The 144,179-nt window shown below is 37.3% G+C and overlaps 1 protein-coding gene across 1 annotated transcript; it reads right to left on the bottom strand.

Annotated features, from left to right (window-relative positions):
• Positions 1 to 52,730: 52,730 nt before the first annotated feature.
• On the bottom strand, positions 52,731 to 97,511 carry ZDBF2 (zinc finger DBF-type containing 2). The gene is given in 10 exon segments (XM_037849895.1): positions 52,731 to 55,896; positions 55,898 to 56,803; positions 56,805 to 57,190; positions 57,193 to 57,225; positions 57,228 to 57,471; positions 57,474 to 62,658; positions 67,657 to 67,784; positions 82,891 to 82,992; positions 84,959 to 85,011; positions 97,338 to 97,511. Coding segments are annotated over 8 exon segments (7,476 nt in total). The 5' UTR covers positions 82,951 to 82,992; positions 84,959 to 85,011; positions 97,338 to 97,511; the 3' UTR covers positions 52,731 to 55,362.
• Between the last annotated feature and the right edge of the window lie 46,668 nt (positions 97,512 to 144,179).

The raw sequence follows: 144,179 nt of genomic DNA, 5'->3' as shown, positions 1-144,179 counted from the left end.
CATAACCTCCTCAACGTAAATCAAGTGGTGGAGTGTTGTCTGAGAGATGTAACCTGGGTGAGATTTGATTATGGCTAAGAGCCTGATGGGGGTTCACCAGAAAAAGTGTTGGTCAGGTGCAGAGGTTGCATGGGGAACAGGAGGGAAGAGGTTTCTTGAGTCAGGGTCAAATGTCAGTCATAACCAGACCTCAAAGGGTTTCCACGATACTGGCCAGGATTGGGGTGAGGCAGGTCAGCCAGGGAAACCACTGTCCCTGATCAAGCCAGAGAGGTCAGAACACAAGTCACACTAGGCAATGGCTTTAGCTTTGAATGCCTTAAGGCTGGGCAGCAACAAGATGGACAACTGATATCACTGAGGAGCCAGAAGACACTGTATGGACACTAGGACTCCCCAGGGCTCAATGTTACAATGTCATATAAGCAAAAAACTCCCAAGATCCACCATCTTGCAGAGGAACAAGGGGGAAGATGAGGGATAAAACCAAAAAACCAAAGATATATTAAAAAAAAAGACAATTTTAATTATTAAATTGGGCTAAATTTGTTTTTACTTTTTTCTCCAACCTTACAAGAATTTATAAAGAAGACCACATCAATTTAGAAAACTAAAGAATCTATGTATTCTCAACGCATTCAAGTCACAGTGTAAGAAAATTGAAAGATATCACAGCAAATGAAAGAATCTTGGTGGGCTATAGTTTGGGAAACATGGGTCCAGATAGCTCACTTGAATGTACCTATTACTTCTTTGTTGTCTGGTCTTAGAATGATTGACTTATTGACCATTGGAACTTGGAGATAATTTAGTGCTCATGTGTTTCAACCCTCCTCATTTTACAAATGAAAAAGAAACAAGTTTAATTCTTTGTTCGTCTCAGTTTGGTTCCTTTAAGAAGCCATCCCCACCTTGCCAAGACAAACAGAATTCATGTGAAAGAAATGCCCTCGCCAGGTTACAGGGATTCCCCACCTTCACCTATGCTGCACCTCAGTCTCTGCTCCAGTCTCTCAGCCTTTGATAATGCTTCATCCAGAGTCTCCATTGGATGCAAAACTCAGTGCAGTATCTCCCCCTTCAGTGGGTTCTGAAGCCTGACTGCAGAGTCTGCTCCACTTCTAAGCAGCAGCTGCTTATGCTCAGCTCCTGGTGAAGTGATCCTGTGAGCAGCTTTGTAGGTCATCTTTCTCCTTTCTAGCTCTCATGATCTCACACCAGTATATTGACCAGTAGGGGATCCTTGCAGATCTGCCTTGACCCTAGTAATGAGAATAACTATATTTTTTTTTGTCATTTTTCTGTATCTTGATCTCTTCAACTAGATAATTCCTTGAAACAAGGATTCTTAACTTCATATTCTTCCCCCACATTATTTAATATAGTTCCTTGTGTATAACAGGGGACAAAAATATTGGTTAATTGATTTAAATCCCCCCCCTCCTGACACAGCCCCCACACCATACTCTGTGTAAGCAGAGTAGGCAGCTGCTGGCTTGATATAAATTTAGAGTTTAGGAAAGCATTCCTATAGCCCAGACTATTTCCCTTTACCAAGACCCCTAAAATAACCACATTACTCATGCCTGTGAGCCAAGGCCTCGAAGACTCTTGTTAAAATGCAAATGTCATCTGGGAGGGATAGCATGAAGCTATCAATGCCTATTAATAACTTAGAATATTATTAGTTCGGCAGGAATGAAGAGAGATCCAGAATGTGGAAGGGCAGACTTAAATCAGTCCCCAAATTTGGAACACCATCTTGGCAATAGGCAGGTGCATATTTGAAAAGGAACAAGGATCACAGAAAACTTAAATGAAGTGATAGCAAAAAAAAAAGCATCTGTTACAGTGCAAAAAGAGTAATAATGATAAAAGTAATTGCTAACATTTTTTAAATACTTCATATGTGACAGATACTACTCTAGGTGCTTTAACATGTAATAGCTCATTTATTCTTCATTTATGAGATAAGTATAATTATCATTCCCCAATTTCCATGGAAGAAACCAAAACAGAGAGAAATTAAGTGATTTTCCAAAGTTTATAAAGCTAACAAGGGGTAGGGCTGGAATTTGGTCTAAGCTGTTTGGTTCTAGCGCCTCTTTGTCCAATTTGCATGCTACAGGGTCACTGTCTATGATCATTGTTTCCATTAATGTGGTCATCTTTTCAATCACAGAAAGAGGCCCAGAACACAACATTCACACAACTGTCAATCTCACTCTCCCACATTCTGCTAGTCTCCCAGTCTTGAAGATTCTGTATCAGAAATGCAAGTATGTGTGTATAGATATATATATTTCCATTTCTTCTACAACCAAGCTCAAGTGCTTTTTATTTATCTTTCTAAGAAGCCCTCCAAGTCTGCCAGGCACCAGCCTTACCTTCTTTAAGCCTCAGAACAACTATATCAAATAAAATACTAATAAATGAAGAAACTGAGGTACAGGGAGTTCAGTGTTTAAGTCACCTTTTTTACTGATTCAGTGTTCACTTCGTTGCTTTAAACCTTTGACTGTTTTCCAAGGTTCCTACAAAGTTGGCTCTAACAGTTTTTCTTCATTTCTTTGTTATTTCTATGGAGGAATGGTCCCTTGGAACTCCCTACTCGGCTGTTTTCATGACATCACTTCAGCACATGAATATTAAAGTAGCAAGAAGCATTAAAATATTCAAAAAATGTTTACATTCAAGTTTTCATTTTAAAAAACAAAGTTTCCTTACTTTATTTCTGATTGCAAAAATAGGCCATGCTCAGCCATGTTCACAGCAGCACTATTCACAATAGCCAAAAGGTGGAAACAATCCAAGGGTCCATCAACAGATGAATGGATAAACAAAATGTGGTATATATATATATGCAATGGAATAATGATCAGCCATAAAAAGGAATGAAGGTCTAATGAATGCTATGACATGGATGAATCTTGAACACATATGCTAAGTGAAATAAGCCAGATTCAAAAGGACAAATATAATATGATTCTACTTGTATGAAATATCTGAATAGGCAAATTCATAGAGACAAAACGTAGATTAGAGGTTACCAGAGATTGGGGGTAGGGATGTGTGTGGAGGGAGTTATTGTTTCGTGGGTACAGAGTTTGTGTTTGGGGTGATGAAAAATTTTTGGAATTAGATAGTGGTGACGGTTGTGCAACATTGTGAATATAATTAATGCCACCACACGTACACTTAAAAATGGCCAAAATGGAAAATGTTGTCATATCTATTTTACTACAATAAAATTTTTTGAAAAGTCATGATCACTTTCCTATTTCTAATTGTCATACGGATTCTCCCAAATTCTAGAGAACTTTCAAGTCTTTTTAGTATTCCACATAGCCTCAGAAAAATTTCCAAGACCATTTAGACCCTAAAAATAGTAACTATAGCACTAAATTTCATCTTCACTTGAGTGAGGATTATTTACATAAATCACTTAAAATTGTCCATTTACAACTAACTAGAACTTAAATCCCTATTTTAAACTCATTAAAACTTGTCTTTTAAATCCAAATTCACAAAATACATTGCTCTAAAGCTTGCCTCTTGAAAAATGAGAAGAGAAAGGAGGAGGAAGAAGAGGTTGAATGAGAAAGAGAAGGAGAAGAAAAAGAAAAGGAAGAGGAGAAAAGGAGGAGGAGAAACAAGGGTAGGAATAGGTGGAGGAGGAGAAGGAGAAAAAGAAGAGAAAGCCAGTGAAGATGCAGGAGAAAAATGCTTATTTCAAGTAGTTTTACTTAATTTGTTTATCCTTCACATTTATGGAAAGTGGCCTAGACATGAAACAATCAAGGATGTCTATGAGGAAAACATGCAATAACACTTTTTCAAGACAGATCTTAGATATTACACTTCCTATCCATCTCTTATGTATAGTATCTGTCTATATTGGTTCTTGTATATGATGCTTTTCAAAAAAAATGGAAATGATTATTTTCACAATAGTTACCTTATTCTTGTCTTGCTCCCACAATTACAGAATCTGCTCCACATATGAATAATGTTAAGTCTCAGTAAAAGATGCACCAAAAGCTACAGAGTGTCAGGCACCTTCATGAACAGTATCAATTTCTTTGGGTAATTTTCCACAGATTATAATGGCTTTCCTCTAATACCAACTCTAGTTTTTATTACACTGATGAGCAAGTTCTTTTGATTGTTCCTTTGAGTGTCAAATACTAGTAGGCAATAGCCTATAGTGTGTCAAAATTGTGAAATATGACAATTGCTTTCCTTGCCAAAATATACTAAGGGTCACACTTTATCAGATAACAATTGGATAATTGCCCAGTAGCCTGTAGAGCAATCTTCACTTGTAAAAAGGAAAAAAAAGCTTTTTCTAGGAAAGAAATAGAGGCAGAAATGGTCAGCTACTGCTGAATACTACTTACAGCCTAGAAGCACAATTTGTCTGCATCCTTTTCTAGACCTCATCTAACCCTGTTGCTCTGCTGGAAAACCACTGGTCCATAAAGCATGTGTCTTATAAGTCGTAATAGCCCAACCCACTGTTGCACCATACTTGCTTCCCGCTGAGACCCAGCAATGCCATTCCCAAATTAAAATTACTTCCTAATTTAGGATAAAGAGAAGATAAGTGAAGAAAAATACTTTTCTTAGCAATTATCAAAATGTAGCAGAAAGAGTCAATTCAGAGGAAGACCTAATCCACCAGCTCATTCTCCCTGATAGGTCTCTTCTCATATAATCCTCAGTAACTTTCCAGTCTTGAGAGTCTGTCAATGGCTAATAGGTGGCTTTGAGTGATTGGGGGGAAAGAGGAATAGCAGTGAGGATGAGCTAATACATATAAACCCTTAGAACAGTGCCTAAGACATAGCACAGTGTGTTAGGCACTCTCATGATTGGAATTATTACTATTGGTCTTATTAATATTAGGAAATAATAGGTAAGTCTTATTCCTCTCAACAGCATGGAACATTCTGGAAATGTTGAGACAATGGAGAGAACCTAGAGAGTCTCATCTCAAATAGGTTCTCAGGTCCCCATTATCATCTCTGTTGCAAAGCAGTCTCAGGTAGTTGGTGGTTTTTTAGCAGAGGCCATTCCAGCTTTCTTGCTGCTTCCTGCAGCACCAGCATCATCTCTTCCCTACCACAGTGTGCTCATAACTTTCATCACAGCTGCTACTTTCATCTGATGTTGCCTTTGACACTTCTATTTAGATGGCAAAAGGTGATCTCACCACCAGGATTATGGCCCTTCCACATGGCTCTTTAAGGTATAATGTGACCCTCTTCTTACAGCTTGTTTTCTCAAAGTACTAGAGACACGTGTTCTTAGGATTGGGTCAGAAGACTTTAATATGACATTGTGCCTCCCTCCACATCAATCCCAAGTCATAATAATTAATCCCAAGTTCCCTAAGTGTTCTTCATGAAAATAGAAATGCTAGTGGATTCTTATGGGATGATAACATTGCCTTAAATTATGGCAGGAACAAAGAGATACAATATATGTAATGAAGAATTAACATTACCTAAAGAGATGTCTGGTCTTTACTTTCAGCTACTGGGAGATGGTCTCTAGGCTTCTGGAATGTCCTACCTGATAGGAGTATCTTTGTTTGTGTCAGAGCTGTGGCCACTGGACAGTCTATGTGATTTATGATGGGGATTTCAGGCCACATCATATCAGTTCCAACATCCAGAGGAACAAATGACTAAAGGTATTAGACCAATCTCCAGGAGGGGATGGAGACTAAAGGTCAGCTACATGGGCAGTACATGATGAAGTCTAATTAAAATTCTGGACAAAGTTTCAGGTAAGCTTCCCTGGTTGGCAATACTCTGCATACTGTCATATAGGTTGGCTGGGAGGAGGTAATGCTGTCCATGATTCCATGGAGAGAGGATGACTGGAAGCTTCACATTTGGGCCCCAACCAGACTTGGTTCTATGAGTCTTCTTTGGATGGTTCTAATTTGTATCATTTTGCTATAATAAAGCTTTTTAATCATGAGTACAGCACTTTTCTGAGTTCTGTGAGTTGTTCTACTGAATTATCAAAGCTAAGAGTGGTCATAGGAAACCTTGAATTTGTAGCCAGCTGGTCTTAAGTAACCAGAACTTGTAGCTGGTGTCTGAAATGAGGGCAGTCTTACAGAGAACTGTTCCCTCTGACTTCATAGATAGACTGCTAACTCTTTGTGCAGCATGACAAATGAAAGCATCCTTTTATTACAGGCAGTTGATGTCCATGTTAACATTTCTTAGAATAAAAGTTTGTGGAGATAAATGTAAAAGAACAAAATAAAGAGAGAATGTACAAAATTTCTAAGAATCTAGGAACATTTTGAGAAGTCAATGGTAGATAAAAATCCTTGGGATAGAGCTGTATTCAATAAAAGTCTTGTAATTATAATCCAACTTTTTTGATTCTCACTCTCTAGTGGGCAACTCCTTATTCTTTCACTCCATATTCAGACATTTTGAACTCTCTATGACCATCCTGTGATGGGAAAGTGAGACTCTTTGCCTTTTTTCAGTGAGATTTCTGAAAACTCAAAAACCTAGTAGAGGCAAACTTGACAGGATGTGAGGAAGGAATAGAACAATACTTTCATTTGAGATTTGATAGTTCTACATATTAAAGTCCATTGAATTTATGTCATGAAAATCATGGTCTGACAACAGTTGATGTTCTATGAGAAAGAACACCTCATAATTTTCAGTCTCAGATCAAACATCAGAAGCCATGGGTGAAAATTTTCTTCTCAAAATCTGTGAAAATTTAGTCTGGCCCTTGAATATAAAGCACTATTGTAAATAAAGTTATATTCTCCACCTCTCCACCTCACAGAATCCTGAATAGAGTCACCTAGGTTCCAAAAGTTCTGCTAATGATAAGCAAGATTCCACATGAACTTTTTCAACTATTTGAGAATGTCAGTAGGATGGCAAGAAAAAAAAAAAAAAAAAAAGGTTTCCTTGTTCTCTTTGTGTATACATATCAAATCATATTCGTTCTGTTTATTTGTTTATATAATGCCAACTACTTTCTCAATAGCACCTTAGATAAAGAGCAGCAAATCATACAAGATAGAATACAGACTGGTGCTTGAATGTGTGAAACAAGACTATTAATGTTAAAAGTATTCAAATATGGAATAGACCAAAGTGGGCAAACATAGTCAGGGAAGACATCATAGAAAGGGTAATAACTAAACTACAACTTATAAATTGGGTAAGAATTTTATTGGAAAAATGAATAGAGATGGCTTTACCTCAATGAGGGGAAATAGGAAGAGGAAAAACTGGAAATCAGAACGCTTCCATGTGCTACTGGGGTTGGGCAAGGGAGATGAAAGGGAAGAAACAGTGAAAAACACCAGCCGGTCTGAAGTAAAGAATTTAGGCTAGAAAGTGAAAAGAGGATAATTCATTCTTTGAACTGTAACTAATGATAATTAAAGGGAATGCTTTGGCCTCCTGTTATGCAGAGTTAAGCCAAGTTTGGTGACTAAAGAAGGAAGCTTAAAGAAAAAAAACAAAGACAGGTGTGGTGGGGGAGGTAAATCAGAGATAAAAGACCTAAAAAGTTCCCCATTTACACCCCCTGCTTATCACCTACCATCCATACTCCCCATCACTAAATCTAAAATTATTTCAGAGGAGCTGACCTCATAGTAACCCCGGGGAGGGAAGTGTAAGACAGAGAGAGCTGAGGACAAGCCAACAGTGGAAGGACAAAGCATGTTTCTGGAGAGCAAGAAGCAGAGTAAAAGGCTGAGAAGCAGGGAGAAAACAAGCATCAGTGGCATATGGGATGATGGCAGGAGCCTCAAAATCGTGAGTAGGAAGGAACAAGGCAGGAAAACTCCCTATGAGGGAGGCAAAGTATATTTAAAAGACTGAGACTTCAGCTGGGCTTGGTTTCCATATGGCATCTGCAGATTTATGAGAATTATATGATTTTCTCATTGAGCCATCTAGAGAAGTATATTTCCCAGACAGTCCATTTGAAATGTATTAGGGTTCTCCAGAGAAGCAGAACCGACAGGATATATGGATTTATATGTATGTGTGTGTGTCTGTGTGTCTGTGTGTGTGTAAATGAGCTTTATTATGAGATTTATTAAAGGAATTGGCTCAAATGGCTGTGGGGATTGACAAGTCCAAATTCCATAGGGCAGGCCACAAGCTGGAAACTAACATAGGTTTCAAAAAATTCCTCAGGAGAAGCTGGCTGGCTGGCTGAAGTAGAGATAGAAATTCTTCCTTCTGAGAGCTAAAATCATCAGTTCTCCCTTTAAGGCTTCAACTGATTGAATGAGACTTCTCTCATTGCTGCAGGCAATCACCTTTGTTGATTATACATGTGATCAGCCAGAGATAGAATCAATTGACTAATGATTTAAATCCACAAAATATCCTCACAGTAACAATCAGGCCAGTGCTTGCCTGACCAAACAACTGGATACCGTAACTTAGCCAAGTTAACACATGAATTTAACTATCATATGAGGGGGAATACATCCATCCCCAAAAGACACTGCTGAGGTGTGGGATAGAGACAGCTAGTTGCCTACTAAATGGCTTCTCACCTTCTTTGATAGAGAACGCAATGTTTAGATGGGTACATTGCTGCCTTAAAGAAAGACAACATTTCCCAGCCTTCCTGAAGATACATATGGCCATATAATTAAATTGTGGCCAATAAGATATAAGCAGAAGTATGGAGTGGAACTATTGGAGAGACACTTTAAAAGAAGCTGAATCTTAGAGAATTCCAAGATTTGCTCTTTCAACTTTCCTCTTTCTTTAGATTTGCTACTACAAAAGGACAAATGGTGCTTTGGCAGCCACCCTGTCCATGATATGACCTAAAAGATGGAAGCCATGCACTAGGAGGATGGAGCAAAAAGGTAAAAGAAGCCTAGGATCCTAAAGTGTGATAATTTACCATGCTAGCTCTAGAATGCCTATTCCAGACTCTTTTACATGAGAGAAAAATTAACTTTTATATCATTTAAGCCACTGATATTTGGGGCTTTTTGGTTATATGCAGCTGAATCTAATTCTAACTGATCCAAGGCCTTTGTCAATACACATCTGCACAATGTGTAAAACAAGGTGTAAGACTCCATATGACTATGATGGCCAACAAAATGAATAAAGCATCATCCTATGGGTGGGGGGAGGCATAAACATACACAACCAAGAATAATACATTAATAGTAAGGGCTCTAACACATTACAAATGTGACAGGGGAGAAACTTATTTATAAGCATATCCTGACTTCTTAGGAAGAACTGTTGGGTAAAGAGTCTTTTGCTTGCTAATTAGAGAGATGGGTATGAGAATGATTCTGAAAGTTTTGGAACAGCTGAAATTAATTTGTTCTGTATTCTAGGAGGAAATGAAGAGCTTGGGGGTAGAGAGGAAATCCATAAGGGTACTGGATTTGAGAGACACATTAAAAGAAACAGGAAGAAAGGAGCTGGCAAGGAGGACAGGAGAGAAAAGAAAGGACAAGACAGAGAGAAAGATACATTAGTTGGAGCCAAGAAGACAACCTTGTAAAGATAAGCCTAATGGCATTTATAATGTGAACTATTATGTGCTATGCAATGTAAACCCTTTCTTCAGTCTGCCCTACAAAATCCTCAGTAAAATCCCTTATCTGTATAGAGTAGATATTCTTTGGAGAAATGCAAAGAATCACTAAATCCTACTTCAGATTTGGTGGTGAACACAACAGAGGCAGAGACAATCACCATCTGGTTAAATAAATAAAGTTCTATGGAAATTCTGAGGAAGGAGGTATGGAAGGTTTGAATGGGTAGAGTGAGAGTATAAAGAATTGTGGGAAATTTTACAATAGCTTTTTATAGGAGGTAAGTGAAGGGAAATTCCTTTTAGACCAGCCATATATTTAGTGAACACATATACAAGGCATTTGAAGATGAATAATCATGGGTCCCAGGCTCAAGAATCTCATATTATATATCGTATTTTCATTTTGTTTGATTACCAATAGACAGTGTAGCTGCTAAATAGCTACTAAAAATTTCTCCAATGTGACCAAATTACTGTGCTCTAAAATAGGCTGGTCCCTTAACTAAACTGTAACTGAGCTCCAAAGACCTGTGACCCAAACATGATCTGAATAGTTTTTATGAACAAAAGATGGTTGTGATGATTGTGTTATGATTGCAGTGAAGTAGGTACATCCTGTAGAAACTATTTTATTTAATTCTAAATCATATTCCAGTCATTTTATATTCCTTCCAAAGTAGAGGAAATAACATGCGAACTCCAATTAACTCAGCAATGAAGATGTTGAATTAAACCAGAATAGTGAACAAGACAGAAAAGATAGCTTCAGTGAGCTCTCATTTAAAAAGGAAATTAGATGTTAAGCTGAGGATAAGGGGAGAAAAATTAGTTCAAAAGACAACATTTGAGTTATGATAGTCCTGTGTGGTACCATAATGACAGACTTCTAACCTGTGATTAATTTAACCAGTCACGAGTCAACTTGCCAGTCATGTTAAAATGAGTTGGCCTGAACAATGATTTCTGAAAATAGTTCCAGCAGATGTGAGGGCAAGTGGGGAAGAGGCTAGGAGGAAGGGAAAGAGGAGGGGAGATTAGTTAGGAGAAAGGTGTGGGCCCTGATCATGAAATAGAATTCTATTCAATGTCAATTCACTGGCTTTACTTCAGCAAAATGAACCCTTCAGCATAGACTCAATTCAGTGTACTTCATTAAGAAGTACTTGTAACTCCCAGGAAGAAATTATTTGTTTAGATTTGGAAGCAATTGTTTATAAAATCAAAATTAACAGTCACCTACCTTTACGGTGTGACTTAAGAGATACTGAAAGGTTCGTGAATCCCCAGATTTTTATCTTTTCAGCTTGATATAGGACCTGAAATCCTCACTGTTATGGCAATTCCATTAAATTAAATCATTCTCTGGAAGGTTTCTAGGAAAATACAAATACCAGTACTTCCGCTTGGTGCCTACTGCAGATCACCTTGTTACTTTCCTACCTAGACATCATTCTACTGATGTGGCTGAGGCTTCCCAGTTCCCTGGCTACCTCTGTGAATTTGTAAGGCCTCCAGATTCTGGCTAGTCTGCAAATGACTAAGCCAAGAGAGTATGTATATTGTTAAATATGTGGCTTTTTAAAAGATAAAAGTAAGACAAGTTCCCATCACTTGAAACTTTTAAGTATTAGAGCAACAAAAATGAACTAGTACATGTAAAATCATGAATGATGCCCACAAACAAATGTTAAGCAAAAAGAAGCCAGAAATTTAAAAAGTACATATCGTACAATTCCATTAATATACAGTTCAAAAACAAGCAAAACAAAACTATAGAATAAGAAGGCATGATAATCATTACAAATGGGAAGGGGAAAGAAATGGTCATTGGGAGGGAACAGAAAATGGGCTTCTGAGAAGCTGGCAATGTTTCTTGAACCAAGAGATGGTTATTTATTTAGTGATAATTTATTGATAATTCATTTCTGTTTCAAGTTCCTTTTCTTTATATATTATACTTCAATAAAATAATTTTTTAAGAAAAATTGAAAAAGTCAACTACAACAAAACGTGGCCCTATAACTGAAGCTATTCTCTATGCCAGAGCTTCACAAAGGTCAGTCAGGACACTAACTAGTCCCTGGATAGCTGCATAGGAATTACTTTGAAAGTTTAGTTAAAATACAAATTCCACGTTCCATAGCAAGATTCTAAGTCAGAATGTCTGGGTGGGGCCTGAGCATTTTTAAAAAAATATTCTTCAGGCAATTCTAATGTGTAGTCAGGTTTGGAGGCTGCTATTCTACAATTTCACTATTTTTCCCTCTATATTTATATAGAGGGGGAAAAATTCTTTATCTATCATTTGTTTATAACTGACCCAATTCTGAAAGTATAAATTTTATATGATGAAACATAATTTTGATTTTTTTTTTTAACCTAACACCCTGTTGGTACTCAAGAAAAGCCCCAAATCGACGTAATCAAAGTCAAGCACCTTGACTTCACTGGAAGTCATTTATTACTGAAAAAAGGAATTGATTTGTGTCTTTTAAAACTGTGTTTTTAGACACATTTTCTCAACTCCTTCTGTTCACTGTGTGTTGAAATTTCTTAGATGTCCACAAAATACTTCCTAAGCTTGCCGGGAAATGTCATCTCATATTTTTGTCTTCACAAATGCTAGCATTCTAAATATGTCTGGTTCTTTGCTCATGGGCACCTCACAATTTATATTTTAAAAGTCAGTTCCACCTGGGATATTGCATATCTTTTCAGTGAAAGCACTACACAGTAATTATATCCCATTTGCATCCACAGATTCATTCATTATTAACAACTTTATGATTTTACATTATTGATTAGCATCTTTCTGGAACCAGGACATTTATTTGATTACATTCTAAATCAAGAGCCTAAAGACGTCTATGGGCAATTCTTAATAAGTGGTAAGACCTGGTATAATGGAAACAACATTGAACTGGAAATCCAAAGACCTGGTGTGCTAAATGGTGTACCACCCAGATCCCTCCTCCGGGACAAAGGCACACATTGTCCCAGCTGCCAAGAGTGAAAGAAATCACTCTTAGCAGAAAGAAGACCTCCTCACTGGGGTCAGCCTGCTTACATTGACAAGTGGACTCAGACTACTTGCCTCAGTCCACACATCTCTCAACAGCCATCCCAGTTTTTGAGTATTCTGGCTGAGACTTGGTTGTCACACAGGTGCATCAACATCTGTCTGCCCAATCCTGCTTCCCTCACTCCCAAGAGCAAGCGCTAATAAATCATCTGCAACAGAATCTCCATCTTAAAGTCTGTTTCCAAGGTAACCTGGCCTCTGTCATTTATGGTCTTAACCAGCTATGTGACCACAGTCAAGTCACTTAACCACACCTCCCTATGAAATTGAAGAAGTCCTGCTGGGCTTGGGGCCACCAGCAATCTCAGATGCCACACTGAACATCCTGCAGTAGGCAGAGACCTGCCTTCAAGCCTCACCTACTGTGGCCAAGTTGATACATTTTACAACCCACCCCATTAGATGCCAAGGGGAAATTTTATATCACTACCAGGCACCTCTGTGGTCCATCAATTCCAAAGGAGGCTACAGTCTATCACTGGATAGAAAATATCCTGCATTGAGGGTATCTTGATGTGATCAACTCATCTCCATTTCCCCAGGACTTTCCTAGGGTTAGTGCTAAAAGTTCCATATCCTGGGAAACTCTCAGTCTCAGGCAAACCTGGATGAATGGTCACCCTAGGGTGGCTTCATATGTGCCCTTGTCCTTGGGCTTGCACACTTAGTCATCAGCTTTTCAATTCTGGTGGCCTGACCTGTACATGAGGCAAAACACACGGCCAACGCACAAGATTAGTCAGATCTCCTGCTGTACACTCTCATGGCCCCTCTATTTTTCCTTTTTAAAAGACTTTTCAGAACTGTAGTAGTATTATGCAACTATTTATTTACTTTTGTTTCCTCAACCACAGGTAAGTGCCAAATAGACCTATTTGCCTTGTTCATGCTTGAATCCTTAAGTGCTGGCACACAAGCAATTAAATTTTATTGAATAAATGAATCAAGGGGGAAGGAAGGAGAATTATAATGCCTAGGACCCATTCAGAGGGTGAAAGACTAAGACAAGGATAAAGCACAGGTTAGTCAGAGTGAACTTAGATTAGAGACAGGGGACAAGATGTGTGGATTCAACCTAGTACCATATTTTCATTTTCTTGTATCCTATCACTACATTGCTGAACTATTAATAATTGCTGAACTATTATTAAGCTTTTGGTTAATTTTGACACTCATATTTAACACATATTCATGATTTTATATCAGATAAATTACACTGTGCCTGGCAATTAAAAAAAAAAGTGTTGTCTGAGTTAATGAGCTGCATCACCATGCTGAGGGCCATGGCTTAGGATAATTTCCCTGACAAGCAGATCTCAAGTTCTTAGGATCCCAGCACTTTATTTAGCAAGGATCTCATCTAACCTAATTTCTCTCTCAAGGCAACTGCTTACCACATCTTCCCTGGAAGTTGTATGATACGTAGATTTCTATTTTTTCCCACTGGCTACTACTAATGAAAAAGAAGTCCCTTTCAAATCACCTGGAAACCACTTTTTATCACACTGAAATTCACTTTTTGTATATCCTCATGACCATTCTAACAATTTTAAAAATATGTCTCCACCCACATAACAGCTTTTTGATCTTGTTATTGCTTAAACTGACACTGGCCTAAATTGAAACACATGCTTAAAAAAGTACAGATACTTCTGCTAATTCTGTGTTCTGTGAAATGGCTTGTCAATAAATGTCAACATTTTAAACAGCAATACTTGGAAACAGAATTCATAATGAAAATGGCATACCTTTTAGATTCCTATATAATGTTAACTAAATTTGGAATGTGAAAATAAATTTTCCAATATGAGATACTAGAATTTATTTCTGCCTTTATCTTGGCTCTTACAAGTGACTTTTATCCTTTGACCATCTAGAGCTCCATAGAAGTTGAACATCTTCATTTGTCAAGCTGAAAGATTATGTTTTATCGCAACAATCTCCTGTTTCCTATCAACTATAAGATACGTATAAAATTTTATTAAGTTCACAGCTGTAACTTATAAACCAAATGATAAGTAAGCAATAAAGCAGATGATAGATAGGTGGTAGATCAAACAGGTCAACATCTCTTTGTCTGATGACTAATTTGGGGAGTATATCAATGCAAAACTGTGAATTTTGCAGCCCCTTATCTCCTCTATCAGTGCTCCTTGGCTGAGATGATGAGGGCTTAAGACTCCTAGGAATATTGCATTTGACAAAATATGATGCTCTAAGGTAGCAGTTCTCAAAGCATGGCCTAGGAACCCCTGGGGATCTGGGACACCCTTTCAGGGGGTCCATGAGATAAATAAATTTCATAATATTACTAAACCTCTGATTTTTTTTTCACCATGTTAACATTTCCATTGATAGCACTAAAGCAATGGTGAATAAAACTGCTGGCACCTAAACATATCAAGGTAGTGGCACCAAAACATACTAGTGGTCGTTATATTCCTTACCACCATGCACTTGCGGGGGGTGAGGGGGGGGGTAAAAAAAAAGCCCTTAATGAAGAATGCCCTTGATGAAGCAATAAATATTAATACAGTTGAATCTGTAAGGTTTAGTACATCTTTTAAATATTGTGTATGATGAAATGGAAGGTATATATAAAGCACTTCTACTGCATAATAAAGCAAAATAGTTGTCTCTATAAAGAGCATTTGGAGGCGGGGCAAGATGGCAGACTGGTGAGCTGTAAGTTTTAGTTACTCCTCCAGGAAAGTAGGTAAAAAGCCAGGAACTGCGTGGACTGGACACCACAGAGCAATCTGTCTTTGGGCATACTTCATACAACACTCATGAAAACGTGGAACTGCTGAGATCAGCGAAATCTGTAAGTTTTTGCGGCCAGGGGACCCGCGCCCCTCCCTGCCAGGCTCAGTCCCGGGGGAGGAGGGGCTGTCAGCTCCGGGAAGGAGAAGGGAGAACTGCAGTGGCTGCTCTTATCGAAAACTCATTCTACTGATTCAAACTCCAACCATAGATAGACTGAGACCAGACACCAGAGACTCTGAGAGCAGCCAGCCCAGCAGAGAGGAGACAGGCATAGAAAAAAAACAACACGAAAAACTCCAAAATAAAAGCAGAGGATTTTTGGAGTTCTCGTGAACACAGAAAGGGGAAGGGCGGAGCTCAGGCCTTGAGGCGCATATGCAAATCCCGAAGCAAAGCTGATCTCTCTGCCCTGTGCACCTTTCCTTAATGGCCCTGGTTGCTTTGTCTATTAGCATTTCAATAACCCATTAGATCTCTGAGGAGGGCCATTTTTTTTGTTTTGTTTTTTTTTAAATCCTTTTTGCTTTTTCTAAAACAATTACTCTAAGAAGCTCAATACAGAAAGCTTCAAAGAATTGCAGTTTGGGCACGTCAAGTCAAGAGCAGAACTAAGAGAGCTCTGAGACAAAAGGCAATAATCCAGTGGCTGAGAAAATTCACCAAACAACACAACTTCCCAAGAAAAGGGGGGTGTCCGCTCACAGCCACCATCCTGGTGGACAGGAAACACTCCTGCCCATCGCCAGCCCGATAGCCCAGAGCTGCCCCAGACAACCCAGTGTGACGGAAGTGCTTCAAATAACAGGCACACACCACAAAACTGGGCGTGGACATTAGCCTTCCCTGCAACCTCAGCTGAATGTCCCAGAGCTGGGAAGGTGGAGCAGTGTGAATTAACAAAGCCCCATTCAGCCATCATTTCAGCAGACTGGGAGCCTCCCTACACAGCCCAGCAGCCCAGAACTGCCCTGGGGGGACGGCACTCACCTGTGACATAGCACAGTCATCCCTCAACAGAGGACCCGGGGTGCACAGCCTGGAAGAGGGGCCCACTTGCAAGTCTCAGGAGCCATACGCCAATACCAAAGACTTGTGGGTCAGTGGCAGAGACAAACTGTGGCAGGACTGAACTGAAGGATTAGACTATTGCAGCAGCTTTAAAACTCTAGGATCATCAGGGAGATTTGATTGTTAGGGCCACCCCCCCCTCCCCGACTGCCCAGAAACACGCCCCACATACAGGGCAGGCAACACCAACTACACACGCAAGCTTGGTACACCAATTGGGCCCCACAAGACTCACTCCCCCACTCACCAAAAAGGCTAAGCAGGGGAGAACTGGCTTGTGGAGAACAGGTGGCTCGTGGATGCCACCTGCTGGTTAGTTAGAGAAAGTGTACTCCACGAAGCTGTAGATCTGATAAATTAGAGATAAGGACTTCAATAGGTCTACAAACCCTAAAAGAACCCTATCAAGTTCAGCAAATGCCACGAGGCCAAAAACAACAGAAAATTATAAAGCATATGAAAAAACCAGACGATATGGATAACCCAAGCCCAAGCACCCAAATCAAAAGACCAGAAGAGACACAGCACCTAGAGCAGCTACTCAAAGAACTAAAGATGAACAATGAGACCATAGTACGGGATATGAAGGAAATCAAGAAGACCCTAGAAGAGCATAAAGAAGACATTGCAAGACTAAATAAAAAAATGGATGATCTTATGGAAATTAAAGAAACTGTTGACCAAATTAAAAAGATTCTGGACACTCATAGTACAAGACTAGAGGAAGTTGAACAACGAATCAGTGACCTGGAAGATGACAGAATGGAAAATGAAAGCATAAAGAGCATTTGTGCAATCATTTGATTTGCAAACTAAACTAGCTGCTTTTTCATGTAGCACCATTTTATTTGAAAGAACAACTGACAAAGTATGCTTCTTCAGATTTGGATATTTGGCAGACATTTTTGCAGAAATGAACAAAGTGAGCCTTTAACTTCAAGGAAAACAGCTGACAATATTGTTACCAATGATAAAATGCAACCTTTCAAGTGAAAATTAGTATTTAAAAAACTTGTGTCCGACTCAGTGTGCTTAATAGTTTACCAATACTTAAAGACTTTTCAGATCAAATTGGTGGTAATATAAACAAATGTGATTTTTTTTCATATTTTATAATGAAATGTGTCAACACTTGGAAGATCTGTATAACTCAGTAAAGCAATATTTTTCAAATGAGCAATACATGATGTTACAAAATCATGCATGGGTAAAAGATCCTTTCCAAGTACAAGAAAGACCAATGCATTTTGATGTAATAAAGTACAAAAAGATCATTGGTATGGTTCCAGATTTCACATTGCAACTACTCTGTTCGAAACTACTATTTGTGGAGTTTTGGTGTAATTTCAAAGAATATCCACAATTATCTGACAATGCTATTAAAAATATTCCTCCTTTTTTTCTAATTTATATCTCTATGAGGACAAAATTTCTTCATAATTCAACCAGACTGAAACAGATATAAAATATCTGTTGCAGATATTCTGAATGCAGAAGCAGATATAAGAATCCAACTGTCTTTATTAAATCAAAACTCAAAGAGATTTTTTAATGTAAAACAATGCCACTCTTCTCACTAGTTTTTTTTTAATATAGTTGTTTTTTTCATTTAAAATGTGTCGATAATCTTTGAGAGTGTAAAGAGATCTTTAGCCCCAAAAAGACTCAGAACCAATGTTTTAAGGGAAAGTTGTCAAGACTCAAAAGAATGAAGCTACAAGTGGTAGAATAGATATTTTTTTGCAAGGTTGCTTTCCCCACTGCCTACTGAGAACCACAGCCATATACGGTTCTATTTGTAGAAAGTCTATGTTAATGATCAGAAATACTTGATGTTAACCATGTTTCTCTGCTCTTGCCCTCACCTCTAGAATACAAAGTTCCCTACCCAATGTTTTTCTGGGAGATCCTGAAGTGTCATATGAGGACTCATGACTAATATCAGTCTGCCATTCAGTGGCATCTACCATATTCTTTTTCTCCTGCTCAGGTAACCATATTCTTTTTCTCCTGCTCAGGTACACCACTGTGATTTGCAATCTAAAACCCTTCTTGTCTGTAAGGTTGAGCAAAGGTTCCTTACCTCTGTCTCTGGGAACTCCCATTGGGCACCGCGACACAGCTTGACATCTCCACCACAAAAATCCTCTCCATAACTGCAGCTCATTCCTTAATCCCTTCTAGATGCAAAAGTCCGTTTGCTTAAGCCTGTTTGAGTTCATTTTTAGTCACTTACAACTAAAGTTGGAACTGATACAGATGGAAAGGAAAGGAGTTGGGTTTACATCAACACAGAGATAAAGAAACAGTCTCAAAATTCTGTGCAAAAAACAAGAATTCAGTGAATGCTGGATACAGGAAACAGAGGTGACAGGAACCAGAGGTGGAGGGTGAAAATCTCTCTCACCCTCTCCCTCCTAAGGACCTGTAGAAATATCAAGGGCACTTTGGATTTTCCACAAGATTTGAAACTGAAATAAATCACACTATTAAGAGGCAAGATGAGTCAAACTGAAATCTGGACAATAGGTTAGAATACATATTTTCCCCAGTAAAAATTCAATTTCAAAGAATTAAATCCCTTATTCTGTACAGGCTAATGTAACACCCCAATACATCCCAGAATATTTTGTGCAGAAAATAAAAAAGTATTTTCCAAGTCTCCTTGAGGGACTGGGGGAAAATGTGGATGTATTAAACTTCCCCAGTTGGGAATTCCTGCTATTCTCTTAAGCAATAGGGGCTCCCAATTTAATAAGTCAAGCCCTCGATCAAGAGGTTTGCCCTTATGAAACTTATCTCTCCAATGGCAAAGCTAAGCCTACTTATAACTATGCCTAAGAGTCACCCCAGAGAACCTCTTTTGTTGCTCAGATGTGGCCTGTATCTCTAAGCCAACTCTGCAGATTAACTCACTACCCTCCCTCCTCCAAGGAACTTGACTCCCAGGGGTGTAAGTCTCCCAATACTCCCAGGGATGAGCCTGGCCCTGGTATCATGTGATTGAGAATGCCTTCTTGACCAAAAGGGGGAAAAGAAATGTAACAAAATAAAGTTTCAGTGGCTAAAAGATTTCAAATAGAGTTGAGAGGTCATTCTGGAGGTTATTCTTATGCATTATACAGATACTCCTTTTTAGTTTCTAGTGTATTAGAATAGCTAGAAGGAAATACCTGAAACTGTTGAATTGCAATGCAGTAGACTTGATTCTCGATGATGATTGTATAACTATATATCCTTTATCATGTGGCTGATACTCCCTTGATCCAGTGTATGGACAATGAGAAATAAAATAAAGATAAAAATATATATAAATAATAGGGGGGACAAGGGGCATGCAATGTTTTGGAGGTTCTTTTTTTTAATTTTTTTTAATTTTTTTAAATTTTTATTATTTTTGGGGGGTGTAATGAAAATGTCCTAAAATTGATTGTGGTGATGAATATAAAAGTATATGATGATACTGTGAGCCATTGATTGTATACTTTGGATGAATTATATGGTGTGTAAATATATCTCAATAAAATTGCATTAAAAACATTAAAAAACATTCAGGGATATATTTTTTAAAAAAAGATCTTGGAAATGTTCTTAAGCTAACATTCTACAAAACACAATTATTATTAAAATAAACATTGTCAAAATAATAACTGAATTTGGTTAAAAACAAATTTACATTTTTCATTTTAAAGGTCTATCTAATAGATACAATACTAGCTTATTTGATCAGTAAACCTGATAAATTTAGGAAAAACATACCTAAGTAGAATAAAATTGTATGGTTGTATTGTTCTTACATTGATGACTCATAAGACATGAGTGTTTTTATTAAACTAACAATATTAAATTTTTTTAAACACAATTTTATTGAGATATATTCACATAACATACAAAGTGTACAGTCAGTTGTTCATAGTTGTGCATTGATCACCACAATCAATCTTTGAACATTTTCATTACCACTGGTCCATAATAATAAAATAAAAGTTAAAATAAAAAAAGAACATCCAAAACATTCCATTCCCCTCCTCCCCCCATTGTTCATTTACTTTTTTTCACATTCATTTTTTTTAACTTTATAAAAAAATTTTTTAAATAAACAAAAAAACATTTCAAACAAAATCAGAACAAAGGAATAAGAAAAAACAAATAACCTAAAATAACTACATTGCTTCCAACATGTTCCTACCTACCCCAAGAAAATAGACTATAACCCAGAAAAGGAATAAGAAAAACAAATAACCTAAAATAACTACATTTCTGGGAACTTGTTCCTACCATACCCCCCAGAAATTAGCAAACCAAAGTTATTCCTGAGCATTCCCATGATATTAAGTGTACTCTCCATGACTTATCTGTTCTTATTAGATTAGTGTTCCCCCTTCACTATTTGTTGTCTATTGCTAGGTCCCCTACATTCTACAATATAAACCATTTATTTTACAAAGGTTTACATAAAATGTTCGCGTTAGTGGTAACATACAATATTTCTCTTTTTGTGTCTGGTTTATTTCGCTCAGCATTATGTCTTCAAAGTTCATCCATGTTGTCACATGTTTCATGACATCATTCCTTCTTACTGCCACGTAGTATTCCATTGTATGTATAGACCACATTTTGTTTATCCACTCATCTGTTGAAGGGCATCTGGGTTGTCTCCATCTCTTGGCAATTGTGAATATTGCTGCTATGAACACTGACATGCGGACATCTGTTCATGTCACCACTTTGAGATCTTCCAGGTATATACCAAGAAGTGCAATTGCTGGATCAAAGTGTAACTCTATATCTAGTTTTCTAAGGAACTGCCAGTCTATCTTCCAGAGTGGCTGAACCATTATACAGTTCCACCAATAATGAAAAAGAGTTCCAATTTCTCCACATCCTCTCCAGTATTTGTAGTTTCCTGTTTGTTTAATGGCAGCCAGTCTAATTGGTGTGAGATGGTATCTCATTGTGGTCTTAATTTGCATCTCCCTAATAGTTAGTGAAGATGAACATTTTTTTCATGTGTTTTTTTGGCCATTTGTATTTCCTCTTCAGAGAACTGTCTTTTCATATCTTTTGCCCATTTTATAATTGGGCTGTCTGTACTACTGTTGTTGAGTTGTAGGATTTCTTTATATATGCAAGATATCAGTCTTTTGTCAGATACATGGTTTCCAAAATTTTTTTCCCATTGAGTTGGCTGCCTCTTCACCTTTTTGACAAATTCCTTTGAGGTACAGAAGCTTTAAAGTTTGAGGAGTTCCTATTTATCTTTTTTCTTTTGTGGCTTGTGCTTTGGGAGTGAGGTCTAGGAACTGACCTCCTAATACAAGGTCTTGAAGATGTTCCCTACATTATCTTCTAGGAGTTTAATGGTACTGTCTCTTATATTGAGGTCTTTAATCCATTTTGAGTTAAGATTTGTGTAGGGTGTGAGGTAGGGGTCCTCTTTCATTTTTCTGATATGGATATCCAGCTCTCCCAGCCCCATTTATTGAATAGACTGTTACATCCCAGTTCAGTGGTTTTGGGGGCCTTATCAAAGATCAGCCAACTGTAGATTAGAGGGTCTATCTCCAAATTCTCAATTTGATTCTATTGATCAATAAGTCTATCTTTGTGCCAGTAACGTGCTGTTTTGACTACTGTGGCTTTATACTGGGCTCCAAAGTCAGGGAGTGTAAGTCCTCTCACTTCGTTTTTCTTTTTTAGAATGTTTTTAGAAATTCAAGTCATCTTCCCTTTCCAAATAAATTTGATAACTAGCTTTTCCAAGTCTGCAAAGTAGGTTGTTGGAATTTTGATAGGAATTGCATTGAATCTGTAGATTAGTATGGGTAGAAATGACACCTTAATGAAATTTAGCCTTCCTATCCATGAAAAAGGAATATTTTCCATCTTTTTAGGTCCCCTTCTATTTCTTTATTAAAGTTATGTAGTTTTCTATGTATAGGTCTTTTACATCCTTGGCTAAGTTTATTCCTAGGTAATGACTTTTTTTTAGTTGCTATTGAAAATGGTATCTTTTTCTTGAGTGTCTCTTCAGTTAGGTCCTTTCTAGTGTACAGGAACATAACTGACTTATGTGCATTAATCTTGTATCCTGCTACTTTGCTAAATTTGTTTATTAGCTCAAATATCTGTGTCATGGATTTCTCAGGGTTTTCCAGATATAAGATCATATCATCTGCAAACAATGACAGTTTTACTTCTTCCTTTCCAATTTGGCTGCCTTTTATTTCTTTGTCTTGCCGAATTGCTCTGGCTAGCACTTCTAGCACAATGTTGAACAACACTGGTGATAGTGGGCATCCTTGTCTCATTCATGATCTTAGAGGGAAGCCTTTCAGTCTCTCACCATTGAGTACTATGCTTTTTGTGGGTTTTCCATATATGCCCTTTATCGTATTGAAGAAATTTCCTTCAATTCCTACCTTTTGAAGTGTTTTAATCAAAAAAGGATGCTGGATTTTGTCAAATGCTTTTTTGGCATCTATTGAAATGATCATTTGATTTTTCCCTTTTGATTTGTTAATGTGTTGTATCACATTCATTTTCTTATGTTGAAACATCCTTGCATGCCTGGAATGAACCCTACTTGGTCATGGTGTATGATTTTTTTTATTGTGTCTTTCGATTCGATTTGCAAGTATTTTGTTGAGAATTTTTGGACCTATATTCATTAGGGAGATTGCCCTGTAATTTTCCTTTCCTGTAGCATCTTTACCTGGTTTTGGTATTAGAGTGATGTTAGATTCATAAAATGAGTTAGGTAGTGTTCCATTTTTCTTCAATGTTTTGGGAGAGTTTAAGTAAGATTGGTGTCAGTTCTTTTTGGAAAGTTTGGTAGAATTCTATGAAGCCATCTGGCCCTGGGCATTTATTTGTGGGAAGCTTTTTGATGACTGATTGGATCTCTTTGCTTGTGATTGGTTGGCTGAGATCGTCTATTTCTTCTCTGGTCAGTCTAGGTTGTTCATGTGTTTCCAAGAAACTGCCTATTTCCTCTATATTATCTAGTTTGTTGGCATACAGTGGTTCATAGTATTTTCTTATAATTTTTTAAATTTCTTCAGGATCCACAGTAGTGTCGCCTGTCTCATTTGATATTTTGTTTATTTGGGTCTTCTCTTTTTTATTTTGTCAGTCTAGCTAGGGGCTTGTCAATTTTGTTGACCTTCTCAAAGAACTAACTTTTGGTGTTATTTATTCTCTCTGTTTTTTTTTGTTCTCTATGTCATTTATTTCTGCTTTAATCCTCGTTATTTCTTTTCTTCTACTTGGTTTAGGATTAGTTTGCTGTTCATTTTCTAGTTTCTTCAGTTGCTCCATTAGGTCTTTGCTTTTAGCTCTTTCTTCCCTTTTAATGTATGCATTTAGAGCTGTAAATTTCCCCCTCAATACCGCATTTGCTGCCTCCAATAAGTTTTGATATGTTGTGTTCTCATTTTCATTCATCTCTATATATTTGGCAATTTCTCTTGCTATTTCTTCTTTAACCCACTGATTGTTTACAAGTTTGTTGTTTAATTTCCAGGTATTTTTGAATTTTCTAAGTCTCTGATGGTTATTGACTTCTAATTGTATTCCATTGTGATCAATGTGCTTTGGATAGTTTGAATCTTTTTAAATTTATTGAGGCTTGTTTTATGACCCAGCATATGATCTATTCTGGAGAAAGTTCCGTGAGCACTAGAGAAGAATGTGTATTCTGGTGATTTGGGATGTAATCTTCTATATATGTCTGTTAATTCAAATTCATTTATCAGGTTGTTTATGTTTTCAATTTCCTTATTGGTCCTCTGGTTGACCTATCTATAGGAGAGAGTGATGTATTGAAGTCTCCCACAATTATTGTGGAAACATCTATTGCTTTGTTCAGTTTTGCCAATGTTTGTCTAACGTATTTTGGGGCACTTTGGGTGTGTAGACATTTATGATTGTTATTTCTTCTTGTTGAATTGTCCCTTTTATTAGTATAGTGACCTTCTTTGTCTCTTATAACATCCTTGCATTTAAAGTCTATTTCATCTGAGATTAATATTGCTACTCCTGCTTTCTTTTGGCCATAGCTTGCATGGAGTATTTTTTTCTGTCCTTTCACTTTCAATTTCTTTGTGTCTCTGTGTCTAAGATGAGTCTTTTGTAAGCAACATATTGATGGTTCATATATTTTAATCTATTCTGCCAATCTATATCTTTTAATTGGGGAGTTTAATCCATTCACATTCATTGTTATTACTGTGAAGGCATTTCTGGAATCAGCCATCCTATCCTTTGATTTTTGTTTGTCAGATATATTATTTCCCCCTCTCTTTATTTCCTTTAACGTACCCTTACTAAAATCTCTTTATTTCTGAACTCTTCTCCATACCTCTCTCTATTTTCTTTGTTTCTCTGCCAGCAAGGCTCCCTTTAGTATCTCAAGTAGGGCAGGTCTCTTGTAGGCAAATTCTCTCAGCATTTGTTTGTGAAGATTTTAAGCTCTCCCTCAAATTTGAAGGAGAACTTTGCTGGATAAAGAACTCTTGGTTGGCAATTTTTCTCTTTCAGAATTTTAAATATGTCATACCACTGTCTTCTCACCTCCATGGTGGCCACTGAATAGTCACTGCTTAGCCTTATGTTGTTTCCCTTATGTGTGGTGAATTGCCTCTCTCTTGCTGTTTTCAAAACTTGCTCCTTCTCCTCAGCATTTACAATCTGATCAGAATATGTCTTGGAGTGGGTTTATTTGGATGTATTCTGTTTGGAGTTCATTGGGCATCTATGATTTATGTATTTATGTTGTTTAGAAGGGCTGGGAAGTTTTCCCCAACAGTTTATTTGAACACTCTTCCTAGACCTTTACCCTTCTCTTCCCCCTCTGGAACACCAATGGTTCTTATAATTGTGTACTTTATGTTGTCCATCATATCCCCGAGATTCATTCTGAGTTTTTCAATTTTTTTCTCCATTCTTTCTTTTGTACTTTCACTTTCCATTCTGCACTCTTTCAGTTCACTTATTCTTTCCTCAGCTTCCTCTTTTCTAGTAGTGTATCCAGTATCTTTTAAATTTGATCAGCAGTGTCTTTTATTTTCATAAGATTGTCTATTTTTTTATTTACTCTTGCAAATTCTTCTTTATGCTCTTCTAGGGTCTTCTTCATGTCCTTTATATCCTGTGCCATGATCCTGTTGTTTGTGATTACTTCTTTGATTAATTGCTCCAAGTACTGTGTCGCCTCTGATTTTTGATTTGGATGTTTGGGTTATCCATATCTTCTGGCTTCTTTATAAGCTTTAAAATTTTCTGTTGTTTTTGGCCTCTTGGCATTTGCTTATCTTGATGCGGTTCTTTTAGGACATGCAGACTTAATTGAACAATTTGAATAATTTGTCAGAGTTACAGCTTAGTGGAGTGCACTTTCCCTGATTTACCAGCAGATGGTGCCCCCAAGTCATCTATTACCCTCAAGCCAGTTCTCCCCAACTTCGTCTATGCAGTGAGTGGGGTCTGAATCTTGTGGGGGTCCAATCAGTGCACCAAATTTCTGTGTGTAGTTGGTACAGCCAGCCCTGAAGGTGGGGGGGGGGGTGCCCTATGCAGTTAGGGAGGAAAGGTGGCTTTAAGACTCAAATCTTCCAGCTGTTCCTGGAGACTTAAAGCTGTTGCACGAGTCCAACCCTTCAGCTCAGACTCCCCACAGTCTCTCTCTGCCATGGGTCCACAAGTCCCTGGGATTGGTGTAGAGACCTTGGAACTTCCATGTGGGACTCACCTCCAAGCCATACCCTCCACAGGCCTTTTCGAAGGGAGACTGCGCAATGTCACAGGTGAGCAGAATCCGCAAGGAAAGCTCTTGGCATGGTGCCACAGCGGTATTGCCAGACCACTGAAAAGATGGCTGTATGTGGCGTGATAATTTCCCGCTTCCGTGGACCTCCATCTTCCTAGCTCCAGGACAATTAGCTGCAGTATGCAAAAGGCTATTGTCCACGCCAGATACTGAGGCAGGTGCCTGGGGCATGGAAGGCACTCCCCACCACACTCAACTGCATGACTCTCGCTGCCAGATCTGCAGCTGCTTTTGGGGTTTTTAAACTAATCTGTCTCCAAATGCTGACCCCCTGTTTACTCCCACCTCGGCGTGGCTGCTGTTTCCCCAGCAGCTTCACTCACTCGTTTCCGAACGGAGACTCTCGGTTTCACCAAGTGCACAGTCACTTATGGATATAGCAGATCTTGTCCAGCCAGTACAATGCTGGAACTGGTATTCTGGAACACTTCCTGTCTTTTATCTAGTGTTTTTCATGGAGAAGTATTTTGCTCTGTCTCTTCTAATCCACCATCTTGGATCCTCCCCACAATATTAAATTAAAAAAAAATAAATTATATCCCAATGTCCTTCAACTGGTGAATGGATAAATAACATGTGGTATATCCATATAATGGAATATTATTTATCCATATAAAAGGAATGAAATACTGATTAACGATTCTACATAGATGAACCTTGAAAACACTAAGCTAATGGAAACAAGTCAGACACAAAAGGCCACGTATTGTATGTCTCCACTTGTATAAAAGATAGAATGTGATTAGTGGTTGGTAGGAGAGGGGAGAAAGGGGAATAAGAGTGCTAAAGAGTATGGGGTTTCTTTTTGGGATGAAGAAAATGTTCTGGAATTAGATAGTGGTGATGGTTGCAAAACTCTGTGACTATACTGAAAATCACTGAATTATATACTTTAAAAGGGTGAATTTTATGGTATGTGAATAATATCTCAATTTAAAAATTACATTAAAAAAGAAATTATAAACCTGGTGTATTCATTTTTTATTGCTTCTATAACAAATTACCACAAACGGGGTGACTTAAAAACAATAGAAATTTATTATCTCACAGTTCTGGAGTCCAGAAGTCTGACATCAAGGAGCTGGCAAGACCATGCTTTCTTCAAAGGCTCTCAGGAAAAATCTGATCCTTGCTTCTTCCAGCTTCTGATGGCTGCTGGCATTTCTTGGCTGCATGACTCCAGTCTATGCCTGTCTTCACATTGCTTTCTCCTCTGTGTGTGCCAAATCTCCCCCTGCCTCTCTTTTATAAGGACAAATGTGATGGCATTTAGGGCCTACCTGGATAATCCACCATAAGCTCCTCATCTCAAAATCCTTAATTTAATCATATCTGCAAAGACCCTTTTCCAAATAAGGTAACATTCACAATTTACAGGGATTAGGATGTGGACATATCTTTGGAAACCATTATCAGTCTATCACACCTGAGTTTATATATAAATGATCCTATATGGCAGCCACAGATGTATGCCAGCTGGATCTCCCTTCATGAAAGAACTTTCCAGTCAGCTTTAAGTACAGTTAGCTGACAAGCTCCACATACAGCACCTTCAGGATGTGCCACAGCCTTTAAACTGAAGCCACATTCTTCCCATGTAGCCCTGAGTCAATGACTGAGCACAGTAGGTATATTAGGAGCAGGTCATCTGCCAAAAATGGGACCTTGACTGGCAATCCTTATGTAGGGGCTCCCCACTGCACTGGCTGAGATTTAGCTCTTCTACCTAACCCATTTCCTTCTCCCTCTTCTTTCCCAAGTATAGGACCTGTACCAATTCTGAAAGCTTATCTATATGTTCCTATTCTCTCCCCCCTTTATATTTTACAGGGTTACTCCCATAAATCTTCTGCACTGCTAACCTAGGCTTGGCATCTTCTTCCCTGAGGATCCAAACTGAATCAATTGGTACTTAAGAGTGGTCCAAGACAACAGATAGCAAGATGGCTTTTGGAACTAGATTACTCACTACCCAGCTAGAAATGATGATCCCATGCTCCAGGGCATGGACAGTACCTGGCACAAGGTCGTGGCCCATTTGTTAACCTTTTACCAGTTTTGATTTTTACTAGTGGAGAGGAGTCTGGCCAGTGAAATTATTCAATCTTTTGAGGGTGAACAATACATACAAGGAAAATGGAATTGGCTGGTTGATATTAAGTTGTATTAATGTCCTACAAAAGGATGAGAAACTGAAGGCAGTTAATAAACATTTAAACACTAAATGTGAGAACCAAAGGAGCTCTCTGATAGATTATAGAAACACCTTTTTTCTCCTTCAGTGAAAGAACAGATGCAGTTGTAAAGCAAATTCAGGGTGGCCAAAGACTGCTGAATACAGAGCCAAGGCAAGTCTGTTATGCTAAGATCAGGGCTCTGGTTAGAAAATATGGGACCCTAAAAAAACATGGTATAGGAATGGATTCCTGCAAAGATTGTGGAGCTGTAGATTACCCTGAACCTTTACAGTCTGCTGAGTCACCTTCCCTTCCCTATTAAGAGTTAGCCCTTCTTTCATGAGTTCCTATTCTGAGTTAGTACTTCCCCTTAGACACTGAAAATGTCTCCCCCACAAGAAAATGGATCCCCTCTCAGAAGATGCCCCCTCCTTATCATCTGGCTTCCAGATTGATAACTAGGATTAAATCCCTGCATAACCCAGTTGGGCGCATTCTGGAAATAAGGGAAGAAGAGATTACACCCTAAGGGTGTTGCAAGGATTAGCTAGTATATATTAGTAGAAGCCATAGGATTGGACTTTGAGTGTGATTCTTCAACTTTTGTATAAACATGAGAATTAATACCCTAGCAAGGACAGAAAGGGATGGACAAACTCCTTGCTAAGGTGGCTTTAAAAGCCTGGAGAAAGTGGGGGTTGTTGGAAAGTGAATTGAAATGCATGAGTTGCCATGGCATACAATGTAGAAAATAATTTAAAAGCTCAGGGAATTGGGCATACATATATTATGCCAGACCAGAAGACCAGAATCAGAGGATTCTGCTTCACAGGAGGACCCAGAGGACACACCACTGAGAATGACTATCAAGAAAGCACTAGTGAGAAGGACACGAGCATCACTAGGAAATTCAGTAGTGGTGCTCCTCTGCTGGCCAGGGCTGACAGAAGGGGAGACAGTCATAGAGAGTGGCTCATTAATAGCAATAGTGATTATCAGTCCCTGAAATAGTAGAGGACAGGTGGTAGCACATAACTGCAGAGCAGTCCCTTATAAAATGGAAAGGTGTATCTGGATCAAATCCAAGTAGAACCATGTTTAACTTTCCTGGGGAGGTAGTTCAGAAACTCATTTACCTTCCATGGTTGTAATAACACTCATCATTTAGCTTAATGGTCATAAGGAGGGCCCCACATGACGAGCTAAAGCAACAGTAAAAATCCTGAGTTTTTTTTTTTATAAATGATTGGCTCTGTATGTGGGAGAAAGCTGAAAATAAATGGAGGCTGGAACAGAGTCACATTCAGGAGCGACCTTTAAAGATGGTGGTGAGTGAAATTCTTCATGATGGTAAGAGCTTTGACTCGTGCACCTGGTCATTCACTTTGTGTGGAAGGAGAAGTGATCCAAGGTGAGAATACATACAGTTGATGCACAAAGATGAATGAATGGCCTGGTAGACTGGTTAAGATCCTAGGAAGAAAATTCTGGGAGATTGGAACAAGGAGGTCTGGAGTAGAGGCAAATGGATGGACACATGAGAATGGGCACAAAGTATTACAATTTTTGTATCACATGTTAATGCTCACCAGAAAGCATCCACCACAGAAAAATCACTAAACAACCAAGTGGATAAAATGATTCAAGCAACTGACACTAGTCAACTTTCATCATCAGTCACTTAAGTGGATATACAAATGGAAAGTTGAGCATTCAGTTGGAGTGGCCACCATTGCAGAGATGGAGGCAACACATAGGCCCAACAACATGGACTTTTACTTACCAACACTGATCTAGGTATTGACATTTCTAAATGTCCAATCTACCAACAATAGAGACCAATTTGGAGTCCATGATATGGCACAATTCCTTGAGGAGACCAACTACCCAATTGGTGGCAAGTTGACTATATTTGTCCTCTTCTGTTCTGGGAGGCCACTGATTCATTCTCACAGGAAAAGATACCTATTCCAAGTAAAGGTTTGCCTTTCCTGTTCAGAGTCCCAGTCAACACCATGAAATGAACTCGGGGCTTACAGAGTGCCTAATCTACATACAATATGGCATCTGACCAGGGGACCTACTTCACAGAAAAAGAAATACAGTAGTGGGGTCATGATTGTGGGATCTACTGTTTATGTCATACACAATAACATCCAAAAAGGAGCCAGCCTACAGAGCAGTGAAATGGCCTGCAAACATGCAAAATCTGTGACAATGTGGTACCATCCCCCAGAATAAAAGTACACATACCAAATCACATGCCTATATATGGTATAGTGTTCCCTATAAGAAGAACAAATGGATATGTGTACCAAGGGTTAGAAGCAGGATTAGCCCCACTTACTATCATTCCCAGTGGCCACTGGGAGACTTTGTGCTTCCCATCCCCATGTCTCTGGGCTCCACAGGCTTAGTGATCTTAATCTCCCAACTAGGGCTCAACAGGGAACATGTAAGGGGTCTTATAGAACTATAAGCTATAGCTGCTGCATGGGTACTTTGAACTTCTTGTAACCAGGAACCAGCAGGTGAGAGGAGCTGTCACCAACTTGGCAGTGGTAACTGATTCTGATTAGCAGGGGAAGGTAGAGTCATAGGGTGGCTATTATATAATGGGGACAGGGAGGAATTTGTGCCTCTTGATATTTTACTGACTAGGTATGATTGTGAATAGACAAGCACAGCAACTTCAGTCTGAGATCAATTACCAGAGCTCAGATCCTTCTTGAATCAGAGCTCAGGTCACTTGGGTAACCCCAGGACTAGCAGAGGTGATAGCTAAAGGCAAGGGGAATTTATACTGGATAGTGGAGAAGGAAGATGATGAGCTCAGTTATGGTACTGAGTCTAACAGCAGCGATGGAGGCTGTGGTTCATCTAACATCTGTCTTCCAAATTTTCCCACAGGAAGAAAGGCACACTGGAACTCAGGAGGACCTGTTCCCCAAATGTGTACAGAGAAGTGGATCTGCATGGCACAAGGAAACGACTGTAGTAGCCAAGGAGGTGAAACTCTTGGATCTCCCTTCAAGAACTTGCTGGTCAGTAGCCAGGAGTGTAGTTTCAGTGCTGCAGCACATCTGCAGCGTACAGCACCTTCAGGATCCACTAAGTATTTGAGCTGAGCTCATAATCCTGTGGGAGCGATTGCTGCCCAATGTGGAACTCTTCTAAGGCAATCTTCACTGGAACTCCCTTTTATTGGCCAAGCCTTTTTCAGACTGGCATCAGTTTGTGGCTCTTCCCACCTTTCCCTTTCTTTTGCACTGCATCTGAAGACTTTCTCTGACTACTCCTACTTCCCTTCTCTTTATATTTCACACGCATTTTTACATGACAGGTATCTTTCACAATAAATCTCTTGCATTTCTAACTCCATCCCAATATCTATTTCCTGAAGAACCTGAACTGACACATGGTAACTACATTTTCTTACCAATTAATATAATACAATAAATTTACATTTCCTGCCTCACCACCACTTACCAATGGGCTGTTACTTAACACCAAGAAATTCAGGTACACATTGATGATCTCAATTTGTTTCATTAGCTACAATACCTAGAAAAGGCCCTAAGTGATTATTTCATTCATTCAACAAATATTTATTGAGTATCTACTCTGTGCTGGGAACTTTTGTTGACACTGGGAATACAGCACTGAACAAAACAGAAAAAAGTCCTTCACAGAACTTACATTTTAACAGGGCAGAGAGATAATTAAAAAAGAAAAATGCATATCTGTACTATATTGCCTTGTTCCTCAATGAAATTTCCTTTCACAGTATAAGAGCACAAACTTTGGCCTCAGCTTTGTATTATGGAACAATATAAGAAAGAGCCATATGTAAACATCTTTGCTGCGTTTTTTTTGGTAGAACAACCAATTATAAAACCAATTCAGTCTATATTAGAACAGGCACTTATTAACAATGTACACAGGGAGTGGGGCAGGATGGCTGCATAGAGAGGTTTGAAATTTAGTTACTCCTCTAGAGAAACTAGTAAGGAGACAGGAACAACTAGTAAATAGTCTGAAACAACTGTTGGGGGACATACATGACTGAACACACATCATGCATCAGCCCGAAATGGGTGGAATGGTTGAGATCACAGCACAGAACTTTAAGTAAAGCTCCACAAACTGCAGAGCTGGTGCTCTTTCCCCACTGGCATGGCAGTCTGAGCAGAAATATTCCCAGTGGAAAAAAGCAGGTTACCTGGAGTGACAGAAAGTAACTCAACCAAACTCCAACTGTGGTTCTAATTACAAATTTGGGCTACTGAATACAAGCTACAGGCACAGATAAACCTGGAGCAAGCAGGAAAGGAAGCTGAGACTCCTCCCAGCAGAGAGGAGACAGGGCTAACAGAAGAAAAAAAAAAAAAAAAAAAAAAAAAAAAAATATATATATATATATATAAAAATAAAAACAAAGACTTTTGGAGCTGAGTTCAGAATACCGGAAAAAAGCTATGTCCCAAGAAAAGCGGCACAGAGAATCGGGTACCAACACCAGTTGACCAGTGGAACTGGTGGGGGGGGGGGGTGCTTTGAAAAGGGGCTTTCTATCGTTTTTCTTTTTTTTTCTCTCATCCTAAGTAGCTCATTAGAGAAAGCCTCAGGCATCTTCAATTGTCAGCACTGACACAAGCAAAGGTGGAATTAACAGAGTCAGAGAGACAAAGGAGGAATTCAAGTGTAGAAGATAACTCCCTAAAGGCTAAGAAAAGGGGGATGGGGCCCAGCTCAAGTAGCTTCTCTCCCTCAGAGAATTCAGACCGCAGGGCCTTGAGAGTGGGGGGAAACAGAAACAACTTAAGCTTGACTTCTGACACCATCGGCCTGTGGACAGGACACAGTCTGCTGAGAATTAAAAGGACCAAACCTCCTCCACCAGTGGGGAACTATGGGCTGACAAACACCACCTGCTGGGCAGGATAGGAAAAGCACAGAGTCCAGAGGCCTCATAGGAAAGTCTCACAATCTGCTGGGTCTCACACTCAGGGAAACCGGATACTGAATACAACCTCCTCCTGAGACCTGGGCCCATCTTATCTGTGAAAATCTGATTGGGGTAATAAAGGAAACCAGATACCTAGACAACAAAAAATTATGAATCACATTAGGAAAAATGAAGGTATGGGCCAGTCAAAGGAACAAACTTACATTTCAATTGAGATACAGGAATTGAAACAACTAATTATTAATCAAACAAATCTCCTAAATCAATCCAAAAATCAAATCAATGAGTTGAGGGAAGATATGGCAAAGGAGATGAAAGATATAATGAAGACATTGGGCGAAAATAAGGAAGAACTCACAAGTTTGAAAAAACAATTGGCAGGACTTATGGGAATGAAAAGAACAATAGAAGAGATGAAAAACACAATGAAGAATTACAACAGCAGATTTGAAGAGGCAGAAGAAAAGATTCATGAGCTGGAGGACAGAACAGCTGAAATCCTACACACAAAGGAACAGATAGGGGAAAGAATGGAAAAATATGAGCAGTGTCTCAGGGAACCAAATGACAACATGAAGCACATGAATACACGTGTCATGGGATGTGCCAGAAGGAAAAGAGAAGGGAAAGGGGGCAGAAGCAATAATGGAGGAAATAATCATTGAAAATTTTCCATCTCTTATGAAAGACCCAAAATTACATATCCAAGAAGCACAGGATACCCCAAACAGAATAGATCCGAATAGACCTACTCCAAGACACTGTCAAATGTCTAAGACAAAGAGAGAATTCTGAAAGCAGCAAGAAAAAAGTGATCCATCACATACAAGGGAAGCTCAATAAGTCTTAAGTGTGGATTTCTCAGCAGAAAACATGGAAGCAAGAAGTCAGTGGTATGACATACTTAAGATACTGAAAGTGAAAAGCTGTCAGTTAAGAATTCTATATCTGGCAAAACTGTCCTTCAAAAATGAGGGAGAGTTTAAAATATTCTCAGAAAAACAGACACTGAGAGAGTTTGTGAACAAGATACCTGCTCTACAGGAAATACTAAAGGTAACACTACAGGCAGATAGAAGACAGGAGAGAGAGGTTTGGAGCACAATATTGGGTGACAGCCACACAATAATGTAAGTACACTGAACAAAGATGACTGTGAGTATGGTTGAAAGTGGAAGGTTAGGGGCATGTAGGACACCAGAAGGCAACACAGAAGATGAAGACTGGGATGGTATAACTTAATAAAACCTAGAGTGGTCAATGATTATGATTAAATGTACAAATATATTTTTACATGAGGGAGAACAAATCAATGACAATTTTAAAAGATGTTAAAAATGGAGTGTTTTGGGGGGAAAATACAATCAATGCAAACTAGAGTCTATAGTTAACAGTAACATTGTAATAATCTTCCACTGATTGTAACTAAGGCAATATACCAAAGCTACATGTCTATAAGAGAGGGACAGAAGGGAGGGGTATGGGATTCCTGGCATTGGTGGTGTGGTGTTGTCTGACCTTTTTATTGTATTTTATTTTAATTTTATAGTTTCTTTTGTTGCTTTTTAGTTGTCATTTTGTTCTTTTTCTTTTTTCTTTTTACTTTTGTTTTTTGCTTCTTTCTCTTTCTTTGTGGAACAAATGGAAATGTCCTTATACAGATAGTGGTGGTGAATGCATAACTATGTGATTATACAGGGAACCATTGATTGTTATCTTAGGATGGAATGTATGGTGTGTGAATAAAACTGTCCAAAAAATAAACAGAGGGATACAAGTGCTGGAGAAAATGTGGAGAAAGGGATGTACCTAATCTCTGTTAGTGGGGAAGTAGAATGGTTCAGCCCATCTGGAGGGCAGTGTGGTGGTTCCACAAGAAGCTAAGCATGGGATTTGCATATGGTCCTGTACCTCAGTTATTGGTATATACCTGGAAGAACTAAAAAGAGGGATATGAATGGGCATTTGCACAGTGGGATTTATGGTGTCAGTAGTCACGATTCACAGAGGATGGAGGTAGCCTAAGGATACACTGACTGCTGAATGGAATGGCAAACTGATGTACACATACAGTGGAATATTGAGCTACTACAAGAAGGAGTGAAGTTGTGAGGTGAATGGACATTGAGGACAGTATGTTGAGTGAAATAAACCAGAAATGGAAAGGAAAACATTATAATGCCTAAGATGGACTATCATGTGCAAACTCTGAGAATTAAGTCCGAGAGCATAGGTTATCAGGGGAAGGCTTATTGTAAAGGTTTCTAGACTGTAAGCTCTTACAGCAGTTATATCTATTCCTGAGTTGTAACGGTTGTTTCTAAATTCTGAGATGCTGAGCTCTTTGTGTATAACCTGGTTGGTCCTTGGAAATTTGGGTATCTGTGTGACACCTGAGACTCAGAGCCAGAGTCCAGCAGCTATGAATGTCAGCATCACCCCATACAGCAAACATTAAAGAGTCTGAAAAAAGAGACCAGACTTCAATTAAAGATATGAATGAAATGGACTTGTTTAGGACTAAGGTAAATCAGACTAAAAGGTAAAGGATGATAGTGACAGTATTTTTAAAACTTCAACTTCTGTGTGAGACCAAAGGAAGAGATATTTATTAGGTGCAAAATCTATATTTTTTGTAACACACTACGTAACTTAAGTTGTATGGTCAATTTATTCAAGCAACATATTTACATGGAACGTTGAATAGGGAGTGAAATCTGGTTGGTTTGTACAGGTTAGTGCAAAGCCCCAGTACACCCCAGGGTAATTTGGGCAGAGAATAAAAATGTATTTGCAAAGCCCCCTTGAGGGACTGGGGAGAGGGATGTGGAAATATTAAATTTCCCTACCTGGGGAATTATGGATAGTCTCACAAGCATTGGGGGCTACCAATTTAGAAGGCCAGGCCTTTGATCTTGGGGTTTGCCCTTACTAAGTTTGTTACTGGGAGGCTAAGCCTACTTAAAATTGTGCCCGAGTCACCCCCAGAGAACCTCTTTTGTTGCTCAGATGTGGCCTCTCTCTCTAACCCAACTCTGCAGGTAAACTCACTGCCTTCCCCCACTACACGGGACATGACTCCCAGGGGTGTAAATCTCCCTGGCAATGTGCGAAATGACTTGCGGGGATGAGCTGGGCCCTTGCATTATGGGACTGTGAAAGCCTTCCTGGACCAAAAGGGGAAAGCGAAAGGAAACAAAATAAAGTTTCAGTGGCTGAGAGATCTCAAATAGTGTCAAGAGGTCATTCTGGAGATTATTCTTATCTATTATATAGATATCCCATTTTAGTTTTTAGTGTATTGGAATAGCTAAAAGGAAATACCTGAAACTGTTGAACGGCAACCCAGTAGTCTTTATTCTTGAAGATGATTGTATAAGTATATAGCTTACACTGTGTGACCATTTGATTGTGAAAACTTTGTGGCTCCCACTCCCTTTATATGGTGTATGGACAGATGAATAGAAAAATAAGGACAAAAAATAAATGAATGATAGGGAGGGATGAGGGGTATGGGATGTTTTGGGTGTTCTTTTTTTAACTTTAACTTTTATTCTTATTCTTTTTTGTGTGTGGCAATGAAAATGTTCAAAAATTGATTGTGGTGATGAATGTACAACTATATAACAGTACTGTGAACAACTGACTGTACACCATGGATGACTGTATGGTATGTGGCTATATCTCAATAAAACTGAATTTAAAAAACTAGATTAGTGGCCACAGGAATGGAGAAAACAAATGTGGAAGAAACATTAAGTGAACAATCAATGCCACTTCCTATTAGAATATGGTGGCTAAGAAAGGGGAAGGAGATGGAGATGACGGATCCTAGTATGTTATTCTCCCTGACACAACTTCATTATGTTCTTTCTGAGGCTGCCATAGTTGAGAGGCAGAATGGACTTTGCTTAAGGAATGTGTCCTCTTCCTTTGCACAGAATGAGCTCTATATAGCTTCACTTATCATCATATTCTTACATCTAAAGCAAATATTTCTTGAATTGATTTCCATTCAATTTTCCTGTGGTTTAGAAAGAAAAGAAAATTACTTTGGCATAGAATGTTAAACCCTAATAACTACAATATGCAAACTCTGCTGTATGACGAAGAGAAAGATAAGTCATATATTGAAGACTGAATCAGAATAATTTTTCCATTGCATAAGGGTTGGGAAAGGAAATCCAGCTCCATCATCATTCTATAGAGTAATTTTTACTCCCACAATCTGTACTAAAAATACTTTAAGCACTTACCGTTTATGTAAAACTTCTGTTGCCACAACATACTTGCACATAACTAAATGGAATTTTTGCCCATAGTCTCACTTATGGCAAGTGTCAAACCAGTCATTTCATTTAGCACATAAAATGTAGTGGCCATTTTTCATCAAAATAATTTGCATCAATATCTTTAATTCAACTGAAATTTCATGCATTTTCTGTTTGAAATAAATTATCTCTAAATACAGGAATGTTTGTCTGAGTTAGAGAAAGTGTCCTGCAGGGACCCATTCTTGGTTGTTCTCCACATGGGCTTTGTGCTTGTGTTCAAAAGCCTTCAGAGATGGCTATAATCATGTGTTTCATTCTTGCCACTGTTTCTATAAAAATTCTTCCTCAAAGTAATTTTTAAGTGCTAAGTAAATTTAACCAAGTAATACAAATATACTAAAAATGGCCCTAGTATCATCAACTTCAAAGAGGCCACGTGATTATGGGTAGTATCAAAAAGTAGTTTTGCTTTTATTCAGCCACTTATAACCATTCTCATGTTCTGTCAGAACAACTGAAGAAATGCCCTAGCGTCAAATGTTCCTGATTTGAAGCTGCTATTGATTACACTGGCACTTCAGAATTACTGTGAGCCGTTTTTCAAAAGACTGTCACAAGAGAGGATTATGGGAAGACGACAAGTTAAAAAGTTCTAGGAATCAAACCCTCCACCAGAACAACTGTTAAACAGGCAGGAGCTGTCTGAATCAACTATTTTGAAACTCTGGAGTCTAACAGAACATTGCACAGTATCCAGTGAAGAGCAGGAAGAAGCAGCTAGTAAATCACCGTAAATATCAGTGAACGGCACTCCTCCCTTAGTGGCTACAACCGCCCATCCACCAGCCTCATGGCAGGCAGCAATGAAGTTCTCAAGCCTGGTCCCTGGTGCAGCTTGTTGGTGGCGGTTGGATATAAAAACCTAGTTCCCCAAGACCTAGTAGTGCAGTCCAATAAGTGATCACCGCCCAGCTCTGAGAGCAGCCATTGTTCGAACTTGTCCCCAGCAAAAGTAGCAGAGGAGGCTTAAAGACAGTACCCTTTCCTCAAAACTACATAAAACAAGTAAAGGGATGCATTTACTGGGCAAGTGCGGGATCAAGAAAACACAGCTTCAAAGGACCATTGGAAAAACTCCTGGCACCCTTGCTGGCATTTCACTCACCCCCTCCACAGGGCAGTGTGGAGCCAGACAGCAATCCTTTTGTAGATCCCTGACTTCCTTCTATCTGGGAAAGAATGAGCTGGGAAATTCCTCTTTGGCTCACCCACCCTCACAGAATTTACCCTCCAGACCAAAGAAGCTTGAGACAGTGAAAGCAGTATAAGAAACAACTTGAGTTGGGCAACCTGGAGCAAAGACTGATCTTTTTAAGTCCTTCAGTGAAGCACCTGGGAGAAGGAGTTCTATTTCTTGAGGAGTAAGGAAGGCATTCAAATTCATGTAAACAAGGGAACTCCTAAGGCAGCTAGCAAGCACAAGCTCAGGACAAGACACAGATCCAGAAAAGATAGGGAGGACCCTGAACTTTGCATTTGCCTTGGGTTGACCCTACTGATAGGCAAAGCCAATTTACAAATACTGTGAAAAGTGTTTTTTTTACATTTATGTTACAAGAAAATCTGTCATAACAATAGCTGAATACAAGCTCAAATTCTACTAAATACAAACTAAATTCCAGAGTTAACATTTTAAAATATTAAAATGTACAGTATGCAACAAAATATTACAATACAAACAAACAAACAAGAATGATGACCTATCCAAAGAAGAGGATAAAAATCTAGAAAAAATCAACAAAGAAAACCAGACTGTGGACATGTCAGACAAAGACTTAAAAAATGGTATAAAATACACAGAAAGAACTAAGGAATATCAGGAAAGAAATGAATGAACAATATGAGAATCTCAATAAAGAAGAATTTAAAAAGGAACCAAACAGAACTACTGGAGTTTAAAACCACAATAACTGACACAAAAAAATTTCCAGAAGGATTTCAACAGCAGATTGGAGCTGGCAGAAGAAAGAATCTGTGAATTTGAAGAAAAGATAATTGAAATGAGTCAGGCTGAGGACCAAAAAGAAAAAAGAATTAGAAAATATGAAAATAACCTAAGAGATGTGTGACACAATCAAGTGTACCAATACATGCATTATGGCACTCCCAGAGGCAGAGGGACAGAAAGGAGCAGAAGGAATATTCAAAGAAGTAATGATAGAAAACTTCCAAAACTTGGCAAAAGACATAAATATGCACATCCAAGAAGACCAGTGAATACCAAACAGGATAAACTTGAAGATAAATAGGCCCAGACACATGGTGGTCAAACTGTCAAATGCAAAGGACAAGGAGGGAGTTCTGAAAGCTGCAAGAGAATAGTAACATGTTGTGAATAAGGAGGTCCCAATAAGATTAAGTTCCTATTTCTCATCAGAAACAATGGAGGAAAAGTGCTCAGAGAAAACAAGAATTTTATACCAGCGAGACTTTCTTTCCAAATGAGGGAGAGATTAAAACATTCCTAGATAAACAAGCTGAAGGAGTAAATACCACTATACCTGCCCTACAAACAGTACTAAAAGGAGCTTTTCAGACCAAAAGAAAAGGACACTAGACAGTGGATCAAAGTGTCAAAAAGAAATAAAGATCTCAGGTAAAGGTAACCATTTGGATAATTATAAATGACAGCATTATTGTATTGTAGTTTTTGGAATGTAACTCCACTTCTTTCTTCTTTCAAGTGCCAAAATGCAAATGCATAAAAAATAATGACAAATCTATGGTTTTGGCATACAATGTACAAAGATATAATTTGTAATAAGTACCAAAAAGGTGGGGGTTGGGAGGGAAGGGTATAGGAACAGTGAATGCTATTGAATGTTAAGTTGGTATCAAATAAAAAATGATTGTTATATATTTTGGATGTTAAATCTTAACCTCATGGTAACTGCAAAGGAAATATTAAAAAAAAATATATCCAGAAAGAAGTGAGAAGGGACTCAATATGATACAATACAAAAAATAAAACAGATATAAAATTAGGCATAACAGAAGAACTGAGGGTCAAAAAAGGTAAAAGACTTGCAAAGACAAAATAGCAAAAAAACGGCATAAGAAAGTCCTGCATTATCAGTAGTTACTTTAAATGTAAATGGATTAAACTGTCCAGTCAAAGGCAAAGATTGGCAGAATAGATAAAAACACATGACCCAACTATAGACTGTTTACAAGAGACTCACGTTATATGCAATGACAAAGCAGATTGAAAGTGAGAGGATAGGAAAAAATAGGCAAATAGTAACCCAAAGAGAACTGGGTAGCTATACTAACATCAGTTTAAATAGACTTTGTGTCAAAAACTATTACGAGTGACAAAGAACATCATTATTACTGACAAAAGGATGAATTCAACAAGAGGACACAACAATTATAAGTACATATCCACCCAACAACAGAGCCATAAAATACATGAAGCAAATATTGAGATTTGAAGGGAGAAATGGACAGTTCTACATTAATAGTAGTAGACTTTAATATGCCACTTTCAATAATGGATAGAACATTTAGACACAATATCAATAGGAAATGGAAGACTTGAACAATATTCTAAACTAACTAGACCTAACAGACATGTATAAAAACACTTCATCCAACAGCAGCAGAATACACATTCTTCTCTACTTAACATGGATCATTCTCCAGGATAGGCCGTATTTTAGGTCACAAAACAAGTCTCAACAAATTAAAAAGTACTGAACTCATATAATGTGCCTTTTCTGACCACAATGGAATGAAACGAGAAATAAATAACAAAAGGAGAAATGAAAAATTCACATGTATGTGGAAATTAAACAACACACTCTTAAACAGCCAATGAGTCAAAGAAGAAAACACAAGGGAAACATCTTGAGTCAAATGAAAATGAAAACACAACATACCAAAACATATGGTATGCAAAAAGGCAGTGCTGAGAAGGAAATATTTAGCTCTAAATGCTTACATTAAAAAAGAAGCAAGATCTCAAATTAGAGACCTAGCCTCACAACCAGAGGGTCTAGAAAAAGAAGAGCAAATGAAACCCCAAGCAAGCAGAAGGAAAGAAATAACAAAGATTGGAGCAGAAATGAATGAATACGGAATTAAAAAACAACAGAGACTCAACAAAACAAAGAGGTGATTCTTTGAAAATTTCAATAAAATTGAAAAAAACTTTACCTAGAATGACAAAGAAAAAAAGAGGGCCCAAACAACTAAAATCAGAAATGAAAAGGGGAACATTATTACCAACATCACAGGAATAAAAAGGACTATAAGAAGATACTATGAACAACTGTACACCAGCAAATTAAATAATCTGGAAGAAATGGACAAATTCCTGGAAATGCACAAACTATCTACACTGACTCAAGAAGAAACAGAAGATTTCAACAAACCAATAACTAGTAAAGAGATTGAATCAGTAATCAAAAACCTCCCAAAAAGAAAGCCCAGAACCAGGGGGCTTCACACAGGAATTTGACCAAACATTCCAAGAAGAATTAACACCAATCCTACCAATCCTGTTCAAACTCTTAAAAAACAAAAAACAAAACAAAAAAACAGAATAGGAGGGAACACTTCCTAACTCATTTTAAGAGGCCAATATTACCTTCATACCAAACCAGTTAAAGATACTACAAGAAAGAAAATTACAGACCAGTATCTCTTATGACTATAGATGCAAAAATCCTCAACAAAATACTGAACTCAAATCCAACAGCATGTTAAAAGAATTATGTACCATGATTGAGTGGGTTTACCTCAAGTATGCAAGGGTAGTTCAACATAAAATTAATTAATGTAATACACCATATTAACAAAACGAAGGAAAGAAACCATTTTATCATCTCAATTGATGCTGAAAAGGCATTTGCCAAAATCTGGCACCCCTTCTTAATAAAAATACTTAGAAAACTAGGAATGGAAGGAAATCTCTTCAACATGACAAAGTGCATATATATGAAAAATCCACAGCTAAAATAATATTTAATGGTGAAAGAATTAAAGCTTTCTCTCTAGTATAAGGAACAAGACAAGGATGCCCACTGTCATCAGTGTTATTCAGCATTGTACCAGGAGTTCTAGCCAGAGAAATTATGCAAGAAAAAGGAATAAAAGGTAGCCAAATAGGAAAAGAAGTAAAACTTTCCCTACTTGGTGATGACATGATGCTATTTACAGAAAATCCTGAAAACCCCACAATAAAGCTCTTAGAGTTAATAAAAGAATCCAACAAAGAACCAGGAAACAAGATCAACACTCAAAAATCAGTGGTGTTTCTATACATTAGTAATGAACAACCTGAAGAAGAAATAAAGAAACTATTCCATTTACAATAGCGACTAAAATAATCAAATATCTAAAGAATGTAACTAACCAAGGACGTAAAGGATTTGTACAGAGACAACTACAAAACATTGCTAAAAGAAATCAAAGAAGACCTAAATAAATGGAAGGACATTTCTTGTTCATGGATTGTAAGACTAAATATTGTTAAGATGTCAGTTCTATCGGAAGTGATTTACAGATTCAGTGCAAACTCAATAAATATTACAACAGCCTTCTTTCCAGAAAGATTCCTGGAGAAGGAATAGAGGAAAGAAAGCTTTCCCCTGGGGTGAATCAATTCCACAAAGACTGCAATCTTAAAAAACTGTAACAAACACCCATGGGAAGGAGCAGATGAAGAAGAGCTGAAAAACCCTGATAATTCAAACATGGGCAAACCTAAAGGCCTAGAATAAATTGAACCAAGTGTCAAAGAAGAGCCTCAACACAAAGCCAATCAACAATAAAACCCTAGGCAAGAAAGAGAAGCTGACCTTCAGAGTAAACTCATCAAGATAATCAAAAACTTCCCAACAAAGAAAAGCACAGGACCGATGGATTCACACAGGTGAATTCTACTAATAATTCCAAGAATAATTAACAAAAATCCTGCTCAAACTCTTCCCAAAAATTGAAGAAGAGGCGACACTACCTAACTTATTCTATGAAGCCAACATCACCCTAATACCAAAGCCAGATAAAGATATAACAAGAAAAGAAAATTATATTCTAGTGAATATACATACAAAAATCTTCAACAAAACACTTGCAAATCAAACCGAACAGCACATTAAAAAAATTATACACCATAACTGAGTTTTATTCCAGGTATGCAAGGGTGGCTCAACACAAGAAAATCAATTAATGTAATACACCACACTGACAAATCTAAGGGGAAAAGCACATGATCATCTCAATTGACACAAAAAAGGCATTTGAAAAAGTCCAGCATCCTTTCTTAATGAAAACACTTTGAAAGATAGGAATAGAATGAAATTTCCTCAACATGATAAAGGGCATATATGAAAAACCCACAGGTAAGACTGTACTCAATGGTGTAAGACTGAAAGCTTTCCCTCTAAGATCAGTAATAAGACAAGGATGCCCACTGTCACCAACTGATATTGTGCTAGAAGTTCTAGCTAAAGCAATTAGGCAAGAAAAAGAAATAAAAGGCATCAAAATTGGGAAGGAAGAAGTAAAATTTTCACTATTTGCAGATAACATTATCCTATGTATAGTAAGTCCTGAAAAATCTACAGTAAAGCTACTAGAGCTAACAAGTTCAGCAAAGCGGTAGGAAACAAGATCAACATGCAAAAATCAGCAGTGTTCCTATACATTAGTAATGAGCAATCTGAGGAGGAAATCAAGAAAAAAATTCCATTTACAGTAGCAACTAAAAGAATCAAATATGTAGGAATAAATTTAACCAATGATGTAAAGGACTTGTACACAGAAAACTACAAAATATTGCTAAAAGAAATCAAAGACCTCAATAAATGCAAGGATATGGCAGTTCATGGATTGGAAGGCTAAATGTCATTAAGATGTCAATTCTACCCAAATTGATCTACAGATTTAATGTAATACCAATCAAAATTCCAACAGCTTACTTTGCAGAATGGAAAAGCCAATTATCAAATTTATTTGGAAGGGTAAGAGGCCCCAAATAGCCAAAAACATCTTGAAAGAGAAAAACGAAGTTGGGGGACTCACACTTCCTGACTTGAAAGCATATCACAAAGCTATGGTGGTCAAAACTATGGTACTGGTCTAAAGATTATATATTGATCAATGGAATCAAGTTGAGAGTTCAGAACTAGATGTCCACATTTATAGCCAATTGACAATTTGAGAAGGCTGCCAAGGGCACTCAACTGGGACAGGATAGTCTCTTTAACAAATGGTGCTGGGAGAACTGGATATCCATATGCAAAAGAATGAAAGATGACCCCTATCTCACATTTTATACAAAAAATAACTCCAAATGGATCAAAGACCTAAATGTAAGAACCAGGACCATAAAACTCCTAGAAGAAAATGTAGGGAAACATCTTGAAGATCATGTGGTAGGCAATGGTTTCTTGGACTTTACACCCAAAGCTCAAGCAATGAAAGAAAAAATACATAGGATCTTCTCAAAATTAAAAACTTTAGTGCTTCAAAGGACTTTGTCAAGAAAGTGAAAAGGTGACCTACTCAATGGGGGAAAATATTTGGAAACCACATATCCAAAAAGGGTTTAATATCCAGAACATATAAAGAAATCCTAAAGCTCAACAAAAAGTCAAACAAGCCAATTTAAAAATGGGCAAAAGACTTGAACAGACATCCCTCCAAAGAGGTATTACAAATGGCTAAAAAGCACATGAAAAAAAAAAAGCTCAACATCACTAGCTATTAGGGAAATGCAAATCAAAACCAAAATGAGGTATCACTTCACACCTACTGAAATGGCCACTACTAATAAAACAGAAAACTTAAAAGTGTTGGAGAGGAAGCAGAGAAATAGGAACTGCTGGTGGAATGTAAAATGGTACAGCTGCTGTGGAAGACAGTTTGGCAGTTCCTCAGGAAGCTAAGTGTAGAATTACCACAGGATCTGGTAATCCCACTACTATGTAAATACCCAGAAGAGCTGAAACCAGGGATGTGAACAGACATTTGCACATTGGTGTTCATAGCGGCATTATTCACAACTGCCAAAAGAATGCGATATTGTATATATATAATGGAATATTATTTAGTTGTACAAGTAATGAAGGCCTGATGCAAATGACAACATGGATAAAACTTGAAGACATTATGTTGAGTGAAGTAAGCCAGATACAAAAGGACAAACATTATGACCTCACTGATACAAACTAATTATAATAAGCAACTCGTAGATCAGAATCTAGAATATAGGCTACCAGGGGATAGAATGGGGGTAGAGAATGGGAAGCTGATGCTTAATTTTGTGCAGAATTTCTAATTAGGTTGATTGTAAATGTTTGGAAAGGGATAATAGGGATGGTACCACATTATTGTGAGTGTAATTAATAGCACTAAATTATATTTGTGAATGTGATTGAAAAGGGAAGTTTTGGGTTGTGTATGTTACTAGAAGGAAAGTTAGAAGATAAAACATGGGACTGTATAATACAGTGAACCCTGTTGTGGATGTTGGACTAGTTAATAGTACAAATACAAAAATATTCTTTCATGAATTATAACAAATGTAACACTATTACAAGTTGTTAATAATAGGGTAGTATATGGGGAAAAATACATCTAATGTAAACTATGGACTACAGTCAACACTAATATTTCAATATTATTTCAGTTGTAACAAAGACACCACACTAATGCAAAGTGTCAGTGATGGGGGGTATATATGGGAACATTGTATTTTTTACATGACTTTTTTGTAAACCTACAACTTCTCTAATAAAATGAAAATAATAATTTTTTTTTCTAAAAAAAACACATTACGCTAAGTGTTCTGGTTGGCTAATGCTGACTTTTTGCAAAACACCAGAAATGGATCAGCTTTTATAAAGGGGGTTTATTTGGTTACAAAGTTACAGTTTTAAGGCCATAAAGTGTTCAAGGTAAGTCATCAACAATCAGGTACCTTCACTGGAGGATGGCTAACAGCATCCAAAAAACCTCTGTTAGTTGGGAAGGCACATGGCTGATGACTGCTCCAGAGTTTTGGTTTCAAAATGGCTTTCTCCCAGGACATTCCTCTCTAGGCTGCAGCTCCTCAAAAATGTCACTATTAGTTGCTCTTGGGGGTTTGTCCTCTCTTAGCTTTTCTGGAGGAAAAGTCTGCTTTCAAAGGCTGTCTCCAAAATGTCACTCTGTAAGCTGTAGCTCCTTTATCAGCTCCTGTGTGTTCTTCAAAGTGCCCCTCTTGGCTGTAGCAAACTTGCTCCTTCTGTCTGAGCTTATGCAGTGCTCTAGTAAACTAATCAAGGCCCACACTGAATGGGTGGGGCCCCACCTCCATGGAAATTATTTAATCAGTTATCACCTATAGTTGGGTGGGTTGCATCTCCATGGAAACATTCAAAGAATTAGGATCTAATCAACACTAATACATCTGCCCACACAAGACTGCATCAAAGATAATGGCGTTTGGGGGGACATAATACATTCAAACTGGCACACTAAGTTAAAGAAACCAGGCACAAAGTATTGCATACTTTATGATTCATTTGTATATAATGTAAATATAAATAAATCTAGAGAGACTGGAAAAAAAAAAAGGAAATATTTGATGAATATACTAACTTGACCTCAGGAAGTCATTTTCATGCTTGATAAGATGGAAAGTGAGTCCAAATAACACTTCACTTCAATGCATCAAACTAACATAAAAACACAAACACAGGAAAACAAACTTTCCTTCCAGATAATATATAGAAATGCCTTGCAATGGCTCTCAGTGCAAAAAGTTGAGGAATTTTTCAATACCAAATAGCAGTATCCCATGAGAGCTATCCATATAGTTTTATTAATGAACTTTTGAAAGAGTTGTGTTGTAAATCACTGACTTACCACTACTGAAATTCCCTCTCCCTCATCAGTCAACTAATGTGAGTTCTTAGAGGCCTAGTTGATTGATGCTTTGGGTTCCTGGCCCCTATCAGGGGGCTAGGCAAATAGATGTAATGTTAATATTTGTTAAATGAATGAATAAGCTCCTGAGTTAGTGTTAAATGAATGAATAAGCTCCTGATGAGTTAGAAAACCCAAGCATCAATCAAACAGGCCTCTGGAACTCACATCTTATCAGAGCATGAACATCTCTGGGCCTACAGAAGATAGGGGACAATGTATAAAATCTGAATGAGGCCTGGGGAGTAGATGGTTATATTGGATCAATGTCAATTTCTTAATTTTGGTGGTATGTACTGTGAGTGTCCTTGTTCTTATGAAATATTCATTAAAGTCAGAAGGAGTACTGGAACATCATGTCTGTACCTTATTTTCAAATAGTCCAAAACTGCTGACTAGAGGGCAATCTGGGTGAAGGGAATTGTGCCAGTTTGTGTGTATTGTGTCCCCCAGAAAAAGCCATGCTCTTTGATGCAATCTTGTGGGGGCAGACATGGTAGTGGGGATTAAGTTGGAACACTTGGATTACGTTGTTTCTATGGAGGTGTGGCCCCACCCATTTAGCCTGGGCCTTGTTTAGTCTGCTGGAGCACTATATAAGCTCAGACAGAAGGAGTGAGCTTGCTACAGCCAAGAGGGACACTTTGAAGAATGTACAGAAGCTGAGAGAGTAGCTGCAGATGAGAGACAGTTTGAAGATGGCCATTGAAAGCAGACTCTTGCTCCAGAAAAGCTAAGAGAGGACAAACACCCCAAGAGCAACTAATAGTGACATTTTTGAGGAACTGCAGCCTAGAGAGGAATGTCCTGGGAGAAAGCCATTTTGAAACCAGAACTTTGGAGCAGACGCCAGCCACATATCTTCCCAGCTAACAGAGGTTTTCCGGACACCATTGGCTATCCCCCAGTGAAGGTACCCCATTGTTGATGTGTTACCTTGGACACTTTATGACCTTAAGACTGTAACTGTGTACCCAAATAAACCCCCTTTATAAAAGCCAATTCATTTCACGTGTTTTGCATTCTGGCAGCATTAGCAAACTAGAACAGGTATATAGGAGCTATTTGTAAAATTACAGTGAGTTTTTTGTAAGTTTGAAATTACTTCAAAATAAAAAGTTTAAAGGAATCTATTATATTTATATTATATTTCCATGAACCAGCAATAATAATAGAAAATGAAATTTTAAAAGTAATGCCATATACATCATCAAAAATTATCAAATTCCTAGCAAGAAATTTAATAAAAAATGTGTAAGGCCTCTATATTAAACACTACAAAACATTATTAAGGGAAATAGAAGACTTACATAAATGGAGGAATATACCAGGATAGTTAACTGGAAGACTCAAATTCTCCCCAAAGATGTCAGTTCTCATCAAATTGATTACAGAGCCCATTCCAATCCTGAGCAATATCCCAGAGGACTATCATGAAAATTTCAAGCTGATTCTAAAATGTACATGAAAACAGAAAGGACAAAGAATAGCTAAGACAATCTGAAAGGAGACCAAAGCCGGAAAACTTTACTACCATATATCAGAACTTACTGTAAGAGCCATGGTAATTATGACAGACTGAAGGCAATGAAAGAGCAGCTAAATACAATAAGGAAACAACAGAGAATCCAGAATCAAACTCACACATATTCAGTCATCTCTTTTATGACAAAGGTTAAACTGCAGTGCAATGAGGTTGGGGCTGCCTTTTCAATAAATGGTTTTTAGTCATTTGGATGTCCATTAGGGAAAAAATGAACTTTTACCTCCATCTCACACCATAAAACAAAAATCAATTTCAGATGAACCACAGATATCAATATGAGAGTTCAAACAACAAAGTGTCTAGAAGAAAACTTAGAGATTATCTTCATGACTGTCAGCAGGCAAAAATTTCTTAAAACAGATAAAAAATCACTAACCACAAAGAAAATAACAACAAATTGGAGTCATCAGAAGACTACTTTAGAAGAGTTTGAAAAAAAGCTACTTGGTAAAAGAAAGTATTAGCCTCACATATATCCAACCTAAAATGCAAATCCAAAACATAGAAACAATTCCAACAAATCAATAAGAAAAAGACAACCTAATTGAAAACCGAGCAAAAGATATAACCAAGTACTTACCAAAGTTGATATCCAAATGGCCAATAAACATACAAGAAATTACCAGCAAAATGCAAATTAAAGCTACAAGATACCTCTACACACTCACCAGACAACTAATATGTAAAAGACTGCAATACTACATGTTGACAAGGATATCAAGCACCTGGCACTCTATATTGCTGGTTAGTGTGTCAATTGGTACAATCACTTTGGAATACTATTTGATAATATCTGGGTATTATAAAAATACCCAGTGACTCAGCAATTCCCTTCTTACAGAAACACTCAACAAAAATAAGCACATTAATATTATACACCAAAGATATATACAAGAATATCCACAGCCAATTTTTGTAATAGCCAAAAACTAGAAATAATCCAAATGCCCATTACCAGAATAGATAAACTGTATTATATTCAGACAACAGAATACCATGAGGCAATGAAAAAGAATTACTGCTACATGCCACAACATTGATTAATCTCACAAGCAAATTGTTAGGCAAGAGAAGCCATGTACAAAAATAACATCTTTAGTACAATTCCATACTTCAAAAACAGGTAAATGTAATCAACGATGATAGAAAATTAGATAGTGGTTATTTGGGGGAGGGGGGTACAGAAAATTGGGAGAGTGACAAAAGTGCTCCTGTGATGCTGATAATATTCTATTGCTTGATTAGGGTTGTGAAAAATTCATCAAACTGTACATCTATAGTTTCTGTACTTCTATTCACAATTACACTAATAACATAGTATTTCAATTAAAATTATGACTGAAAAAAATAATGTTCACCCCAGCCAGTACCACCACCACCACTTCCTACCTCTGTGGCACATGTGGATTAGGATAATGGGCAACTCGGATATGATTCTCAGATTTTGATTACTGCAGTCTATTGTGAAAGGATAGAGAACAAAGGGTAATGTGTTGACACTGACTATGAGATTTCACAAAACACAGAGAAAAGAATGCTAAGATGGGCAGAAAAGGGATAGAGTCCAAAAACAGAAGCGGCTTAGAGCTTTCAAGTACAGGGTAAGAGCAATAAAAAAAAAGCGGTTATCTTGGTTGGTCTTGAATTTGGAGTAGTAATTAAGGATGACAGGTATGAGAGGCATAAAGGGAAAACCCAGCCTCAAGCTTAACTGTTTTATCATATTTGTTATCAGGAGACCAGGGTCCTACTACCAGTTTTATTAAAAACTATAAACACTCCAGCAGTAAAAAGGAACAAAATACTGATAACATGCCCCATGAATGAATGTCAAAAATATTATGCCAAATAAAAGAAGCCAGCACAAAAGACCACATACTGCATGATTCCATTTATATTGGATGTCCAAAAAAGGCAAACCCATAAAGACAGAAAGTAGATTAGTGGAGGCATGGAGCCAGGGGTAGGAATGGGTATCAACTATAAACAGGCATGAGGAATCTTAGTGGAGGGATGAAAATGTTCAAATACTGGACTGTGATGATGGTTGCACAACTTAGTAAGTTCACTAAAAATCATTGAACTGTATGCTCAAAACAGATGGATTTTATGATATGTAAATTATACCTCATTAAAAATAACACCAAGTATAATCTTTGGCAAGCCAATTAATCTCTCTGGGTCTCTTTCATTAACAATAAAATGAGAAGGATGGACCAGGTGACATAAGATCCCTGTCAAGTTGTAAAATTCAAACTCTATAATTTTAGAACCCTAGATGGTAGGCAGAATAGAACAGTAACTGAAAGAACAGAATATGCATTCACAGAAGTGCATGAGTTTAGCATACTGGCTCCACCATTTACTTGGCTCCTTGACTTTGAGATTATTTAACTGCTCTTTGCCTCAATTTTCTCATCTGATACATAATGATAATTATAGCACCTAACTCAGAAGGGCTCTTTTCAGATCAAATGAAATAATACAGGTCCAAAGCTTAGAACTATGCCTGGCACTTGATAAGGGCTCGACATGTGCACACACATACATCCAGCTTAAAAATTTGGAAAACGCATGTAAATAACATGCATGCAATAAATTATAAATATAGAAAAAAGAATATTTTCATAGTTATTTAAAGATTCAGCAAATCCTAGACCTATTACTTTAGCAAGGTACAAAGCCTGAAACACTTTTGGGTAACCTTTTAAAAACACATATAAAGTATAAAAAGAACAAAGGAAAACTGAATATATAGCTTGTTAGTTCCCTAATATTTGGAGTCCAAATAAAGTATAAGGAAATGTTGAGACTTTTCCTCAACCTACCACCCTCCCCCATTCCCTCCTATCTGCTTAAGTTAACATTTTGGTGTGTAACTCCTTAATTACATGATTTTTCACTATTTTCCATATTTTCTATATATATAAAAGTCCTTTACTGAAGGTGGATTTCCAGCTTACATTTTTACTCCAGTAATTCTTTATTTGTAAAGGGCAGGATGTTGCTCATCCTGACAATATAATCCTGGACCAAAAAACACTGGAAGTCGACATTATTGGGGCCAAAGGCACCTGCCTCACTGACATATATACATATATTCTTCCATGTTTTCTAGTGTTTTATAACATACACTATGGTTCTGGAGGCACCAAAGATCTCTCTTCCCAGGAGGTGTCAAATAGTGATATTGATACTGCATTCTGAACTCTATACTGTTCTATAGCCATTCAATACAGGTATACAAAGTGAAAAGTTGCTACCCCACCACACCACCAGACTAAGAAACAGTTATTTAATTTCAATCCTTTGAAATAACCACTCCACTAAATATTACCTGTGTATCTTTGGTTAAACTATTTTCTTATCACCAACATTTATATTCTTTTATTTATTATTTCTCAAACCAATTGTAAAATATATTTTTATTTCCATTCAAGTATTCCCAGAAAGTTTTCCAACATGAGGAAAAAATACAGACATATTTAAATACACAATAAATTTTATCTTGATAACTTCAAAAGCAAGTTTAGCATTTAAATTACATTATAAAAAATATAGTATTAGTCTTCATATAAGTTTCACATGAAAATATACCATTATTTGAATATTTAAATATAGTTTCTCTTTACAAAAAAAGAGTATCACTCAGAGCCGTAGTTACATAACTAAATTAAATGCACAAAAGCAATACACCCTTTATACAATGGTCTGTACTGTACAACTTAGAGCAATTATAATAAAAATCTCTGCAAGACAATGCATAAGGAAAAATCTAATAAATATTAATTATCGTTGTTATGTGATTTTTCACTATTAAAGGAGTTTAATGTATTCTTGAATATATGAAAATATTCCATTGTTTTATCTAATCTGCAAGTTAAGTGAAAATGTACTTAGTCAAAGGGTGGGCACATCTGGTATCCTACCAAATTCTGAAAATCCTAATTTTTGATTTAAATTATAATTTTTACAATTTCAAGTTTTTAAACTTGTCTAAAATATTATTGATTACAAAAAATTAGAAACTGAATTTAAAAAAATTTAAAAATTAAAAGAAAATTTAAATTTTTTTAAAAAATTAGAAAATATTTCCAAACTGTTAAATGAAATCACCACTGCTGCATTTTACTTATATTTTCAATAAAATAAAGTTTAAATATATACTTTTTTAAAAATTGGTACTTAGAAGTTTCCAATCTGAAAAAGGTAGTAAAATTGTTTTAACTCTAAATTTTTAATCACTTCAATTATAAGAATTGTCCTCTCTGCGTGATATAATAAATGTCTCATTTACTGTGTAAACAGTACATTATTTCCATACATTCTCGTTTTTCAACTTACATTAGAAGCATAAGGAATGTTTATTACTAGTACTTAAGGGAATTGTGTCTATCCCATAAGAAGACAGCAATACACACGGACTATTTTTATACATTAACTGTTCACTTCCTAATCAGTAGAAGAGAGTTTTCTTCCTAAATTAAAGTTGGAGGATCATTTTGAATTAGAGGCTTTCAGTGATACTGTAAGAAAGGAAATTTAAATGTTTGTATATAAGAAGGCACAGTTGAAAGAAATGCCACAAATGTCCCTTTGCAGCCAAAAATATAAGTATTTACCAGTTTTTTAAATATAATTACTATTTAAATGTAGAAGAAATTACAACATAATACCATTATAACACACCCATAGGTTAAATGGCCCCAAAATAAAACCAAATGTTATACTATATTTCATTAATTCTAAGATAACTCATTTTTATATCTCTGAAATCATGATCTATCTTACCGTTGATTCTAGTTTCAATAAAATTCAAGCCACCTCAAACATTAATGATAGAAAGGGGTCCAGGATCTTGGCTTAACAGGAAATTGGATACATCTGTAACAGCTCTACCCAGTAACCCTGAATAAAGGATATTAATATATTCTGAGTTCCCCAGACTTACACTGCGTATTTACATTTTTTATTAGAACTATTAAAATCAGTTGAATAGTTTAATAACTTTCCCTTGCAAGCTTCAAGAAAGCCAAACTAACATAAAAGTTCATAATTTTTCATTTGCAAAATGGGCCTCTACTTAGGTTATTAGTTTTATTCACTCTTTTAAAATATTAAGATTATAAATAATCTGCTAATGATAACAATTGATAGCCTGCCTAATTAATATTACCAAAAATAATAAGTTCAAGTAATTAAAAAATTATACGGTAATGTCTAAAATATTTTTAAGAGATAAGGCCATAAAATAACCTAGATTTTCATATTATATCACCAACTCTTTATGTGAAAGGGAGTAAAGGTGGTACTATAGCATAATCACACTGGCAAGATTTTCCTCTTAAGATCTAGTAATGCTAATGGAAAACCTAGAGATTGTAGGTGTGCACTGTAAATGAGTAAAGTTAGAGACTTGCAGATCCAATTTAAATGGAGCATGAGGAACGTGTTATGTATATAAAATTACCAGACAGCTTTTGAAAACTGGATTAAAGATTATGGAATCTCATTCTCTGGGATGCTTTTAAAAGAAAGCTAAATTGTCTTCGGCTTATTATGATTATTTAAGTCAACCCCAGTCAAAAGTTGAGGTAATTTATTATATTCCATTTTTAATTATTCACTTAGGATTACTATACCGACAATATCACTCTGAAACACATAAAATGTAGGTTATATGCATGTGTTTCAATTTTTAAGAAGTAAAAAGATAATAATAAGTTTGCTGTATTTATTCCTGCAGCATTATAGTCTCCTGGCAAGAAAGATACAATCATAAAAATAAGCAACATGATTTGAGGAACAAAATTTTATATACTATGCTAAATTACATTATGAAATAAATTAAGATGAAGCTCGTTTTCAGAAAATGGTGGGCAAAGAATACTTCTGAGTCTTAAATAAATAAATAAAGGAATCTAAGCACTAATTTCAAATGAAGATAAAAGTTCTGAAAAATAATATCTATGGCAACATAGTTCAAGGTTAATTTTCACCCCAAAGTTGGGAAAGCTTTGTGCATTCAATACCAAATATATTTCAGCTGGAGTACTAAATCTTCAACTTAACACAAAAAGTTCTAGTTTACTTTATTAGCTCTCAATTTGTCTGACAGCCGAGTCCTCATTCTATCAGATTTTAAATTTCTCAGATCATATATTTTAACAGGTCTAGAAGGTTGTTTTTGGGTGCTAAGGTGATTTTTATTACCATTCGTCTTTCTTTCTGCAATGCTGGAAGAATCCTGCACAGGTTGCTTCAGAGCAGAACTCACTGTCTCTCTTAACTGCTCTTCAGTACCAGCTGATGGAACTGAGCAGTTTAAAAGCATTTTGGCTGGTCTCTTCACCTTCTTTAGCCTACTGACATCAGTTTTTCTCATCTTAAGCTGGATTCCAATAAAAGCGCTCCTGGATTGATATCTATGATGCATAAAAACAGAGTATTTTGGAATATACTTTCTAATTATATCACTTGGTTTGGTCCTGATCCAAATTGACTGTTTTTCTGAAGCTATTCTGTTTTTTTTTTGTTGTTGGAGAATAACAGGTCTATAAACCTTTTTTGGAAAACCTGGCTTATTACTAATTGTCATCTTCCTTCCTTGCATTTTGTTTTTTATTTTTACTTTCTAAGGACTCATTTCTAACTGATTTGGGGACAATTTTGGAAACATCATGTCTTAAAAGAGTTAACTGGAAACTACTTTCCTTTGGAATTTCACTAGAATTCAAAACCTCTGTCTTTTCTAGAAAAACAGAAGATTCACTGGCCCCCTGATGTGACTTTAACCCATATCTTACTGTCAAAAGAGATGCTAAAGCAGAGTTTTGTACATGAGCATCATTTTGTGCCCAGGGGTTTAGGTCACTTCCAGTGAAATGAATTTTGACCCAGTTATGCCTGTCAGACTCTGGTACTACTGTGTTCAGAGGAAGATTAATTACAACTTGATGAGGCAATGGATCATAATACTTAAAGGTATCCTGCTTATATCTGTACCGTATATTAGTGTCCCAACTATCTGTGTAACTATGGTGTCTCATTTTAGAGAAGCTGAGGGATTCACCTGCCTTCAGTTTAATATTTAGAGAAGAAAGAATATAGCCTAAGGCATTGGGCATCAAAGGCTTCAAAAACTTAATATGTGACTAAGGAAATTCAACTGTTCCAATTTTTATTTTCTTTTTTGTTATCTTGTCATTCTGTAAGAGCAAACACTTCCTTTTTGGTGAGTTTTCCTCTTGTCTAATTATTCTTCTTTTCATCACTGGATAACTCATGAAACTGGTTTGTGTTCCATGGCTTAGTTTTACAGTCTGGCATCAAAAAGCCATGCACCATTTTTCCTTATAAGGCTTCTTTGCTGGAGAATGATGGCATGGTTTACCTAAGGTCATTGAAAAGTCATCAATATCCAAAACACCATCGGCAATATCATCACAATCTGATAGCACTTGAACTGATGCAGTGTCTCGACTAAGGTCAGTCTGGGTAATTTTTTTTTCCTTTATTAAATTTCTTTTTTTTATTTTTCCTGGTCCCACAGTCATCATCAAAGTAACAGTAGAAATGACCTTGCTTGAATTCTTTCACAAGAGCATTAATTTTTATGTCATCTTCTCTCATTATTTGAGACCACGTTTTCCCCCCAAATGAAGGAGGGATGTGAGGGAAGTCTTCAAGAACTGGTTCACCAGGATCATCTTCTATGACCCCATTTGGTTTTTCCAGGTTCCTTACCAAATCAACAATGGGAAAAGAGTTCGAATGGGAATCATGGTTCTTATCTTTCAGGTCAAAACACATCTTCTTAAATAGGTCTAATTTATAAACAGCTTCTTGAGGCTTAGACTGAAGAGAGGGATCACATTGAAAATTCATCTCAGAACGACAAGGTTCACACTTTCTAGAGCCGTATGTTTTAACTTCCAAAGTTTTCTTTATCAGCCATCTGATGGATTACTGACTCAGGAGAGGCATCACAATCCACTGCAGAAACACTAGATTCACAGTTCTTATTTTTTAGGCTAGAATCTTCCAGGTCCTTCTGAAGGTTGCCTTCTTTGTTGGCTTTTTGCAGTTGGTCAGTCACTGCTTGGGAAGAGTCTTTCCAAGTAAAATTTCCTTTAGGACCACTAGATTCACGGCTCTCATCTTCTGGGTTAATAGATCTCTCCATTTTTTTTAATCAGGACTTTGTGTTTGGAAAGCCATGGACTGATGAGAGGAATCAACATTAAAATTTATTTCAGAACCACACATATCACAGCTTGAATCTTCCAGAATAATATAGTCTTCCTTCTGATTTACTACTTTGAAAGTCTCCTTGGATTGGCTTGTCGATGATCGCGGAGGAGCTTCACAAACATCTCTTACTTCAGAACCACAAGAGTCACAGCTCTCATTTTCTAGATCAATACATTTTGCACTTACACAGCTTATTTCTTTGACAGTCATTTGAGGTCTGTCAGTCACTGATTGAAGAGGGATATAAGAATCAGAAATTATTTCACAATCACTATCACTGGTCACCAGGTCCACGAGTATTACCTTTTGAAGATTTGTTTCTTTGACTGACACTTGAGATTGCTTAACCATTTGAAGAGGGACATCAGAATCACAAATCATTTCAGAATCACTAGGTTGTTTGGTCTTTTCTTCAACAACAAGATGTTCTTCCTTCTGAAGGCTTGTTTCTTTGGAAGGTACTTGAGGTTGGTCAACTTCTGATGAAAGATGAATACCAGAACCACAATTTACGTCAGAATCACAATTTATGTCAGAACAACTGAATTTACAGCTCTTACTCTCTAGGTCATTATAATACTTTGGAAAGTTTATTTTTTTGACAGCCACAGGAAACTGATCAGCCTCAAACTGAACAGGAATATCAGAATCATATGTCACTTCAAAATCTACTAGTTTATAGCTCTTATCTTCCAGGTAAATGTGCTGTTCCTTCCAAAGACTTATTTCTTTAACAGTTGCCTGGCATTGGTCAGTCACTGACTGGAATGTGTCATCAGACTCAAAACTTATTTTAGGGTCACTAGGTTCATTGCTCTTATCTTTCAGATTAGCATGCCCCCCTTTCAAAATCTGTGGTTGCTCAACCACTGACTGAAGAGGGACATTTGAAACATAAATTATCTCAGAACCATTGGACCCATAGCCCTTATTATCCAGACAAACATTTTCCTCTCTCAGAAAATTTATTTCTTTAATAGAGTTTTGAATTTCATCAGCCACAAACTGAAGACGTTCATCAGCATCAAAATTTAATTTCGAACTACTAGGTTTGACAATCTTATCTTCCAAGTTAACATGCTCCTTCCAAAGGCTGATCTCCTTAACTCCTTCAGTTTGGCTAGCCACTGACTGAAGAACATCAGAATTACATATAATTTCACAACTCCTAGAGTCACCCCTCTTATCTTTCAACTCAACTTCTTCATCCTTCCAAAGTCTAATTTTTTTAACAGTTTTTTTAAGTTGGTCAGCAACTGATTGAAGAGGGTCATCAGAATCAAAACTTATTTCAGAATCACAAGATTGATTGTGCTTATCTTCTAGCTCAATGTGGTCCTGCTCCAAAATAGTTATTTGAGGTTGATCAACTATTGACTGAACCAAGAAATCAGAATCCAAACTCATTTCAGAACCACTACACTGGCTATTCCTATCTTCCAAGTAAACGTGATCTTCCTTTTCAAGGTTTATTTGTTTAACAGTTACTTCAGGTTCATCAGCCACAGACTGAAGATAAAAACTGGAGTTATGTATTAATTTAGAACCATTTGGTTTATCAATCTTATCTTCCAGGCCAATATCCTCTTCCTTCCACAGGTTTATTTTTGTAACTGCTTCCTGAAGTTGTTCAGCCAATAACTGAAGAGGGTCATCAGAAACAAAACTTATTTTATTACCACTAGATAGACTGTTCCTATCTTCCAGATCAGTATGATTTTCCTTTAAAAGAACTAGTTGAGGTTGGTCAGTGACTGAATGAGAAGGGAGAGCAATATTCAAATTTATTTCAAAATCTCTAGCTTCAGTACCCGCATCTTCTGGGTGAAAAACATCCTCCCTCAAAAGAGCTACCTGAGGTTTTTCAGTCACTGACTGAAAAGGGACATCAGAATCCAAAATTGTTTTAGGACCACTACATTCATCACTTTTATTTTCTAGGACAACATGCTCTTCTTTCTGAATGTTTATTTCTTTATCAGTTATTTGAGGTTCAGTCACTGAATAATGAGGGACATCAGGATCCAAAATTATTTCAGAACCAAAATGTTCCACATTTTTACCTTCTAAGTCAGCATGCTCTTCTTTTTGAAGGTGTATTTCTTCAACAACTACTTCAAATTGATGTGTCACTGACTGAAGAGGGATATCAGAATGCAAAGCTGTTTCAGAAATACCAAATTTATGACCCTTATTTTCTAAGTGTACCTGTTCTTCTTTCTTAAGGTTTATTTCTTTAACAGCTATGTCATGGTGATCAGTTACTAAATAAAGAGGGATATCAGATTTCAAACTGATTTCAGAAATACTAGGCCCATTACCCTTATTTTCTAAGTGTCTGTGCTCTTCTTTCTGAAGTTTTATATCTTTAATAGATTTGTCAGAATACTCAGTCACTAAGCAAAGAGGGATATCAGATTTCAAACTGATTTCAGAAACACTAGGTCCATTACCCTTATTTTCTGAGTGTACACGTCCCTTCTGAAGCTTTATTTCTTTAATGGGAAGTTTGGAATGGTCAGTCATTGAATGAAAAGTCATATCATAATCCATACCAAATTCAGAACCACTAGGTTCACTTCCCTTATTTTCTAAGTGTGCTTGCTCTTGTTTTCGAAGATCTAGTTTTTTAACAACTACTTCAGGAGGATTAGTCACTGAATGAAGAGAAACATCAGAATTCAAACTTATTTCAGAACCACTGGATTCATTACTCTTGTTTTCTAAGTGTACATGCTCTTCTTTCTGAATGGTCATTTCTTTAACAGCTACTTCAAATTGATCAGTTCCCAAATGAAAAGGTGAATCAGAATCAAAAGTTATTTCAGAAACACAAGATTGATTACTCTTATTCTCCAGATCAACATGTTCCTCCTCATAAACAGTCACTTGAGGCTGGTCAACTACTGATAGAAGAGGAATATCAGAATCAAAAGTTATGTCAGAACTATTAGATTCACAGCTCTTATCTTCCAGGTTAATATGCTCTTCTCTTATCTCTTCAACATCCAGCTGAGACTTCTCAGTAACTGACAAAAGAAGGGGATCGGACTCAAAAGTCAACTCAGAACTGGAGCATTCATAGCTCTTAACATCCATGTCAACACTGAACTCTTTAAGATTTATTTTGCCCAGAGCCTCTTGAGGTTGATCATTAGCTGACTGATGAAGAGAAGCATGAGAATCAAAACTTAGATCAGAAATGCTAGATTCATCACTCTTATTCTCCAGGTCAATATCCACTTCCTGAAGATTTACTTCGTTAACTGCTACTTGAGATTGGTCAGCCACTAACTGAGCAACAGTATGAAAATGCATTTCAGGACCATGTGATTCACAGTTCTTATTCACAATGTCAGCATTCTCTTTCAGAAGATTTATTTCTTTAGCAGTCATCTGAGGTTCATCAGTCTGAAGAGATACATCACAATCAAGATGTGCTTTAGTACCACTGGGTTTATGATTCTTATCTTTCAGGTCAACATGCCTATCGTTTAGATTTCTTTTCTTGACAGCCAGTTGGGAATGTTCAACTACTGACTGAAGAGAAATATCACAATCAAAACTTGTTTCAGAACAACTTGACCCATAGCTCTTATCAACTAAGCCAATGTGAAACTTCTTCCAAAGTTTTATTTCTTTGTCAGCCTCTGGGAGCCGGTCAACCAGTGTTTGAACTGGGAAAGAATCAGCACTTATTTCAGAACTCCTAGATCCATAGTTCTCATCCACCAAGCCAATGTGCACTTCCTGGGAAAAGTTTACTTCTTTTATAGGCTGTTGGGAGTGGTCAATAATTGACTGACATGGGGCATCACAATCAAAATTAATTTCAGAACTACTAGATTCATAGCTTTGGTCAACCAGGCTAACATGCATTGCCTTCTGAAGGCTTATTTCTTTAACAATCACTTGAGATTGATTGGTAACCAACCAAAGAGAACTATCACAATCAGAACTTAATTCAGAAACATAACATTTATTATTCTTATATTGCAGATCATCATATACTTCCTTTGAAAAGTTTATTTCTTTGGCAGTCACTTTAGATTGATCAGTCAGTGAATGAAAGGAAGAACTGCAATTAAAACTCATTTCAGAACCTCTAGATTCACAGTTCCTATCTTCTTGGTCAACTTGCTCTTCCTTCCAAAGGTTCAGGTCTTGTACAGTCTCTTGAGGCTGATCAGTCACTGATGGAAGAGAGCCACAATCAAATTTCATTTCAGAACTTACTGAGCTCTTCTGTTCCAAAAAGGATGACTTGCTAAAAACCAAACACTTTTCTTCTTGGGTACAATCTGTAGTAGAAAAGAATTCCTCATGGTACTTTGGAATGGTATCTTCAAAGATTCCTTTATTAGAAGGCATGTCAGTTTTATTCAGGATTACTGCTGAGTTTACTGCTAATTTTGAAAGAGATTCAAATCTGAAAGATCCCGCAGTAGCAGCAATTTCATGGAATTGAAAGCCAGTTGACAAAGTTTTACCCTGAGATTTTACAACTTCCTGTAAAAATAATTTACCTGAATTTCTACATAAAGATTTCCTATTTGTTTCTTTAGGATTCTGATGTGAAACTGAAGAAGTTTCTACATAGCCTGATGGCACAGGATTGCTAGAACCCTTGTCTACTTGGTCAAGACATCTGTTGCCTTTGGTTAGATCACATTTACCAACTGAATCCAGACGCGCTGCTGGTGGTAACCTAGTAGCACTAATTGTAACTGGTCTGTCATAACAACTTTCAGATAAATAATTAGTAGGAGCACTGGAAATCACTGAGGGAGATATTAAGTTTTGTCCACTATTTGAAGCTTGACCAACATCTACTAGATTAAATTCTTTTATACCACTTCCATTTTTATGAACAAACTCCAAGGGCTGCTGCTGCCCCTTCTCCATTTTTTTAATAACTGATGGTCTAATTGAAACATTCTTCATATATTCCTGAGATTTGCTAGGTCTGGAACATAACTCTTCAATAGGTTCAAAACCCTTGGTGGGTTTCTCTCCTGTGAATCCAGCAGTGTTGTCAGCCATTTCTTCAGGAATACAATCATCAAAATGAGCCACTTCAGAGGCTGACACAGTATTCATAAGAAGTCTCTCATTGTGTGCTGATCTAAAAAGCAAGGGGAAATCCAAAAAATATTCTAATATCTAAAAAAAATAATTTATTTTTTAAATGTTAAAATAAAGCACAGTAAATGCTTTTCTTTTATTCTAGGCCATCCTTAGAGGACAAATAATCAAGGCAATCACATCAAGCTGTACATTGTATATACTTCAGGGAAGTAATCAAAGCAGGGGATGGATGTAGCTCCACAAATTGCTAAAAAAGTACAAATGGTTCCTAAACATTAGAAAAATGCAAATAAAACTACATATTTTTCAATTATCAAAGTGGTAAATATCAGAAAGTTTGGCACAAGTTCCCTAACTCTCCATGCTTCAGTTTTCCATCTCTGAAAAAGGGTAATAATAATAATAGTATTTTCCCCAATGAGATTGTTTTGAGAAGTAAATTTGTTATATGTAAAGAGCTTTATAAAAAAAAACGTCTAGTACATAGTAAGAACTCACAAATGTTAGCAATGATTTTGGCAAGGGTGTAAGGATACAGGCACTTTAATACATTGCTGGTAGGAGTATAGATAAGTTTAAGCTCTATGAAGAACAATTTGGCAATATCTATTAAAATTTAAAATGTATATACACTCTCTTATGGATTATATTGTGCTCCTCAGCATCTGTGAATGTGACCTTATTTGGAAACAGGTCTTTCCAAAGATGTAATTAGTTAAGATAAGGTCATATTAGTTTCCAATGGGCCCTAAATCCAATATGGCTGATGCCCTTATAAAGAAAATGGAAATCTAGGACAGAGACACACACACACACAGAGGGAAGACAGCCATAACTCCGAGGCAGAGCTCAAAGTTATGCTGCTCCAGCTAAGGAATGCCTGGGGCTACCAGAAGCTAGATGAGGCAAGGAAGGATCCTCCTTTAGAGGATTTGGAGGGAGCATAACCCTCTCAGCCCCGTGATTTTGGACTTCTAGCCTCCAGAACTGAGAGAGAATAAATTTCTTTTGTTTTGAGTCACTCTGTTTGTGATATTTTGTGATGGCAGGAAACTAATATACCTTCTGACCTTCTAATTCTACTTTTGGTTCCCTCATATATTGAATGAGGAATGTATACGAATATTCATTGCTACTTTGTTTTTTGGTAATAGTAAATGACTGAAACCAACCATTTATGTAACATAGACAGGGAAAGACCATACACTTAGAATATCTGTAGAAGGACACATTAGAAACTGGTCATACTGGTTGCCTACATAAATGTGACCAGGGTGGTTGGGGGCAGGAATATGAGGAAGATTTATTTTTGAATGTGTTATTTGACTTATGTCTATGTGTATGTATTCCCCAAACTTTTAATTTAAACTATTTTCTAAAATATCTAAAATTTTGATATCTAAAATCAGCCTATTAATCTCCTCTACCAGCATCAAGACAACATGCTTGACCCAAATCACTTGAGCAATTGCTCTTTCAATAAAATGATTTTGACATATCCGGAATTATTAATTAAAGGGAGGCAATATTTCAATTATACAACAACTATCTGCTAAGGACTTACTACTATGCTAGGTACTGAGGCCTATGGAGTCCTATGCTAGATGCTGAGGCAAATTCAAAGAACAATATCACTAACATATTAGAATAGAATATGTAACAATTAATGAACAATATTGCTATATAATTATTAACTAAAGGCCATAGTTTATTCAGATTTCCTTAGTTTTTATCCCAATGTCTTTTCCTGTTCCTGGATTCCATCTAGGATACCACATTAGATTGTACAAACAAGGGAAAGTGGATATAGGAGAACTCTCTGTATTATCTTCCCAATTTTTCTGTAAATCTAAATTTGTTGTAAAAAATAGTCTATTAAAACAATAAAAAATAGAATAACATATTAAAATATTTTTATTAAATATTTTTCAATTTGATAGATGCCACATTTATCTAAGAGCACATGCACACGTGTCAGTCACAAGCAACTGTTTTTATTAAATATGTCATACATAACACTACTACTTCCTTTTCCATCAAAATTTATTATTTTAATAAACATTAACTTGAAATTTGGAAAAGGTAAAAAAGCTAACCCTCATATTAAAATATAATGTCAAAAAAGGGCAAAAAATTCCCTAATTTTTCAGACTTCTGAACTTTAATCAATGAAATTTTTGGTGCAATACTTTTCCCTAGTTTTTCTGATACCTAGATTATCTCCATTTGCCTTAAAGAATATGACATTCACAAATAAAACTTATCTGTAATATTTGGCTAAAGAAAGAAAGGAAAACAGAAAAGGAAGAAAACAAAGAAAAGCAAAATCATTAAATCAAACAAGCTGGCAAAACCCCCAAAAAGTTAGGAATCACTATATAATATAGATGCTTTGATTTGCATCTATATTTCTAAGTGAATGTGTTTATGATTAACAACCAAATCACAATCTATTATTTCTATTCATTTTTAACTAGTTTTACAAAAAAAAAAAAAAACCTCTCCTAAAATCTAACCATTAAAGGTTTAAACCATTCTTTGATAAAACTCTTGGAATAAAAAGGAAATGTTTAAAAACTATCCATAAGTAAAAAACACAAGCAATTATACATCAAAATGTATGAGATATGGCAATAATAGACACTTCATATATTTAAATACATCCATTATAAAAATTAGTAAATGGAAACAAACTGAATGAGCGCCAATTCAAGAAGATAGAAAAATTACAAACAAAACCTTCCCTAAAGGTAGAATAAATAAATTAATTTTTAAAAAAAGGAAAATTAATGAATAAAAAACAAAAAGCAAACACAGTTCTTGGAGAAGGCCAAAATAAAAGAGAAACCTACAATATCTAGACAAAGGGGAATAAGAAGGAAGACATACAAACAAAACATAAACCCCATAATTTAGAAAGCATATAAATACAATTAAATAATGTGGTGTTTGCATGGGATTAAAAAACTCAAGGGAACAGAATGGTACCCAAAATCATAAATACACATACATGCATACATACACACACATACACAAATACAGAAACTTAATTTATGCTACAGGTTAAATTTTATATCAGTGGGGATACTTAGGTACCCATTTATAAAAAATTAAGTAGAAATCTTGCTTCACACAATATAAACAATTCCAGGAAGATTAAAAATATTTAAAAGAAGAAACAGGGACATGAAGAAAAGGACATGAAAGAATCCATAAGGGAAAACTCCCCTTACATCTGATTATGACAAAGTGTTTAATTTCTGTATGGTAAAAGATGCCACACATAGTTGAAAGACGTGACAGATTCTGAGAAAATACTTACGCCATAGTTAAAATACAAAGGAATATTATACATATTTAATGATTGCTTACAAATCTAAAACATATCTAAGTAACAACAGAAAAATGTGCAAAGTATATGGTCAATAAATATGCAAAGAGAGGTTCAACTTTACTCATAAATAAAGGCTAACTAAGAAATACCATTTATGGTCTATTGTATTGAGAGAAAAAGGAGACTGATAATCCCACTGTTGACAAGGGTGACAGAAAATGAGCACTCTCATATACTATTGGTGTGAATGTAAATTGGTATAGCCTTTTAGGAAGTGTCTATTAAAAGGATTTAAAATGCCCATATACAATTTGAGCAAGAAAATAATCAATCATAGTAATAGATTACAACCCACAGAATAAAAGAAAATCCATGAGTCTACAGTGATATAAATAAATAATTGAATAAATATCCAAATTAAGCATGCCCAAATTTAGGGATATCCTACAAAATCACTAGCCAGTACTTCATAAGAGTATCAAGATTATAAGAAACTAAGGAGTTATGACAACTAAATGCCTTGAGTAATCCTGCATTAAATTCTGGTTCAAAAAATGACATTAATGGGACAACTGACAAAATTCAAATAAGTTCTATAGATTAACTAAGATAATGGTATCAATGTAATTTTATGATTTTGATCATTGTACTGTGGTTATGTTAGATTTAAGATTTGGGGAAACCAGGTGAAGGTTAGAATTCCTGTACCATTTCTGCAATTTTTTTGTAAGTCTGAAATTATTCAAAAGTGAAAAGTTAAAAAATTAAAAATCAATTTACTGTCCATAAACTTTGACCTACAAGTTCAAACTATAAGTAATCTATACCATAAAAATAGTTGCATGTACAAATGTATTTGTTAAAGCATTGTTTATACAATCAAGAAACTGGAAATTTACCCTGATCCAAAATGAGCTAATTCAATCTTTTCATCAGCTAAGAAATCACATATTTTTCCTCCTTTTTTTCTTCCATTAAAACTTTTCACCATTTGCTAAATTCTGGGCTGGTGACTTGCAAAGCACAGAACTTTATACCTTTTTCTGCTAGTGGTGCTCATTTTAGCTAATTCTGCACAGATGTGCTAATGATCTGTTTGCCTTCTCTTACACAGCTGTAGATGCAAACTCCCTACAGTATTTAATCTATCAATGTTTTTCTCTAACATGGGACCTTAACCCTTGAACGTTATCAAAATATTTATTTTTATTAAAACAACCCGAATAAATTTATACTGGAGAAAGTTATCAAGATATTGAAAGATTATAAAAAGAGCCACTCTACTTGACATCTCTTCTATTCAGAGTGAGCTAAGAGTTTCATTAATGATTTGACTTAATTTTTACTTTGACCATGCTTATTAGGCTATTGCGATCAGCTTTTCTGTTACTAACCTTTTAAGTTATTTTTGCTCCCTCCTTATTCCACTGCCTAATCCTATGACATAAAAGATCTTAATGATATGTAATCATTTGTTGGCCAAAGACTTTTATTCAGGAAAAGCCGTATCTTTTGTAGTGAAATTTCTTATTTATGCTAAAAAATAAAAAAAAAATTGCAATGGGAAATTACTAGATAAAATTTCACATTAACTATATTTCTTGATGTAAAGATTCACTTTAAGACATATTGGAACATTCACACAAATATCCACTACAATATATACCTATGAACTAATATTCTCCCATTCAGCTACTTTACCTGCTTTCTTGATACTGATACGGGTGGTGCCGCAGTACATCCTGCAAGAAACGCTCCATCAAACTACTGGTACCCATCTGATGTCTGCTCTGTGTAGCCAAGTTTCTGTGCTGAGCACTAAACATATGCTATAGAGAAAAAAGAAATTGAAAAATTTTAAATGGGTAATACTCAATAATAATAAGAGTTTCTCAAAATGTATTCATTTACTATATTCCTGGTAAAAGTATAAATTGATATACACTTTCTGAAAAGTATTTCTGAAATAAGCATCTGAAAACCATAAAAGTGGCTTTCCTTTAGATACAGTAATTTCATTTCTCTAAATCTACCTAAGAAAATCATCTTTGAAATGGATTTTGTAGGCAAAAAAGATGCTTATCATAGTATGATAACAAAATAATGGAAACCACCTAAGTGTCTAACAGTAAAATCCTTAAATTATAATATGCCCTAAAAATTTATAGTATGCAGTCATCTAAAATGATACAAAGGATTTTTAATAACAAAGAAATGTGATTCATAAAGAGAAAAACGGGATGCAAAAATCACATGTACAGAGGCGGGGCAAGATGGCAGACTGGTGAGCTGTATGTTTTAGTTACTCCTCCAGGAAAGTAGGTAGAAAGCCAGGAACTGCGTGGACTGGACACCACAGAGCAATCTGACTTTGGGCATACTTCATACAACACTCATGAAAACGTGGAACTGCTGAGATCAGCGAAATCTGTAAGTTTTTGCGGCCAGGGGAACCGCGCCCCTCCCTGCCAGGCTCAGTCCCGTGGGAGGAGGGGCTGTCAGCTCCGGGAAGGAGAAGGGAGAACTGCAGTGGCAGCCCTTATCGGAAACTCATTCTGCTGATCCAAACTCCAACCATAGATAGACGGAGACCAGACACCAGAGAATCTGAGAGCAGCCAGCCCAGCAGAGAGGAGATAGGCATAGAAAAAAAACAACACGAAAAACTCCAAAATAAAAGCGGAGGATTTTTGGAGTTCTGGTGAACATAGAAAGGGGAAGGGCAGAGCTCAGGCCCGAGCTCAGGCCCTGAGGCGCATATGCAAATCCCGAAGAAAAGCTGATCTCTCTGCCCTGTGGACCTTTCCTTAATGGCCCTGGTTGCTTTGTCTCTTAGCATTTCAATAACTCATTAGATCTCTGAGGAGGGCCCTTTTTTTTTTTTTTTTTAATCCTTTTTTCTTTTTCTAAAACAATTACTCTAAGAAGCCCAATACAGAAAGCTTCAAAGACCTGCAATTTGGACAGGTCAAGTCAAGAGCAGAACTAGGAGAGCTCTGAGACAAAACGCAATAATCCAGTGGCTGAGAAAATTCACCAAACACCACAACTTCCCAAGAAAAGGGGGGTGTCCGCTCACAGCCATCATCCTGGTGGACAGGAAACACTCCTGCCCATCGCCAGCCCCATAGCCTAGAGCTGCCCCAGACAACCCAGTGTGACGGAAGTGCTTCAAATAACAGGCACACACCACAAAACTGGGCGTGGACATTAGCCTTCCCTGCAACCTCAGCCGATTGTCCCAGAGTTGGGAAGGTAGAGCAGTGTGAATTAACAAAGCCCCATTTAGCCATCATTTCAGCAGACTGGGAGCCTACCTACACAGCCCAGCAGCCCAGAACTGCCCTGGGGGGACGGCACTCACCTGTGACATAGCACAGTCATCCCTCAACAGAGGACCAGGGGGTGCACGGCCTGGAAGAGGGGCCCACTTGCAAGTCTCAGGAGCCATACGCCAATACCAAGGACTTGTGGGTCAGTGGCAGAGACAAACTGTGGCAGGTCTGAACTGAAGGATTAGACTATTGCAGCAGCCTTAAAACTCTAGGATCACCAGGATTAGACTATTGCAGCAGCCTTAAAACTCTAGGATCACCAGGGAGATTTGATTGTTAGAGCCACCCCCCCCCCCCGACTGCCCAGAAACACGCCCCATATAGAGGGCAGGCAACACCAACTACACACGCAAGCTTGGTACACCAACTGGACCCCACAAGACTCACTCCCCCACTCACCAAAAAGGCTAAGCAGGGGAGAACTGGCTTGTGGAGAACAGGTGGCTCGTGGAAGCCACCTGCTGGTTAGTTAGAGAAAGTGTACTCCACGAAGCTGTACATCTGATAAATTAGAGATAAGGACTTCAATTGGTCTACAAATCCTAAAAGAACCCTATCAAGTTCAGCAAATGCCACGAGGCAAAAAACAACAGAAAATTATAAAGCATATGAAAAAACCAGACGATATGGATAACCCAAGCCCAAGCACCCAAATCAAAAGATCAGAAGAGACACAGCACCTAGAGCAGCTACTCAAAGAACTAAAGATGAACAATGAGACCATAGTACGGGAGACAAAGGAAACCAAGAAGACCCTAGAAGAGCATAAAGAAGACACTGCAAGACTAAATAAAAAAATGGATGATCTTATGGAAATTAAAGAAACTGTTGACCAAATTAAAAACATTCTGGACACTCATAGTACAAGACTAGAGGAAGTTGAACAACGAATCAGTGACCTCGAAGATGACAGAATGGAAAATGAAAGCATAAAAGAAAGAATGGGGAAAAAAATTGAAAAAATCAAAATGGACCTCAGGGATATGATAGATGATATGAAACGTCCGAATATAAGACTCATTGGTGTCCCAGAAGGGGAAGAAAAGGGTAAAGGTCTAGGAAGAGTATTCAAAGAAATTGTTGGGGAAAACTTCCCAAATCTTCTAAACAGCATGAATACACAAATCATAAATGCTCAGCGAACCCCAAATAGAATAAATCCAAATAAACCCACTCCGAGACATATACTGATCACACTGTCAAACACAGAAGAGAAGGAGCAAGTTCTGAAAGCATCAAGAGAAAAGCAATTCACCACATACAAAGGAAACAGCATAAGACTAAGTAGTGACTACTCAGCAGCCACCATGGAGGCAAGAAGGCAGTGGCATGATATATTTAAAATTCTCAGTGAGAAAAATTTCCATCCAAGAATACTTTATCCAGCAAAGCTCTCCTTCAAATTTGAGGGAGAGCTTAAATTTTTCACAGACAAACAAATGCTGACAGAATATGCTAACAAGAGACCTGCCCTACTGGAGATACTAAAGGGAGCCCTACAGACAGAGAAACAAAGAAAGGACAGAGAGACTTGGAGAAAGGTTCAGTACTAAAGAGATTCGGTATGGGTACAATAAAGGATATTAATAGAGAGAGGGGAAAAATATGACAAACATAAACCAAAGGATAAGATGGCTGATTCAAGAAATGCCTTCACGGTTATAACGTTGAATGTAAATGGATTAAACTCCAGAATTAAAAGATATAGATTCGCAGAATGGATCAAAAAAAATGAACCATCAATATGTTGCATACAAGAGACTCATCTTAGACACAGGGACACAAAGAAACTGAAAGTGAAAGGATGGAAAAAAATATTTCATGCAAGCTACAGCCAAAAGAAAGCAGGTGTAGCAATATTAATCTCAGATAAAATAGACTTTAAATGCAGGGATGTTTTGAGAGACAAAGAAGGCCACTACATACTAATAAAAGGGGCAATTCAGCAAGAAGAAATAACAATCGTAAATGTCTATGCACCCAATCAAGGTGCCACAAAATACATGCGAGAAACACTGGCAAAACTAAAGGAAGCAATTGATGTTTCCATAATAATTGTGGGAGACTTCAACACATCACTCTCTCCTATAGATAGATCAACCAGACAGAAGACCAATAAGGAAACTGAAAACCTGAACAATCTGATAAATGAATTAGATTTAACAGACATATACAGGACATTACATCCCAAATCACCAGGATACACATACTTTTCTAGTGCTCATGGAACTTTCTCCAGAATAGATCATATGCTGGGACATAAAACAAGCCTCAATAAATTTAAAAAGATTGAAATTATTCAAAGCACATTCTCTGACCACAATGGAATACAATTAGAAGTCAATAACCATCAGAGACTTCGAAAATTCACAAATACCTGGAGGTTAAACAACACACTCCTAAACAATCAGTGGGTTCGAAAATTCACAAATACCTGGAGGTTAAACAACACACTCCTAAACAATCAGTGGGTTAAAGAAGAAATAGCAAGAGAAATTGCTAAATATATAGAGACGAATGAAAATGAGAACACAAGATACCAAAACCTATGGGATGCAGCAAAAGCAGTGCTAAGGGGGAAATTTATAGCACTAAACGCATATATTAAAAAGGAAGAAAGAGCCAAAATCAAAGAACTAATGGATCAACTGAAGAAGCTAGAAAATGAACAGCAAACCAATCCTAAACCAAGTACAAGAAAAGAAATAACAAGGATTAAAGCAGAAATAAATCACATAGAGAACAAAAAAACAATAGAGAGGATAAATATCACCAAAAATTGGTTCTTTGAGAAGATCAACAAGATTGACAAGCCCCTAGCTAGACTGACAAAATCAAAAAGAGAGAAGACCCATATAAACAAAATAATGAATGAAAAAGGTGACATAACTGCAGATCCTGAAGAAATTAAAAAAATTATAAGAGGATACTATGAACAACTGTATGGCAACAAACTGGATAATGTAGAGGAAATGGACAATTTCCTGGAAACATATGAACAACCTAGACTGACCAGAGAAGAAATAGAAGACCTCAACCAACCCATCACAAGCAAAGAGATCCAATCAGTCATCAAAAATCTTCCCACAAATAAATGCCCAGGGCCAGATGGCTTCACAGGGCAATTCTACCAAACTTTCCAGAAAGAACTGACACCAATCTTACTCAAACTCTTTCAAAACATTGAAGAAAATGGAACATTACCTAACTCATTTTATGAAGTTAACATGAATCTAATACCAAAACCAGGCAAAGATGCTACAAAAAAGGAAAACTACCGGCCAATCTCCCTAATGAATATAGATGCAAAAATCCTCAACAAAATACTTGCAAATCGAATCCAAAGACACATTAAAAAAATCATACACCATGACCAAGTGGGGTTCATTCCAGGCATGCAAGGATGGTTCAACATAAGAAAATCAATCAATGTATTACAACACATTAACAAGTCAAAAGGGAAAAATCAATTGATCATCTCAATAGATGCTGAAAAAGCATTTGACAAAATCCAACATCCCTTTTTGATAAAAACACTTCAAAAGGTAGGAATTGAAGGAAACTTCCTCAACATGATAAAGAGCATATATGAAAAACCCACAGCCAGCATAGTACTCAATGGTGAGAGACTGAAAGCCTTCCCTCTAAGATCGGGAACAAGACAAGGATGCCCGCTGTCACCACTGTTATTCAACATTGTGCTGGAAGTGCTAGCCAGGGCAATCCGGCAAGACAAAGAAATAAAAGGCATCCAAATTGGAAAAGAAGAAGTAAAACTGTCATTGTTTGCAGATGATATGATCTTATACCTAGAAAACCCTGAGAAATCGATGATACAGCTACTAGAGCTAATAAACAAATTTAGCAAAGTAGCGGGATACAAGATTAATGCACATAAGTCAGTAATGTTTCTATATGCTAGAAATGAACAAACTGAAGAGACACTCAAGAAAAAGATACCATTTTCAATAGCAACTAAAAAAATCAAGTACCTAGGAATAAACTTAACCAAAGATGTAAAAGACCTATACAAAGAAAACTACATAACTCTACTAAAAGAAATAGAAGGGGACCTTAAAAGATGGAAAAATATTCCATGTTCATGGATAGGAAGACTAAATGTCATTAAGATGTCAATTCTACCCAAACTCATCTACAGATTCAATGCAATCCCAATCAAAATTCCAACAACCTACTTTGCAGACTTGGAAAAGCTAGTTATCAAATTTATTTGGAAAGGGAAGATGCCTCGAATTGCTAAAGACACTCTAAAAAAGAAAAACGAAGTGGGAGGACTTACACTCCCTGACTTTCAAGCTTATTATAAAGCCACAGTTGCCAAAACAGCATGGTACTGGCACAAAGATAGACATATAGATCAATGGAATTGAATTGAGAATTCAGAGATAGACCCTCAGATCTATGGCCGACTGATCTTTGATAAGGCCCCCAAAGTCACTGAACTGAGTCATAATGGTCTTTTCAACAAATGGGGCTGGGAGAGTTGGATATCCATATCCAAAAGAATGAAAGAGGACCCCTACCTCACCCCCTACACAAAAATTAACTCAAAATGGACCAAAGATCTCAATATAAAAGAAAGTACCATAAAACTCCTAGAAGATAATGTAGGAAAACATCTTCAAGACCTTGTATTAGGCGGCTACTTCCTAGACTTTACACCCAAAGCACAAGCAACAAAAGAGAAAATAGATAAATGGGAACTCCTCAAGCTTAGAAGTTTCTGCACCTCAAAGGAATTTCTCAAAAAGGTAAAGAGGCAGCCAACTCAATGGGAAAAAATTTTTGGAAACCATGTATCTGACAAAAGACTGATATCTTGCATATATAAAGAAATCCTACAACTCAATGACAATAGTACAGTCGGCCCAATTATAAAATGGGCAAAAGATATGAAAAGACAGTTCTCTGAAGAGGAAATACAAATGGCCAAGAAACACATGAAAAAATGTTCAGCTTCACTAGCTATTAGAGAGATGCAAATTAAGACCACAATGAGATACCATCTAACACCTATTAGAGTGGCTGCCATTAAACAAACAGGAAACTACAAATGCTGGAGGGGATGTGGAGAAATTGGAACTCTTATTCATTGTTGGTGGGACTGTATAATGGTTCAGCCACTCTGGAAGTCAGTCTGGCAGTTCCTTAGAAAACTAGATAGAGAGTTACCATTCGATCCAGCGATTGCACTTCTCGGTATATACCCGGAAGATCGGAAAGCAGTGACACGAACAGATATCTGCACGCCAATGTTCATAGCAGCATTATTCACAATTGCCAAGAGATGGAAACAACCCAAATGTCCTTCAACAGATGAGTGGATAAATAAAATGTGGTATATACACACGATGGAATACTACGCGGCAGTAAGAAGGAACGATCTCGTGAAACATATGACAACATGGATGAACCTTGAAGACATAATGCTGAGCGAAATAAGCCAGGCACAAAAAGAGAAATATTATATGCTACCACTAATGTGAACTTTGAAAAATGTAAAACAAATGGTTTATAATGTAGAATGTAGGGGAACTAGCAATAGAGAGCAATTAAGGAAGGGGGAACAATAATCCAAGAAGAACAGATAAGCTGTTTAACGTTCTGGGGATGCCCAGGAAAGACTATGGTCTGTTAATTTCTGATGGATATAGTAGGAGCAAGTTCACAGAAATGTTGCTATATTAGGTAACTTTCTTGGGGTAAAGTAGGAACATGTTGGAAGTTAAGCAGTTATCTTAGGTTAGTTGTCTTTTTTTTACTCCCTTGTTATGGTCTCTTTGAAATGTTCTTTTATTGTATGTTTGTTTTCTTTTTAACTTTTTTTTTCATACAGTTGATTTAAAAAAGAAGGGAAAGTTAAAAAAAAAAAAAAAAAAAGAAAACAAGGAAAAAAAAAAGATGTAGTGCCCGCTTGAGGAGCCTGTGGAGAATGCAGGGGTATTCGCCTACCCCACCTCCATGGTTGCTAACATGACCACAGACATAGGGGACTGGTGGTTTGATGGGTTGAGCCCTCTACCACAGGTTTTACCCTTGGGAAGACGGTTGCTGCAAAGGAGAGGCTAGGCCTCCCTATGGTTGTGCCTAAGAGCCTCCTCCCGAATGCCTCTTTGTTGCTCAGATGTGGCCCTGTCTCTCTAGCTAAGCCAACTTGAAAGGTGAAATCACTGCCCTCCCCCCTACGTGGGATCAGACACCCAGGGGAGTGAATCTCCCTGGCAACGTGGAATATGACTCCCGGGGAGGAATGTAGACCCGGCATCGTGGGACGGAGAACATCTTCTTGACCAAAAGGGGGATGTGAAAGGAAATGAAATAAGCTTCAGTGGCAGAGAGAATCCAAAAGGAGCCGAGAGGTCACTCTGGTGGGCACTCTCATGCACACTTTAGACAACCCTTTTTAGGTTCTAAAGAATTGGGGTAGCTGGTGGTGGATACCTGAAACTATCAAACTACAACCCAGAACCCATGAATCTCGAAGACAGTTGTGTAAAAATGTAGCTTATGAGGGGTGACAATGGGATTGGGAAAGCCATAAGGACCACACTCCACTTTGTCTAGTTTAGGGATGGATGAGTAGAAAAATAGGGGAAGGAAACAAATAGACAAAGGTACCCAGTGTTCTTTTTTACTTCAATTGCTCTTTTTCACTCGAATTATTATTCTTGTTATTTTTGTGTGTGTGCTAATGAAGGTATCAGGGATTGATTTGGGTGATGAATGTACCAGTATGTAATGGTACTGCAAACAATCGGAAGTACGATTTGTTTTGTATGACTGCGTGGTATGTGAATATATCTCAATAAAATGAAGATTAAAAAAAAAAAATCACATGTACAATTTTATCTCAAACTATAGCTCAAAAAAGTAAAGACAAATAAACGGAAAACAATATTCCAAAATTTTTAAAGCATTTACATCCAAGTGGTTTGATTGTGGATAATTTTTAACTTTTTCTTATAAATTTTTGTATTTTTCAATGAGCAAATATTTTTACACAAAAAGCTATTAAAAGAGAAAGTAAGATTGAAATGCAATATTAAAAGAGGTCAAAGATTGATTGACAAAAAGGCCATTATTTTCCTCCAGATTAAAAATCCTGCCTTTAACAGAATATTGGAATAAATACACTATATTTCTCTGTTTTGTAATTCTCTCCACAGTTAGAAAGAGTCCATCAAACAAGAGGGATGGGAAGGAAGTCTAATATCTAAATACCTATCATATACCAAACACAGTGCACGTGGATCTCACTGAATTTTCACTGAGTAAGAATCTTGTCCCCATTTTAGAGATTGAGACACAAAAAAGTAAATTGTCCGAAGTCATATACCTACGTACAGCCAGGATTTGAATCTGAGTCTGTCTACCTCTAAGACTTAGGATCGTTTCATTGTATCATGCTAATGATATATTTCTACCATATGGTCTTTACAATTTCAATAATCATGTTTTTAATTTAACAACGCTTGAGAAAAAGTCAAGAGTTAAATACCATGGAAAAGGCTGCTACCTGCTGATACTTCCACACTCTCAGTATAACTTAGTGAAACCTAGAGTGGTCAATTATTGTGATTAAATGTACAAATATGTGTTTACATGAGGGAGAACAAATGAATATCAACTTTGCAAAGTGTTAAAAATGGGATGGTAATGGGGAAAAAATACAATCTATGCAAACTAGAGTCTATAGTTAACAGAAACATTGTAATATGCTTCCATTGATTGTAACAAAGGCAAAATACCAAAGCTACGTGTCTATAAGAGGGGGATATAAGGGAGGGGTATGGGATTCTTGGCATTGGTGTTGCTGTCTGACCTTTTTATTGTATTTTATTTTAATTTTATTTTTTCTTTTATTGCTTTATAGTTGTCATTTTGCTCTTTCTTGTTCTTTTTTCTTTTTACTTTTTTTGCCCCTTCCTCTTTCTTCGTGGAAGAAATGGAAATGTCCTTATATAGATAGTGGTGGTGAATGCATAACTATGTGATTATACAGGGAACCACTGATTGTTTACTTAGGATGAAATGTATGGTGTGTGAATAAAACTGTCTAAAAACTAAAAGAGGGATACAAATGCTGTAGAAATGTGGAGAAAGGGATGTACCTAATCACCGTTGGTGGGGAAGTAGAATGGTGCAGCCCATCTGGAGGGCAGTGTGGTGGTTCCACAGGAAGCTAAGCATGGGATTGCCATATGCTTTTGCAACTCAGTTATTGGGTATATACTTGGAAGAACTAAAAAGAGGGACATGAATGAACATTTGCACAGTAGGGTTTATGGTGTCAGTATTCATGATTTGCAGTGGATGGAGGTAGCCTAAGAGTATACCGACTGATATTCTTGCAAGCAATGGGGACTACCATTGTAGTAGGCCAAGTCCTCGATCTTGAAGCTTGCCTTTATAAAGCTCGATACTGCAAAAGGAAAGGCTAAGTCTACCTATAGTAGTGCCTAGGAGTCACCCCCAGAGAACCTCTTTGTTACTCAGATGTGGCCTCTCTGTAAGCCCACTCGGCTGGTAAACTCACTGCCCTCCCCCGACATGGGACATGACTCCCAGGGGTATGTAAATCTCCCTGGCATCGTGGGACATGACTGTCAGGGATGAGCCTGGACCTGGCATCGTGGGATAAAGAAAGTCTTCCTGACTAAAAGGGGGAAGAGAAATTAAACAAAATAAAGTTTCAGTGGCTGAGAGATCTCAAATGGAGTCGAGAGGTCATTCTGGAAGTTACTTGTATGCATTATATAGAATCCCTTTTTACTTTTTAGTATACTAAAATAGCTAGAAGGAAATACCTGAAACTGTTAAACTGCAATCCACTATCCTTGACTCTTGAAGACTATCGTATAAAACTATATAGCTTATACAATGTGACTCTGTGAAAACCTTGTGGCTCACACTCCCTTTATCTAGTGTATAGACAAATGAGTAGAAAAAAGGGGGACAAAAAGTAAATGAATAATAGTGGGGGAAATTTTGGGTGTTCTTTTTTACATTTATAAATTTTTATTCGTATTTTTTGAAGTAATGAAAATGTTTAAAAAATTGATTGTGGTGATGAAAGATACTGTGAACAACTGATTGTACACTTTGGATGATTATATGGTATATGAATATATCTCAATAAAATTGCATTAAAAAATCTAATGTTATTTGTTCCTTTTACTCCCTTCTTAAACAATGAAAGGTCCTTTAGAACAAACTCCATTTACTCCCTTTGCAACTTAAATGGCGTTGTTAATCCCACAAAACATTACTCACTTAGATTGTTTATATATTTACCCTCTCCATTGCTCCTCATTCCTTCCTATGTCTCTGAGCTTCCATCTGGGATCATTTTCCTTATGCCTGAAGAACTCTATTTACTACTCCTCTAGTGAAGGTCTGCTGGTGACAAATTCTCTTAATGTTTTTATTTCACCTTCATTTTAAAAGGATATATTCAGTATACAGATTGGCAGTTATTTTTTCTTTTGGCTTCCATTGTTTCCATTGAATACTCAGCCAGCTCTGGGACCCATACTTCTTCACTGCTTTAGTAGCTCTCCAAAGCCTTCAAAGATATATACAGTTCTGCTTTATAGTTGGTAGAGATTACCTTAGCTACCATTAACAGAGTTTTAAGAAAAATGTCAGTTTAGTGCAGGTGCACCCAAATGTACAAAAATTATTTTAAACCTTAGGCAAAAAATTGCACTAAATGCTTATTGAATAGAACTCATAAAGAACCAATATATTTTACCATTATCAAAGGTTCAACAAATAATACTTCAGTTAAGTGATGATATTATTTATCAATCATGAGAGAACTATTAAAGAGAGACTTCAGGTTTATTATCTTCTTCTTCATGTTTACGGCCAGCATTAAAAAGTATTTCTTTTAAAAAGGGCAGAGGGGTGGAAATCATAATAATAAAATCTTTTGCTCGGTATTAATTTTAAGTGAATACTATCAGATTAAATAATACTATTACTATCAAAACAAATGCCACAACACAGAAGAATTTTTACATATCATGAGCCTGTCCTAGATACCATCTAAAGTCTGGAAGTTTAGCACTGACAGAACAAGAGCTTCACCTATGACACAATTTTATAGCTTAAATCCTGAAAACACTTGAGACTCTTGTAAGTTATAGTCCTCATCAGAAAACTACAGCTACTAATATGAATAATTATTTCAAAATCTCCACACAAAATCCTTCACAAACTCTTCAGAAAAAGAAGAGAGAACACTACTCAACTCATTCTATGAGGCCAGCATTACCCTGATAGCAAAACCAGACAGACATCAGAAGAAAAGAGAGCTACAGACTAATAACCCTCAAAAAAATACTAGCAAACCTGACTACAGTGACATATAAAAAGGATTATCTACTATGACTAAGTTGGATTTACCTCAGGAATGCAAGATTAGTTTAATTTCCAAAGATCAATGTAATACACATTATCTTAATAGAATAAAAAGAAAGAAAATTACAATTATTTAAGATATACAGAAAAATATTTGACAAAATCCAACACCCTTTCAATGATTAAGCATTCAGTAAACTAGAAATAGAAGGAACTTCCTTAACCTGATAAAGGGCACCTATGAAAACTCCACAGCTTATATCATACTTAATGATGAAAGGCCAAAAGCTTTCTTCCTAAGAGCAGGAACAAGACAAGGATGTCCACTCTTGCCACTTTTATTCAATACTGTACTAGAGGTTTCAGCCAGGGCAATAAGACAAGAAAAAGAAATGAAAGGCATCCAGATGGAAAGAAAGAAGTAAAATCATTTCTATTTGCAAATGACATGATCTTGCATATAGCAAATAATAAGGAATCCACATACAAAAAAGTATTAGAGCTAATAAGTTTGGCAAGATCGTAGGACACAAGATCAATATACAAAAATCATTTCTGGTTCTATGCACTAGCAAGGAACAACCTGAAAAAAATTAAGAAAATAATTATAATGATTACAGCATCAAAAGCATAAAATACTTTATGTAAAAATTTTTTGCTCAGGAATAAATTTAACAAAAGAAGTGAAAGACTTGTACACTGAAAACTATAAAACCTTGCTGAAAGAAATTAATGAAGATCTAAATAAACGGATAACCATCTCCTGTTCATGGATTGGAAGACTTAACATTAAGATGGCATTATTCCCCTGCATGATCTACAGATACATTCAATGCAATCCCTATCAAAAGCCCAGCTGTTTTTTGCATAAATTGACAAGATGATCCTAAAATTCATATGGAAATGCAAGGGACCCAGAATAGCCAAAACAATCTTGAAAAAGAATAACCATGTTGGAAGACTCAAACTTTCTGATTTCAAAACTTACCACAATGCCACAGGAAGCAAGACAGTGTGATAATATTAGGATGGACATACATATCAATGTAATATAATTGAGAATCCAGAAATAAATCCTTAAAATTATACTCAATTGATTTTTGACAATGCCAAGACAATTCAAACTGGGAAAGAATAGTCTTTTCAACAAATGGTGCTGCAACAAATAGATAGCCCCATGCAAATAAATAAATAAATAAAGCCCGACTAATACTTCACATCCTAATTAACACACACACACATACACACACAAATTAACTCAAAATGGATCAAAGATATAAATGTAAGAGCTAAAATTACAAAATTCTTAGCATAAAACACAGGTATAATGTGTTTCTTAGATATGACACCAAAAGTATAAGGAACAAAAGAAAAATAGATAAAGTGGACTACATCAAAGTTAACTGTGCAAAGGACACTATTAAGAAAGTGAAAAGACAAGCCACAGAATGTGAGAAAATATTCGCAAACCATATATCTGAGAAGGGTCTAGGATCCAAAACATATAAAGAACTTTTACAACTCAATAATAAAAAGACAACCCAATTTTTTAAATAGGCAAAGGATTTGAATAGTATTTCATTAAAGAAAATATAAAAATGGCCAAAAAGCTTATGAAAAGAAGCTCAACATCATTAGTCATTAGGAGATATGAACCAAAACCACGAGATAACACTTAACACCAAATAGGATGGCAATAATCAAAAAGACAGATAACAAGTGTTGACAAGGATGTGGAAAAATTGGAACCCTCGTACATTGCTGATGGAAATGTAAAGTGGTGCAGCCACTTTGGAAAATAGTCTATCAGTTTCTCAAAAAAGTTAAACATAGAGTTACCATATGACCAATTATTCCATTCCTAGGTGGACTCAAGAGAACTGAAAACATGTCCCCACAAAAACTTGTACATGTATGTTTATAGCAACATTATTCACCACAGTCCCAAAGTGGAAACAACCCATATGTCCATCATTGTTAAATGGATAAACAAAATGTGGTATTCTATACAATGGAATATTATTCAGCTATAAAAAGGAATCAAGTAATGATACATGTTACAACCTGGACAAACCTTGAAAATGTTATGCTAAGTCAAAGAAGCCACACAAATGAAGACCATATATTGTATAATTCCATTTAGAAGAAATGTCCAGAATAGGCAAATTTACAGAGACAGAAAGTAGATTAGTGGTTGCAGGGAGGAGGGGGGAAATGGAGAGTGACTACTAATGGAGATGGGGTTTCTTAATGGGGTGAGGAAAATGTTCCAGAACTAGTTAGTGGTAATTGGTTGCACTGCTTTGTGAATATAATAAAAATCACTGAATTATATACTTTAAAGAGTGAAGTTTATGGGATATGAATTACATCTCGATAAAAATATAAATTAAAAATCTCTTTATAGACTATTCTCTCCAACCTATTAACTTACACTTAGATTATTTTGTTCATAGTTGTATCCCTAAGTCCTTAAATAGCATCAGACTAGTAGATGATAGTATGATCTTTCAATGAATGAATTTAACAAATTGTAAAGGCAGAGCAACTCAGGACTAGGTCCTGAAAAGCAATATCACATTAAGTAGGAACCTCTCACCTGTTCCAGGTTATTATAGCGCACATGGCAATAACTGCAATATCCTTGCATCTTGCTAAGAATAAAATTCAAAGTCCCTTACCTTAAACTACAATGCCTTAATAATGTACCACTTAAAACCAACCCCCTACCTCCACTACAGCCACACTGGCCTCCTAGCTGTTGGTTTAGCACGCCAACCGCCATTGTCTTGGAGTATTTGTCCTTGTCTTTACTATAAATTCTTCCCCCAGATATCTGCAAGGCTAGCTCCTGCACTTCATTCAAATCCCAACTCAAATGTTGCCTCCTTAAAAAGGCCTTACTTGGCCACCCTACCTAAACTAGCATTCCCTTCGCTTCTTTATTTTTTTTCAAACATTTATCACAATCTGACATATACTAAATTTATATGATTATTTAACTATTTTCTGTCTTACCAACTGGAATGCATACATCATGAAAAAAGGGACTTGGTTTAGTTCATAGTTGTATCCCTAAGTCCTTAAATAGCATCGAACAACTAGTAGATGATCAATATGATCTTTCGATGAATGAATTTAACAAACTGTAAAAGCAGAGCAACTCAGGACTAGGTCCTGAAAAGCAATATCACATTAAATAGGAACCTCTCACCTGTTCCAGGTTATTATAGTACACATGGCAATAACTGCAATATCCTTGTCCACTGTGCATATTGAATAACAGTCAGGTGGCTGCTGTCCTTGAATACGCCAACTGAAAAAAAAAAAAGAAAAATGGAGAAATTCACAATAATTCCTTACCATTATGAGGAAAATGACTATGATAATATCAGAGAACAGAAATTCACTCTTTGGCCCCACCCCATCCTGTTTCTAATACTTGGGAAAATAGATAAAGCTGCCATTAGCTACTGAATCAATCAGCAAGCCTGATAGATGAGTTACATATCTTTTGAAAGAGTAGTTTGTTGCCAATATTTGAAGCCTTGATGACTACATTTTTATTAATTCTCTAATAACTTGTTAGTTATTAGGAACTGATTCAGTATTGAAGAATACAATACTCGATATTTAAAGACAAATTACTATTTTAAGATATTACTGCAGTATGTTTAGCATACTCTAATGGGCACATTAATTTTTCTATCATATTTCTACACCAGACTCCAGATTACTTAAACTATTAATGCCATCTATAACATCTGATTCTCTGTCATGAGTAAAAAGATACCACATGGCATTTTCTACTTAGCTCATGAAGAGGCAGATATTTAAATAATTTATATAACAAAATCGCTAAAAATCAGAACTAATTAACCCTTGAAACACAAGGTATCTCTCTTCTGAGAATTATATAAAAATAAATATGAGGAATTTTCCCCCATTGGTGCTTTGAGATTTCTCTACAAATAAAAAGCAGTTTCCAAGTTTCCACTCACCTAAAAATATATTCCTTCAGTATTACATATGTAGGGGTTCCTAAATCAGAGTGACTAGCAAAATCACCCTCTAGAAATTCTAATGTAGTAGAACCAACAGAGCCTAGGAATCTGAATTTTGAAAACTCCCCAAATAATTCTCACACACAGCCTGTTTATTAACTGACAAAATGTGTGTATAGTTTATCACTTTTAGCAACAATTTTAATGCAATTTTTGCTATGTTTTGCTAAAACAGAATTGTAAGAAATAATTTTGTCAAGAAGTTTTTATTCTAATTATTTTAAACATTCTTGTCCATTGGAAAATACATAAAAGAATATTCTCTAATGTGCAGCATTGAGTTTTTCTGAATAACAAGATTATACTGCTACAAAAAAAGCTTAATCATTAAAATCTATGACTAACAAATGAAATCTCAGTATTAGTATCAATAGGATGAGAATAGAAAAGCTTCATCAAGGCAAAATGCTATCATAACATCCACTTACCTATTACTTCTATTATGAGAATCTTTGATTCTCTGATATCCCCTTTTCCCATAATTTAATAATTGAATAGGAAAATAAATCCATAAAACCAGTCTTTGAAATAAAGATTACATTAAAAAAGACGTACTTAAAATTTGTTCTTTTTTTCCATTAATTTGCTTTCACTTATTATATACTGGCCCAACAAGATGAAAAAAGATTTATTTTATTATATTTATAGATATAGAAATTTTCAGGCTAAGAGAACCCTAGAGCTTAAATCTAAACTTTGGAAATCATAAAACATTTCAGTTTTATTGAAAATATACTTAAAACATTCCTTGAATGAAAAGCAAAAGTCAAATATTTAAAAAAAACAACTTAAATACTTTAAATATTTCTTTAAACTTTAACCCTTATGGCCTTTAACCCCATGGCGTTTTCTCTTACCATTTCCACTATCTCCTTTATATAAATGGCACAACAGTAAATTATAATGAGATGGAAGCACCTGTTGGTATTTTTAAAAATTCACATACCAGGATCCCACCTGAAACTTACTGAATCAAAATCCCCTGGGAAGAGCCCAGGCACATGCACAATTTGCATATTTAAAATACTCCAAGGTGATTCCAACATGGGTTGACCTAATAATATAGATCATTTTTTTGTGAACTAGAAAAAGTTTTACTTATTAAAGGGCTAATTTCTTTAGGGCCTAGAATTATATTACTTTGCAAAATGTGTATTTTTATATAAATTCTGAATTCTACTGATGTCTTATATTTTCATAAAGTAACAAATCATATACCTTAATTAGAAGAAGGCAGATATTTCATCAGCTATTTTAGGCCTGGCAAACATCTGGAAATTCAAATAAAACAATTAAAGAAAAAGATAAGCCCCTGTCTCTCCCATTGGTCAGTACTGCAAATCATATTTAAGTTTGAAAAGTGACAATTATGCTTCCAATAATAGGAGAAAATATTAACTTTTGAATACAAAGTACTTTATATACTATGACTCACTGATTCCTACAACATGACACCCTACAATGTTCTGGAGCAGAAAGACTGTGGTGGCTCATCTAACCCACCAACCCACCATCAAACACTTCAGATCTCTGGGTCTGGGAGAAGTATCTATAAAATAAGGCTCAACTGTGCCTTTGGTAAGGTCAAGAAGTAAAGGTGCTATCAATCCTAAAATAAGCACCATGAGAAACTTTTATAAGGAATACATATGTGAAATCATGTTTGGGTCCTGGACTAAACATACCCACCTCTTAGCTACCACATTAGTTTTAATGAAATATAGTCAATTCTTTATAATAATCTCTGTCAATGGGCAATTAAGCAGAAATAGTACCAATTTTTTACCCCATCACATTCTTATGGACGAAATGTTGACCCTTACCTAGAATCATTGTTTAACAAAAAATGTCAACACTTGGACTCAAAAGAGCCAGTGACACTGATGTATAATCAAGGAATAACTATCAAGCACTTACCCTGGAGCTTTAAAGCATACAGAGACATAAAAGACAAATTTTCTTGCCCTCAAATTCAAAACAGAATTGGAAAATACAACAGTACCAGGTGGTACCTGAGAAATGCCTAAGCACAAATAAGTATCAATGGTTTCAACTGCAAAATTGTTTTTAGTTGGGTGACCAGAGATATCACAATGAATGTGGTATTTCCAATCTGCATTGGAAGATGGATAGAGTTTGTTTACAAAAAAGTCAGAAACAGTATTCCAAATAACAAGCAAAGATCAAATGCAATAAAGCATGAGGTACATTTGGAGATAGCAAGCTAGAAAGGTAGGGTGACTCTAAGGTTTCATTTCAAAATTTAAGGTGAAATAAAACAGGAAAAGTAGATTGGGTTTTGACATCATAAGATTTAAAAACAGACTAAAGAATTTAGACTACATCTTTAGGCAGTGTGGAATTTTTTTGGCAACATATACTCAGAGTGGTTTAAGGAAATTCTGGAACAGTGCTTCTCTCCTACTCAAAGTAACTTTTCCAAGGGCAAGAGATATAGCTATTACACCTCTCAGCACCATTTCCTAGAATTCCTGGAGAATTCATAACCAAAATATCCAAGTTCAAAGAGTCAGTATCCCTTTGAGCCAGCAAAGACTTTAAAGTCTCATTTATGCTTATAAATTAGGAAAACACATACTCTTTCCTTTAAAAATGACTTTTATTAGTTTTGTATTACAAAAGTAAACCATGGAGGCAGGGCAAGATGGCAGAGTGGTGAAGTACGGGTTTTAGCTACTCCTCTGGTGCAGCTGGTAGATAGCCAGGAACTGCATGGACCAGCCACCACAGAGGAATTTGAGTTTGGACATACTTAATACAATACTCATGAATGCGAGGAGCAGCTGAGATCAGCAAAATCTGTAAGTTCTTGCAGCCAGCGGGCCTGTGCCCCTCCTTGCCAGGCACAATCCCAAGGGACGAGGGGCCATCAGTGCTGGGAACCAGGAGGAAGAACTGCAGTTGCAGCACTGATTAACAAACTCAGACTGCTGAACAAAAACTCCAACTATAAATAAACTGAGACCAGACACTGGAGAATCTGGGAGCAGTCAGCCAGGCAAAGAGGAGACAGGGCTAGCAAAAAGAGCAAAAAATAAAAAAATAAAAACAGAGACTTCTGGAGTTAGGGTGAACACAATATGGAGAAGGGCCAGGCTCAAACTGAATCAGGCACATATGTAAACCCAGGGGGCCAGGGCTCTTCTCTGAAAAGCCAGTTTTTCTGGTTTCTTGATTGTTCCTTAATTGCCCTCAACTCCTTATCTTTTTGCAAGGACTGCAAATAGTCTATACTGGGTCCTTCTTTTTCTTTTTAATCTTTTTCTCTCTTTTTAAAAATAACTATTCTGAGAAGCCCATTACAGAAAGCCTCAAAGACTTGCAATTTGGGCCCAGGCAAGAGCAGAGCTGAGACAGTTCTGAGAGACAAAGCAGTAAGTCTACTGGCAGAAAAAATTTGCTAAAGATCATAACTTCCCAGGAAAAGGAGGGCATGGCCCAGCTCCAGTGGCAGCCCTCCTTTGGGGAACTCAGACCCCAGGGACTGGAATTCAGAAACCACCTTCAGTCACCCATGCCCAGGACAGGGTCAGGGTCACCAGGAGAACCAAAGGCTCCATATCTCTGCACACTGGTGGGGGAACTGCAGGTTGGCAAGCAGCACCTGCTGTACAGCATAGAAAAGCACAGTCTAAAGGCTTCACAGGATGGTCTCATTCTCAAGGAAACCCATACCCTCCTCCTGAGACCTGGGCCTCTCTGGACTGGGAAAACCTGGCTGGGGTTGACCATATCTGAAGAGCCCCTAAAGGCTACATAGAGGCAGGGCAGGAAACAGAAAAACAAGAGGTGAAAAACTCTGATCAACTAAATAGAACCTAAGGTAGAGGCCTAGAATAGGCTGAACTAAACACCAAAGGTTAGAGAACAAAGCCAACAAACAAGAAAATCCTAGATAAAAGAGTGAAAACGAGCTCTACAATAAACTAATCAAGAAAGTCAGATGCCTAGACAGCTAAAGATAATCAGCCATACTAAGAAACATGAAAATATGGACCAGACAAAGGAACAAACTAATAGTGCAACCGAGACACAAGAGTTGAGGCAACTAATGCTAAATAAACTCAATGAACTGAAGGAAGAACTAATTAAAGATGTTCAAACAAATCTCCTAAATGAATTCAAAAATCAAGTCAATGAACTGAGGGAAGATACAGCAAAAGAGATGAAGGATATAAGGAAGACACTGGATGACCATAAAGAAGAAGTCACAAACTTGAAAAAACAAATGGCAGAACTTATGGGAATGAAGGGCATAATGGAGGAGATGAAAAAGACAATGGAGGGATACAACAGTAGGTTTGAAAAGGCAAAAGAAAGGATCAGTGAATTGGAAGACCAGATATTTGAATTTATACAAACAAAAGAACAGATGGAAAAATACAAGCAGTCTCTTAGGGAGCTAAGCGACAACAATAAAGTGCATAAATATACATGTTATAGGTGTCCCAGAGGGAGAAGAAAGGGGAAAGGGGGCAGAAAAAATAACAGGAGAAATAATCACTGAAAATTTCCCAACTCTTACAAAAGACAGAATCTGTAATTCAAGAAGTACAGCACACCTCAAACAGAATAGACTCCAATACACCTACTGCAAGACACTTACTGATCAGATTGTCCAGTGTCAAAGACAAAGAGACAATTCTGAAAGCAGAAAGAGAAAAGCAATCCATCACATACAAGGGAAGCATGATAAGACTAGGCACAGATTTCTCCGCAGAAACCATGGAGGCAAGAAGACAGTGGTATGATATATTTAAGATACTGAAAGAGCAGAACTGCCAATCAAGAATTCTATATCTGGCAAAACTGTCCTTCAAAAATGAGGGAGAGATTAAAATATTTTCAGACAAACAGACACTGAGAGAGTTTGTGAATAAGAGACTGGCGCTACAAGAAATACTAAAGAGAGTGCTACAGGCTGCTAGGAAAAGACAGGAGAAAGAGGTTTGGAGAAGAGTATAGAAATGAAGATTATCAGAAAGGGTAAAAAGAGAGAGAGGAAAACATAAGACATGACGTATAAAATCCAAAAGACAAAATGGTAGAAGAAAAGTACTGCCCTTACAGTAATAACACTAAATGTTAATGGATTAAACTCCCCAATAAAAAGACACAGACTGCAGAATGGATTAAAAAAACAGGACCCATCTATAATCTGTTTACAAGAAACTCACTTTAGACAGAAGAACAAAAATAGGCTGAAAGTGAAAGGCTGGGAAAAGATATTTCATGTCAATTGCAACCAGAAAAAAGCGGGAGTAGCTATATTAATATCAGACAAAGTAGACTTCAAAAGTAAAACAAATAAAAGAGACAAAGAAGGACACTATATATTAATAAAAGGATCGATTCATCAAGAAAACATAACAATCATAAATATTTATGCACCAAGCCAGAGTGCCCCAAAATTCATGATGCAAACACTGAGAACACTGAAAGGAGAAGTAGATAACTCTACAATAATAGTTGGAGACTTCAATACACTGCTCTCATCAATGGATAGAATATCTAAACAGAGGATCAATAAGGAAATAGAGATGTTGAATTGTATGATAAACGAACTAGACTTGGCAGACATTTATAGAACACTACACCCCACAACAGCAGGATACACATTTTTCTCAAGTGCTCATGGAATGTTCTCTAGGATAGACCACATGTTGGGTCACAAAGCAAATCTCAACAAATTTTTAAAATATTGCTATTATAAAAAACACTTTCTCAGATCATAATGGAATAAAGTTGGAAATAAATAACAGGCAGAAGATCGTAAAATTCACAATATATGGAGACTAAACAACATATGCTTAGAAAACCAGTGAGTAAAGGAAGAAATTACAAGAGAAATTAGTAAATACCTCGAGGCAAATGACAATGAAAAAACAACATTCAAAACATGGAATGCAGCAAAGGTGGTGCTGAGAGGGAAATTTATTGTCCTAAATGTCTATATTAAAAGAGAAGAGGGAGCAAAAGTTGAGGAATTAATTGTCCACCTGGAGGAACTAAAGAAAGAACAGCAAACTAACCCCAAAGCAAACAGAAGGAAAGAAATAACAAAGATTAGAGCAGAAATAAATGAAACTGAGAACAGGAAAACAATAGAGAGAATCAACAAAACCAGAAGTTGGTTCTTCAAGAAAATCAACAAAACTGATGGACCCCTAGCTAGGCTAACAAAAAAAAGAGAGAGAGAGAGAGAGAGAGAGAGAGAGAGAGAGAACAGATGCAAATAAATGCAATCAGAAATGGCAAAGGAAACATAACTACTGACCCTGCAGAAATAAAGGAGACAATGAGAAGATATATGAGCAACTATATGCTAATAAACTGGACAACTTACACGAAATGGACAACTTCCTAGAAAAGCATAAACAACAACATGGACCCGAGAAGAAATAGATGACCTCAACAAACCAATCAAAGCAAAGAGATTGAGTCAGTCATCAAAAAGCTCCCAAGAAAGAAAAGCTCAGGACCAGATGACTTCACATGTTTATTCTACCAAGCATTCAAGAAAGAATTAATATCAATCCTGCTCAAACTCTTCAAAAAAATTGAAGAGGAGGGAAAGTTACCCAACTCATTCTATGAAGCCAACATCACCCTAATACCAAGATCAGACAAAGATACCACAAAAAAATAAAATTATAGACCAATATCTTTAATGAATATAGATGCAAAAATCCTCAACAAAATACTCGCAAATCGAATCCAGCAGCACATTAAAAGAATTATACACCATGACCAGGTGGGGTTTATTCCAGGTATGCAATAAACACATTCTGGTTCAACACAAGAAAACCAATTAATTTAATACATCACATCAATAAATCAAAGCAGAACCACATGATCATCTCAATTGATGGAGAAAAGACATTTGACAAAATTCAACCTTTCCTGATGAAAACACTTCAAAGGATAGGAATAGAAGGGAATTTTCTCAATATGATAAAGGCAATATATGAAAAACCCACAGCTAACACAGTACTCAATCGGAAGAGACTGAAAGCTTTCCCTCTAAGATCAGGATCTAGACAGGGATGCCCACTGTCACCACTGTTATTCAACATTGTGCTGGAAGTTCTACCTAGAGCAATTAGGCATGAAAAATAAATAAAAGGCATCCAAATTGGAGAGGAAGAAGTAAAACTTTCACTGTTTGCAGATGACATGAGTCTATATGTAGAAAATCCCGAAAAATCTACAGCAAAGCTATTAGAGCTAATCAATGAATACAGCAAAGGGGCAGGCTACAAGATCAACATGCAAAATTCTGTAGTGTTCTGATACACAAGTAAGGTGCAACAAGAGGAACAAATTTTTAAAAAATCCATTTACAATAGCAACAAAAAGAATCAAGTATTTAAGAATAAACTTAATGAAGGCCACAAAAGACCTATACAAAGAAAACTACAAGAAACTGCTAAAAGAAATCAAACAGGACCTTAAAAAATGGAAGAACATACTAATATAATTAAGAGGTCAACTCTACCTAAACTGATGTATAGATTCAATGTAATACTAATTAAAATCCCAACAATTTACTTTGCAGAAACAGAAAAACCAATAACCAAATTTATTTGGAAGGGCAAGGTGCCCCAAATAGCCAAAAATATCTTGAGAAAGGGGAATGAAGTGGGAGGTCTCACACTACCTGACTTTGAAGCATATTACAAAGCTACAGTGCTCAAAGCAGCATGGTACTGGCATAAAGATAGAGATACCACCCAATGGAATCAAACTGGGTGTCCAGAAACAGACTCTTGCATCTACAGACAGTTGATCTTTGATAAGGCAGTCAAGCCAAGGCAAGTGGGACAGGGCAGCCTCTTCAGTAAATGGTGTTTGGAAAACTGGAAATTCATTTGCAAAAGAACGAAAGAGGAACCCTATCTCACACCTTATACAATGGAATAAATGGATCAAAGACCTAAACATTAGCACTAAGACCATAAGACTCTCAGAAGAAAATGTAGGACAATTTCTTCAAGATCTTGTGGTAGGATGTGGTTTCCTAGACCTTACACTCAAAGCACGAGGAACAAAAGAACAGACAAATGGGATCTCCTCAAAATCAAACACTTTTGTACATCAAAGGACTTGGTTAGAAAAATTAAAAGGCAACCTACACAATGGGAGACAATATTTGGAAACCACATAACAGATAAGGGTTTAATATCCCAAATATATAAAGCAATCCTACAACTCAACAACAGAAAGACAAACAAACCAATTAAAAAACAGGCAAAAGACATGGACAGACACTTTTCTGAGGAGGAAATACAAATGGCTCAAAAACATATGAAAAAAATCGTCAACTTCACTGGCTGTTAGGGAAAGACAAAACAAAACCACAATGAGATATCATCTTACACCTATCAGAATGGCCATTATCCAAAAAAACAGAAATTACAAGTGCTGGAGAGGATGTGGAGAAAGAGGCACTCTTATTCACGTTGGTGGGAATGTAGAATGGTGCAACCACTCTGGAAGACAGTGTGGAGGTTCCTCAGGAAGCTAAGAATAGATTTGCTATATGACCCAGCTATTCCTCTGCTAGGTATATACTCAAAGGAACTGAAAGTTAAGACACAAACTGACATTTGTAAACCGATGTTTATTGCAGAATTATTCACGATTGCCAAGAGATGGAAGCAGCCCAAATGTCCATCAATGGACAAGTGGATAAACAAACTATGGTATATACACATGATGGAATATTACACAGCTGTAAGACAGAACAAAGAAATGTAACATATAATAACATGGATGAACCTTAAGGACATTATGTTGAGTGAAGATAGCCAGAAACGAAAGGAAAAATACTGTATGGTCTCACTAATATGAAATAACACTAACTTTGAGAGCTAAAAGCTGATAACACAGGCTATCAGGAGATAGAAAGAGGGTAGAGATCAGGCATTTGATGCTGAAGGACTACAGAATGTTCAGCAGGATTGAGTGCATAGATCCAGAAAGAGATAGCATAATACTGTGTGATGGTAACACAATATTGTAAGTACACTGAACAAAGACGTCTGTGAGTAAAGCTGAAACAGGTAGGATAGGGGAATGTACGACACCAGAGATAAAGATAGATGAAGACTGGGACTGTATAACTTGGCAAAAACTGGAGTGGCCAATGACTGTTACTAAGTGTACAAATATAAAAATGTTTTCACATGTGGGAGAATAAATGAATGTCCACCATGCAGAGTGTTGAAAAAGGGATTGTATTTGGGAAAAAACATAATCAAAGCAAACTGGAGTCTATGGTCAATAGTAATATTGTAATATGCTTCCATTAAATGTAACAAAGGCAATAAAAAAAGTAAAACATGTAATTACAGAAAAATTATTAAAATGCAGATAAAGGAAAAAGAGAATAAAAATCAGCCATAATCCCACTATCCACTGTTAGTGTTACATATTCTTATTTGTTCTAAACATATTTTCACAAAAATGGAATGGTACTATACGTTCTATTATAGAACCTGCTTTTTTTCACTTAATCGTTTATAATAAGCAACTAAGTAAGCCATTATATATAACTCCAAAACAGAATGTTTAATGACTACATAGTATTCCATTTTATTATTTTAAGATAGAAGCCGTCTTATCTAATGAGACAAGAACCAGTAGTTGGTGAGGTAACTTTGTAAGTCAATCAATAGATGACTGAAAAAATACATACACACATAACTTTAATATTTTATTTTAACTTAAAACATACAAATATATAAACCTTTGATAAAAGGTCAAGCTGGGGTTTTTGTGGACAGGTCAGCTAGAGATCCAAGTCACCTTTTTTCATAAACTAGTTGAATAATGATATCCTCAATGAATTTCCATTTTGGTTTCTCTAAAACAGAACAAGAACTTGAAGACATTTTCAGAACTGAGAGCAGAATTATGATTGATTTTAAAGATTTTCCCAACCTTTTACATTGTCATACCCAATTCAACACTTTTGTAGCAAAAGCCTTTTTTTTTGGACAGGGAAAAATGATTTTTATTTGACATATACAAAGAAAACAAAGAAAATATGGATTTAGATCTCAGTTCTCATTTCTGCAACTGTTTGTGAGGTTATAGTTGATACTGATAATATCCTACTTCAATTACTCATTCCATATTCCTTTCATCCTCAGCCAATATCTCAGCTCAACAGGATTCTTTTTATTTATTTATTTTTGCAGTTCTTTTTTTTTTTTTAAACAGTTTTATCCACACACCATACCGCCCATCACTGGCTCTAAGTATAATCACAGAGCTGTGCTTGTATCACCACCAGCAATCTTAGAACACTTTGATAGCTCCAAAAAGAAAAACCTCATGCCCCTTATATCTCCCTATTAATGACACCTAGCTTCAATGTGGTACCTGTTTAAAAACTGTTGTAAGAACATTGAGATATTACTGTAGCAACAGCCTTCTCGGGTCCAAAGCTTCAACTTACTTACGTTTCATAAAAATGACAATGTTCACACTCTTATTTCATTGGTTTATGTAACATTTATAACTGCATTAATCCATTTGGGGCAGTGAAAAGAGATCTCTGATTTGAACCAAGATGACCTCAGCACAACCAACTCTGAACAAAACTTAGGTTGTATTTTCTTTTTTGAAGAATATTCTTTGCACATTTGAAATCTGTACCTTCTCCAGAAGTAAACACTAATAAAAACAATTGAAATAAGTTCAGAGTTGTACAGTGAGTGTTTCTCAAATTGACTGAAGGGTTGAAATAAGAACCAAGAAAATTTATCCCCAATGGGAAGTATCTTTCAATTGCCTGACCACACAGGCACCAACTTAACAGCCAATAAGAAAAAACAATAAAAGGGTATCTGGTCTATTGAAGAAGGCAATCTAAATTACTTATCTAGCAGTAGGAAAGTAATCAGGAACCAATCACAAAACAACAGCAAAATTATATAAAAACACCATCCTAATTCAGTGTCCTTTCCTCCATACATCTTAACTAATTATCAATGTTCTACTTTTTGGATTAGCCACCCTATGGTGGCTTCCCGCTTGTGATAAGCATTATCCTGGAAAACTCCATTCATTCTTAATAAAATATCTAACACTGAGCCAGGCACTATGCCAAGAGCTTTAAATGTCAAACAGCCTTACGAGTTAGGTGCTCTGCTAATCTCCATTTTACAGATCAGAAAACTTTAAGTTTTGAGAGAAGAGGTAGCTTGCTTGCCCCAGGTCACACACAAATAAGCAGTACCTTGGATTTGACTGCAGGTCAACTTGAACAGTTTATACTCTTAACTTCTATCAAACACTTCCTTTCTGTATTTTCAGAAATGTTACACTGATTGTCGTTCCAGTTTGCTAAATCTGGCAGAATTGCAATTTACCAGTAATGGATTGGCTTTTACAACGGGGGTTTATTAGTTCACAAATTTACAGTTCTAAGGCCATAAAAGTGTCCAAAACTAAGGCATCAACAAAAGGATACATTCACTGAAGCAAGGCTGATGGCATCCAGAACACCTCTGTCGGCTGGGAAGGCACGTGGTTGGCATCTGCTGGTCCTTTGCTCCTTGTTCTGGTTTTAAAATGATTTTCTCCAAAATATCTCTGGGCTTGTCTCTCTTAGCTTCTCTCTCTCAGCTCCTGTGCATACTTGCTTGCTCTCCCTGGGCATTTCTTTGAAAGCATCTGGGGGTCCTCTCTTAGCTTCTCCCAGACAAACTCTGGGCTTCTTCTCTTAGCATCTCCAAATGTCTTGCTATATGCATCTCCTAGCATCTAGGTCTGTGTCCGCCCAGAGCTCTCTTAAGGACTCCAGTAAACAATCAAGACCCATCTTGAATGGGCAGGGTCACACCTCCAAGGAAATAGTCTAATCAAAAGGTCTCACCCATAGGTGGGTGGGTCACATCTCCATAGAAACAACCTAATCAAAAGATCCCACCCATAAGTCTGCACCCACCAGTGAGTCAAGAGAACACAGTCTTTTCTGGGTTACACAACTGTCAAAATTTGGCACAACTGTGTCAATATTAAGCAAAAACAAATAATTAGGAATCTAATTTGCTACAAAAGTCACATATTTCAAGAAAAAATAAAACTAATGTTTAGTTTAATTGCATTGTCATGCCATTCTGAGATGTGTAGACAGCATCTTGGATTAACGACTTTTGAATTACTTGGCATAAACAACAAGAAGCAATATATTCCATACTGCAACCCAACACACATGCAGGCACACATAATTAAAACAAAATTTCACAGATCAATACGCTCACTACACATAACACACTCTGGTATTTTCTATGCTATCTTATTTCATTTTTTTAAAATGCTACCCAGACCCACTGAATTAATTTCACAACTCAATAATGGATTGAAAAACTGCAGTTTGAAAAAACACCACCTCAAATTATTAAGCAAACAAGAGAATCTGGTTGTCATTCTAAATTTTCAGCTTACTTCCATCCAAGGGCCCAGGGAGGGAGGTGGGAAAAAAATTCTTGTCCTCTAGGATCTGGGTTCAAGTCAGTACAAGGTGAAGATAAATGGAGTTTATCAGTTAGAAAAATATTTATGCAATGATACAGAAAAAGTCCTCTATGTATTAAGTGAAAAAGCAAGTTACATAAACAACCCATTTGTGTAACATACACATTTGTTTACATATCCAGAAATAAGATGAGAAAGATATACCCCAAACTATTAATGACTCTCTCTTGAGGATTAGATGGCTATGGGCTCCTGCAGTGTTTGTTTTCTTTCTCTTTCTGATAGTATATCATTGTTGTAAAATAAAAGTAAATATATTTCCATTTTGGAGGGAAAATAGGTTTAGTTCCTTGTTACACATTTCTTCCACGCACCATACAGAAGGCGCCGGAAAAGGCCTTCTTAGGAGCAACAAGGACGGGGAACTCGACCAGATCCACACAATGGTTGCACGAAGGTGGTAAAGTGATCATTAAAACAAAAATCGGACGACTCCAAAATATACTCTAATTACAGAGGTAAAGGGCCTAGGTCTGGGGACCGCTGTAAACAGCACAGGGCATTGGGGAGAGGGCTGTGTGTGGACAGGTAGTTCGGGACCTCGGCCCCACATGTGCCTGGACCGCTACCCGCCGGGACAGGGCCCGAAATCCGACCTCCGCTGGCCGCCCGCTCCCAGGCCCGGAACGCCCCCAGACCCTGATCCAAGGCCTCGCCCGCGGGAACCTCATACCCAGGACCCCGAACAGAAGTGCCAGGCAGTCTGCGCCCCACCTCCACCCCACCTCGAATCCGGCCGCTCACGCAAGAGGGGCAGAAAGGGACTCCGGGTAGGGGGAAGCCGAGGACCTGCGAGGCCAGAACCGGAACTGGGCGAGCGGTCCGTAAACCCCTCGGTAAAAAAAGGGCGCCAGGGATTCGAGACGAGGAAGCTCCGCCCCCACCTCGCGCCTTGACCCCGTGGGTGACGCCTGAATCTCGGCCGCCTCGCCCCGCCCCGCGCCTGCGTCTCGGCCCCACCCCCTCTCGGGCTCACCGCCTTCCGTGCCGCCTTGGGGGATGTGGGGGGAGTGGGAGTGCCCCCTACCTATTTCGGCATGGTGACGGCGACCAGATCCACAAGTGGTCCACTGTGCGGCTGCCGGCTGCCCGCCGCCCGCGGAGATGCACGTCCAAGCCGCCGGCCACTCACGCCTGAGGAGAGAAGCGGAATGTGAGCGACTCTCGCGGGACGCGGGCCCGGAGTCGCCCACCGGGCTCACGCAAGCAACCACGAGCAACGTGTCCTTACGGCCCTGATTGAGGTTTGACGTCAGGGAATGTGCGATAACCGGTTCCCTTCTGACGCAGGAGGAGGCATTCTTTCTCCCGTGGGTCTTTAACCAGCCCGGCCCTAGTAAGGAGGTTGTGAAAAGGTTTGATTTTTCAAAAATGACCAGGCCCGTAGCGCATTTAAGACGTGAGATGGAGACCAAAGTTTTAGCATTCGAGGGCACAAATAGAGGTTACTTTCAAAGCAACATGTGAACTATACAAAGGAAAATGAGGTAAACATAGCTGAGAGGACTACTAGTTTGCGAGGTTCCTATGAATTACTCACAGTGAGGTGTAACTAACAAAAGCTGCTGTTGATGCTTACTCTGTGCAAGACACTGTGCTTAAGATACATGTATGTATGTATGTATATATATATATATATATATATATATATATATATATGTATATATATATAATTTCCCTGCATTTAATCCTCAGGGCAACCCTATAAGATGAATCCTATTATTATCCCTCTGATAAATGTGAAAATTGAAGATTAGGGAGGTTAGGCATTCAGACTTACTCCGCACATGGAATGGTTGTGGATATTAACTAAGATCCACTCTGTCATTCAGTTATATTCACTGTGGTACCTACTACAGATATAAACTGGTGAGCAAAAACAAACAGATTAAGTGTAATGGAGGACACAAACCTAAATCAATCACACTGCTGAAAGTATAAAGAAAAGAATCATACCTTAAATAGATTACTTTCCTGCCCCCCTTAGAAAGCTGTCTTATGTAAAAATAATCTTAGAATGGGTTTCTTTTATCTTTAGCTATTGCTGTAATTACTACTCCATTTTTTAGTAGTCTTTAAACCTGAGCTATTGCAACATTTTTACTTATATCCCCTTTAGATTTTTTAACACATCAAAAGGTACTGATTTATTTTAACACAAGCTCTTTCCACATCCCAGTCTTGCAGTTAGTGAAAGAAAACTGATTATTCAATAACCCAGGCACCAATTCAGAGATTCTAATAACTCTTTTCTCTCTTTAACATCTCTGAAATCAGATGCATCTTACAAACTGTGGTCTCTTACAATTGTGGGCCAGGTGGCAGTCTTGACCTAGTCGTCAATGCCTGTACCTACAGGAACTTGTATATAGCTGTTCAAATTGTCCTCGTTTCAACTGAGTTAAGTGCGTTGTTTAATAAAATCCACAACACTAAGGGGGAAGGAAATTAATAGGTGTAGGAGTCTCTCACAATTGAAGAGAGAAGGATTTTCCTACAACCAAAAAGATTTCCCAGACCTTAGGAAATTGAGAGGTGAAATGGGCTGAAAGCTAGTAGATTTGTGGGAGCCCTGGATACCCCACCAAGTACATTAGTTCTTAATGCACTTTTGGAAACCCTTATCTGAATAGTTAAATAATGAACCTAATGGATAAAGAGAAAAGGAATGAAGTGATTTGGTTATTATTCCTGATGGCATGATTAGTCAATTGTAACTTCTCTAGGTTTTAGTCAAAAAGCCACTGAAGAAGGAAATTGAGTCCCGGATGTTATCTGAAAACTTCCATTGTTGCCTCTGGTTAGATCAAGACAGTGACAGCATCAAAACTTGTGGAGTGGGGTCAGCTGTTTGAAGAAAATTCTGGATTCAGTAGTGGAGCACTCTTTAAGAAGCATCAGCCACACTTTTGGTGGTACAAGAAGACAATACTGTAGAAAATCACAGCCATCAAAAACTGATTCAGAAAAGTTGGTCTGTGAATGTGAAGAAGTTTTTGGAAAACCTTAACAAATTTATACAATATTGCCTTTTTTTCTGTATGCACAAGTTGGTACATGATAAATATCTTGTGTCTAAGTCTGAAAGAGCTCTTTCCCTAAGTATGAAATAAAAATATTAGATTACAAGAAGAAATTGTATTATAGTTTAGTTGACAGCGTTTTTCCCCACCATGATACTACCATACCAAATTAGAGGACATGCTATCCTGCATCAGGTTTGCAGCCCATCCAGACCAGATTTCTGTCTACTGGCATGGGAACATTTTGTGGGAGAGCTTAATTATCTTGAGGATTAAGTTCAGAAAGTTGGAATTCATCCCCAATATATCCAGGCCCATAGAGAAAAAGGACTGTATATATGTGTATATTTCACATTCTTCTTCAAAGGAAGAATAAAAACTTCTTTTATTTTCAGAAATAATTCCAATAATGCCTCCATTTTGTAAGCCATTTAAGGTAACATTCAGAAAACAACTATGGGAAGAGACTAGATCTCTCTCCTGAGTTAAATAGTTATAAAATAGTTTAGATTCCATCATCTTAGTGTTTAGATTATTTTTCCCCAAAAATCTATTGTGCCCTTCAATGAACCTATTTCTAAATGGGTGAGATCATTATGAAGTTTTTACTCATTACCTTAGAATTTTACCCCTCAAAAGAGAATAATGTCCTCTTTAAGCCTTGAGGATTTACACATATGCTCCATTCAAATAATAATTTAAAAATTAATGAAAATTCAGTGAATCAAGATGTTGGCATAAGAAGCTCCAGCTTGATGTTCCCCCACAGAATGTTTGAACAACTAACAAAAAATGGAACAGCCATCTTCCTCAGAGTAGAAGGGTTGCAGTAACTCAGTGAGTGCAAAATTGAGAAAACACGTCTTTAAAAGAAGAAGCTTGTCGCATCCTTGATGATTCCTCCCCAGACCCCTCCTTGGTGTAGTATGGAGCCAACCTACACTCCGATTTTGGGTTCTTGGCCATGTTCCAGAAGGAGAAGAGTAACCCCGATGTGCATACTGGGGTGCCTGAATGTCAGTGGCAGACTGAAAGTCTGAATCAAGAAATTCCTCTCTGTATGGTCCTCCCAGAACTTTCCCTACAGACAAAAGCAGCTTGTAGTTGCTTAAGCAGTGTAAGAAGCAATTAAGTCCAACTGGCCTTGGGAAAGGGAATACCTGCTTTCTGTCATTTAACAGGACATCCAGAAGCGGGGGGGAAGACTACTTCAGAGGGAGTAAAGGGAACATTCAAATTCTTGTTAAGATGGGAATTCTTAAGGCCATGAGTAAGCACAAGCCCAGGACAAACTACAGGATCAGAAAAGAAGGAAGGACTCTGCACTTCACATTCCACTCAGGTTGATCTTCCTGATAGAAGGGTTAAATACTGAAGGAGAGTACCAGCCTGTGCAGAGCCAATTTACAAAAACTGTGACAGGTGTTTTTTGTATTGGTTTGTTTGTTTTTGTTAGCTCCTGGCATTCAAGGAAATCTATGCCATATCACTTAATGAACTGACAGCACAGGGATTAATCACAGAGTTAACTCTTAAAAACAGTAAAATGTAGAATGTGTGACAAAAGACTACAAGATAGACAAAGAAACAGGAAATGAAGCTCCGTTCAAAGAAATAAGATAAAAATCCAGAAACCATCAGTGCAGAAGACTAGATTTTGAACATAACAAAGGCTTTTAAAAAATGATCCTCAGTATGTTCAAAGAGATAAAGAAACAGAGAAAGAGCTAAACAATATCAACAAAACAACAAATGAACAATATGAGAGTCTCAAAATGAGACAGAACTTTCATAAATGAACCAAACATACTGGAATAGAAGACCACAATTACTGAAATAAAAAATTCCATGCAGGGTTTTAACACCAGATTGGAGCTTGCAGATGAAAGAATCAGTGAATTTGAACAAGAGACAATTGAAATGATTCATGCTAAGGGACAGAAAGAAAAAATGAACAAAAGTGAACAGAACCTAAGAGACCTATGTGACATCATCAAGTGTACCAATATGTACAGTATGGGAATGACAGAAGGAAAAGAGAGAGACAGAAGCAATATTCAAATAAATAATGGCAGAAAATTTCCCAAACATAAGGCATGATTAAGCCCATCCAAGAATCCCAACAAAACCTGATCAGGATAAGCCTGAAGAGAACCACACCCAGACACATTGTAGTCATACTGTTGAAATCAAGCACAAGAACAGAGTTATGAGAACTACAAGAGCAAAGCAACATGTTATGTACAAAGGAGTCCCAATAAGATTAAGTGCTGATTTTTCATTAGAAACTGTGGAGGCAAGAAAACAGTGGGACAAAATATTTAAAATGTTGAAAGAAAATGTTTGTCAGCCAAGAATTTTCTATCCAGTGAGACAGTCTTTCAAAAATGAGGAAGAGATTAAGACATTTCCAGATAGACAAAAGCTAAGAGACTTGCCACCACTAGACCTGCCCTACAAGCAATGCTAAAGGGAGTTCTTCAGACTGAAAGGAAAGGACACTAGACAGTGGACCAAAGTGACAAAAGTAAATAAGGGCCTCCAGTAAAGTTTACATACTTGGATAAATATAAATGCCAGTATTATTGGTTGTATTTTTTGGTATGTAACTCCACTTTTTACTGCTTACAGATTCTAGTATGCAAAGACATAAAAAGCAATGAAAAATGAAAAATGTACAATGTAAATAAAATGTAAAAGGACATAATTTATAACAAATAAAAAAGGTGGGGGGACGGGGTAAGGGAAAACTGTATGTGTGTGCTATTACAGTTAAGTTGATATCAAATCAAACATGACTGTTATAGATTCAGGATGTTATATTTAAGCCCCATGATAAACACAAAGAAAATCAATGAAAAAAAAAAAAAAATACCACCAAAATGAGAAAGGGACTGAACATGATACAATACAAAAAATCAAGTAAATATGAAATTATGCATTTACAGTTGAATAGAAAAATGAAAAAAAAAAAAGGCATAAGACTTACAAAGACCAAATAGCAAAACAAAAAACAATGGTGGGGGAAGAAGTAATTATAGACACCAAGAAGATGGTGGCATAGAGAGTAGTGGAAGTTGGGTAGTCCCCCTGGAGCAGCTAATAAACAACCAGGAACAACTAGTAAATAAACTGGAATAACTGCTGGGGGACACCCATGACTTTCCACACATTGTAAAACAACTTGGACTGGGAGGAATGCCTGAGATTGCAGCATAAAATCTGAAAGTAAAAACTGTGGACCCAAGCCGGGAGCTCCCTCCCCCCACAGCAGCCCGAACTCCAAAACCTCACTGTGATAGAGAGCAGCACTCCCTGAACAAGTGACTATACCTTATTCCAGCTTGAACTGGGGTTTTAATTAACAAATGTGGACTGCTCAATGCAAGCTACAAATCCCCAGCAAGCAGACAGAGGCCTTCAGTGATGACTGACCTTAAAGAGCCAGAGGGCTTCTCTTTCCCAGGAGGGGGAGCCCAGAGGACCAGGTGCTATCTCTGGCCAGCAGGTGAAGATGGGGGATGTGTGTACATGGACTGGCCCTGAAGGGGGCTTTCTGTCCATTTTTCTTGCTCTCAACCTGGGCAGCTCAGTGGAGAAAGCTGCAGCCATTTTCAGTAAACAGCACTCTGAACCAGACAAGGGTGGAGATACCAGAGTCAGAGAGACAAAGAACCTAATTAAATGCTGATGATCACTTCCTAGGGGATGTATCTTCCCTAAGAGGAAGGAGGTGGTGCCCAGCCCTACTACCGGCCTCCCATTCAGAACCAGATCCTAGAGCCTGGGGGAAAACAGCCAAAACAGAAACTAAATGGGCCACACCTCCTTACACCAGTCAGGAACAACAGGCTGATGGAAGCCACCTGCTGGGCAGGTTAGGAAAAACACAGTGGCTAGAGGTCTCACAGGGTGTGTCAATCTTCTAAGACACACCCTCAGGGAAACCTGACACTAAATATTGCCCCCTTCTGAGGCAGATCCCTTCTGAGATCTGAGCCCGTTCTGGGTTGGGAAAATGTGATTGGGGTAACCAAGGAAACCAGATGCCTAGACAATAGGAAATTACAACCTACACTAAGAAAAAAGAAGTTATGTCCCACTCAAAGGAACAGACTTACACTTCAACTGAGTTACAGGAATTGAAACAACTAATGCTAAATAAATTCAAAAAGCTTAGGGGAGACAGAAGAAGATGGCAACATAGAGAAGAGTGGAAGCTAGTTTGTCCCCCTGGAACAACTAATAACCAGGAACAACTAGTAAATAATCTGGAATAACTGCAGGGGGACAGATGTCACTGTCCACTCATCATATACCAGCCTGAATTGGGAGGAATGCCCAAGATTACAGCATAATATCTGTAAGTAAAAACTGTGGATCAAAGCTGGGAACCCCCTCCCCCCACTGCAAAAGCCTTGCAGTGCTAGAGAGCAACACTCTTCGGGCAAGTGAATATAGCTCAGCTGAGCTCCAACTGGGGTTTTAATTAACAAATGTGGACTGCTCAATACAAGATGCAAATCCCCAACAGGCAGACAGAGGCTGCTGACAGACCTTGGAGAGCCAGAGGAGAGCCCCAAACTGGCCCTGAAGGGGGCTTTCTGTCCCTTTTTTGGCTCAGTGGAGAAAGCCTTGCCATTTTCACTTCCCAGTGCTCTGACCCAGGTAAGGTTGGAGATACCACAGGCAGAGAGACTATTCAAATGTAAATGACCTCTAACTAGGGGGTGTATTTTCCTTAAGAGGAAGAAGGTGGTGCCAAGCTATACTGCCTGCCTTCCATTGAGAAGCAGACTCCAGAGCCTGGGGGGAAACAGCCACAGGCTGTGCATCCTTACACCAGTCTGGAGATATAGGCTGACAGGTGCCGCCTGCTGGGCAGAAAAGCACAGTGACTTGAGGCCTCACAGGGTGTACCAATCTTCTAAGACACACCCTCACAGAGATATGATACTATTGCCTCCTTCTGAGACCTGAGCCTGTTCTGGTCTGGGAAAACCTGATTGTGGTAACCAAGGAAATCAGATGCCTAGACAACAGAAAACTACAACCTACAAGAAAAACTAAGTTATGGCCAGGTCAAAGGAACAAACTTACACTTCAACTGAGATACAGGAATTTAAACAACTAATACTAAATCAATTCAAAAAGGGAAGATATGGCAAAAGCGATGAAGCATATAATGAAAACACTGGGCATACATATGGTAGAAATTGAAAGTTCAAAAAACCAACTGGCAGAATCTATGGAAATGAAAGGCACAAAACAAGATGAAAGACACAATGGAAACATAAAACAGCAGATCTCAAGAGGCAGAAGGAAACACTCGAACTGGAGAGGAATGCACCTGAAAGCCTGCACACAAAAGAACAGATAGAGAAAAGAATGGAAAAATATGAGCAACATCTTCATGAACTTAAGGACAAAATGAAATGCAAAAATGTACGTGTCATTGGTGTCCCAGAAGGAGAAGAGAAGGGAAAAGGGGCAGAAGCAATAATAGAGGAAATAATCAATGAAAATTTTCCATCTCTTATGAAAGACATAAAACTACAGATCCAAGAAGCACAGTGTACCCCAAACAGAACACATCTGAATAGGCCTATGCCAAGACACTTAATATTCAGTTTATCAAAGGTTATCAAACGTCAAAGAGAAAGAGAGAATCATGAAAGCAACAACAGAAAAATGAAGAAAGCTTAAGACTATTTGTGGATTTCTCAGTAGAAACCATTGAGGCAAGAAGGAAGGGGGGTGATATATTTAAGATACTGAAAGAAAAACTGCCAACCAAGAATCCTATATCCTGGAAAACTGTCCTTCAAATATGAGGGAGAGCTTAAAATATTCTCTGACAGACAGACAACAACAGAATTTGTGAACATGATACCTGCTCTACAGGAAACACTAAAGGGAGCACTGCAGACAGAAAGGAAAAGACAGGAGGGAGAGGTTTGGAAAACAATTTTGGGAGATAGTGGCACAGCAATGTAAGCACACTGAATAAAGATGACTGTGAGTATGGTTGAAAGAGGAAGGTTGGGACCATGTGGGACACCAGAATGAAAGAAGAAAGAGAAAGACTGGGACTGTATACCTCAGTGAAACCTAGGGTGCTCAATGATTGTAATAAAAGGTACAAATATGTATTTACCTGATGTAGAACAAACAAATGTCAACATTGCAAGGTGTTAAAATAGGGTGGGATTAGGGGGAAAATGCAATCAATGCAAACTAGAGACTATAATTAACAGAAACATTGTATTATGCTTCCTTTAATATAACAAAGGCAATGTACCAAAGCTAAATGCATATGGGAGGGGGCATAGAGGAAGGGTATGGGACTCAGCATTGTTGATGTTGTCTGACTCTTTATTCTACTTTAGTTTAATGGTATCTTTCCTTTTGTTGCTTTCTAGCTGTCTTGTTTTGTTTTCTCTTTCTTTTTTCTTTTTCTTTTTTCTCTCTACCTTCTTTGACTCTTCCTCCTTTGTGGAAGAAATGGAGATGTTCTTATATAGATAGTGGTGATGGTGCTGAATACATAAATACATGACTATACAGGGAACCATTGATTGTTTACTTAAGATGAAACATATGGTGTGTGAACAAAACCGTCTTTAAAAAAATGGATTGATGAAGAAACCTTGAGGACACTATATTGAGTGAAATAAGTCAGACACATAAGGACAAATATTGCAGGGTCTCACTGATATGAACTAGTTATAATATGTAAGCTCATAGACATGAAATATAAGTTACCAAGATATAGAATGAGGCTAAAGAATGGGGAGTGGTTGCTTATTATGAGCAGAATGTTCAACTAGGGTGAACTTAAGTGGACAATGACAGAGGTGATGGTAGCATGTTGCAAGAATAACAGTGCTGAATGGTGTGTGCATGTGGTGGAAAGGGGAAGCTCAGAGTCACATATGTCACCAGAAGGAAAGTTGGAGGTTAAAAGATGGGAATGTATAAAACAGTGAATCCTGTGGTGGGCAATGTCCATGATTAACTGTACAAATATTAGAAATCTCTTTCATGAATTAAAACAAATACATGACACTATAACTAGAAATTAATAATAGTTGGGCATATAGGGAAAAAATATACCTATTGCAAACTATATACTACAGTTAGTAGAATTTTAACATTCTTTCGTAAACAGTAACAAATGAGCTATACTAATACTATGAGTCATTAATGGGGGGGTTGGTTAAGGATATGGGAGGGTTTGCATTTCCTTTTTTTGTCTTTGTTTATTTTCTGGAGTAATGAAAATGTTCTAAAATTTCAAAAAAATATTGTGATGGATGCACAGCTGTATGATGGTACCATGGGCAATTGATTGTACACTTTGGATCTTTGGATAATTGTGTGGTATGTGAACAATCTCAATGAAAAAAAAAAGTAATTATAAAAAAAAATGGTGGTGCAGGAGCCAAAATAAAGTCCGACATTATCAATAGTCACTTTAAATGTAAATGGACCAAACAATGTAAATGGACCAAACTGTCCAGTCAAAGGACACAGATTTGCAGAATGGATTAAAAAAAAAAAAGTTACCCATCTATGTGCTGTTCATAAGAAACTTACCTTAAGTTCAAAGACACAGTGGTTTGAAAGTGAATGGATTTTTAAAATATATACAATGCAAATAGTAACCAAAAGAGAGCTGGGGTAGCTATACTAATATCAGATAAAATAGGCTTTAAGTCAAAAATTGTTACAAGGAACGAAGAATGTCATTATATACTCATGAAGGGTAAATTCCACAAGAAAACATAACAATATATATAACATAACAATTATATATAAATATACCTAAAGGTAGAGCGCCAAAATATATGAAGCAAATACTGATGGATCTGAAGGAACAAATGCATGGTTCTACATTAATAGTAGGAGACTTCAATACACCACTTTCAATAATGAATAGAACATCTAGATATAAGAGCATAAGGATATAGAAGACTTGAGCAATACTCCAAACCAACTAGATGTAACAGACATAAATAAAATAACAGACAGAAATAAAATGTTTCTCAACAGCAGCAGCATACACATTCATCTCTAGTACACATGGATCATTTGCCAGCCTAGGTCCTATGTTAGATCACAAAACAATTTCAATAATTCAAAAATATTGAAATCATACAATGTAACTTCTCTGACCACAATGGAATGAGGCCAAAAATAAATAACAGAGGAAGTACTGGAAAAATCACAAATATGTGGAAATTAAATGAAGCACTCTTAAACAACCAGTGACCAAAGAAGGAATCAAAGGGGAAATTAGGAAATATTTTGAGGCAAATGAAAGTGAAAACTCAACTTAGCAGAACTTATGAGATGCAGCAAAGGCAGGGCCAAGAGGGAAATTTATAGCTCTAAATGCTTACATTATAAAGGAAGAAAGATCTCAAGTAAGAGACCTGACATCACAATTGAGGGATCTAGAGAAAGGACAACAATCTAAACCCAAAGAAAGCAGAAAGAAGGAAATAGCAAAGATTACAGCAGAGACCCATGAAATATAGAAGAAAAGAACAGAGAGAAACAAGGTAAACAAAAGTTTTTTTTAATGGTCAATAAACTTAGAAACCTTTAGTTAGCCTGGCAAGGAAAAAAGAAAGAGGACACAAATAACTAAAATCAGAAATGAAAGGCAGGACATTACTACTGACCCCATAGAAACTAAAAGTATTATAAGAGGATACTGTGAACAGTGTACACCAACAAATTAAATAACCTAGATGAAATGGAGAAATTCCTAGAAACATGTGAATTACCTATATTGAGTCAGAAGAAATTGTTGCTGACAGGGCAGCGCAGGAATGAGACACAGACACAAAGTTAAGAATTAAGGGAGCAGGGGCCCACTGCATCTCGTGCTAAGTGGACGATAATGCACCTTTGCTCCAGCTGTTTATTTCAGAAGATAAGGGAGTATATGCTAAATGTCCTCAGGCACGGGAGAGCCCACCAGATACCTATGTTTACATCCTGTTGCATATCAGAAGGAACAATCTAGGTTTAGGACAATGGTAAAAGTTGTCGTCATAGTCAAAAGACACATATCTTTACAGGGCGTGCTTGCATGGTGTTCCATGCAGGCCTGCGGCTTAGCATTCCAAGCCACCACCCTAGATACAGCTCAGGCAACATGGAAGACTCAGTTTCCCACAAGAAATAAAAGATCTCAGCAGACCAATAACAAGTTAAGAGATTGAATCAGTAATCAAAAACCTCCCAATAAGGAAAAGCCCAGGACCAGATGGTTTCACTAGTGAATTTCACCAAACATTCCAAGAAGAATTAATACCAATTCTGTTCAAAATCTTCCAAAATCTTGAAAAGGAGGAAACACTCCCTCCCTCATTCTTTGAGACCAACATCACTCACATACCAAAGCCTGTTAAAGATACCAAAAATAAAGAATTTTACAGACCAATATCCCTTATCAATATAGGGACAGAAATCCTCAACAAAATACTAGCAGACTAAATCCAACAGGAGATTAAAAGAATTATACAACATGATCTAGTGGGATTTATCCAAGTATGCAAGGGTGGTTTAACATTAGAAAATCAATTAATGTAATACACAACATTAATAGAATGAAACACACACACACAATCATCTCAACTGATGGAAAAAAAGGTATTTGACAAAATCCAGCACCCCTTCTTAATAAAAACACTTTAAAAGCTAGGAATAGAAGGAAACTTCCCTAACATGATAAAGGCTGTATATGAAAAACCCACTGCTAACGTCCTGCTCAATGGTGAAAGATTGAACACTTTCCCTCAAAGGTCAGGATCAGCCTATTATTCAACATTATACTGGAAGTTCTTGCCATAGTAATTAGGCAAGAAAAAGAAATAAAAGGTGTGCTGGTTTGTATCTGTTATGAACCCCAGAAAAGACTATTTTCTTTTAATCCAGTCTTGTGGGGGCAGAACTATTGTGGGTGGGACCTTTGATTACATTGTTTCCATGGAGATGTGACCCTGCCCATTCAAGGTCAGTCTTCATTCTTTACTGGAATTCTTTAAGAGAGCTCACAGAGAGAGCTCAGTGAAACTAAAATATGTAGTCCAGTATTTGCCCCCAGGAGAAACTAAGAGATAAGCTAAGACAGAAGCCCAGAGATATTTTGGAGAAAGCTATGCAAACCAGAAGCTAAACCCAGGAGAGGATCAGCAGACTCTGGCCATGTGCTTTCCCATGTGACAGAAAAACCCCAGATGCCATCAGCTTTTCTTCAGAGAAGGTATCATCTTGTTGAAGCGCCTTAATTGGGACATTGTCATGGAATTACAACTGCATATTTGTGAACTAATAGACCCCCATTTTAAAAGCCATTCCATTTCTGGTATATTGCATTCCGGCTGTGTTAACAAATCAAAACAAAAGGCATCCAAATTGGAAAGAAAGTAGTAAAACCCTTTTTGCAGATGACATGATCCAATTACAGAAAATCCTGAAAAAGCCAAAATGAAGTTACTAGAGCTAATAAACAGATTAGACACAGTACTGGGATACAAGATCAACAGGCAAAAATTAGTAATGTTTCTGTATGCTAGTGATGAACAATCTGAAGAAGAACTCCAGAAAAAAATTCCATTTACAATGCTAACTAAAAATATCAAATATCTAGAAATAAATCTAACAAGAAATTAGATTATAGGTTACCACAGTCCGGGTGGGCATAGGGAATGGAGAATTAATACTTAAATTGTACAGAGTTCATATTTGAGTTTATAAAAAAGTTTTGGTAATGGATGGTGGTGATGGTCGAACAACATTGTGAATGTAATTAACAGCACTGAAATATATATCTAAATGTAGTAACATGGGGAAATTTTTCAGTTGTATATATGTTACTAGAATAAAATTTTTTAAAAATATATCTATAGTAAAGATGTTAGCACTAATGTCCTCATCTTGCTGCTTGTTTTTGAACAAGGAAAAAGAATGATGAAAAAAAAAGTTAAAGTTTATAGCTTAAAGTTTCTGAGGTATACAGTGGAAACATGGGGAATGGCAGTATAAATGTAGGGAGGGAAGTGCAGAGGGATATTGTGCAAATGAGTCAAATCCTCATATAGAGATACAATATATAATGTCTAAAGTCAACAAATCACTTCCTTGCATTATAAGCCTGTTTACCCAAATGTACAGATGATCCACCAAAACTTAAAATAGAATAAGTTTTTTTAAATGGTTGCTTCTGATTATGAGGATGAGATATGGGCAGAGGACTGGCAATGGGGAAAGGGACTGCAACTCTAATATCCTGACATTTTCTCCCCATCAACTTAAAATTATGGACTAAGAGATTTTAACTTCTCCATTACAGTTTTCCTCATTCATCATCCTATCCTATTCTGCCTTCAGTATGGTCAAACCAACTCTTTTCCACTTTTACTGTCTATGGGTACATCTATATCTCTCTTCTTCATTCAAGGACATAGCTGGGTTAAGTTTCCATTAATTTTTTTTAAATTTTATTTTGAAATAAATTCAAACTTACAGGAACAGTTGCAAAAACAATACAAACCCCATACACAGAACTCCAGCATATCCCGACCCCCCTCCCCCAATAACCCGATCCACCAACTTTAACATCCTGTCACACCATTTCTTTCTTTGCCTCCCTCCCTCCCTATCATCCATCATCTATTGCTCTGTCTTCTGAACATATGAGAGCAAGCTGCACACATTCTTGAACAAACAATATAATTCACATATACATTTCCCATGAACAAGAACATTCTTTTATGCAATCCCATTACACACAGCTAAGTTCAAGGAATTCAACATTGATACAAAGCTTACATTCTATATTTCCTTTTTTTTTTTCTTATGTCCCAACTGTGTCCCTTTGAGCCTCCTGTCCTCCACCCTCAGATCCCATCCAGGATCATCCTTGGCATTTAATTATCATTATCTATTTAAACTTTTTTTTCAATTGTGGGAACATATATACAGCCTAAATCTTCCCATTCCAACCCCTCCCTAGCATTCCATTAGTGGGATTAGTCACATTTAGAATGTTGCAATGCTATCACCTTCCCACCATCCATTACTAGAAATTTCCCTTCACCCCAAACAGAAACTCTACACTCATTTCTTAACTCCCCATTGCCCCTTCCCCCACTTCTTGTAACCCATACTCTACTTTTCATCTCTATGGTCATACTCTCTGATACTTTCTTTGTGTTTACCGTGGGGCTTAAATTTAACATCTTAAACCTATAACAATCTTGTTTTTCTTTGATACCAACTTAACTTCAATAGGACGCATAAACTATGTCAAAAATTACATATTGTACATTGAGTCCAAAACCACTGATCTATCATTATAGTTTATGTATTTTAGATCCTGTAGGAAATAAATAGTGGAGTTACAAATCAAAAATACAGTAGTATTGATATTTATATTTACCATGTGATCTTTACTGGAAATCTTTATTTCTTCATGTGGTTTCAGTCAATTGTTTAGTGTCCCTGCCTTTCAGCCTGCACAATTCCCTTTCACATTTCTTATAGGGCTGATCTACTGGTGATGAAGTCCCTCAGCTTTTGATTATCTGGGAATGTTTTCATCTCTCCCTCATTTTTAACCTCCAGGTGTTTGTGAATTTTCTAAGTCTCTGATGGTTATTGACCTCTATTTGTATTCCATTGTGGTCAAAGAATGTGCTTTGAATAAATTCAATTTTTTTTAATTTATTGAGGCTTGTTTTATGTCCCAGCATATGGTCTATTCTGGAGAAAGATCCATGAACACTAGAGAAGAATGTGTGTCCTGGTGATCTAGGATGTAATGTTCTATATATGTCTGTTAAATTTCTCTTTATTTCTCTATCCTTTCTTTGTTTCTCTGTCGGTAGGGCTCCTTTTAGTATCTGTCTTTCAAATATGAGGGAGAGCTCAAAATATTTTCTGACAAACAGACAATGAGAGACTTTGTGAACAAGACACCTGCCCTACACAGGAATTACTAAAGGGAGCAATGCAGAGTGATAGGAGAAGATGGGAGTGTGGTTCAGAATACAATTTTGGGAGATGGTAGCATAGCAATGTAACTACAGTGAACAAAGATAGCTATGTATACGGTCGAGAGAGGAAGGTTGGGAGCATGTGAGACACCAGAAGAAAGGAGGAAAGATAAAGAATGGGACTGTGTAACTTGGTGAAATCTAGTGTTCAACAATTGTGATAAAATGTGCAAATATGTTCTTTTACGAGGGCAACAAGAAAATGTCAACCTTGCAAGGTGTTAAAAATGGGGAGGCATTGGGGGTGGGATGCAATCAATGTTAACTAGAGACTGTAACTAACAGAATCATTGTATTATGCTTCCTTTAATGTAACAAAGGTGATATACCAAGATAAATGCAGATAAGGGGGGATAGGGGAGGCATGATAGACACTTGACATTGGTGGTGTTGTCTGACTCTTTAGCCTACTTTGATTTAAGATTACTTTTCCTTTTGCTACTTCCTAGCTGTCATTTTTTCCTCTTTCTTTTCCCTCTCTACCTTCTTTGATGCTCCCTCCTGCCTTGTGCAAGAAATGTAGATGTCCTTATATAGATAGTGGTGAAGGTGGTGAACACATAAATATGTGACCATACAGAGAACCGTCAATTGTTTACTTAGGATGGAATGTATGGGGTGTGAACAAAACCATCTTAAAAAAAATGGGTTGATGTCAGAACCTCAAGGGCAATATACTGAGTGAAATAAGCCAGACACATATGGACAAACATTGCAGGGTCTCACTGATAAGAACTAATTATAATATGTAAGCTCATAGACATGAAATATAAGGTACCAAGATATAGGACGAGGCTTAAGAATGGGGAGTGGTTGCTTAGTATGAGCAGAATGTTCAACTAGGATGAACTTAAATGTTTGGAAATAAACAGAGGTGTCGGTAGCAAGATGTGAGAATACTAACAGTGCCGAATGGCATGTGAATGAGGTGGAAACGGGTAGCTCAGAGTCATATATGTCACCAGAAGGAAAGTTGGAGGTCAAAAGATGGAAATGTATAAAACTGAATCCTATGGTGGGCAATATCCATGATTAACTATATAAATATCAGAAAACTCTTCCATGAACCAGAACAAATGTATGACAATACAACTAGAAGTTAACAATAGAGGGACATATAGGGAAGAAATGTATACCAATTGCAAACTATATACTACAGTTTGTAGTATTTCAACATTCTTTCATAAACAGTAACAAATGTACTGTACCAACACTACGAGTCAGTAATGGAGGGGGGTTGGTTAGGGATACGGGAGGTTTCGAGTTTCCTTTTCTTTTCCTTTTTTTTTTTTTCCCCCATCTTTCACTTCATTTCTGGCCTGGAGTAATGAAAAGTTTCTAAAAATTGAACAAAAATTAAGAGTGGTGATGGATGCACAGCTGTAAGAGGGTACCAGGGGCAACTGATTGTACACTTTGGATCTTTGGATAATTGTATGGTATCTGAACAGTCCCAATAAAAATTAAAAAAAAAAAAAAAAGAAAAAAAATCAACCATTGGCACCCAAAGATTTTGATATTGAAAGAGCTCCAAAATATATTAAGTAAAAAATCAAAATAATATTTAAGAAACGGGAAATAGGAGTATAAATTTGTCATTGTTTCTATTTTCATAAAGAAACTCAGAAAGGAAACTCAGGAAATAAATGAAATTGATTATGGCCAGGATGAGATTGTGAGACATGGGGAGGACGAGGGTGGGGAAAGTGAGGCTTTTCACTGTGTACTTGTTATGTTATGATTTATGAGTCTTGTGAATGTTTTCTCTATTTAAAGTATTGCCTAAGTTAAAAATGAAAAATGTTGGACAGTGGAAGAAGAAAATGTTATGATAATGGTCTCTATAGTAGTCTCGATGACAGCAGTTACGGGAGACCTGCAACAGGGACTTAGGGTGCAAGGATTACTACTTTGACATCCTTAAAGCATCATCTATGGTATTTGTTGTTAAATTGCCCTCAAAATCCCTTGCATATGACCACACAGTGAAAAACTGTCAGAGCTGGAATATTTGTCAGAAACTGAGGGACTCCTTACCCACCTGAATCTGGGCCTGCTTGAACAACTTTAGTCCAAACCACCACAGGCCTGAGAATGGACAGACCATCCGCTGCTCAGCTGGAGCTGCCCAGCCTCAAAATATGTAAGCTCAAATCCAGAGGACTGACTGACTTTTCAAAAGAAATTGTGGCATCAATCCCTTTGAATTATCTATCATTTGTCATCAGCTCTTTGCAATTTTGTGACATGTATGATTTAACTTTTTTTATATAGTACAAAAAGAATTAAGGGACTCTTTTGGCTTGTTTGTGAAAATATATGGAGGGAGGTGGGGCAAGATGGCGGACTGGTGAGCTGTATGTTTTAGTTACTCCTCCAGGAAAGTAGGTAGAAAGCCAGGAACAGCATGGACTAGACACCACACAGCAATCTGACTTTGGGCATACTTCATACAACACTCATGAAAACGTGGAACTGCTGAGATCAGCAAAATCTGTAAGTTTCTGTGGCCAGGGGACCCACACCCCTCCCTGCCAGGCTCAGTCCTGTGGGAGGAGGGGCTGTCAGCTCTGGGAAGGAGAAGGGAGAACTGCAGTGGCAGCCCTTATCAGAAACTCATTCTACTGATCCAAACTCCAACCATAGATAGACTGAGACCAGACACCAGAGAATCTGAGAGCAGCCAGCCCAGCAGAGAGGAGACAGGCATAGAAAAAAACAACAGGAAAAACTCCAAAATAAAAGCGGAGGATTTTTGGAGTTCTGGTGAACATAGAAAGGGGAAGGGCAGAGCTCAGGCCCTGAGGCTCATATGCAAATCCCGAAGAAAAGCTGATCTCTCTGCCCTGTGGACCTTTCCTTAATGGCCCTAATTGCTTTGTCTCTTAGCATTTCGATAGCCCATTAGATCTCTGAGGAGGGCCCTTTTTTTTAATCCTTTCTTCTTTTTCTAAAACAATTACTCTAAGAAGCCCAATACAGAAAGCTTCAAAGACTTGCAATTTGGGCAGGTCAAGACAACAGCAGAGCTAATAGAGCTCTGAGACAAAAGGCAATAATCCACTGGCTGAGAAAATTCACTAAACACCACAACTTCCCAAGAAAAGGGGGGTGTCCGCTCACAGCCATCATCCTGGTGGACAGGAAACACTCCTGCCCATCGCCAGCCCCATAGCCCAGAGCTGCCCCACACAACCCAGTGTGACGGAAGTGCTTCAAATAACAGGCACACACCACAAAACTGGGCATGGACATTAGCCTTCCCTGCAACCTCAGCTGATTGTCCCAGAGTTGGGAAGGTGGAGCAGTGTGAATTAACAAAGCCCCATTCAGCCATCATTTCAGCAGACTGGGAGCCTCCCTACACAGTCCACCAGCCCAGAACTGCCCTGGGGGGATGGCACTCACCTGTGACATAGCACAGTCATCCCTCAACAGAGGACCCGGGGTGCACAGCCTGGAAGAGGAGCCCACTTGCAAGTCTCAGGAGCCATACGCCAATACCAAGGACTTGTGGGTCAGTGGCAGAGACAAACTGTGGCAGGACTGAACTGAAGGATTAGACTATTGCAGCAGCTTTAAAACTCTAGGATCACCAGGGAGATTTGATTGTAAGGGCCACCCCCCCTCCCTGACTGCCCAGAAACACGCCCCATATACAGGGCAGGCAACACCAGCTACACACGCAACCTTGGTACACCAATTGGACCCCACAAGACTCACTCCCCCACTCACCAAAAAGGCTAAGCAGGGGAGAACTGGCTTGTGGAGAACAGGTGGCTCGTGGACGACACCTGCTGGTTACTTAGAGAAAGTGTACTCCACGAAGCTGTACATCTGATAAATTAGAGATAAGGACTTCAATTGGTCTACAGATCCTAAAAGAACCCTATCAAGTTCAGCAAATGGCAAGAGGCCAAAAACAACAGAAAATTATAAAGCATATGAAAAAACCAGACGATATGGATAACCCAAGCCCAAGCACCCAAATCAAAAGATCAGAAGAGACACAGCACCTAGAGCAGCTACTCAAAGAACTAAAGATGAACAATGAGACCATAGTACAGGAAATAAAGGATATCAAGAAGACCCTAGAAGAGCATAAAGAAGACATTGCAAGACTAAATAAAAAAATGGATGATCTTATGGAAATTAAAGAAACTGTTGACCAAATTAAAAAGATTCTGGACACTCATAGTACAAGACTAGAGGAAGTTGAACAACGAATCAGTGACCTAGAAGATGACAGAATGGAAAATGAAAGCATAAAAGAAAGAATGGGGAAAAAAATTGAAAAAATCAAAATGGACCTCAGGGATATGATAGATAATATGAAACGTCCGAATATAAGACTCATTGGTGTCCCAGAAGGGGAAGAAAAGGGTAAAGGTCTAGGAAGAGTATTCAAAGAAATTGTTGGGGAAAACTTCCCAAATCTTCTAAACAACATAAATATACAAATCATAAATGCTCAGCGAACTCCAAATAGAATAAATCCAAATAAACCCACTCCGAGACATATACTGATCACACTGTCAAACACAGAAGAGAAGGAGCAAGTTCTGAAAGCAGCAAGAGAAAAGCAATTCACCACATACAAAGGAAACAGCATAAGACTAAGTAGTGACTACTCAGCAGCCACCATGGAGGCGAGAAGGCAGTGGCATGATATATTTAAAATTCTGAGTGAGAAAAATTTCCATCCAAGAATACTTTATCCAGCAAAGCTCTCCTTCAAATTTGAGGGAGAGCTTAAATTTTTCACAGACAAACAAATGCTGAGAGAATTTGCTAACAAGAGACCTGCCCTACTGGAGATACTAAAGGGAGCCCTACAGACAGAGAAACAAAGACAGGACAGAGAGACTTGGAGAAAGGTTCAGTACTAAAGAGATTCGGTATGGGTACAATAAAGGATATTAATAGAGAGAGGGGAAAAATATGACAAACATAAACCAAAGGATAAGATGGCTGATTCAAGAAATGCCTTCACGGTTATAACGTTGAATGTAAATGGATTAAACTCCCCAATTAAAAGATACAGATTCGCAGAATGGATCAAAAAAAATGAACCATCAATATGTTGCATACAAGAGACTCATCTTAGACACAGGGACACAAAGAAATTGAAAGTGAAAGGATGGAAAAAAATATTTCATGCAAACTACAGCCAAAAGAAAGCAGGTGTAGCAATATTAATCTCAGATAAAATAGACTTTAAATGCAGGGATGTTTTGAGAGACAAAGAAGGCCACTACGTACTAATAAAAGGGGCAATTCAGCAAGAAGAAATAACAATCGTAAATGTCTATGCACCCAACCAAGGTGCCACAAAATACATGAGAGAAACACTGGCAAAACTAAAGGAAGCAATTGATGTTTCCACAATAATTGTGGGAGACTTCAACACATCACTCTCTCCTATAGATAGATCAACCAGACAGAAGACCAATAAGGAAATTGAAAACCTAAACAATCTGATAAATGAATTAGATTTAACAGACATATACAGGACATTACATCCCAAATCACCAGGATACACATACTTTTCTAGTGCTCACGGAACTTTCTCCAGAATAGATCATATGCTGGGACATAAAACAAGCCTCAATAAATTTAAAAAGATTGAAATTATTCAAAGCACATTCTCTAACCACAATGGAATACAATTAGAAGTCAATAACCATGAGAGACTTAGAAAATTCACAAATACCTGGAGGTTAAACAACACACTCCTAAACAATCAGTGGGTTAAAGAAGAAATAGCAAGAGAAATTGCTAAATATATAGAGACGAATGAAAATGAGAACACAACATACCAAAACCTATGGGATGCAGCGAAAGCAGTGCTAAGGGAGAAATTTATAGCACTAAACGCATATATTAAAAAGGAAGAAAGAGCCAAAATCAAAGAACTAATGGATCAACTGAAGAAGCTAGAAAAGGAACAGCAAACCAATCCTAAACCAAGAAGAAGAAAAGAAATAACAAGGATTATAGCAGAAATAAATGACATAGAGAACAAAAAAACAATAGAGAGGATAAATATCACCAAAAGTTGGTTCTTTGAGAAGATCAACAAGATTGACAAGCCCCTAGCTAGACTGACAAAATCAAAAAGAGAGAAGACCCATATAAACAAAATAATGAATGAAAAAGGTGACATAACTGCAGAACCTGAAGAAATTAAAAAAATTATAAGAGGATATTATGAACAACTGTATGGCAACAAACTGGATAATGTAGAAGAAATGGACAATTTCTTGGAAACATATGAACAACCTAGAATGACCAGAGAAGAAATAGAAGACCTCAGCCAACCCATCACAAGCAGAGATCCAATCAGTCATCAAAAATCTTCCCACAAATAAATGCCCAGGGCCAGATGGCTTCACAGGGGAATTCTACCAAACTTTCCAGAAAGAACTGACATCAATCTTACTCAAACTCTTTCAAAACATTGAAGAAAATGGAACACTACCTAACTCATTTTATGAAGCTAACATCAATCTAATACCAAAACCAGGCAAAGATGCTACAAAAAAGGAAAACTACCGGCCAATCTCCCTAATGAATATAGACGCAAAAATCCTCAACAAAATACTTGCAAATCGAATCCAAAGACACATTAAAAAAATCATACACCATGACCAAGTGGGGTTCATTCCAGGCATGCAAGGATGGTTCAACATAAGAAAATCAATCAATGTATTACAACACATTAAAAACTCGAAAGGGAAAAATCAATTGATCATCTCAATAGATGCTGAAAAAGCATTTGACAAAATCCAACATCCCTTTTTGATAAAAGCACTTCAAAAGGTAGGAATTCAAGGAAACTTCCTCAATATGATAAAGAGCATATATGAAAAACCCACAGCCAGCATAGTACTCAATGGTGAGAGACTGAAAGCCTTCCCTCTAAGATCGGGAACAAGACAAGGATGCCCGCTGTCACCACTGTTATTCAACATTGTGCTGGAAGTGCTAGCCAGGGTAATCCGGCAAGACAAAGAAATAAAAGGCATCCAAATTGGAAAAGAAGAAGTAAAACTGTCATTGTTTGCAGATGATATGATCTTATATCTAGAAAACCCTGAGAAATCGACGATACAGCTACTAGAGCTAATAAACAAATTTAGCAAAGTAGCGGGATACAAGATTAATGCACATAAGTCAGTAATGTTTCTATATGCTAGAAATGAACAAACTGAAGAGACACTCAAGAAAAAGATACCATTTTCAATAGCAACTAAAAAAATCAAGTACCTAGGAATAAACTTAACCAAAGATGTAAAAGAACTGTACAAAGAAAACTACATAACTCTACTAAAAGTAATAGAAGGGGACCTTAAAAGATGGAAAAATATTCCATGTTCATGGATAGGAAGGCTAAATGTCATTAAGATGTCAATTCTACCCAAACTCATCTACAGATTCAATGCAATCCCAATCAGAATTCCAACAACCTACTTTGCAGACTTGGAAAAGCTAGTTATCAAATTTATTTGGAAAGGGAAGATGCCTCGAATTGCTAAAGACACTCTAAAAAAGAAAAACGAAGTGGGAGGACTTACACTCCCTGACTTTGAAGCTTATTATAAAGCCACAGTTGCCAAAACAGCATGGTACTGGCACAAAGATAGACATATAGATCAATGGAATCGAATTGAGAATTCAGAGATAGACCCTCAGATCTATGGCCGACTGATCTTTGATAAGGCCCCCAAAGTCACTGAACTGAGTCATAATGGTCTTTTCAACAAATGGGGCTGGGAGAGTTGGATATCCATATCCAAAAGAATGAAAGAGGACCCCTACCTCACCCCCTACACAAAAATTAACTCAAAATGGACCAAAGATCTCAATATAAAAGAAAGTACCATAAAACTCCTAGAAGATAATGTAGGAAAACATCAAGACCTTGTATTAGGTGGCCACTTCCTAGACTTTATACCCAAAGCACAAGCAACAAAAGAAAAAATAGATAAATGGGAACTCCTCAAGCTTAGAAGCTTCTGCACCTCAAAGGAATTTCTCAAAAAGGTAAAGAGGCAGCCAACTCAATGGGAAAAAAATTTTGGAAACCATGTATCTGACAAAAGACTGATATCTTGCATATATAAAGAAATCCTACAACTCAATGACAGTAGTACAGACAGCCCAATTATAGAATGGGCAAAAGATATGAAAAGACAGTTCTCTGAAGAGGAAATACAAATGGCCAAGAAACACATGAAAAAATGTTCAGCTTCACTAGCTATTAGAGAGATGCAAATTAAGACCACAATGAGATACCATCTAACACCGATTAGAATGGCTGCCATTAAATAAACAGGAAACTACAAATGCTGGAGGGGATGTGGAGAAATTGGAACTCTTATTCATTGTTGGTGGGACTGTATAATGGTTCAGCCACTCTGGAAGTCAGTCTGGCAGTTCCTTAGAAAACTAGATATAGAGTTACCATTCGATCCAGCGATTGCACTTCTCGGTATATACCCGGAAGATCGGAAAGCAGTGACACGAACAGATATCTGCACGCCAATGTTCATAGCAGCATTATTCACAATTGCCAAGAGATGGAAACAACCCAAATGTCCTTCAACAGATGAGTGGATAAATAAAATGTGGTATATACAGACGATGGAATACTACGCGGCAGTAAGAAGGAACGATCTCGTGAAACATATGACAACATGGATGAAGCTTGAAGACATAATGCTGAGCGAAATAAGCCAGGCACAAAAAGAGAAATATTATATGCTACTACTAATGTGAATTTTGAAAAATGTAAAACAAATGGTTTATAATGTAGAATGTAGGGGAACTAACAATAGAGAGCAATTAAGGAAGGGGGAACAATAATCCAAGAAGAACAGATAAGCTATTTAACGTTCTGGGGATACCCAGGAAAGACTATGGTCTGTTAATTTCTGATGGATATAGTGGGAACAAGTTCACAGAAATGTTGCTATATTAGGTAACTTTCTTGGGGTAAAGTAGGAACATGTTGGAAGTTAAGCAGTTATCTTAGGTTAGTTGTCTTTTTCTTACTCCCTTGTTATGGTCTCTTTGAAATGTTCTTTTATTGTATGTTTGTTTTCTTTTTAACTTTTTTTTCATACAGTTGATTTAAAAAAGAAGGGAAAGTTAAAAAAAAAAAAAAAGAAAAACAAGGAAAAAAAGATGTAGTGCCCCCTTGAGGAGCCTGTGGAGAATGAAGGGGTATTGGCCTACCCCATCTCGATGGTTGCTAACATGACCACAGACATAGGGGACTGGTGGTTTGATGGGTTGAGCCCTCTACCATAGGTTTTACCCTTGGGAAGACGGTTGCTGCAAAGGAGAGGCTAGGCCTCCCTATGGTTGTGCCTAAGAGCCTCCTCCCGAATGCCTCTTTGTTGCTCAGATGTGGCCCTCTCTGTCTGGCTAAGCCAACTTGAAAGGTGAAATCACTGCCCTCCCCTCCTACGTGGGATTAAGACACCCAGGGGAGTGAATCTCCCTGGCAACGTGGAATATGACTCCCGGGGAGGAATGTAGACCTGGCAATGTGGGACGGAGAACATCTTCTTGACCAAAAGGGGGATGTGAAAGGAAATGAAATAAGCTTCAGTAAGAGAGAGTCCAATAGGAGCCGAGAGGTCACTCTGGTGGGCACTCTTACTCACACTTTAGACAATCCTTTTTAGGTTCTAAAGCATTGGGGTAGCTGGTGGTGGATACCTGAAACTATCAAACTACAACCCAGAACCCATGAATCTCAAAGACAGTTGTATAAAAATGTAGCTTATGAGGGGTGACAATGGGATTGGGAAAGCCATAAGGACCACACTCCACTTTGTCTAGTTTATGGATGGATGAGTAGAAAAATAGGGGAAGGAAACAAATAGACAAAGGTACCCAGTGTTCTTTTTTACTTCAATTGCTCTTTTTCACTCTAATTATTATTCTTGTTATTTTTGTGTGTGTGCTAATGAAGGTGTCAGGGATTGATTTAGGTGATGAATGTACAACTATGTAATGGTACTGTGAACAATCGAAAGTACGATTTGTTTTGTAAAAAAAAAAAAAAAGAAAAGAAAAAAAGAAAATATATGAACTGCCAAAGCGCATTAGAGGATTAAAATTATTATTTAAATGTAGTGTTATTGCCTTGTTTGGACTCCTTAATTTCCCCCAAAGATTCCAAATGAAGTCTCACACAGGTTCACTATCATTCTGTGGTAGAGGACCTTGGGGATTTGTGGTTGCCTCTTCTACACACGTATTGGAAACCCTTTCTGGAACCGGATACGGAAGAGGGGAGAAACGTCAGCAAAGTCAGGGTCAGAGGTATGAAGTTCTTCTCTGTGCTCTTTCTTACTAAACAATTTTTTTAAAAATTTAATTGGCAGTTATTTTGGAATGTCTCACTCTTGTACAAAGTATTAATAGAAATTATACCAAGTCCGCTCAGTAAAAGTCCATGTGTAAAATATTTCACCATGGAACAGAGCCACCTGTTAAGTTGCATTCAACATAAACTTATGTCTTTCACAATGTACAGGGCTGGCTTCATGGGTGTGTGGAATATACAATTGTACAGGGCCTTACACCATGCTTGGTTTAATGCCCTTAAAGTCTTGAAAGTATCTTAATAATTTTGGAACAAAGGGTCCCCAAATTTTGTAGCTGGTCCAGCGTGATCTCTTTCTTAGCTTTCAGAGAGTTATAGTTTCAAAGAGTAATTTAATTTAATTGTGGAATAAATAAGGCTTTGAAAAAGGTTATGGTATAGAATAACTAGACTACTTAAACCAGCATGATATGTAGGATGACAAGCTATATGAATATATTACTAAAGAATTAATGTAAAAGGTTGCAGAAATCCTAGTCACATCTCAAAATAAGAGGTAAGAAGGTAACATAACCATAAAATTGCAAAGGATATCATTGAGAAAATCCTAGACCCCAAGTTTTAAACTTCTGATAGACTACACCAACTTGGAGTATCATCTATCCCCTTCTGGAGATGGAGTCAAGTAGCAGAGGAGCATCAGCTTATGTCTTCCCTAAAGCAAGCTAAATACCATACAACCCACTCCCTACATTGCCCAGGCCAAAAACAAAGAAACAAAAAATGAAAAGCTCCAACTTCACAGTTCCCTGATTTTTCAATGGCATGATCATTCTTTCAGCACTAAAGTTCAAAACTTTGACATTATTTTTAACTGATGGCTTTTCTTCTCCTATATTCCCAAAAGGGATCCTTGACTTCCATACATTCGACATTTGAATAACATATGAGTTTTGTCATATCTTGACATTTGACCAAACTTAAAATGTTTTTAGAAATATGAGTTCAGGCTTTAAATCTGTTCAATTAAAGTCCATTTTGAGCTGGTATGATAGTAATAACCTACCTACTTACAATTCTGTTTTTGTAGGTCACCACATTTATTTACACAGCATACTTTTTTTTGCAAATATTTATTGAGTGGTTTTCAAATAGTGCTCCACAAACTTATGGATGAGGGTAATGAGATATTAAAAATGTTGACTAAAAAGATGGAGCTCTCAGCTTCCCATGCAAACTCTACCAAAACGGTTCCACTTTTAACTGTTATATTTTGGCTTATACATGATTTCTTTTTTTTTTAAATTTTATTTTGAAATAAGTCCAAACTTACAGGAACAGTTGCAAAAACAATACAAACCCCGTACACAGAACTCCAGCATACCCTGACCCCCTCCCCCAATACCCCAATCCACCAACTTTAACATCCTGTCACACCACCGTTTCTTTCTTTCCCTCCCTTCCTCCCTGCCTATCATCCATTATCTATTGCTGTCTTCTGAACATATGAAAGCAAGCTGCACACACCCTTGAACAAACAATATAATTCACATATACATTTCCCATTAACAAGAACATTGTTTTATGCAATCACATTAAGCGTAGCTAAGAAGTTCAAGAAATTCAACATTGATACAGAGCTTACATTCTATATTTCCTTTTTTTTCTTATGTCCCAACTGTGCCCCTTTGGGCCTCCTGTCCTCCATCCTCAGATCCTATCCAGGATCATCCTTGGCATTTAATTCTCATTATCTATTTAGACTGTCTTTTTTTTTTTTTTTTTTTTTCACTTGTGGCAACATATATGCAGCTTAAATCTTCCCATTCTGACCCCTCCCTAGCATTCCATTAGTGGAATTAATCACATTCAGAATGTTGCAATGCCATCACCTTCCCACCATCCATTACTAGAAATTTCCCTTCACCCCAAACAGAAACCCTACACTCATTTCTTAACTCCCCATTGCCCCCTCCCCCACTTCTCGTAACCCATACTCTACTTTTCATCTCTATGGTCATATTCTCTGATACTTTCTTTGTGTTTACCATGGGGCTTATATTTAACATCTTAAATCTATAACAATCTTGTTTTTCTTTGATACCAACTTAACTTCAATAGGACACATAAACTATATTCCTATACTCCTCCATTTCCCCACCTTTATGTAGTTCTTGTCAAAAACTACATATTTTACATTGAGTCCAAAACCACTGATTTATCATTACAGTTTATGTATTTTAGATCCTGTAGGAAGTAAATAGTGGAGTTACAAATCAAAAATACAGTAGTATTGGTACTTATATTTACCATGTGATCTTTACTGGAAATCTTTATTTCTTCATGTGGTTTCAGTCAATTGTTTAGTGTCCCTTCCTTTCAGCCTGCACAGTTCCTTTTCACATTTCTTATAGGACTGATCTACTGGTGATGAAGTCCCTCAGCTTTTGATTATCTGGAAATGTTTTCATCTCTCCCTCATTTTTAACCTCCAGGTGTTTGTGAATTTTCTAAGTCTCTGATGGTTATTGACTTCTATTTGTATTTCACTGTGGTTAGAGAATGTGCTTTGAATAAATTCAGTTTTTTTTTTTTTAATTTATTGAGGCTTGTTTTATGTCCCAGCATATATACGTGATTTCTTTATAGAAATTCACCACTGCTATATGTGTATATGTATGTTTGTGTATACAGACATACACACAGAGGTAAATAAATTTTAAAAGTTTAGAAAATTATTTTGATTCCTTTTTGGCATTTTAAATAAGAGCAAAAAAGCAAAATATAGTACTAATACCATTAATAGGTATATTCTTCATAAACCTAATTTAAATGAGGTAGGAATGGAAATCAATGGCTTTCTGAGAACAACAATCTTTCATTTTAATCAGGTTTTATTGGACCTAATATATTTGAATGTGTGCTCAGTTGTGAAAAAAAGCCCCAAATTAAAGTTAGACTAAATGTTAAAAATATACCTTCAAAAATCTGTATCTAGATGAGGTACAATTAGGAATTTTAAAATGTTTTTTTCTTCTTACAGCATGAAAGTCTGTAATGTGCTTTATTCAACGTTTGAACAATGAGTTTTAGTACTAACAATTTTCTATAAGTGGAGAACTTTCTGTGGAGGATTTATACTGGTAACTAGATATAACTACATTTCCCATAATTCCCTTTTCTGTCTTGTTCCAGGTTAGGTTGACTGCAAGTGAAATTTGCTTGAGATTTGGAAGATGCAAGTGAAACAACAGCCTTTAAGCTCTGAAGGTCAGTGTAGGGTATAAGGTGTTGTTGCCGCTTGCAGACATTGTTACTGATTTGCTAACTCACCTTGTTGGCATGGGACAGCAGGCCCACAGTTACTTCAGGTCCTACTGAATCTCCTCCTTTAGCTTCTCCCAGTCCTGGACCAGGTGTATGTGTGGCTCCATTGTGAAGGCGCCAGCTTATTTTTGTAAGTTACCTGTATTATCAAGGTTAGAGAGGAAAAGAGACAGGCAATGCAGATTCTGATTTTTCCGTGATCTCCCTCATTTCATGTCCAGCTTTTCTTCCCAACTATCAGCCCTGCTGATTTACAGCAATTTCAGGCCACAAGATGCAGAGGCAACAGCTGTCCATGGATTTCTTCACCAACTCCCATAATTGCATAATATCTACTCCTATATTAAATTTCTTATTACGTATCATTCATAGATCATTCTCAGATCAAGCTCTAACTGATACACTGCCCATATCTAGTTCATCTCTGTTACTAATTAGGATAAATACAAGATGATATAACCAAGAGACTCAAAATACATTGGCTTAAACAAGACAGAAGTTTATTGCTCTCTCACATCAAATTCAAGAAATAGGTAGGAGATGCAGACTGGTAGGGTAGCACTACCACCCTCATCATGCAGCTTTCATTTCAGGATCCATGGTAACTGCTTTAGCTCCTGCCATCATGCCTGCTTCCCATCTAATGTGATGAAGGAAGGGGAAAAGAAGTACACACTCATCCCTTTTAAGAGCACAGCCAAGAGGGGGAATATACTGCTTTTTTTCACATTCCATTTCCAGAACCTAGTCATATGGCCATATATGGCTTCAAGAGAATCTAGGAAATGTAGTCTTTAGCTGGTCACTATGTACCCAGCTAAAATTCAGTTTTTTTATTAAAGGAAGAAAGAGTGGCTACTATTGGACACCCAAAAACAATTACATTAATTTTCTCCTTCAAAATGTCTATTGAATTAGTCCTTCTTCAAGATCACTGACTTCTCCCCAGTTTCAATGACCATACATTCTTTGGGCTTTCTTACCTGCCTGACTATTCCTTCTCCCTTTTTCTTTCTCTCTAGGCTTATCTTTCTCTTCTTATTCCTTAAATATCAGTGTTCTCCAAGGCTGCATCCTCCACTCTGCCTTTCTCCATAGCCATTCTGGGTAACACATTATCCATACACATGTGATCAATATAGATCAGTGACTCTCAGATCCATTCAGCTTGGGAATGATGGCACTAAAGGGGAATTCCAGGTAAACTGAAGTTCTGTGTATGTGTTTTAAGTTACAAGACTCCAGATAATATATAGGCTGGTGATAAGAGGTAGTAAAGAAAGACTTTGAAAATATAAGAGGAGGAGATGATTAATGATGCAAAATTTCAGAAAGGCAACATGGGATTGGATATAGAATTTAGGGGGAAGGATAAGCCTTACCCAACAAAAGGAATGTCACGTCCTTTGGCACTGCAGGGATGGAGGTGAGGATTGGAGGATAATAAATAAGTTCTTGAGTGGAAAATGGGAGACTGGGTGAATTCCCATCTGATAACCAATTTTCTTGAAGTAGGGGACAAGCTCATGTGTTGTGTTGAGAGTAAAGGACTCGGGCCTTTGTTTGGGAACCCATGGAGAATAATAAACTCTTAGATTAATCAACTTCTATGGAAAAGGTGATGGGTGTCAGTTAAATAACAAAATGTTAAAAATACTATTTAGAGCCAACTGATAGTAGATAACACAGATTTGTTATGGCATCGAACTGCAGAGTACCGTGATATTTGCTAGCTGTGAAAGCAACCTGGAAAAATAAAATTTTGAAATAGGTCTTTAATAGGGAGTTTTTAAGGCAGTGCAGCAGAAGACTAAGAAAACAGGGAAATCAGGATACTGTGAAGTCGTAGTTCAAAAGTTCAACCATGGGTCCTAGGATTGATAGAAATAAAGTATAGGCAGGGCTATAGCCTTACAGAAAGTGGAAGAGTCACAAAAATAGACTCCAGTGAGGTTGAAAAATGGTATGATAGAGGAAGTAGTATGGAAGGATATGAAGTGGTAATCGATGAATAAAACTTTGGAGTTAAAATTTCAAAGGTAACAGTTACAGATGATAAGTTTCACTGTGTAGCTAAGGGAGCAGGTTGCTCAGATGGAGTAGAACTAAGAGTTACTAGAATTAAGACAGTTGAGCACTTGTAAAGACAATGTGTTGGATATCCTACTGGGTCATTAAAACTACCCAGACCATGACATGACCGTGAATTAGATGTCTTCAAATACTTTCCCCCAAAGCAGACAGAGACAGACACCAAAAAAGATCATGTCTGCATAGGGGATGTGGAGGTAAGGAAATAATGTGTAGAAAACATACCATAAAAAGTCATCTTTTTTTTAATAAGAGTTTAAATATATATAAACTCACCTGTGAGGAAGTAGTTGTCCTAATGTTGTGCTGTGAGAAAAACATATCTGAGAGACTATCCTAGAAACACTGTTTGCCCACTCTCCCTCTGTGAAGCATTAAAACTGGCCTCGAGGTTTTAGTGTCTTTGAATAGCTAGAAGGCAATACCTGAAACTGTTAGAACTGCAACCCAGTAACCTTGATTCTTGAAGACAATTGTATAACTATGTAGCTTACATGGTGTGATAGTGTGTTTGTGAAAACACACTCCCTTTATCCAGTGTATGGATGGATGAGTAGAAAAATGGGGATAAAAACTAAATGAAAAATAGGGTGCAATGGGGGGATGAAATGATTTGGGTGTTCTGTTTTACTTTTATTTTTTATTCTTATTTTTATTCTTTTTGGTGTAAGGAAAATGTTCAAAAATTGATTGGGGTGATGAATATACAACTATATGATGGTACTGTGAACAGTTGCTTGTACGCCATGGATGATTGTATAGTATGTGAATATATCTCAAAAAAACTGAATTTTTAAAAAATGGCCACAAATTCTTTACAGCTTTTCCCAAAAAGAGGTGGAGTTTGTTTCTCTATCACTTGAATCTGGTTTTTCCTTGGAACTTGTTTTGATAAATAGAATGCGGCATATATTGTACCATGTCAAAAGAACAGCCTTAAGAGGTATTGCAGCTTTTATTCTTAACCTCTTGGAACTCCAATACCACCCTGGTGTGAAGAAGCCTGAGATGAAAGACCATGTGGAGAGAGAGAACCATCCCAGCCATTTCGTCTAGTCCAGCTGAACTTCCAGACATGTGAGTGAAGACATTTTAGGCCATCTAGGCTCAGGCCAAGCCACCTGTTGAATGTACCACAAAAGTAAGCCCAAGTGACTCCAACAGGAGACTTTTAAAGTCAACCCACAAAATTGTGAGAAACAATCAATTATTATTGTTTTAAGTCACTAAGTTTTGGACTTAGCAATAGCATAGCTATCCGCAATAAATAACTGATATACCCTCCATTGATTAAGATTATTCACTTGCAAACAACAGAAACCAACTCGGACTAACTTAGGTATGAAGTATTCGAAGTAGGTGTTGGGAGAATCTGACTAGCCCAGCCAGGATCACATGCCCAGCCCTGCAGGAAGAGATAAGTTCCTGTGATTGGCAGATCCACCAGAACCACATGGAAAGGAAGAGGGGCACTTTCCCAAAGTAAAGTGGAAAGGAGTGAAGTCATAATAAGAGGAAAGAAATGCTGAGAGTACAAAACAACCATCTACCACTTCATCTGCAGTGGTTTATTATTGCTGTTTTTATTGTTATTGTTATTTGGCTTTGTGGCATCTGAATCCTTTTTCTGTGTTTGGGGAACCCACCAATGGTGTAAATCTTGGTAAAAGGCAGAAACCTCTCACTAACCTATCACTAAGGAAGTTGATATGACTTGAAATAACCTGGAGCAGAGTCCCAAATCAAATGTGAGTTCCTGGATCCTCCTTCAAGTCTTACTATCCTAAAAGTAGTTTAATAATCTCCAAAAAGCATTGGGAGAGTTAAACAATTTTCAATAGGAAAAATCTTTTCTCTTGTTATTTCAGACCCGATGTATTCTGATTAATGTCTTAAAAGAATAAATATTTGTGGTGATCATGAGAATTCACCTCTCAGATCTGCAGGAATGAGTGTAGCTGTTGTGCTTTGAAGTCTAACCCCAGGTTTGAGCCAAGGCCACACTTTGCACGAGTTGCTTCCAGGCAATGACTGAGCATGACAGGGATACTAAGAGACTTCTAGGATGGGTTACTGTGGCTTGAGGATCCCCTTCTGGTCTTGCCAAAACTTCCTTAGAACTGTACCATAGTCTATGACCAACCTTCCTCCCACCCAACTTTCCTTCCGTCCTTCTTTCCTTTCTTCTTCACAAGGGTCAAACCTGCATCATGCATCAAGCCTCTAACTCCCTACCCATTGTCCCTCACTACAGTTTCCTCCAATAAGCCTCTTGCACATCTAATTCTGTTTTGACATCTACTTCTCAGAGGACCCAAACTAACACAACTTGGTGGTGGTGTTTACTAACATAGATACTGAAAGCTGTATTTGCCTTTCATTAAGCTACTTCTTTCCTTCCTGCAATATAAAGTACAAGTTAAGAAAAACAAAGGCATAAATTTGAATGGATTGCTTTCCTTGGACTCCCCAGATGACAAAATCCAATATATTGGAAAACAGCCTAGAAAGAGAGGGAGGCAGGGGATGGAAACTGTGACCTCATATCCTAAAAATGCTAGAAACCTGGGCCCTGGGTTCTCACAGGACTGCTATGAGATATTTTCTGGGAAGTATGACTAAAATGTTTGGAAATGTCCAAGACTCCAGTCAAAGAAAATTATGTGTAATTTCAAAAAGGTATAATTATAATTTGTTGAAGATAAACTTAAATGTACTCTTTTTAAAGAGAGACTGTGTAACAGAGGTAGGGCGTGATCTACTTGTTTTTGTTGTTTGTTCTTATGAACCGCTAAAGAAACATCCTTTACCCATACATTATTTATGATGGTACTCATGTATGTTTTTCTATAGGATGAATTCCTAAATATGGAATTAAAATGAGATATTTCACATTGCCTTCCAAAAACTTGTTAGGAATTTAGATTTCCACTTCTATCAACAACATATATAAGTGTCCATTTCCTAGAAGTCTTAATGATATATTATTTTGTTTTTTAACTTTAGTCAATGTGATTGTTAGAAAACGATAAGTTGTTCTTATTTTAGTTTGCAATCCTTTGCAATAGCTGGTGAGATATGTTTATAAATTGTATTCTCTTATAAACTACCTACTTAAAGAATTGGAATTGAGTCTTAGTAACTTTTTAGGTATAGTTGATGGTAACTTTACTGTGCTCTATATGTTGCAAATATTTTCTTCCAGTCTTCTGCTTTTCTTGTAATTTTGTTTATGATGTCTTGCTTAAAAAAATAAAAAAGTTTAATATTTTCATAAAAAAAAAAAAAAAATGCTAGAAACACCAACCTAGTGTTTACCTAACCATGAAACTGTTTTTTAGTATTTTTCTGTGTTTCCTTGGGTTTACTTAACTTAGATACTTTGAATAGAAAACTATGGTCAAATTGCTAAGGTGAGGTGGGAAGCTACATGCAGTTTCTGTGTTGCTTGGTAGCTTGGGGGGTAGGGAGTAGTGGGACAAACCTAGAAATTTGTACTGGGCTTTCACAACCAGTGTGTTGGTGCTCCCTGCTCTCACGCACCCTGTGCTTCTCTCCAGATGTGCTGTGCTGCTTTGAACATGTGTATGGTCAGTGGTGGGCAGGTGGTTCTTTTACCCACCAATATAAGGATAAGAATGATTGTAACTAGGCTACCAGGAGTGGCAGTGGGTGGGGGTAGGAGGGAGTTTTGCTTAATGAATGCAGAGTTTTGTTTGGAGTGATGGAAAACTTTTGGTAGTGGATGGTGGTGATGATGGCACAACATCATAAATGTGAATAATACCACTGAATTGTATGTTTGAAAGTGGTTAAAATGGGAAATTTTATGTTGTATATGTTACCACAGTAAAGCAAAAGAGAATGACAGTAACTAAATCACATTTGTTATGTCATTTGATCCCTACCATAGCTCTGAAGTAGGAATTATTTGGTTGATTTTAATGATAAAGAAACTACAACTTAGGATGGTTAAATAAATCACCCAAGGACCAACACAGTCAAGTTTGGAACAAAAATTGGTCTGATTCCAAAGTCTTCATTGTTCCCCATAGACCAAAGCTGCCTACACAGCTACACACTCAAGAAGAAAGCAGTCGATGGTGAACCTGCTCCCCATCCTCACTCCTACCTCCTTTTTTTTTGCCCCTGAAAAACAGCACGGTGTTAACCCCACCTAGATCATAACTTATCCTAACAAGGTGTTAGGAAAACAGAAGTGCTTTGTATACTTTCACAAAACGTTCCCTCAAAATGGTAAAGAAAAATGGAGAAGTTTTTGCATGAAACACCAAAATTAGAGTATCAGATATCAATAGGCAGGAAATTTAAAACTAAGCCAGACTCTCTAGTGGAGATAAAAAAATTTCATAATCATGAGACTTAAACTTTTTTTTTTAATCTTCATTTTATTGAGATATATTCACATACCATGCAGTCATACAAAACAAATCGTACTTTCGATTGTTTACAGTACCATTACATAGTTGTACATTCATCACCTAAATCAATCCCTGACACCTTCATTAGCACACACACAAAAATAACAAGAATAATAATTAGAGTGAAAAAGAGCAATTGAAGTAAAAAAGAACACTGGGTACCTTTGTCTGTTTGTTTCCTTCCCCTATTTTTCTACTCATCCATCCATAAACTAGACAAAGTGGAGTGTGGTCCTTATGGCTTTCCCAATCCCATTGTCACCCCTCATAAGCTACATTTTTATACAACTGTCTTCGAGATTCATGGGTTCTGGGTTGCAGTTTGATAGTTTCAGGTATCCACCACTAGCTACCCCAATTCTTTAGAACCTAAAAAGGGTTGTCTAAAGTGTGCATGAGAGTGCCCACCAGAGTGACCTCTCGGCTCCTTTTGGATTCTCTCTGCCACTGAAGCTTATTTCATTTCCTTTCACATCCCCCTTTTGGTCAAGAAGATGTTCTCCGTCCCACGATGCCGGGTCTACATTCCTCCCCGGGAGTCATATTCCACGTTGCCAGGGAGATTCACTCCCCTGGGTGTCTGATCCCACATAGGGGGGGAGGGCAGTGATTTCACCTTTCAAGTTGGCTTAGCCAGAGAGAGAGGGCCACATCTGAGCAACAAAGAGGCATTCGGGAGGAGGCTCTTAGGCACAACCATAGGGAGGCCTAGCCTCTCCTTTGCAGCAACCGTCTTCCCAAGGGTAAAACCTATCGTAGAGGGCTCAACCCATCTAACCACCAGTCCCCTATGTCTGAGGTCATGTTAGCAACCATCGAGGTGGGGTAGGCAAATACCCCTGCATTCTCCACAGGCTCCTCAAGGGGGCACTACATCGTTTTTTTTCCTTGTTTTTCTTTTTCTTTTTTTTTTTAACTTTCCCTTCTTTTTTAAATCAACTGTATGAAAAAAAAGTTAAAAAGAAAACAAACATACAATTAAAGAACATTTCAAAGAGACCATAACAAGGGAGTAAGAAAAAGACAGCTAACCTAAGATAACTGCTTAACTTCCAACATGTTCCTACTTTACCCCAAGAAAGTTACATAATATAGCAACATTTCTGTGAACTTGTTCCTACTATATCCATCAGAAATTAACAGACCATAGTCATTCCTGGGCATCCCCAGAACGTTAAATAGCTTATCTGTTCTTCTTGGATTATTGTTCCCCCTTCCTTCATTGCTCTCTATTGCTAGTCCCCCTACATTCTACATTATAAACCATTTGTTTTACATTTTTCAAAGTTCACATTAGTGGTAGCCTATAATATTTCTCTTTTTGTGCCTGGCTTATTTCGCTCAGCATTATGTCTTCAAGGTTCATCCATGTTGTCATATGTTTCACGAGATCGTTCCTTCTTACTGCCGCGTAGTATTCCATCGTGTGTATATACCACATTTTATTTATCCACTCATCTGTTGAAGGACATTTGGGTTGTTTCCATCTCTTGGCAATTGTTAATAATGCTGCTATGAACATTGGCGTGCAGATATCTGTTCGTGTCACTGCTTTCCGATCTTCCGGGTATATACCGAGAAGTGCAATCGCTGGATCGAATGGTAACTCTTTATCTAGTTTTCTAAGGAACTGCCAGACTGACTTCCAGAGTGGCTGAACCATTATACAGTCCCACCAACAATGAATAAGAGTTCCAATTTCTCCACATCCCCTCCAGCATTTGTAGTTTCCTGTTTGTTTAATGGCAGCCACTCTAATAGGTGTTAGATGGTATCTCATTGTGGTCTTAATTTGCATCTCTCTAATAGCTAATGAAGCTGAACATTTTTTCATGTGTTTCTTGGCCATTTCTATTTCCTCTTCAGAGAACTGTCTTTTCATATCTTTTGCCCATTTTATAATTGGGCTGTCTGTACTACTGTCATTGAGTTGTAGGATTTCTTTATATATGCAAGATATCAGTCTTTTGTCAGATACATGGTTTCCAAAAATTTTTTCCCGTTGAGTTGGCTGCCTCTTTACCTTTTTGAGAAATTCCTTTGAGGTGCAGAAACTTCTAAGCTTGAGGAGTTCCCATTTATCTGTTTTCTCTTTTGTTGCTTGTGCTTTGGGTGTAAAGTCTAGGAAGTGGCCACCTAATATAAGGTCTTGAAGATGTTTTCCTACATTATCTTCTAGGAGTTTTATGGTACTTTCTTTTATATTGAGATCTTTGGTCCATTTTGAGTTAATTTTTGTGTAGGGGGTGAGGTAGGGGTCCTCTTTCATTCTTTTGGATATGGATATCCAACTCTCCCAGCCCCATTTGTTGAAAAGACCATTATGACTCAGTTCAGTGACTTTGGGGGCCTTATCAAAGATCAGTCGACCATAGATCTGAGGGTCTATCTCTGAATTCTCAATTTGATTCCATTGATCTATATGTCTATCTTTGTGCCAGTACCATTCTGTTTTGGCAACTGTGGCTTTATAATAAGCTTCAAAGTCAGGGAGTGTAAGTCCTCCCACTTCGTTTTTCTTTTTTAGAGTGTCTTTAGCAATTCGAGGCATCTTCCCTTTCCAAATAAATTTGATAGCTAGCTTTTCCAAGTCTGCAAAGTAGGTTGTTGGAATTTTGATTGGGATTGCATTGAATCTGTAGATGAGTTTGGGTAGAATTGACATCTTAATGACATTTAGTCTTCCTATCCATGAACATGGAATATTTTTCCATCTTTTAAGGTCCCCTTCTATTACTTTTAGTAGAGTTATGTAGTTTTCTTTGTATAGGTCTTTTACATCTTTGGTTAAGTTTATTCCTAGGTACTTGATTTTTTTAGTTGCTATTGAAAATGGTATCTTTTTCTTGAGTGTCTCTTCAGTTTGTTCATTTCTAGCATATAGAAACATTACTGACTTATGTGCATTAATCTTGTATCCCGCTACTTTGCTAAATTTGTTTATTAGCTCTAGTAGCTGTATCGTCGATTCCTCAGGGTTTTCTAGATATAAGATCATATCATCTGCAAACAATGACAGTTTTACTTCTTCTTTTCCAATTTGGATGCCTTTTATTTCTTTGTCTTGCCGGATTGCCCTGGCTAGCACTTCCAGCACAATGTTGAATAACAGTGGTGACAGCGGGCATCCTTGTCTTGTTCCTGATCTTAGAGGGAAGGCTTTCAGTCTCTCACCATTGAGTACTATGCTGGCTGTGGGTTTTTCATATATGCTCTTTATCATGTTGAGGAAGTTTCCTTCAATTCCTACCTTTTGAAGTGTTTTTATCAAAAAGGGATGTTGGATTTTGTCAAATGCTTTTTCAGCATCTATTGAGATGATCAATTGATTTTTCCCTTTTGACTTGTTAATGTGTTGTAATACATTGATTGATTTTCTTATGTTGAACCATCCTTGCATGCCTGGAATGAACCCCACTTGGTCATGGTGTATGATTTTTTTAATGTGTCTTTGGATTCGATTTGCAAGTATTTTGTTGAGGATTTTTGCATCTATATTCATTAGGGAGATTGGCCAGTAGTTTTCCTTTTTTGTAGCATCTTTGCCTGGTTTTGGTATTAGATTGATGTTAGCTTCATAAAATGAGTTAGGTAGTGTTCCATTTTCTTCAATGTTTTGAAAGAGTTTGAGTAAGACTGGTGTCAGTTCTTTCTGGAAAGTTTGGTAGAATTCCCCTGTGAAGCCATCTGGCCCTGGGCATTTATTTGTGGGGAGATTTTTGATGACTCTTTCCTTGTGATGGGTTGGTTGAGGTTTTCTATTTCTTCTCTGGTCAGTCTAGGTTGTTCATATGTTTCCAGGAAATTGTCCATTTCCTCTGCATTATCCAGTTTGTTCCCATACAGTTGTTCATAATATCCTCTTATAATTTTTTTAATTTCTTCAGGATCTGCAGTTATGTCACCTTTTTCATTCATTATTTTGTTTATATGGGTCTTCTCTCTTTTTGATTTTGTCAGTCTAGCTAGGGGCTTGTCAATCTTGTTGATCTTCTCAAAGAACCAACTTTTGGTGATATTTATCCTCTCTATTGTTTTTTTGTTCTCTATGTCATTTATTTCTGCTTTAATCCTTGTTATTTCTTTTCTTCTACTTGGTTTAGGATTGGTTTGCTGTTCATTTTCTAGCTTCTTCAGTTGATCCATTAGTTCTTTGATTTTGGCTCTTTCTTCCTTTTTAATATATGCATTTAGTGCTATAAATTTCCCCCTCAGCACTGCTTTTGCTGCATCCCATAGGTTTTGGTATGTTGTGTTCTCATTTTCATTCGTCTCTATATGTTTAGCAATTTCTCTTGCTATTTCTTCTTTAACCCACTGATTGTTTAGGAGTGTGTTGTTTAACCTCCAGGTATTTGTGAATTTTCTAAGTCTCTGATGGTTATTGACTTCTAATTGTATTCCATTGTGGTCAGAGAATGTGCTTTGAATAATTTCAATCTTTTTAAATTTACTGAGGCTTGTTTTATGTCCCAGCATATGATCTATTCTGGAGAAAGTTCCGTGAGCACTAGAAAAGTATGTGTATCCTGGTGATTTGGGATGTAATGTTCTGTATATGTCTGTTAAATCTAATTCATTTATCAGATTGTTTAGGTTTTCAATTTCCTTATTGGTCTTCTGTCTGGTTGATCTATCTATAGGAGAGAGTGATGTGTTGAAGTCTCCCACAATTATTGTGGAAACATCAATTGCTTCCTTTAGTTTTGCCAGTGTTTCTCTCGTGTATTTTGTGGCACCTTGATTGGGTGCATAGACATTTATGATTGTTATTTCTTCTTCTTGAATTGCCCCTTTTATTAGTATGTAGTGGCCTTCTTTGTCTCTCAAAACATCCCTGCATTTAAAGTCTATTTTATCTGAAATTAATATTGCTACACCTGCTTTCTTTTGGCTGTAGCTTGCATGATATATTTTTTTCCATCCTTTCACTTTCAATTTCTTTGTGTCCCTGTGTCTAAGATGAGTCTCTTGTATGCAACATATTGATGGTTCATTTTTTCTGATCCATTCTGCGAATCTATATCTTTTAATTGGGGAGTTTAATCCATTTACATTCAATGTTATAACTGTGAAGGCATTTCTTGAATCAGCCATCTTATCCTTTGGTTTATGTTTGTCATATATATTTTTCCCCTCTCTCTATTAATATCCTTTATTGTACCCATACCGAATCTCTTTAGTACTGAACCTTTCTCCAGGTCTCTCTGTCCTTTCTTTGTTTCTCTGTCTGTAGGGCTCCCTTTAGTATCTCCAGTAGGGCAGGTCTCTTGTTAGCAAATTCTCTCAGCATTTCTTTGTCTGTGAAAAATTTAAGCTCTCCCTCAAATTTGAAGGAGAGCTTTGCTGGATAAAGTATTCTTGGTTGGAAATTTTTCTCACTCAGAATTTTAAATATATCATGCCACTGCCTTCTTGCCTCCATGGTGGCTTCTGAGTAGTCACTACTTAGTCTTATGCTGTTTCCTTTGTATGTGGTGAATTGCTTTTCTCTTGCTGCTTTCAGAACTTGCTCCTTCTCTTCCGTGTTTGACAGTGTGATCAGAATATGTCTCGGAGTGGGTTTATTTGGATTTATTCTATTTGGAGTTCGCTGAGCATTTATGATTTGTGTATTTATGTTGTTTAGAAGATTTGGGAAGTTTTCCCCAACAATTTCTTTGAATACTCTTCCTAGACCTTTACCCTTTTCTTCCCCTTCTGGGACACCAATGAGTCTTATATTAGGACGTTTTATATCATCTATCATATCCCTGAGGTCCGTTTCGATTTTTTCAATTTTTTTCCCCATTCTTTCTTTTATGCTTTCATTTTCCATTCTGTCATCTTCCAGGTCACTGATTCATTGTTCAACTTCCTCTAGTCTTGTACTATGAGTGTCCAGACTCTTTTTAATTTGGTCAACAGTTTCTTTAATTTCCATAATATCATCTATTTTTTTATTTAGTCTTGCAATGTCTTCTTTATGCTCTTCTAAGGTCTTCTTGATATCCTTTGTATTCTGTACTATGGTCTCATTGTTCATCTTTAGTTCTTTGAGTAGCTGCTCCAGGTCCTGTGTCTCTTCTGATCTTTTTATTTGGGTGCTTGGGCTTGGGTTATCCATATCATCTGTTTTTTTCATATGCTTTATAATTTTCTGTTGTTTTTGGCCTCTTGGCATTTGCTGAACTTGATAGGGTTCTTTTAGGATCTGTAGACCAATTGAAGTCCTTATCTCTAATTTATCAGATCTACAGCTTAGTGGAGTACACTTTCTCTAACTAACCAGCAGGTGGCGTCCACGAGCCACCTGTTCTCCACAAGCCAGTTCTCCCCTGCTTAGCCTTTGTGGTGAGTGGGGGAGTGAGTCTTGTGAGGTCCAATTGGTGTACCAAGCTTGCGTGTGTAGTTGGTGTTGCCTGCCCTGTATATGGGGCGTGTTTCTGGGCAGTCAGGGAGGGGGGGTGGCTCTAACAATCAAATCTCCCTGGTGATCCTGGAGTTTTAAAGCTGCTGCAATAGTCTAATCCTTCAGTTCAGTCCTGCCACAGTTTGTCTCTGCCACTGACCCACAAGTCCTTGGTATTGGCGTATGGCTCCTGAGACTTGTAAGTGGGTCCTCTTCCAGGCCGTGCACCCCCTGGTCCTCTGTTGAGGGATGACTGTGCTATGTCACAGGTGAGTGCCGTCCCCCCAGGGCAGTTCTGGGCTGCTGGGCTGTGTAGGGAGGCTCCCAGTCTGCTGAAATGATGGCTGAATGGGGCTTTGTTAATTCACACTGCTCCACCTTCCCAACTCTGGGACAATCAGCTGAGGTTGCAGGGAAGGCTAATGTCCATGCCCAGTTTTGTGGAGTGTGCCTGTTATTTGAAGCACTTCCGTCACACTGGGTTGTGTGGGGCAGCTCTGGGCTATGGGGCTGGCGATGGGCAGGAGTGTTTCCTGTCCACCAGAATGATGGCTGTGAGCGGACATCCCCCTTTTCTTGGGAAGTTGTGGTGTTTAGTGAAATTTCTCAGCCACTGGATTTTTGCCTTTTGTCTCAGAGCTCTCTTAGTTCTGCTGTTGTCTTGACCTGCCGAAATTGCAAGTCTTTGAAGCTTTCTGTATTGGGCTTCTTAGAGTAATTGTTTTACAAAAAGAAAAAAGGATTAAAAAAAAAAAAAAAAAAGGGACCTCCTCACAGATCTAATGGGTTATTGAAATGCTAAGAGACAAAGCAATTAGGGCTATTAAGGAAAGTTCCACAGGGCAGAGAGATCAGCTTTTCTTCGGGATTTGCATATGAGCCTGAGGGCCTGAGCTCTGCCCTTCCCCTTTCTATGTTCACCAGAACTCCAAAAATCCTCCACTTTTATTTTGGAGTTTTTTGTGTTGTTTTTTTCTATGCCTGTCTCCTCTCTGCTGGGCTGGCTGCTCTCAGATTCTCTGGTGTTTTGTCTCAGTCTATCTATGGTTGGAGTCTGGATCAGTAGAATGAGTTTCCGATAAGGGCTGCCACTGCAGTTCTCCCTTCTCCTTCCCGGAGCTGACAGCCCCTCCTCCCACGGGACTGAGCCTGGCAGGGAGGGGTGCGGGTCCCCTGGCCACAAAAACTTACAGATTTCACTGATCTCAGCAGTTCGACATTTTCATGAGTGTTGTATGAAGTATGCCCAAAGTCAGATTGCTCTGTGGTGTCCAGTCCACGCAGTTCCTGGCTTTCTACCTACTTTCCTGGAGGAGTAACTAAAACATACAGCTCACCAGTCCTCCATCTTGCCCCGCCCTCCGCCTCTAATGGGTTATTGAAATGCTAAGAGACAAAGCAACCAGGGCCATTAAGGAAAGGTCCACAGGGCAGAGAGATCAGCTTTTCTTTGGGATTTGCATATGCGCCTCAGGGCCTGAGCTCTGCCCTTCCCCTTTCTATGTTCACCAGAACTCCAAAAATCCTCCGCTTTTATTTTGGAGTTTTTCCTGTTGTTTTTTTCTCTATGCCTGTCTCCTCTCTGCTGGGCTGGCTGCTCTCAGATTCTCTGGTGTCTGGTCTCAGTCTATCTATGGTTGGAGTTTGGATCAGTAGAATGAGTTTCCAATAAGGGCTGCCACTGCAGTTCTCCCTTCTCCTTCCCGGAGCTGACAGCCCCTCCTCCCATGGGACTGAGCCTGGCAGGGAGGGGCGCGGGTCCCCTGGCCGCAAAAACTTACCGATTTCGCTGATCTCAGCAGTTCCACGTTTTCATGAGTGTTGTATGAAGTATGCCCAAAGTCAGATTGCTCTGTGGTGTCCAGTCCACGCAGTTCCTGGCTTTCTACCTACTTTCCTGGAGGAGTAACTAAAACATACAGCTCACCAGTCCGCCATCTTGCCCTGCCTGAGACTTAAACTTTTAATCTTAGAGATTCTGTTTACTGGGCCTCAGAATTTATGTATGTTTATAACATGGGAATAGTAATACATTGCCTTGCTAACCATGTAAAGCATGAGAGCAGTTATACCAGAAGTTGCCAATTGATGGTCTCAGAATCCAGAATGCAAATTGCACATGTGTATGTTGGGGGGAAGAGGATGCATGAGGGGGGTGTCAGTGTTTGTTTAAAAAGGGAAGAGATTTCCCAGCCATTCCTTATTATCTTTTTCCAACCCCGTTTACATTTTTACATTACCTGCCTTGACACTGAAAACACTTGTGTCTGTGACCCCTGTTTACATGTGCAAAATGCCTCACTTTGACTCTACCTCATCCCTCAGGCCTATCATCTAAAAATTACACCAACATTCAGTCAAGTAGTTTCAAGATTTCAGGCACCATCCAATCTTCCTAGAAATATAAGTGGAAAACTTTGCATAGATTTTCAAAAAATCTATTCTTGTCCTCTAAATACAAATAGTCACCTTCAGCTCAGGATTAGTCAAACCATTTTTCCCACCCCACCTAACCCCCACTGACATATAATTTCTTTCAGAAGGGGAGAAACTAACATTCTTTAAGCTCCTGTATATGCCATCAGCTTTGAAGTAGGTCCATTGTTGATATACTGACTCATCCAAAAATAGTGCCTTTTCCTTTTTCCACTCTGCAGTTCTGCCTCTTGAAATGGCCATTGCTAGTTCAAGTAACTTTTATGGATTTAGTGAGCTTAAAGTACAGATGCAGCAAATAAGATATTAACAAAAAATGAACATACCCGGGGGTTGCCAGATTGAAGTGAAACTGGCATAATGCTGCATATCTGGTGACAACAAACACTGACATAAGTTAGCAAAAAGTCAAAGCTTTATTGCACTACAAAGAAAGATTTATAAGTGTATTTATACCTTTTTATCCAGTTATTATAATTCTGGTGTTTACAACCAAGGAGAAATTCCAAAATATGGAAAAACCTAGTATACTAAGAAATTCATTGCTGTATTACTTGTGAATTTGAATCAACCTAAATGTCCAGCAATAAGGGGGTTTAGTTCAACTATGTCTCCTTTTTGAAGGAAGACAATTCACTTTTGTAAAATGAGAATTTTGAAGGCTCTGTGGTAATAAGGAAAATGCTTATGGTATAATACTAATTTTTTAAAAAGGTAGCAACTCTGCTGTGATTTCTACTCTGAAAATGTGTACCTATGTGGTTAAGGACCATATAAAACTTGGAAAAGGAAATGGTTTGATTCATAGTCTGATGGAACTGAGAGGTTTTTCCTTTTTTGTTTGGTTTCTGTGATTGACACTCAGATCAGCATTAACTTTTTTAGGCAAATCCAGTTGAACTGTCCAGCTACCCTGCCTATATTTTTGACCTTTATGGTAAACATTTGGACAATCAGACTAATTAGGACATGCCTGATCTTATGGTACAGTACAGTGTAGTGTAATGACTTTCAAAGTATTTTTATTCTGACCCGCAGTAAGAATTACACTTAACATAATGATCCAGTGTGTTCATACTTACATGTGTGGGCATACACATATATATATAAAACTGAAACAAAGCACTGCTCAGCCTTACCATATGTGATGCACTTGGTTCTTTATTCTATTTCTTTTTTTAAATACCACTCATGGTTTGCTAAATGTATTTCACCACCAGCACCACCACTCCACCATCCTCCACACCAACATGGGACACCCACTTGCAGACTGAGAAATAGTAATGTAGTGTCATGGGTATTCAGGATTTGTGTATTCTGGTTCCAGTTCTATCACTAAGTATCTCTGTGACATTGTTCAGGCTCACATGACTTTTCTTGTCTTCAATTTTCTTATTTCTAAAATGAAATTAGTTGTGCCTTCTAGCTATAATATTTTATGATTCTATAACATCCTCCTAAAATATGCTGTTAAATACTCCAGGCATTAAAAGTACAATACTTCAAACATTTCATTCAATAAGCTATAGTGGAATTACCATTTTTAAAAATCAAAAGTAGCCTGAAGTCTTCTTCATAATGCCTGTTTTCCTCCTGCACTTTTCTGTCTTATTTCAGGAAGAAACTTTTCCTGCTGACTTACGAGCTCATGTTCCCAACCATCTGCCACATTTAATTTGTAAGACGGATGACAAGAAGAAGAAGGTAATAAGATGATGGGTTATGTCCCTGGCTGAAAAGCCATCTGTTTCCCACTTGTGGCTTGGCATAATTATGCTATGTCCTGTGTCCTGCCTTGTAGATTAGTTACAAAGAGAAAGTCCATTCTCAGCTGCATTTCTGAGAAAGTTAACACAATATAAACAGCTGAGGTGAGTGCATTTTACATCCAGCTGTAGTTTAGGCTTTACAACACCCCCAGCACAACTGATATTTATTGGATTGTATTTGAGTGGTGGGTATGGGAAGCAATTCTTCTAAAACACAATTTGTGACTTTTTAAAAGAGAAACCAGTATTTGATATCAATTCATCATAGGTAATATAAAAATATGAAATTTATGTTGTTAACAGAAGTGGAATTGTGGGTGATTTTTTTTCCAAATTTTTTAAAAATTTGGAGTATATATATATATATAGTTTTTAAACATTTTATTTTACTTTTATACTTTTGTATTGTAAAATTTAACATTTATACATAACAGTGATAACTTTCAAAGTATGATTTAATAAGTAGTTAGCAAATTTCAAAGAATGTTATGGGTTACAGTTCCACAATTTCAGTTATTTCCTTATTGCAAAATATATATATAGAAAGGTGATAACTTTCAAAGTACAATTTGACAAGTCGTTAAATAGGTAATTTCAAAGAATGTTATGGGTTATAGTTCCACAGTTTCAGTTCTTTCCTTATTGTGAAATACAAGATACATACAGAAAGACGGTAACTTTCAAAGTACAATTTAATGAGTAGCTATAGAGCAAGTTTCAAAGAATGTTATGGGTTACAGTTCCACCTTTTCAGTTATTTCCTTCTAGCTATTCTAATACCCTAGCATCTAAAAATATGTATATTTATATAAAGATTCAGTATTCGTAAACCTTTGTTAAATCCTGTCTTGTTTGTTGCTACCCCTTCCTCTTATTTAATCACTTGCTTGATCTTCAGGGGTATCTAGGCAGTGACCACCCTAACTGGTTCCTGTTGAAAAAGGTGTCGACATTATAGGGAAGGGAGATGCATCT

This window comes from Choloepus didactylus, chromosome 9, assembly GCF_015220235.1.
Source record: "Choloepus didactylus isolate mChoDid1 chromosome 9, mChoDid1.pri, whole genome shotgun sequence".
Lineage (NCBI taxonomy): Eukaryota > Metazoa > Chordata > Mammalia > Pilosa > Megalonychidae > Choloepus > Choloepus didactylus.
This window is presented reverse-complemented; position numbering and strand designations above follow the sequence as displayed.